General features: G+C 43.2%; 1 protein-coding gene across 1 annotated transcript; it reads right to left on the reverse strand.

Annotated features, from left to right (window-relative positions):
• Positions 1–22,459: 22,459 nt before the first annotated feature.
• WDR81 (WD repeat domain 81) lies at positions 22,460–75,778 on the reverse strand. Its single transcript, XM_075854172.1, has 11 exons — positions 75,388–75,778; positions 63,273–66,825; positions 62,155–62,262; positions 61,503–61,678; positions 56,797–56,978; positions 52,666–52,831; positions 48,612–48,777; positions 44,955–45,620; positions 40,030–40,175; positions 38,638–38,817; positions 22,460–23,987 (listed from the first exon to the last, which is right to left on the reverse strand). The coding sequence occupies exons 2-11, from the start codon at positions 66,763–66,765 to the stop codon at positions 23,661–23,663; spliced, it is 5,610 nt and encodes a 1,869-aa protein (XP_075710287.1). The 5' UTR covers positions 66,766–66,825; positions 75,388–75,778; the 3' UTR covers positions 22,460–23,660.
• Positions 75,779–144,179: the final 68,401 nt, after the last annotated feature.

Here is a 144,179-nt window from a genome sequence, read left to right on the forward strand (position 1 = left end):
GACTTGAAGGTCCAACGGTCAGATATTTTTTTTTCTAATACATTGCACTACCTATGTAGTGCAATGTATTAGATCTGTCAGTCATTCACTGACAGCAAGCCGATTAGGCTTCGCCTCCCAGCGGGGCCTAAATCGGCTTCCGTAATGGCAGAGCAGGAGACCATTGTGTCTCCTGTTGCCATAACAGCAGTCGCCAGTCCCGATTGCCTGTCAGGGCTGGCGATCTGCTAGTAACCGCTACGATGCAGCAATCGCTTTCGATTGCTGCATCGCAGGGGTTAATGGCAGGGATCGGAGCTAGCTCCGGTTCCTGCCGTTACAGGTGGATGTCAGCTATACAGTACAGCTGACTTCCACCGCTGATGACGCCGGATCAGCTCCTTGCTCCTGATGGCGCCATCTTGCCGGCAGCTACGGAAGCCGATCAGGCTCCGCCGCCGGGCGGATCTTGACCGGCTTCGGTGCTAGGCAGACCGGGAGGCCAGTATTAGGCCTCCGGTTGCCATTGCAGCCACCGGAACCCCGGCAATTTCATTGCTGGGGCTCCGATGAGCTGCAAACACCTTAAGTGCAGCGATCGCGTTTGAGCGCTGCACTTAAGGGGTTAATGGCGGGGATCGAAGCTAATTTCGGTCCCCGCCGTTACAGTCGGATGTCAGCTGTAAGATACAGCTGAGATCCGGTGATGATGGCACCGACTCAGCTTCTGAGCCGGTGCCAAACATTTGACGTACATGTACGGCAATTTGCGGGAAGTCAATGCTTTCCATGACGTACATGTACGGCAAATGTCGGGAAGGGGTTAAAAAAAAAAAAAAGTCGTCGTGTGGTGGGAATGGTCAAGATAAAAAATGAAGAAAAAAAATTAAACTTTTCTTGGTGCGGCTCTTGAATAAACGTAAATCCAATGAATTACTATAAAGTTAATTTCTTGTGTAAAGTAGCACTTCGTGTTTCAGAACCCTACCGGCTCCTTCCTTAGACACTGTGTAATGAGACAAGACCCTGGACAGAAGAGGCAGCAGCTCAACCAAATATTCCATGCACTACAGGACGTTGTGCTCCTTGCACAACGCTAAAAGATGAGCATCAACAAACATTTGTGAATGAAGCCTTACTCACCTCAAAGCTACAAAAACAGAATTTTATACAAATGTATGTAGTCCATGGAATACTCAAATATATAATAACATGCTAATGAAATCTATAATTTATTGCATTGATAGTTCGTGCATATTAAGGTCCCTGTTTGAACCTGATTACAAATTTCACTCTTGAAATAGTGATTGGTACAACGTGCTGCCCACAAAGGAAATAATTATAAAGTCCATTGTGTTCTGAAGTACAGAATGAAACCTCCGAAGAGTTCATCTACGGTCAACACATGCCTCCAGTGACCTTAATATCACAACTACGTTGTGATCAGATCACTGTATTGGAGGTTGGAATAGGACAAATTCTGAGTATTTTATTTTTTTTCCCCCTATTTTCTCTTTAAGTTCCTGTTCACACTGATTTTCTTTTAACAGGCAGGAATTTTGAGGCAGATTTTTAACTGCCTGCAAATTCTTTTTGCCTGCATCCATTGAGCACCGTGGGCAAAAAACGCTTTCTCTGCCTCCCATTGATTTCAATGGGAGGTCAGAGGTGGAACCGCGGCAAGAAAGAGGATGCTGATTTTTTTACCGCGAGCAGCTAAAAACCGTTGCAGAAAAAAAACATGCCTCCGCCTCCCATTGAAATCAATGGGAGTCGGTTTCAGCCATTTTTTGCCGCTGATTCCGGGGCGATATCCGCATCAAAATCAGTGTAAAAAAAACTCCATGTGAACTAGGCCTAAGGCTTAGTATCTGTCTTTCTAAATATACACTATTGAAAGACTAAGCTGAAAGAAACATTTACACTGGAACTAAAGTTACTTTTAATTTTGTGAAAGTCCTTTCCGTCAGCAGCCGGCAATAGTTACGAGATTATGTTAATTCTTTAAATATATACTTTTCTGTTTTATAATCTGGTATAATCTGAGTAAAGCCCCCTGCACACGGCCATAGCCGCAATCCCGGATCGTGATTATGGCTACGGCCGGCCGCGGACAGTCGTCCGCATTTGTGGGCCGTGCTCCCGTTATAAACTATGGGAGCACGGCCCGTAAAAATAAAATAAAAAATAGGACATGCCCAGACATCTTCCCGTAAATATAAGGGAAGGTGTCTGTCAGCCATAGAAATAAATGGGTCCGTAATTACGGTCCGTAATAATGGACCGTAATTACGATAAAATCTACTGTCATGTGCATGGGGCCTAAAAATGTGGTACATCCAAATGAAATACGAGTTTTCCGTTTTCAATAACAGTACACAATCCAAATAGTAACCCTCTACAGGGGCGCACTTAGGATGGAAGGGGCTTCCTAGTGCCTGGAAACCCCCCTCTGAGCAGTTCAGGAAAAAACAAACCCAGTTAAAGGATGTAATTCTATATGCCACCAAAAGGGGGCACTGCCTGTGACTTTATTACTGAGTTCTTATACATGTCTGGCAGTAAAGCAACTAGTGTAAAAACTAGTGAGTCTATTGAGGGATCCATGAAAACGGATGAAAATAGGACATGTCCTACTTTTTCACGGGCCCTTCACAGGGTCCGTTAAAACAACGGCCGTGTGAACAGCCCCAGTGATTTGCATTGGTCCGTGTGCTGTCCGTTTTTTTAACGGACAGCACATGGACGTATAATACACTCGTATGAATAAGCCTATAGATATTTATAATATATATAGCTCCAAATAATTGAAGATAGCAACAGTTGGATAGTGGATTATCTGAGAGTCACTACCTGCTGAAATTGGGGTTTAATCATGATTCTAGAGTAGACCTTAACCTTCAGAGAACGTCTCAGGGACGTAAGTCTGAAATGGAGAATGCCTAAAGAAGTCTGACAGCCAATAAGAGATGGACTCTTAATTCCTGGGCACAGCATTTGGGGAAAACAAGGACGAGATGGTCGGTATCAGATCTTGGGTGTCCACATGGTCAAGAAAACAGGTGTTGCATACCTGGTCCAAAGCAAAAAATAAAAAAAAAACCTCTTTGGCTGTCTGAATGGTGTTGTACTGTTCCTCCAAATGATCTACTCTATTAATAATTACGTTTGTTACTTTTTGTCATAGCTCGCCCATTCATGTGCATCACCATCGCCTAGACCCAAAGCAGAAGGATGCAAGTAAAGCATGGAGGTTGCCCAGTGTTGCAGGTAGCCTTATGCGTTTGGTGGATAGTTTCAGGGCAGCAGACAAGCAAGAGTATATTCACACTGCATTTGCAGTGTACGTTGGAGGTATACGTCCGGAGGATTTTTCAATGTAGATATATAATGGAAGTCTGCGGCTTATTTCACTGTATAGGCATTCTAAACCTATAGACACCTATGTAAAAAAAAAATGTATACCAAGTGGTATAAGTTTTTTTCACCGGATGCCTCTGTATGGAATAAAGTTATTCCATATATTTGAAAAGAACGTATCCTGACACATTCTGGCCTAATGGTTCCTAAAAGGCAATCTTTAGGTGAACAGGACCCCATCGATACATTTGGCATATGTGGCAGGAGTTTTTCCGGTGCATAAGCTGATCTTACACTTCAAACGCAGTGTGAACCCAGCCTAATTGGGCAACATGGCAATATATACAGTGAAGGAAATAAGTATTTGATCCCTTGCTGATTTTGTAAGTTTGCCCACTGTCAAAGACATGAACAGTCTAGAATTTTTAGGCTAGGTTAATTTTACCAGTGAGAGATAGATTATCAAAAAAAAAAAAAAAAGAAAATCACATAGTCAAAATTATATATATTTATTTGCATTGTGCACAGAGAAATAAGTATTTGATCCCTTTGGCAAACAAGACTTAATACTTAGTGGCAAAACCCTTGTTGGCAAGCACAGCAGTCAGACGTTTTTTTGTAGTTGATGATGAGGTTTGCACACACGTTAGATTTAATTTTGGCCCACTCCTCTTTGCAGATCATCTGTAAATCATTAAGATTTCGAGGCTGTCGCTTGGCAACTCGGATCTTCAGCTCCCTCCATAAATTTTCAATGGGATTAAGGTCTGGAGACTGGCTAGGCCACTCCATGACCTTAATGTGCTTCTTTTTGAGCTACTCCTTTGTTGCCTTGACTGTATGTTTCGGAGTCATTGTCGTGCTGGAAGACCCAGCCACGAGCCATTTTTAATGTCCTGGTGGAGGGAAGGAGGTTGTCACTCAGGATTTGACGGTACATGGCTCCATCCATTCTCCCATTGATGCGGTGAAGTAGTCCTGTGCCCTTAGCAGAGAAACACCCCCAAAACATAATGTTTCCACCTCCATGCTTGACAGTGGGGACGGTGTTCTTTGGGTCATAGGCAGCATTTCTCTTCCTCTAAACACGGCGAGTTGAGTTAATGCCAAAGAGCTCAATTTTAGTCTCATCTGACCACAGCACCTTCTCCCAATCACTCTCAGAATCATCCAGATGTACATTTGCAAACTTCAGATGGGCCTGTACATGTGCCTTCTTGAGCAGGGGGACCTTGCGGGCACTGCAGGATTTTAATCCATTACGGCGTAATGTGTTACCAATGGTTTTCTTGGTGACTGTGGTCCCAGCTGCCTTGAGATCATTAACAAGTTCCCCCCGTGTAGTTTTTGGCTGAGCTCTCACCTTCCTCAGGATCAAGGATACCCCACGAGGTGAGATTTTGCATGGAGCGCCAGATCGATGTCGATTGACAGTCATTTTGTATGTCTTCCATTTTCTTACTATTGCACCAACAGTTGTCTCCTTCTCACCCAGCGCCTTACTTATTGTTTTGTAGCCCATTCCAGCCTTGTGCAGGTCTATGATCTTGTCTCTGACATCCTTAGGGTATGTGCACACACACTAATTACGTCCGTAATTGACGGACGTATTTCGGCCGGAAGTCCCGGACCGAACTCAGTGCAGGGAGCCGGGCTCCTAGCATCATAGTTATGTACGATGCTAGGAGTCCCTGCCTCGCTGCAGGACAACTGTCCCGTACTGAAAACATGATTACAGTACGGGACAGTTGTCCTGCAGCGAGGCAGGGACTCCTAGCATCGTACATAAGTATGATGCTAGGAGCCCGGCTCCCTGCACTGTGTTCGGTCCGGTACTTGCGGCCGAAATACGTCCGTCAATTACGGACGTAATTAGTGTGTGTGCACATACCCTTAGAAAGCTCTTTGGTCTTGCCCATGTTGTAGAGGTTAGAGTCAGGGTATGTTCACACGGCCAAATTTCAGACGTATACGAGGCGTATTTTGCCTCGTTTTACGTCTGAAAATACGGCTCCAATACGTCGGCAAACATCTGCCCATTCATTTGAATGGGTTTGCCGACGTACTGTGCAGACGACCTGTTATTTACGTGTCGTCGTTTGACAGCTGTCAAACGACGACTCGTAAAAATACAGCCTCGTCAAAAGAAGTGCAGGACACTTCTTTCAGACGTTTTTGGAGCTGTTTTCTCATAGACTCCAATGAAAACAGCTCCAAAAACGGACATAAAAAACGCCGCGAAAACGGCGCAAAAAACGCCGCGAAAAATGCGAGTTGGTAAAAAAACGTCTGAAAAGCAGGGTCTGTTTTCCCTTGAAAACAGCTCTGGATTTTCAGACGTTTTGGTTGACTACGTGTGAACATACCCTCAGACTGATTAATTGAGTCTGTGGACAGGAGTCTTTTATACAGGTGACCATTTAAGAGCTGTCTTTAATGCAGGCACCAAGTTGATTTGGAGTGTGTAACTGGTCTGGAGGAGGCTGAACTCTTAGGGTATGTTCACACGGCCTATTTACGGACGTAATTCGGGCGTTTTTGCCCCGAATTACGTCTGAAAATAGCGCCTCAATAGCGCTGACAAACATCTGCCCATTGAAAGCAATGGGCAGACGTTTGTCTGTTCACACGAGGCGTATATTTACGCGCCGCTGTCAAATGACGGCGCGTAAATAGACGCCCGCGTCAAAGAAGTGACCTGTCACTTCTTTGGCCGTAATTGGAGCCGCTATTCATTGACTCCAATGAATAGCAGCGCTAATTACGGCCGTAATTGACGCGGCGTTCAAGCGCCTGCACATGCCGGTACGGCTGAATTTACGGGGATGTTTTCAGGCTGAAACATCCCCGTAATTTCGGACGTTACGGACCCCCGCCGTGTGAACATACCCTTAGGGTATGTTCACACGGCCTATTTACGGACGTAATTCGGGCGTTTTTGCCCCGAATTACGTCTGAAAATAGCGCCTCAATAGCGCTGACAAACATCTGCCCATTGAAAGCAATGGGCAGACGTTTGTCTGTTCACACGAGGCGTATATTTACGCGCCGCTGTCAAATGACGGCGCGTAAATAGACGCCCGCGTCAAAGAAGTGACCTGTCACTTCTTTGGCCGTAATTGGAGCCGCTATTCATTGACTCCAATGAATAGCAGCGCTAATTACGCCCGTAAATGACGCGGCGTTCAAGCGCCTGCACATGCCGGTACGGCTGAAATTACGGGGATGTTTTCAGGCTGAAACATCCCCGTAATTTCAGCCGTTACGGACCCCCGCCGTGTGAACATACCCTTAGGGTATGTTCACACGGCCTATTTACGGACGTAATTCGGGCGTTTTTGCCCCGAATTACGTCTGAAAATAGCGCCTCAATAGCGCTGACAAACATCTGCCCATTGAAAGCAATGGGCAGACGTTTGTCTGTTCACACGAGGCGTATATTTACGCGCCGCTGTCAAATGACGGCGCGTAAATAGACGCCCGCGTAGAAGAAGTGACCTGTCACTTCTTTGGCCGTAATTGGAGCCGCTATTCATTGACTCCAATGAATAGCAGCGCTAATTACGGCCGTAATTGACGCGGCGTTCAAGCGCCTGCACATGCCGGTACGGCTGAAATTACGGGGATGTTTTCAGGCTGAAACATCCCCGTAATTTCAGTCGTTACGGACCCCCGCCGTGTGAACATACCCTTAGGGTATGTGCACACACACTAATTACGTCCGTAAATGACGGACGAATTTCGGCCGCAAGTACCGGACCGAACACAGTGCAGGGAGCCGGGCTCCTAGCATCATACTTATGTACGATGCTAGGAGTCCCTGCCTCTCCGTGGAACTACTGTCCTGTACTGAAAACATGATTACAATACGGGACAGTTGTCCTGCAGAGAGGCAGGGACTCCTAGCATCGTATATAACTATGATGCTAGGAGCCCGGCTCCCTGCACTGTGTTCGGTCCGGTACTTGCGGCCGAAATACGTCCGTCAAGCACGGACGTAATTAGTGTGTGTGCACATACCCTTAATGGTTGGTAGGGGATCAAATACTTATTTCTCTGTGCACAATGCAAGTAAATATATATAATTTTGACTATGTGATTTTCTTTTTTTTTTGTTTTTATATATAATCTATCTCTCACTGGTAAAATTAACCTAGCCTAAAAATTCTAGACTGTTCATGACTTTGACAGTGGGCAAACTTACAAAATCAGCAAGGGATCAAATACTTATTTCCTTCACTGTACATGAAGATATTCTTCTGTTGGCTGCTAATAGTGTAATAAGCGTTCAACATTGTCTTGGCCGGAAGGGACGTACCTTCTTAATCCACTTCATGTGGGTATATGCCATATACTGTACTTCCATATACAAAAAAAAAACAACATAAAAATACACTCAGTTTTTGTTGTGTTTTCAATATAAATTAGAATATAAAATAATTACACTTGACTAATTTTGTTCCAAAAATATATTTTAGTGCTTGAAATCTCTGCGGAATACAATCAGGGCTGTCATCAGTGCCACGAGTGCTCGAGGGAATATTAATATTATTATTTTCTAGCATCTCTTGTCAAACTAAAAAGGTTCATTTAACCCCTTCCCCCTGCTTGCATTCTGGGCCCTAATTACCAAACCATTTTCTACATTTTTCCATTGTCACATTCGAAGAGCTATAACTTTTTTATTTTTGCGTCGACATAGCTGTACAAGGTCTTGTTTTTTGCGGGACGACTTGTAGTTTTTATTGGTACCATTTGAGAGTAGATGCGACTTTTTGATCACTTTTTATCACATTTTTTTAAAGTCAGGATTAACAGAAAACAGCAATTTTCCCATAGTTTTTTATTTTATTTTTTACGGAGTTCACAGTGCGGGTTAAATAATGTAATCGATTTATAGTCGGGGTCGTTACGGACGTGGCGATACCAAATATGTGCAACTTTTTTGCTTTATTGTGGTTTTTTTTTAATAGTAAATCAGTTTGAAAGGGGAAAAAGTGGGTTTTTCATTTTTTTTTTTTAATTAACTTTATTCAACTTTTTAACTAGTCCCACTAGGGGACTTCACTATGCGATCCTCCGATCGCTATTATAATACACTGCAATACTTTTGTATTGCAGTGTATTACTGCCTCTGGCAGCTGAGAGCAGGGAGATTTGACAGCTCCCTGCTCTGTTTACTTATTCCGATGCAGTGCCGTGGAATGGCGGCGCTGTAGAATAAAGCCCATTAATGACCGCCGTGAAAAGGCTAATCGGCGGTCATTAAGGGGTTAACACTGATCCAGGTCTGTCACATAGTACTTGGATTGAAAAGTATACTCACAATGTGAAGGGTATGTTCACACGGCTGAAAAATCGGAAGCAGAACACCTCCAAACATCTGCCAATTGATTTCAATGGGAAAAACGGCGTTCTGTTCCGACAGAGCGTTTTTTTACGCGGCCGTTTTTCAAAGTGCATGTCACTTCTTGAGCCGTTTTTTTGGAGCTGTTTTTCATTGACTTCATTGAAAAACAGCTTAAAAAACGGCCGTAAAATACGCCACGAAAAACGCGAGTTGCTAAAAAAAACGGCTGAAAATCAGGAGCTGTTTTCCGTATTTTCGGACGGTTTTTATTAAGTGTGTGAACATACCCTAATTATAACATGCGGTTTACAGGTTAGGACTCATTCAGACGAACGTATTTAAATACAGAAGTGAAACAGAGCAATTTACGGACAACAAATACGCCACTTATTGTCCATAGATACATGCGTTTTTATGTCAGTATTTGGTCAATGTTTACATTTTCATCTGTATCTGGTTTGTATTTACATCCGTATTTATTCAGTATTTTCCTCTACATCTCATTGCAAAGTTTCGTAATACACCATGCGATAGGGCATGTTGAGATTTAGTCATACAAAGCCGTTTGCGGGCGTGGTAGGTTCACCTCATGTTATCTTGTTGGCACATGCCTTGTATATGTTACTTGGGGAATACTGTTTAATATTGTATTTTCTTCTTTGCTGGTCAACCGGAAATGTATTTATAATATCTAACCCTATAGCCCTTGTATTTTTTCAGAACATGATGGCCACCCATGTTTCTAATGGCTAAATTGCACTGATAAATCATTTTTTTTAACGACTACAAATAAAACTTGATGTTTTGTATATATTAAGTCTTGCACTTTTTCTTCATATGGATACATTTTAAAAAGTGTTGAAAGCAAACGGGGCATGACCAAGGGCAGTTTTAAAATATGGCAAATATGTTAAAGATGATTTTGGGGCACAAATTATTGGTGCACATTTGCCAGCAATGGTGTAATGAAGAGGTGTATCCAACATGCCTAGAGAGTTGTGCCAAATTTATGGTTATGTGTGCCAATCTGCTTCTGAATTCATACACGTTACAACATTATTGATAAATCTAATCCTTTGTGTTTAATTGTTGTCACGCAACCAATCACAATGCAGCTTTCAGTTTTCCAGAGCAGTTTAAGAAATGTAAGCTGAGCTCTGATTGGTTGCTATTGGCATCAGGGCCGGCGTTCGGGGGGGGCAAACTAGGCAACTGCCCAGGGCTCCCATTCTCTTAGGGCCCCCTGCCCAATATAGCAGCCATAGCGACTGCTGCGGGGCTCCAGATAGCCCGGCTCATAACATTTATGGGCTGGGCGGCACGGGCCCCCTCATGCCAAATGGCATCGCTAGCATCGGGGGCCGCCTCCGGCGAAAGCCACATTCACTTGTATCTGCGTCCTCAGGACGCAGATACAATTGAATACTATAGACAGCAGGCCACGTTATCCCTGCAGCCTATAAGTCGCTGGGAAGAATCCCTGCGAGGCCGGCGTGATGACGTCACTGCATCACACTAGCCTGTGCAAGGGTTGCGCCCAGAGGCTGTGAAGCGCTCCGTCAGTCGCGGGAACTGGGCAAAGTAAGTGCAATGTTTTTTTGGTGGGGGCTTTGTGGCACTATATACAATCTGAGGGGGGACCTGTGTGTCACTATATACGAGGGGAGGAGGAGCTGTGTGGCACTATATCCAAGAGAGATGGGGGCTGTGTGGCACTATATTCAAGGGAGAGAGAGGGGGCTGTGTGGCACTATATGCAAGGGGGGCTGTGTGTCACTATATACAAGGTTAAGGGCTGTGTGTGGTGCTATCAACAGGGGGCAGTGTGTGGCGCTGTCTACAGGAGGCGGTGTGCGGCGCTTCCCACGGGGATGCTGTGGCGCTATATAAAGGGGCTATTATTACTGTGGGGGCATAGCGGGGCACTTTTACTGTGTCGAGCACTGAGGGATCCTTATTACTGTCTGGGGCACTGTGGATTACGAGTTTGTTTAGAGGATGGGGTAAAAGTAGGGAGGGTGCTGGAAAAGTGGGAAACCAACATGTCTGTGTGACAAATTCTGCAGAAATGAGTCGTGGCTGGAATAAGTCGTCACAGTGGTCTGGGCCGGATGGAGAACAAAAGGGAAAGTGAACAAATTTAATCAGAGAAAACATCACCTGTGAGTCACTGGATATAAATGTGCTATAATTACTTTTATAGTCTGCAGAGCTCCTGTGTATAACTGGCATCTACCACCATATGGTGGTAATATTGGTCTTTGTATAGCAGTATTATTCAGTCACTATGTGGTGGTAATATGTGACGGACGTTACAGAATTATTCAATAACAGTACAGGAGTATTATTCAGTCACTATGTGGTTATTGTGTGGCAGTATTATTCAGTCACTGTATGGTTATGGTGTGGAGGTATTATTCAGTAACAGTATGGGGGTATTATTTAGTCACTATGTGGTTATTTTGTGGCAGTATTATTCAGTAACAGTATGGGCTATTATTCAGTCACTATGTGGTTATGGTGTGGGGGTATTATTCAGTAAGTATGTGGGTATTATTCAGTCACTGTATGTTATGGTGTGGAGGTATTATTCAGTAACAGCATGGGGGTATTCAGTCACTATGTGGTTATAGTGTGGCAGTATTATTCAGTAACAGCATGGGGGTATTATTCAGTCAGTATGTGGTTATGGTGTGGGGGTATTATTCAGTAAGTATGTGGGTATTACTCAGTCACTATGTCTTTATGGTGCGGAGGTATATTTCAGTAACAATATGCTGGTATTATTCAGTCACTATGTGGTTATGGTGTGGAGGTATTATTCAGTAACAGTATGGGGGTATTATTCAGTCACTATGTGGTTATGGTGTGGAGGTATTATTCAGTAACAGTATGGGGGTATTATTCAGTCACTATGTGGTTATGGTTCGGCGATACTATTCAGTAACAGTATGGGGGTATTATTCAGTCACTATGTGGTTATGGTTCGGCGATACTATTCAGTAACAGTATGGGGGTATTATTCAGTCACTATGTGGTTATGGTGTGGTGGTATTAATCAGTAACAGTATGGGGGTATTATTCAGTCACTATGTGGTTATGGTGTGGAGGTATTATTTGCACCTTATGTTGTCTTATTATTGGTAAAATTGGTCTTATAATAGTGAGTTGTATTCAGTAACAGTATGCAGGTAATATTTCATCTGGTATAGTGGTATAATTTAATAACTGTATATGAATAGAGATAATTTGTGTGTGTGAGAGGGGTGGCATATGCTTTGGGTCTTGCAACACTCCTGTATGCTCTATAAATCATTATTGATACAGTAATTCATTATTTGGGGCCCCACTTCTAACTTTGCCCAGGGCCACACTGTCTAAAACCGGCCCCGATTGGCATCAATGCCAGTTTTTTCTGTTAGACTGTTTTAATAAATGAGCGAAATGGCAGAAAAAAGATGAAAAGTTAGTTTTACACATACTATTTGCCAAAAGCGTCACAAATTTTACCCAATTCATCAAAATGGCACATGTCATAATATATTTAATGCAACATGATAGGCATGTTAAACTTTTTAGGAATGTCTAGGGAGACGTAAAAAGCATCTTAATTTGGTGCATGCTATGTACTTTATTTATTATGTCAACTCAAGATTCTGGCACGTTTTGTTTAGTTATTCTCCCCATTGAAGTTACATATACATAGACTGTTTATATACATGTGTACAATACTGTGATAGATTTGTCCCCTATTACATATTTTACAAAAAAAAAAAAAAAAAAAACCTGTAATATCCAAAAAAGGGAATCTGAATAAACACATAGAGCTCTGTTCACATCTGTATCAGGAGCTCCGATTTCAGCAAACACCACTATGGAAAACGACGCACCATGTTAGAAGTTGTAGGCCAGGATCACACACACAGTTTTGATGCAGTTTTTGTGGCAGTTTTTTTGAGTAAAAGCCAGAAGTGGATGCAGACAGAAGTAAGGGTATGTTCACACACACTAATTACGGACGTAATTCGGGCGTTTTTGCCCCCGAATTACGTCCGAAAAATGCGGCTTGAAAGCGTTGACAAACATCTGCCCATTGAAAGCAATGGGCTGACGTTTGTCTGTTCACACGATGCGTATATTTACGCGCCGCTGTCAAATGACGGCGCGTAAATAGACGCCCGCGTCAAAGAAGTGACCTGTCACTTCTTGGGGTGTAATTGGAGCCGTTATTCATTGACTCCAATGAAAAGCAGCGCCAATTACGTCCGTAATGGACGCGGCGTTCAAGCGCCTGCACATGCCGTTACGGCTGAAATTACGGGGATGTTTTCTCCTGAAAACATCCCCGTAATTTCAGCCGTTACGGACGCTGCCGTGTGAACATACCCTAAAAGGTATAAAGAAAAGCCTGACGTACCTTCTTTTGTGTCCACTTCTGTGTTTGGCTCAAAAATCGGAGCCAAAAACTGCCATAAAAACTACATTAAAACGGTGTGTGTGATCCTGGCCTTAAGAGGAAACCATGAAACAGATGTGAACAGAGCATTGCGCATTTTGTGAAATGGTTATCCTACGCCCATATCACCCATGTGAAAAAACGCTTACATCACCTTTAGCAGCAACAACTGCAGTCAAACACATTATAATTTGCGTCTGAGAAATGTTTCATTCTTACAGAACTTCTTTAATTCAGACACGTTGGTATTTGAGCATGAAGCGCTCCTTACAACATCTGTATTGGGTTCAAGTCAGGACTTTGTATAGACCAGTCCAAAACAAATTTTGCTATTCAGACGCAGACTTGTTTTTGTGTTGTGGATCTTTATCTTGCTGCGTGACTCAATTAGGATAAATTCCTGTGCACATTTTTTGTGCCGAGTGTATAAAAATGACATGAACATGTAATGAAGTTTTCTATTATAAAAACCGTGCAGGAAAATGCATTCAAATCTGCTTGTGTGAATGTAACCTTAGGCCACATTCAGATGTGGTAGATTCGATGCAGATGCGGGTTCTGTACAATGTTAGTGAATGACGTCTGGCAAGACTTCATTCACATGTAGCAGAAAAAACAAAAACTATGCAGATCTTGTTAAAACAAATATGCAACATATAGGACTGTGGTCAGTCCGGGAAATATGAGTCGTATATAACGGACTGAACACTTCCCCACAAATAACTGAACATTCAACTTTTTTTTCTGGTATAACATAAAATACATGGTTCCTTGTATAATGGGAAGTTTCCCAGCACCAGAGGCAGTAAAGCATCCACACACTATCACCACCATATTCAACTGTTGGCATGCTACTGGGGAATACGGTATTTGCTGGACTCCTAACACGTATTGTCCAAGGAGCCCCACTCTTGAATAGGTCCATAAACGCCATTATTCTAGACAGTATGGGGATAATCTCTAGGGGGTGTAACAATAAACTGTATGTTCAACAACAAACGCAACATAAAACAATCAAAGGGGTTATCAGAGTTCCTAACATTTTTTGGTAATGGCACAAATGAAAAAAAAAAAAACAACAACCAGGACTACAGCGGTCCTCCTGGTGATTGCGTACATGCCGGTAACATGATGATGCCAATCAGAGGGCTGAATAAACGTTGTCCCGATACAGGTTCATATAAAATAAAAATAATAATAAACATAACAGGTACACTATGCTTATCCTTAATTCTATGCAGTTGAATGGCCTTTTTCACACAGTTTTTTGCAGGCGGAAAAATCTGCCTTTTTGAGGCAGATTTTGACCTGCCCGCAGAACACTTGTAGTGTTTTTCGGCCACGGCCATTGAGCGCTGTGGGCAAAAATCGCCTCAAAAAACACGATTTCTGTCTCTTAAAGAAAGGGCACGTCGCTTCTTTCTCCTGTGTGCGCTTTTTACCGCTCGCGGGAAAAAATTACTCCGCAATGGGAGATTTTGGGCGTTTTTGTGGCACGGTTTCCAACACGATTTCCATGTCAAAAACAGCGCCATAATACTCTGGGTGAACTAGCCCTAAGCCATTTTGTCCTTGGTAGAGATTAAATGAAGTTTTCTTCAACGTTATAAAGAACGACCAAATAAAATATCTGATGACAAATTAGGGTGCAGGCACAACGTGGCGTAAGTGGCCTTATAGCTCTGCAGCCTAAAAATAAACTTGCAGAATATTTTCCCATCGGACATTGTACAGATTTTCCACTGCAGAAATACAAGGTAAATACTCCATGTGTGACTGCACCCTTTATCTCTCATATGTCCAGTTCTTCGAGCCTTCAGAAACCTCTACAAAGGTACGCCTATTTGCTAATGATATTCGCGGCTAGTTTTAAGGGTATGTTCACACGCACTATTTACAGACGTAATTCAGGCGTTTTAGGAATTCAGGTGTATTTGGAATTACGGCCGAAAATACTGCTTGAAAGCGTCGGCAAACACCTGCCCATTCATTTGAATGGGTTTTACGATGTACTGTGCAGACGGTCATTTTTTTTACGCACCGCTGTCAAAAGACGGCGCGTAAAAAAGATGCCCACGTCAAAGAAGTGCATGTCACTTCTTGGGACGTAATTGGAGCAGTTTTCCATTGACTCCATAGAAAAACAACTCCAATTACGTACGTAATGGACGCTGCGAAAAATGCCTGCCTATGCCGTTACGTCTGAAATTCAGGAGCTGTTTTCGCCTGAAAACCGCTCCGTAATTTCAGCCGTAACGGATGTGCACGTGTGAACATACTCTAACAGTCCATGTGGCGATTGCGTCTTTCCTGCTAAAAAGGGAAGCGGATGCCGTAAGAGAACTATTGATATGAACACCGAAGGGTAGACTTAGACTTTGTTCTGCAGAGGTACTGTTCCTTTAAATTCTATGTTCATAAATTGTACACAACATATTTGGATATTATTTAATTTCAACTATTGCGCAATATTGACTTTTGAAAAATAAGTATGAATCTCATTTAGAATTAATGCATTCAACCTTTTTCTTTTAGATGTATTTTCTGTATGCAGAAAAAACCCAAAACATAATTTGTGCATTCAAAGTTCATTGCCTTCATATGATGAGCAGATTTTGGAGTGGAAACAAGATTTCCATAAATCATGATGTTCCATTTATATGCCCTATTATATAAATATTCAGATAAAACATGGTTATTACAGTGATACAAGATCTTTGAAAAGTCTTTGCAGCTGTGTAATACATATTCCATTTGTAGTAAAGAACCCTGGCTGGTCCTCATGTTTATTACATGATTTTAAGCAATAACGTAAGTGACTGAATACTTGAAAAAACACCTAAAAAGGTAGACAAATGTCTAACTACAAATAACACATGGTATGAAAGATTCTTTATAAACATGAGTTATGGAATAAGCAGGATGGTGGATATCAAATTAAAGGAATTTGCGCCTTAAAAAAAACCCCCCAAAAAACTGCAACATACAAGTTTTTCCCATCAGGGACATTTATGACATATCCACAGGATATGTCAAATGTCAGATAGATGTGGTTCCCACCTCTGGGACCTGCACCTATCTCTAGAAAGGGGCCCCCTAAACCCCGTTCTACCTGTCTGTGTTGCGGCTGAAGCGTGTGATTTCCGACCACGAGGAATAAAACAGAGTAGCTCACTGAGCTACGTGGTCTCCGTAAGTCCAATAGAACTAAATAGTTCCGGAAATAGCGTAGCTCGCATGCTACGCGGCTTCCGTAACGGCCATTCACTGCTATGGGACTTACGGAGACCGCGTAGTTCAGCGAGCTACACGGTTTTATTTTTCATGGTCGGAAATCACACGCTTCAGCCACAACAGGGTTTAGGGGGGCCCGTTCTAGAGATAGGTATGGGACCCACATCTATCTGACATTTATGACATATCCTGTGGATATGTCCCTAATGGGAAAACCCCTTTAAGTAGTCTATAAAAAGGTTGTCGCCCAGCTTTCCTAGACTCCTGAAAGATATACAGTGGCCACCAAGCTGAACACTGATGATTATTTATTTTAGGTAGTAATGCCCTTTGAAGCGTATCTACACCATTATAGTATATAAATAAAAATTAGCCTACATAAAGGAAAAGTAGAGTTGTTTCCCATATCAACCAGATTTCTGCTTTCATTTCCCAAATGCCCACTAACAAAATTTAGAGCTGGTTAGACCCGGTTTACATCTGCATTCGGAATTCCGTTGTTCTGCTCCATCAGAGGAGCAGAACAATGAAAATGCCGGAAGCGCAAGCTCCGTTAAACAACGGAGACAAACGGTACCCGACGGAACCCATTGACTTTAATGGGTTCCGTCAAGTTGTCCATGGATTTACTGGAAGCAATAGTGCAGTCGGAATCTGCGACGGAGGCCCCTAACTGAGCCTCCAACGCAGATTTGAACAGGGCCTAATGTGCAAATCTGTCACTTGCTCTAGTTTTGATAAATCCCCCCCTTCATTGCTGTACTCATCGTCTCTGATCCTGAATCACAGTCTATATCAGGGGTCTCAAGCACGCGGCCCGCGGGCCGCATGCGGCCCCTGGGGCTGTCATCTGCGGCTCGCGGGACACATAACCGCTAGTACCGGCTCTGCTCCGAGACTCTGGAATTCCCTGACATCGCTGTCCACATATGAACAGCGATGTCTGGGGCTTCCCCAGAGCGGAGTCCTGGGCAGAGCGCTAGTATCGGCTCTGCTCCGGGACTCTGTGGAATTCCCTGACATCGCTGCCCATATATGGACAGTGTGTCAGGGTCTTCCCCAGAGCGGAGTCCCGGGCAGAGCGCTACTATCGGCTCTGCTCCGGGATGCTGGGGAATTCCCTGACATCGCTGCCCATATATGGATAATGATGTCAGGGGATTCCCCAGAGCAGGAGTCCCAGTCTACAGGGGGCACTGCTGTGGCGGCATCTACGGGGGGGCACTGCTGTGGCGGCATCTACGGGGGGGCACTGCTGTGGCGGCATCTACGGGGGGCACTGCTGTGGCGGCATCTACGGGGGGCACTGCTGTCGGCATCTACGGGGGGCACTGCTGTGTCGGCATCTACGGGGGGCACTGCTGTGGCGGCATCTACGGGGGGGCACTGCTGTGGCGGCATCTACGGGGGGGCACTGCTGTGGCGGCATCTACAGGGGGCACTGCTGTGGCGGCATCTACACGGGGCACTGCTGTGGCAGCATCTACACAGGGCACTGCTGTGGCAGCATCTACACAGGGCACTGCTGTGGCAGCATCTACAGAGGGCACTGCTGTGGCAGCATCTACAGAGGGCACTGTGGCACTATCTAAAAAGGGGCTGCCCAATCTTGACATGTGTGCTAACTGAGCCGCCGGACTGCATTTAGCGACACTTAAACTGGAAAGCTGGATTGTTGAAATAAGCACGTGGAGAAATCTCTCAAATTTTAAATCTAGCGGTATTATTATAGTCACATAGTGTTATAGTAGTTCAAATAACTAATTGATTAAGAATAATTTTGTATTGTATCAAATTTGAAAGTAATGCGGCCCAACCACTTCACATTTTTTCTATATGCGGCCCACTTACCCGGAAGATTTTGAGACCCCTGGTCTATATTATAGCCTATAACTGCATTCACAATTCTGGCGGCTTCAGAGCTGAACTCTCCCAGTATTCCTTGCCAGATTAGTATCTGTATATACTTCACTCTGGTGATTTGCATTTTGAGAAGTGTAGTCTTTATACTAGGGCTGGGAGATCAAATTAATTCGCCATTTCAAGTTGGCACGATTCTGGATTTGCCCAGAATCGTGAAATCGTTACAGGCCCACCCCATAGCAGGAGATAAAGAAGAAAAAAAAGCTTTATTAACAAGCAGACATGCTGCGCAGCACGACGACAATGAACAGGAACAGCAGTGAGGGGAATTGTGGGGTTTGCTACCTGAGTCCAGAGATTATTTGTTTTATACGTCACAAAAGGGTACAAAAGTCATATTTTTCGACTTGCAATTTTTGCACCACCCACAACACTTTTGTAGAAAGGGAAAGAGCGTGACCACTGCGATCCAACAAATGTATTATAATTTACACCAGGCTAATTGTAACATAAGGGCACGTTATTACACCGACCAATTTTGGCTGATGCAACGAGCGCTGATCAACAAAACAGCTCTTTGAACGGCGCTCGTTTCTAGTCACAAGGAGCTATGGATGGGGACGAGCGCTCCTTACTCCAATCTCTCGTCCTCATACATTATCATGTCGGCAGCACATCTCCCTGTTTACACAGGGAGATGGGCTGCCTACAACAATAATACTAAAGTTTTTTAAAACGATGCGATCAGCTGATAAACGAGCGTTTGCTCGTTCATCTGCTGATCGCTGACCTGTTTACACAGGGCAATTATCGGCAACGAGCGTTCTATGAACGCTTGTCTGCCTGATAATTGCCTAGTGTAAAAGGGCCTTAAGCGTGTATGTCTGGATCTTTCCAGGCGTACCCGCTAACCGTAGGAAAAAATTTATGTGAATGAGACCATATATGTATTTTACCTCAGGTCTCACTGTTCTCCTGCTGCTCATATGCACCACGCCATATATACTGTACATTGTTTGCTAGCAATGTACCATAAATTACCTCTCTCTATATTTTATTTTTCAGTTTAACAAAAATCCGAAAATCGAGATTCAAATCGAAAATCGTCCATAGTGTTGAAAAACAAAATCTAGATTCTATTTTTTGGCAAAATCGCCCAGCCCTACTTTATACCCTGCTTCATTATAGGAGCTAATCTACGCTTTAGCGGATATAATGATCAACAAGCTTTTTGACAGTTTCCATCCATTTCTTTTGACCACGGACACCTTCTGGTATATTTGCGGGAAGGTGTTTGGGCCGTAGAAAGCCTCCGCCAAAGATAGGACATCTCCTATCTTTTGCTGCCTATGGACCGTGCTCCCATACTTTATACGGGAGCACAGGCCAAAAATGCAAATGGCGGTAAGCAGCCACCCGTGCCTGTAATCACGGACCGTGACTACGGGCACGGCCGTGTGCATGAGGCCTGGTGTAACATATCTTATGCAATATATTCAGGGCCGTAGCTATAAGAAGAAGTGCAGAGAATGTGGTTGCTCCCAGAGCTCTGCTGCCTGGGAGCCCCAAAATGTCTCTGCCCCATATGAAGAGACCAATAATACAAATAACGCTTGATAGTTGTGGGAAAATATTACACATTTTTGCATTGGAGCACATGAGCTTCATTGGTGCACCTATGAATGTATTTCCTAAGGCTCCATGCACACGACCGTGCCCGTAATTATGACCCGTTATTATGGTCGCAGACAGCCGGACGTTTTTACAGGCCGTGCTCCTATTATAAAGTATGGGAGCACGCTCCGTAAAATAAAAAAAATAGGACATGTCCTATTTTTTCGGCAAGTTTCTACGGCACGGACACCTTCCCTTAAATATACGGGAAGGTGTCCGTCGGACGATTTTACGGTCACGTGCACGGGGCCTAAGATCTCTCTTTCAGACTCAAAGACATCAATTATACATGCAATAAAACAGGCATACTAAAGTAAAACATTTTTACAAGCAGGGTTATTGCTAGAATCATGAACTTTAATATAAATCTAATATATTAGTTTTGACTCTTGCGTCTTTCCTACTGAAGACTAGTCTTACAGTTCTTCAGAATTGCCAATAGAAAGTCCTTTGCCATTTGTATCACAATGCAATGAGGTGTTCTCCTGTCGGATAAAGTCGGGCAGCTATAGTCATCCCCTCAAGCAATATACATTATGAGATCAGATTAGTTACTTTCTGGGAATTACTTCTGCAAGTTTCTTTGCGCCTGCAAATAAAAAACCGCTACATGTCCACAGGTTTGGACTTACAGTATATACAAACATGAACACATCTTTTTTCATGAATTGAAGAGGTATTGAGAAAAGGGACATCACAACTTGCTTCACAACCCATGCTTCCTCTGATGACATGTTGCAAACTGATGTAACTGGAGTGCATACATTCAAAAGTATAAAATCATACTGACGGAAGTTGTTAGCAGAGTACATGCAGCCTGAATATAGTATATATATATCTATACAATATATTTCCTGAGATGCTCAGGCTTGCATTTCCAAACAAAATATATACATAATTACAATTCATAACAGAAGTGCATATAAAGGCTTATTGCATGGTCTTAAAAAATAAAAATAGCGATGTCTATTTTTCTCTTAGGCCCCATGCACACGACCGTGCCAGCAATCAAGGCCACGGCCGGCCGTCGACTGACAGCCGCATTTTCTGGCCGTGCTCCCATACAAAGTATGGGAGCATGGCCCGCAAAGTGCAAAAGAACAGACATGTTCCATAATTTTCTGAACATTTCCACGGCACGGACACCCTTCCGTAGCGCTACGGAAAGGTGTCCGCGTTCAATGAAAGTGAGTGGGTCCGTTTTTGCAGACCGCAATTGCGGTCCGCAAAAACAGAGTTTTTTTTACGGTCGCGTGCATGGGGCCTTATGGCATGATTGAATAAACTGTGGGAATCCTAGGTAAGAACTACCTTTCGATTTAGTCGTATTTTACATAACATAATATGGAATTGCATAAACAGCAATTCCCTAATATACACCGTTCCTAGGAGAATCAGCTGTGTTCACAAAATTAAACATCCAAACAATGGACTAAAACCTTACGTGTTAGGCTCTATTCACACTAACGTCATGGCTTCCGTTATTACCTGGAACCATGGCAGTTAAGACGGATCCTTTGTGAAACAGACCTGATGGATCCTATTGACTTACTATGGGTCTGTCACGTATATTATTTTAAAGGGTTTAAAAGAAAAATAGCTCGGCAGACGATGCCATTCTGCTTGTCAAAAAGGAACAGAAACCTGACAAAACAGACCCTAATGACAGCGTTAACAGAGCCTAAAGAGGTTCTGTCACCACATTATAAGTGGCCTATCTTGTACATGATGTGATCGGGGCTGTAATGTAGATTACAGCAGTGTTTTTTTATTTAGAAAAATGATCATTTTTGACGGAGTTATGACCTATTTTAGCTTTATGCTAATGACTTTCTTAATGGACAACTGGGCGTGTTTTACTTTTTGGCCAAGTGGGCGTTGTGGAGAGAAGTGTATGACGCTGACCAATCAGTGACCAATCAGCGTCATACACTTCTCCCCATTCATTTACGCAGCACATAGCAATATAGCTATATCGTTATGTGCAGCCACATACAAAAAAAACCAGTGTCCTGACAGTGAATATACATTACCTCCAGCCAGGACGTGATATCTATTCAGAATCCTGACACTTCGCTAATGTTTCTGTGAAATTTACAGCAAGTCAAGCGTAATCTCGTTTTAAATGACAGTTTACAGCGTAATCTCGTGAGATTACGCTTGCCTTGCTATAAATCTCACAGAAACGTTAGCGAAGTGTCAGGATTCTGAATAAACATCACGTCCTGGCTGGAGGTAATGTATATTCATTGTCAGGATACTGCAGTAGCGTTATAGTGCGTTTATGTGGCAGCACATAGCGATATAGCTATATCGCTATGTGCTGTGTAAACGAATGGAGAGAAGTGTATGACGCTGATTGGTCAGCGTCATACACTTCTCTCCACAAAGCCCACTTGGCCAAAAAGTAAAACACGCCCAGTTGTCCATTAAGAAACTCATTAGCATAAAACTAATATAGGTCATAACTCAGTCAAAAATGATCGTTCTTCTAAATAAAAAAAAACACTGCTGTAATCCACATTAGAGCGCCGATCACATCATGTACAAGATAGGGCACTTATAATGTGGTGACAGAGTCTCTGTAAGTGCACATGCTATTTGAGTGGTAGGGATGTTTTTGTTTATTTAAAAAGCGTAAAACTTAAATTTCTTACATCATGATGAGGTCAAATTGTAGGTTTTCTTAATAGAAAAACACTGGCGATAAATAATACTGTAGTTTTACAAAAATATGTATCAGGGGCTCTACATACATACATACACACACTATGCGACATGAATAGGAATTTGTAATGCCCCATCTGTTCAACACGTGAAATTTGGCTGGTTGAGTAGTTTATTTGTAAAAATCACCAGCATGACCTGTGCGAAGGCGATTGGTAAATATAGAAGTGCGCTAGGGTAATGCCCTGCGCCCCCATCAGTGAGCCATTGACCGGCACTTATGGCAGTCTGAGATGGTATGCTGGGAGAGCAGCTCCAGAAAATCCGAAATTCCCCAGTTGTTGAGGTCCATTTGCTTTCACAACCATATATATTTTAAGTAAAGTGCCTCCAACACCAGACATACTGGGTCTCACTTATCAAAACTGCATAAAAGAACACCTGGCCTTGTTGTCCACAGCAACCAATCACAGTGCAACTTTCATTTTTCCAGAGCCATTTAAGAAATGAAAGCGGAGCTCTGATTGGTTTCTTTGGGCAACAAGGTCAGATATTATGTTAGACCATGGGATGCTTATAGTTGACCCATTATTTTAATATACAGGAATGATACTATTGAAACCCATCTAGTAAAAACAAACAAATACACCATTTACATACAATGCATATTTCATAATTGAGGGGAGATCGTTTAAAGTGCAAACTAAACATACTGTGGAGCGTCATCCTCTCAGATATTTTTTGAGACGCCACAACACTTTTTTCTGTAGCGTAGAAAACGATTAGCCCTGTGTCTATATTTGTGGAGGCAGCGCTATGATCTTAGTCGAACGTTGATGAGGTTGTAGAATGAGAAGTAAAGAGTTGACAACAAATGCATAAAATAAATGGAAAGAGTCGCGGTGTAAATATACAATCTCTTTACCGCCAGCAGCACCTCCTGTTTAATACTTCATGGGTATCGAGTGATTGCTGGTCTTGCTATGAATACGGTCTATGGCTTTTTGAAGAAAGTTTTGCAACATCATGGATACATTGTAGTTACGGAGGTTTCCTAAGCGGGTTTCGATGGTTTTTTTATGCCAGGAGACGGACCACTCCATTGTCAGAGCCCAGGAGAAGTAGTCTTTTGGTAGGTAAGACAGCCAGGTTGGTTAAGGTCCCCCTGAAGTTTTCAGAGCTGAGTTTGGTTGTGATGTTCGGCTGTGTCGAAGAGTCAAGGAGAGAGTAGATGCCAATCTTATTTGCTACGGTGCCAGTTATAACCTCACTGCCGTACAGATCAAGAGCGTGAATGGGGTCAGAATTAGACTTGAACTGATGTAAAGGTTTCTGCTCAAGCTCCTTCCAGACAGTGAGGGAATGGTCGGATGAGGAGCTCACTATGATGTTTCCATCTGCTGCCTGCAGGACATAGAAGTCATCAGTAAAGAGGGTTGTATCATGCAAAAATAAGGGACATTAACAGTTGGACCAATTTCTATTGCGATATAAACAGAAAAAGTTTGAGTGAAGATGTGAGGATGATTCATGACAAAGATTATACATTATATTCATGCACACATGGTAATGTTATAGGATTCAATAGATTGACTAATTATCCCATCATTCAGTAACCCAACAAGTTATTACAAGTCTAATAAATAAACGAACAATACAAACAAGGCAGCCCGGGCCTCTTATTTCCCGTTTTTATGGTATAAAATCATATCTTGGATAACACTTTGTCGTTTTCTTTTATTTTTTACATTTGGCAATTTACCTTTACTTTAATTTAAAATTCTCTCAGAAAGTCAATTTTTTTTTCACAAATATGTTTTAATGTTGTATTTTATTTTAATATTGCATTTATTTAAGATTATGGCAACAAAGGGCCACCTGCAATTTAATTTCTGCATTACTGCGCCTCTTCCATAGGAGAGAAAGTTGCAAGTGATCTTGCAAAAATCACAAAAAAAAAAATCCAACACAGTAACATTAAAGTAGAGAGGTAATGCAGCAATTGTACCCAAACTGCAGGTGCGTTGCTATAGACCCCAGCCTCAAGGTTTAGTAATTGTAAAGCTACAGTCACACGACAGTTAAAAGCGGACGTTTCTTTTTGAACGGCCGTTTTCAGAACAATGATTTTCTATGGGTGTATTCACACGGCCATTTTTTTAATGGCCCGTGAACATTGGCCATCAAAAAATAAGACATGTCGTTTTCACGGCCAGACATCCCCCATAGACGTCAATGGATCCGTTTTTAACGGCCGTCAATACATGTAACGACTGTTAAAAACGGATCTGTGACATGGGGATTCCAGATGCAAGGGAACTATTGGTTCCCTTGCTGGCTATCGGCGGTGCGATGACGCCGAATGCCCTACACACTCACCGATGCAGCGCCTTCTTCAGGTGTGGTCTCTAGTCTTCACGGGTTCCACGAAAGCGGCGCAATGACAGAACGGCGCCGACCTTCGCAGATGCCCTGAAGACAAGAGACCACACGTGAAGAAGACGGCGCTGCATCGGGGCTGTGTGCCATCGCCTACAGGGAAGGAGGCTGTGTGGCATCGCCTACGGGCGGGGGGGGAGCTGTGTGGCATCGCCTACGGGCGGGGGGGAGCTGTGTGGCATCGCCTACGGGCGGGGGGGAGCTGTGTGGCATCGCCTACGGGCGGGGGGGAGCTGTGTGGCATCGCCTACGGGCGGGGGGGAGCTGTGTGGCATCGCCTACAGGGGGGCTGGGTGTGGCATCGCCTACAGGGGGGCTGGGTGTGGCATCACCTACAGGGGGGCTGTGTGGCATCACCTACAGGGGGGCTGTGTGGCATCACCTACAGGGGGGCTGTGTGGCATCACCTACAGGGGGGCTGTGTGGCATCACCTACAGGGGGGCTGTGTGGCATCACCTACAGGGGGGCTGTGTGGCATCACCTACAGGGGGGCTGTGTGGCATCACCTACAGGGGGGCTGTGTGGCATCACCTACAGGGGGGCTGTAAATAGTGTCTAGGTTAAAATGTGACCTTCCTTTGGGCAATTTCAGGAGGTTGGGACAAAAAAAAAAAAAAGCCTAACAAATGAAATTAATCAGTTTTGTTTTTTTTAACGATCATGAAAAACGGATGTCAAATGGTCATTAAACCGAAACAGACGGACTGGAAATGGATGAAAATTTGGAGACGATCAGTTTTTAATGGCCATTTTTTTTTCACTGTCATGCGAATGTAGCCTAAGGGTATGTTCACACTGTTTATTTTCAGGGGGATGTTTACGCTCCAAAATACACTAGACAGAACCCTGCAAAAAAAAAATAAAAAAATATTTAAATGGAAAATACACTGTGCTGTTCACATGAGGCGTACTTTTATGCTGCTGTATTCAAAAACCACCACGTAAAAACACACTTAATAAAAAAGTAGCATGTCACTTCTTGAGCAGATTATCCATTGACACTACAAAAAAAAAAAAAACGGCTGAAAATCAGCTTAACATTATTTATTTCAAATAAGTTTCATTTTCAGCTTCAAAAACGCCTTGAGAACGGCGTTAATTTTCAGCCGCTTCTCTTTGTTCGTGTGAACATACCCTTACTAATATTTACTTGACAGACTTGAGTATTTGATTCTATAAAATAAAGAGCAATTGCAAATATTTACCTATTAACAACCTATCTTTACGTAGCTCCAACATATGCAATCGCCCCTTACAATCATGAAGAGCTAAAAACATACAAAAACTGCAAACATGGAAGAGCAAATAAAGATTACATTCTTATTCTGCAGGGAATGGGGCACGTAAGAGGCAAGCTTCAATTTCCCTGAACTCCCTCCCTGAAAGTCACCAGCAGAGAAGATGCAGTGGAAATATTGGGACTGCTCACATAGAACGAAATTTTGCAACATATTAGAAAATTGCTTAAACAATAATTCCGTAATAGTGTGTTATTTGAGGGAATGATCTGAACATCGAACATAGGGGCCTGGGGAAAGTCATATTTCCTGTTTTTTCTTCTGTAAACATGTGAATGATGCTCTACGGTCTGTAAATGACGAGGAAATTACGTGATTACGATTTTTTATTTGCTACATGAAGACCTGATGTGAAAGATCTCGGCCTAATGGAAACTCCTCGTATAGTTTGTATTACACATTTATTGTGCCATGGTTTGGACTCTGAAATATAAAATGTTTCAATTTCAACACCATTTTATTGAGAAAATAAACATTTATCAAAACGAGAAGTCCACAAAGAAAACATAAAATCACTGCTGTAATGAAAGGTCTTTCGTCATTTGATATTGAACGTCAAGTCCTAGGTTTGTGAGTCAGAATAAAAAAAAAATATTATACATAGACATGATCACTAAGCTTCTGAGTGTAGTAAATCCTCCTCTAACCAAATTTCAAGGGTTGATTAAAGGGACCATCTCCTTACAATAATAAAGTTCTGGTGGGATGAACATTATTTCACCTTGACTCAGAACAGGTTAAACAAACTATCACAGCGTGCACTGGGGCAGGTAAATATAAAGAAGAGTTACTCATTACTGGGGCTTGGGTAAGACACACACGGACACTTGTCTTTATTATTTAAACAAACTGCTCCATACAATCCACATAAGGACTGGTTAGCAGTCGTGCACTGTATAGATCTATTAGAGATGATCCATTCCAAAGTCTCACAAACCCCCTTATTAAAGAGAACCTTTCACCTGACCCTACATGTGAAGCCGAGTGCACCATATAATAGGCACTGCTGCACAAACCTGGTCTCACTTTAAAAAAAAAAAAATTCTATCCTCCTCCGTTATTCAGATATCGGTGCCATTATATTTGGTGCCCGATATGCAAATAACCCCCTGAACGGTCAATGGGGCGTTTCTTTTTTTGTAAATGGCAAAGGGGCGTAATACTTATCGCTCTGACACTGTCCAATCAGCTACAGACAGTATCAGAACGGTTTGTGCTGTGTGATCTCTCTCGCAAGATCACAGTCTTGTGCGCACGCACGCTCTCTGCAGAATGACATCTCCAGCGTCGCCGCTGCCACGGACCAGAAGAGGAAGATCTACTCATATGACTGGACCCGCAGTACTCCATGTAATCATGTAGCAGTAGTACAGCGAGTACATGTGGTACAGCGGGGCCGGTTGCATGATGAAGGGTCGTGTCATGATAAAGGAAAAAACTGTGCAACTAGACTTCCGGTCCCCCGCCAGCGCTATAAAAAGCTATTAAAATCTCATAAATCAGAGGGACGGGGGACCGGAATGTATATTAGCGAGTGTACTCACATACTGCAGTGAGCACACCGCTAATACTTGCGGCCGAAATACGTTCCGTCCATTACGGACGTAACATGCTCGTGTGAACCCAGCCTTATAGAGCAGAATCGACCGGCTTCACAAGGTTGGGGTGTGTCTCTTCACTGCCAGTCTGTGGAGTGGGGGAGCAGGGAGAGAAAAACACAGACACGCTGCCCATAGTAGGCTATAGAGAGGGGATGGAGGATCAGAGTGAGATAGATACACACAGACATGCTGCAGCTGCTGGTAAGCGTTTTATCTCAACGCAGTGCTGGAGCCTCCGCTATACCGCTCGTCACTGCTGTATAATCTCCTCCATGCTGCTGCGAATTCATTATTATACATAATATAGGAGAGTAGGTTTCTCCTCTTCTCTGAATGAAATGTATAGAAGACATGATAGCAGTTATGCTCCGCCCACTAGCTCAGAGGAAACTGAGAATTGGAGAGAGTCTGCAGAGCGGAACACTAATAAAAAAAAATTAAAAAGCCATATACAGGTCATAATGGCCAGAAATAGTGTTATTTGTCATGTACACACACACACACACACACACACACACACACGACAACTTATTCTGAAAAGTTAGGTACGCTTAACAGGTTCCCGACCGTTGGCTGTGTTTTTACGGCCAGCGGTCAGGGTCTCTGAAGTCCGCCATATAGATTAATTACGGCGGCACTTCAGGAGACTGTGCACGCGCGATCGCGTGCACACAGCTCTGTGCCCTGGATGTTGCTAACAGCCATGGGCACTGGGCAGAGTGTCAGGAGCCAATCTTTTGGTCCCTGAACATGTGATCGCTGTGACAACCAATCACAGCGATCACATTTGTTTTTATTTTGGAATTTCTGGCAGCAAATCTCCTGCCTTTTTTCTTCTCCTCACACATTGTTTCAGTGTGAGGAGAAGAAGATTCTTGAGAGAATTGCTGCCAGAAGAATACTGTGAAAAAAAATACAGTGTTACACTTCAATACACTCTTTGTATAGATAGATTTCTATCTATCTATACAATCTATCTTTTTTTCTATCTACCTTTCTATCTTTTATTATATTAGAATAGGCTGGTAGGGAATATTTAAATTTCTCCTGGAAATTTATATATATATATATATATATATATATATATATATATATATATATATATAAATTTCCAGGAGAAAATTAAATTACTACTATGCTGTGGAGTGCTGCCTATTTTTTGAATTCCTAAATTTGGACTATTGCTCGTGGTCTGGAGGCTTGCACACACGAAACCCCTGATAGAGGTGATTATTTCAACATTTGTGGTGCGGTTCTTCTTTGTATTTCATATATATATATATATATATATATATATATATATATATATATATATATATACACACATACATACACATATATATACACACACACATATACATACATATATACACACACACACACACACACACACACACACATATATACATTATTTGAAACAAAAAATTTTGCAGGAGAAAATTATTGAGGGCCTCATTTTTGATGTTCAGGACACCAGAGAATGCCCCCAGTCTGAGGATGTCACGCGACTGACTGAAAGACACACACTCGCATTCCCCCAACACAAACCAGAAGCAACCCCCAGAAAAGGTGCCGCATCTGCAGAAAAGACGGGCACCGCAAAGATTCCCGATATTTCTGTCCCTCATGTCCCTCGCAACCAGGCCTGTGCATTGACCCATGTTTTAAAAAATACCACACTGTTCTGCATTATTAGATTTTAGTTAATTAGTTGAAAATATATTTGCCCTACATTACATTTTTATTTTCCCCCCGATTTTACTCCAAAGGTGAGGGAGGGAATGGGTGGGTGGGTTGAGGTCATGTTTGCATGTTTTCTAAAGTTCATCTGCTGGAGAGCTCCATTTGCATAAACCTGCAATTTCTTATTTTCGAAAATCCAAAAAAATAAATTCCCATTATACCCCTAGATGAATATTTTGGGATTTCGGCTTCAAGAGCAGATATTTTGGAAGTGTTATAGAAACTCTGTTGAGTTTTGTAAAACCAGCTTTGAAAAAAGGCGATTTGTGAAATAAGCTTCTTCTATCGTCCGCCCTCCTACATCTCTATGTGATAATAAGGCCCACATATTTGGTATCCCCATGCACAGGAGAAGTGGCAGAATGTGAAAGGAGATGAATTTTGTCCATGGTCTATGCCGTGTGCGAAGAATGCTGGTATAAACTGACGCATTTGATAAAAAACAAAAGCTAATTTTATTTTGTTCCATCTTATTCAAGAAACTTTCAGAAGAAAACTGGACTGTCTAAAAATATGATAAACCCCTTGAAGGAAACCTTGTGGGGTCTACTTGTGTGAATGAAGTCATTTATGGGGGGATTCTAATGTTTCAGCAGCATTACGCCCCCAGAAAAAACAGTATGCGGCTATAAAATCAAATGCAGAATTCCTGGACCGAAAAGGCCAAAAAGCCTCCTTTTATGCCAAGCCCTGGCACATGCCCGCACAGTGAATAAGGCACACATATTTGGTATCCCCATGCACGGGAGAAGTGGAAGAATGTGAAAGGAGATTAATTTTGTCCGTGGTCCATACCGTGTGTGAAAAATGCTGGTATAAACTGACGCAATTGCTAAATTCTTGCATTTTTTCCAATTTTGCCCGCTTTAGAGAAAAAAAAAAGATATATACTGACAAATGCCACTAAAACAAAGCCCTATCTGTCCTTTAGAAAGAGTGTAAAATTCAAAAATGAACTTTATTCACCTGCAGAGTAAGGCTGGATTCACACGAGCACATTACATCCGTAATGGACGGACGTATTTCGGCCGCAAGTCCCGGACCGAACACACTGCAGGGAGCCGGGCTCCTAACATTATACTTATGTACGATGCTAGGAGTCCCTGCCTCGCTGCCGGACAACTGTCCCGTACTGTAATCATGTTTTCAGTACGGGACAGTAGTTCCACGGAGAGGCAGGGACTCCTAGCGTCGTACATCACTATGATGCTAGGAGCCCGGCTCCCTGCAGTGTGTTCGGTCCGGGACTTGCGGCCGAAATACGTCCGTCCATTACGGACATAATGTGCTCGTGTGAATCCAGCCTTATGGTCATCTAAAGAAGCACATAGCAAACTTGTGAAATTTGCTCTGGTCATTCAACTATAAAACAGCCTAGTCCTTAACCGGTTAAAGGTTAATCACTTGATTGCCAGTGTTTCAGATCAACCCCTCTCTTAGGCTACATTCTCACATGCGCAAATCTGGTCCGTGTGTGTTGCGTTATTGCATCAGTGTACTTTGCAAGTGGCATGTGTTGATCACGCACTCGCAAAGCATTTTTTTTTTCACACACCCATTGATCTCAATGAGCGCGTAGGTGCGTGAAAACACACCAATATAGGATATGCAGCGGGTTTCAAAAACTCACGCATGTGTGAACGGCCCCATTGAAATCAAGTGTTTTCCATGCACAGAACACGGATCAGATTCACGCTCGTGTGAATGGGCCCTTATTGTGCAGCTAAAGCTTGTGTCAACCTGACAACCGAGCTGCAATATCATGGGCTCTGCTCAGTTGTCATTTTGTCTAATTCCCTCAGTTGCCCTAAGGCTTCTTGACCACCTAGTAAAAGACAGCGTGAGAGCTCTGGGACAATTCTTATGTAAGTGAAACTTTGGCACCAGCAAACCTCTTTAACTCTCAATGAAAATCTGAATTTAACTTTTTTTCAGCGTAAGGGCTCATTCACACGAGCGTGAATCTCCTCCGTGTGCTGTGCATTGAAACTACGCACAGCACGTGGCCCCATTGATTTGTGGGGTTATTCACAGCGAATGTTCATTGCGTGAAACTCACTGCATGCCTATATTGGTGCGTTTTCACACTAAACGCCGCAGGCAAAAAACGCAGTGAAAAGCACTTTCTCTGCATCCCATTGATGTCAATGGGAGGTCAGCGACAGAAACGCCTGAAGAAAGGGCATGATGCTTCTTTTTCACAAAAGCGTTTCTTTCCGCACGCGGGGAAAAAAACCGCCTATAGTTCCCATTCAAATGGGATGACAATCAGGTGTGTGCGGGCGACTTCCTCCATTTAAAGAACAGGGATCTATCAAAGTCTGATCTTCACAACACATGTTTGCAGAAGTGTATCATGGCACGAACAAAGGAGATTTCTGAGGACATCAGAAGAAGGAGTTGTCGATGCTCATCAGGCTGGAAAAGGTTACAAAACCATCTCTAAAGAGCTTGGACTCCACCAATGTACAGTCTGACAGTTTGTGTACAAATTGAGGAAATTCAAGACCAGTAGTACCCTCCCTAGGTGTGGTCGACCCACAAAGACCACGCCAGGAGCAAGGCATAATAGTCCACGAGGTCACAAAAGAACCCAAGATAACCTCTAAGCAACTAAGGGCCTTCCTCACTTTAAATTGGCGAATATTCATGAGTCCACCATCAGGAGGACCCTGAACAAAATTGGTGTGCATGGAAGATTGCAGGGAGAAAGCCGCTGCTCTCCAAAAAAAACATTGCTGCCCGTCCACAGTATGCTAAAGATCACCTGGACAAGCCAGAAGGCTATTAGAACAATGTTTTGTGGATGGATGAGAACAAAATAGAGATTCTTGATTTAAATGAGAAGTGTTTTGTTTGTAGAAAGGAAAAAACACTGCATTCCAGCATAAAAACCTCATACCATCTGTAAAACACGGTGGTGGAAGTATCATGGTTTGGGCCTGTTTTGCTGCATCTTGGCCACAACAGTTTGCCATCATTGATGGAACAATGAATTCTGCCAGCAAATTCTGAAGAAAAACATCAGGGCATCTGCCCATGAGCTGAATATCAAGAGAACGTGGGTGATGCAGCAAGACAACGACCCAAAGAACACAAGTGGTTCTACCAAGGAATGGTTAACCCCCTCCAGACATCCGCCGTATATATTTACGGTGCACGTCGGGGGTTAGTATGGAGTGAGCTCACGGGCTGAGCCGGATCCATAGAATGAGCGTGTCAGCCGACATTTCAGTGTAACGAGCGGGATCCCGCTAGTTTAACCTCTTAAATGCCGCGGTCAATAGCGACCGCGGCAAATTAAATGGTTAGAAACAGGCCTGTAACATTGCAATGGCACCCCGCACGCGATCGCATGGTGCCGATGGTTGGCATGGCAGCCTCGCGGCCTGATGAAGGCCCCCAGTTCTGCCATCTTTGTACTCCTATGAAGCCCTGCCTCCAGGCATTAGTATCGCTGGTTCAAGTTCCCTAGGAGGACAAGTATAAAAAAGCTAAATACAGTAAAATAAAGGAAAATATATATAGAATTTATTTTAAAAGTTGAAAAAAAACTCCCCTTTCCCCCAAGAACAATGTAAAAAAGTCTGAACTATTACAATAGATCAATATTTAGTCCGCATGGTGAACACCGTAAAAAAAAAAATCTAAAACAAAACCCACCAGAATCTCTGTTTTATGGTCACTTGATCTCCCGCAAGCCATCATATGGCTAGAACGATGAAAACATAAAAAAAAGTGATGAGATGGGAAGTGAAAATACGAAAAATGGCTGTGATACACCTTTCCCGATTTTTCCTCTAAAGTCATGTAAGAAATAAAATAAAAAATTGGTATCGCCACTATATAACCCGCACGATGAATGCCTTAAAAAAAAAAAATTAAAAAATTCAATGCCAGAATTGCGTTTTTTTGGTCAATTCATATCCCACCAAAAAAATGAACAAAAAGTGATCAAAAAGTCTCAAGTACTCAAACATACCAGTAGAAACGTAAGCTGGCACTGCAACAGATAAGCCCTCATACAGCTCAATTTACAAAGAAAAAAAAAGTTAGGGCTCGCAGAATGTGGCGTCAAAACAAAAATTTTATTTTTAACAATTAGTTTCTTCTTCGTAAAATGAGTAAAACATAAAAATGTACCGTATATGGCGGCGTATAAGACGACTGGGCGTATAAGACGACCCCCAACTTTTACCCTTAAAATATAGAATTTAAGATATACTCGCCATATAAGACTACCCCTCTCCCAAATGAAAAAAAGTCAGATTTAATTTCAACATGATAATTTTAATTCAAATGCGTATGACATACATGTACTGTATTTAGCAGCAAAACTGTCACTTATAAACATAAGGCTGTTTCAAACATGTACGGTAAAGCTAAAACTTTGCAAAACAAATAAGAAAGTAAGTGCCGGACAAGTCCCTGGTGATCATAACTGTAAGCTGCGGTATTTTAACAGGTCTTGCTGGCGTGACAGTTTCCCTTTAAAAGCCTTCAAAATCCTCCTGTTCGTCATCTGATATCATAATTACATCAATGACATCTTGTGATACATTCGTAAGGCAGTCATCGTATGGATCGAATTCCGTGTCAGATGGTGCGCTCTCAGCTTCCTCTACTTCCTCTTCATCTTGCCACAAGTAGTCGTCCTCCATACCATCTTATGAATTCGATATGCCGCACTTCTTGAAAGACTTGATGACTGTTTCTTCATCAATATCATTCCAGGCTTTAATGACAAACTGGCACAAAACATCCAGCTGTGGAGCACGCATGTTTCCTCCTTTTGTGAATGACTTTTCGCCGCTAACCATCCATTCATTCCAAAGTTCTCGAATGCGATCCTTAAATGGCTTGTTTAAGCACACATCCAGCGGCTGTACCAGCGATGTTAATCCTGCAGGAATAACTGCAGCATGGGTGTTTAATCTTGCAAGCCTCTGCTTTGAGCTAGGAGTTAAATGAGCCCTGAACATATCCCACACTAGTAGACTAGATTTTTTAAGAAGTCCACCTGGTCGCCTGCTCCACACATTCTCAAGCCATAGCTTTACCCCTTCTTCATCCATCCAGCCTTTTTCATTCACATGCACAAAACAATTAGGAGGGAACTTGAGTTTTGGCATTGTTTTTCTTTTAAAAATGATCATTGGTCTCAGTTTGGCGCCATCAGCTGTGCATGCTAATACCACTGTAAAACTGGACTTCTCATGCCCTGTTGTTTTAATTAAAATTGTTTTTTCACCTTTTTGATGGGCAGTTTTATTTCCAACCATATCAAAATTCATTGGAGTTTCATCCATGTTTCCAATACTACTTAACGGATAGTTGTGTTTAGTGCGCTGTTTTATTATGTATCGATGGAAACTATTTATTTTGTTATCAAGGTCTGCAGGTAATTTTTGGGCAATTTTCGTCTTTTGCCTCAGTACCAGATTATGCCTTGCCATGAATCTAGTACACCAGGATGCAGTGGCCTTAAATCTGTTGCTCTGATCTGGGTTAGATTTGGCCCACTGAAGTGCAAACAGGCGTATTTGATTTCGTGTCACTACATAACCGTTTTGGCGATGCTTATTCACCATATCTGCTACATGTTTTTCGAGTTCTGGCCAGTGTGGGGTGCCTTTTCTTAATGCACACTTACCCCTTGGCATATTGTTTAATGCTTTTTCATTTACTTTCCAGTCCCGAACCATCTTTTCTGTTACTCCATACTGTCTTGCAGCAGCACAGTTATTATGCTCCCTGGCAAAATTTATAACTTTAAGTTTGAAACTGGCTTCATATTTCTTTCTTCTTGCTTGTTGAGCCATGATGGGGGTTTGACTGTTGGACATTTTTATACTGTACTGTACTGTATGTACCGTACTGTTGCTACTGTGTGAACAGGCACAGAAATACTGGTACTGTAATATTACTGTATGTGGTGTACCCAGTGCTATTACAGTAGTTACAGTATAAGAAAGAGGGCTGGGCAAGCAGGGAGAGCTGACCAATCTAAACAGGATTTGTACAACAACCAGCCAATCACTGCAAGCTATGGTACGGTATGTACAGTGCCATACCAGTGATTGGAGTCCTGTTTAGATTGGTCAGCTCTCCCTGCTTGCCCAGCCCTCTTTCTTATACTGTAACTACTGTAATAGCACTTTGGAGCATTAGTGCATCCATCTGGCCTGCCCTTATACCCCTCTTAACACTGCAAACCCCACCCCCCAAGCATGTGTGAGCGCTTCATAGCAGTAGCGCATCATTGCCCCTCCATATGCCCTGTATCAATACTAAAACCTTCCCGACTCCATTATTAGCCGTCTTCAAACCCCCAAACCCAAATGTCGTCGTCCCCCTTTCGTGCAGGAGCGCTTCACTATGGCCATTGTATACTGTAGTACCATACTCATCCACCGGCGGCAGGACCCAGGACTCTCTGTCTCTTTGAACTCGCGCATGTGCAGATAGGCTGCTTCATCGCGCGAGATCTGAGAGGCAGGGAATGAGAGGAAAGGGCGGGCCAGAGAGATCTACGGAGGCTTACAGGATCTTACAGAGATGTTCCCTGGCGGCTAATACCGGCTTCCCTCAGATCCGTGGCGGATTCCGTGCATCCCGGGAGCCTGTGTACCGGACTGCAGGCTCACAAGGTAACACACAACCTGTGTATAAGACAATATCCGGCATATAAGACGACCCCCCACTTTTGACATTTTTTTTAAGGGTTTAAAACGTCGTCTTGTACGCCGATATATACGGTATATAAATTTGGAATCGCCGTAATCGTATTGACTGGTAGAATAAAGTTAACATGCCATTTTTACCGTACGTTGAAAGCCATAAAAACTAAACCCCTCAAAAAGATTGAGGAATCGCTGTTTTTTCCTATTCCTCGCCCCCAAATTATTTTTCTCCAGATTCCCAATACATTATACGGTACAATAAATGGTGCGGTGAAAAACTACAACTCGTCCCGCAAAAATCAAGCCCTCATATGGCTATATCGACAGAAAAATAAAAGTTATGGCTTTTGGGATGAAAAATCGAAAATCCCAAAAATGACTGTGACGAGAAAGGGTCAAAGAAGAATAAAGTTAACGTTTTGGAATGACCAAGTCAAAGTCCTGACCTTAATCCAATAGAGACGATGTGAAAGGACCAGAAGCCAGCAGTTCATGGGAGGAAACCCACCAACAGAGTTGAAGCCGTTTTGTACGGAGGAATGGAATAAAATTCCTCCAAGCCGATGTGCAGGACTAATGAACAATTAGCGGAAACATGTCGATGCAGCTATTGCGGCACAAGGAGGTCACACTGGATACTGAAAAGCAAAGGTTCACATACTTTTGCCACTGATTTTCCTCAATGAATAAATGACCAAGTCTGATATTTTTGACTCATTTGTTTGACTTGATTCTCTTTATCTACTATTAGGACTTGTGTGGAAATCTGATGTAGTTTAAGGTCAAATTTATACAGAAAATTCTGAAGGGTTCACAAACTTTCAAGCATCACTGTATATTAGAAAAGTTTAATTATTGATTATTATACAATGAATACTCTATTTGCTAAACCTGGTAAACCCCTATAAAAGCCTCATACGAACAACGGTGATGAATCTGATCATTTAAAGTCTGACGGAGTCCACAGAAATGCTCCGTAATGTTTCTTTAGTGCCTTATAATGTATAGTAAATAAGCGTATTTGACAGGAATCAACATGAAGCATTAGCTTTGCTTCTTGCAAAAATGAGTATTACATGCAATGTTCAAAGCGGCAAAACATCATAGACTTCTTTTGGACACCATCAGGGTTTTTATTACAAGGTTTAAGCGTAAAAACGGGGCAAATTTTGTCTCAGATCAGTTTTGGGGAGAATATTTGCGAGTTTTTCACTGTCAAATTGATATCGCCATTTATTTATTTAATTTTTTTTAAGACCGGGCATATTAGATGCGACAAATTTATTAAGAGGAGTGGGACTGTGGGCTTAAAGGGGGTTTCCCACTTTCTAAAACCGGACAACCTATCCAACGGATAGGTCATCAGTATATGATCGGTGCGTGTCCGACACACAGACCCCACACCGATCCGCCGCTCAGGCTGCCTCCAGGCGCCGGGCGATGTTGACGGAAGCAGTTGGCTCCGGTCAAAGAGCAGCGGCCGAGCTGCAGTACTGCTCCCATTCAAGTGAATGGACGCGATGGACGTCCTATTCTGCTGAACGGCCGCTATGCAGTGGTCAGACACATCTGCTTCCGGCTCCAACTACTGCATTCCGTTCCAAACATCCGGTGCACGAAGGCACCAGTTTTCAGAAAGTGGACAACCCCTTTAAGTCTAAGACTAGCGCATGATATGCCAGTCTTTGTAAATTTGGGCACACACACACACATATATATATATATATAATATATTTGCTGTTCTGTCTCGAACGCTTCAACAGGGAACATCCTTTAATAAAATAAAAAGTCAGTCTTCTTACAATCTGCCAGTCAGTGTTAGAAGAAATGTCAAAACATGATAGAACCGTGTGAGAAATGCGGTTTAGTGCTTTATTAGACCCTAGAAAAGTGTGTGTATCAAGATTTTATTTTTAACATTTAACAATGTGCATGTAAAAATATATTGTAGTCGACTGTACTTTAAAAAGCAAACGGGATCCCACAAAAAACCACATACAACACAGTTTAACAATGGGAGACAAAGGAAGACATATGGAACAGTACACGCCAGATGTACACAAAAACAGAGTGTGAACAAAGCCATACTGCTCTGAACTAGAATACTCCAGTATCAAAGAAACCATCCGCATCAGCCATACACTCATCCCATGTGACCCAGGAATACATTGAATAAAGAGATTATTAGAAGAAATCCTAATATTCACAGGAGGAGCGAGAGGACTACACGGGTGACTGGAATCAAGGACAAATCGGGACAGGCAGCTTTTGAGCAAGCTGAACTATTACCTTCATCTGCAGGATGTCCCCCTCATGTGCAGGCCAGCCTCTTAGTACCAACCCGGTCCTGGTGTCCAGTAGGATAATGAATCCTGAAGAATAACCTGCAACAACGCTGCGTCCGTTTGGGCTGACGGCCAAGTAGCGAATAAGTCCTGCGTTCACATTACTGGCTAGCTTAAATTCATGCTATGAAGGGCAAACATAAAAAACAGGAATGCTTTGAACAGTTGATAGGATAAAGGTGAAAATAATTCATATACATTACAGTCACATCTATAATAAAACATCATATACTGTATATTGAATTGCTAAACCAGAATAATTTGTAGATTCTGTAAAGTTACGCCGATCGCTCGTCCCCATACACTTCTATCAGGTCGCCAGCGTGTCTCCGTTTACACAGGGAGTTGTGCTACCGACAACTACACATTTTCTTGCAGCATAAACAATACAATCGTTTGCTCGTTCATCGGCTGATCGTTGCCCTGTTTACAAAGGGCGATTATCGGGAGCGAGCGTTCACGTGATTGAACGTTTGCCCAATAATTGGCCAGTGTAATAGGGGCTTTACACTATACACACAGATAAGGATAAAGTTTGTGTGTCTCCAATATGGCCGAACCCTGAAAAGTTGTTTTTTTTCTTTAAAAAAAAATTAAAAAAATGCATCTAAAATAATAAAAATGAGAGAACTGCAAATATCCTGATTAAAAGTACCCTACTGTTTTAGGTTTACAGCTCCTATGCGGACCTATGTGTCTCCATAATTAGACTCTAAGCAAACCCTTTGTGATCTGATCCTGCAGTCATACTCCCATCTGTAGGAAATGAGGATATTTTTATTCAATGCTTTGCCTTGTTTTATTTTTAATCTAGCATGAAGAAATAAAAATATATTGGATGTAACAGTGGCAATAAACTTCCAATATAACTAGTGAAAAGAAAATGAGATGTATAAATTAAACAAAAAATACGATAAAAACAAAATGTAACCAAACAGAGTAGGTGAGATAAAACCATACCCTGCACAATAGTGGAAACATTTTTAGAGGTCCAGCACACTATAGGATATGAAAAAATACAAAAAGTGCTTATTGAAGTCAAAATGAAAACAAGAAATTAAAAAATCCCAGGAGTGAACGCCTACGCGTTTCGAACTTTAGCTATGAACGCATAGGCGTTCTCTCCTGGGATTTTTTAATTTCGACTTAAATAAACAGTTTTGTACTTTTTCATATCATATCGTGTGCTGGACCTCTAAATTTTTTTCCTTGGATTTCTACCTATTCCCGACGTAGCTCTCTTGCCCGTGCACCGAACAATCATGGAATGTGGCGTCTTTAATTCGAATGAGTGGTGAGCCGAGCAATTTTTATATTTTTTACTGCACATTAGTACCTGAAGTCCTGGTTTCCGGGGGTCAATGAAACGTAGAACAGAATCAGAGCTTCCAAACGTCACACTGCAGTAAGGAGGAGGCATTGTGGCCACGGCTGTTATGGGGACTTTAGTGTCTCCTGCCTCATAAGTGCGAATAGTTTTTCCTGTCAATAAAAATACTTGAAACAATGTTTTCTAGAAAAATTACCATTGTACACACTGTATCTGCAGGTTTGAAAGACTAACCACAACTGCTGCCGCTATCCTGGAGTCACACAATCTCCAAACCGGCTTAATTGACATCTACGTCACCACCAGCCTCCTCCAAATCTCACGGATGTGCAGTTGCCTCGTACTCCCTGGGCATGCACAGTGCAGCGAGGTATACTCCCTGAGCATGTGGGGTGTAGCGATAAAGCCAGGCAAAGCACACCTTGCTGCACGGAGCATGCCCGAGGAGTACATGCCCAAATTCTACATTGAATTCATTTATCCAGTGCGCGGACAACAGGGCTGTCTCCCAGGCAACAATATGTCACATACAACTTTCCAGCACATGCCATAAAATCCTTCAAACTTTATCTATCAAAGACACATAGTAATAAAGTTATGATGAAGGCCTAGTTCACACAGAGTTTATTTGCAGGCAATAAAAATCTGCCTCGGAGTTCCCTCAGGAATTTTGAGGCAGATTTTGAACTGGGGTTTCTTTTCTTTAGCGTTTCCTGCCGCGTTCTTTGGCCGCGGCCGTTGAATCTAATGCAAGGACTGTGGGGAAAAAATGCTCAGAAACAAGCGCCATGGTTTCAATGGGAGGTCAGAGGTGGAAACCACTCATAAAAAGAGAACGTTGCTATTCTTTTCCGTGAGTGGCCAAATTCAATGGGGGCAATTTCGGCCATTTTTTGGTGCCGATTTCGACACGGTTTCTGCGTCAAAATCAGAGATAGGAAACTCTGAGCTGACGAAGAGTAACTTACACTTTGAAACGTGTCAGCATAAACGTTGTTTTTACTATGTGTCTTTAAAATAAAGTTTAAAGGATTTTATGTCATGTGCTGGAAAAATTCATATGATGTAGGTGCCCCTAATTTATATAGAAGCATATTGAAGTATCCAATTTTATGCCTAAATTTATGTTTTAGGTTTGCTGGGCACTTCAATGACTTGTGACGGTTTAGAAACCCTCAGATTCTATAGAAGCTCCCTTTTTATGTTGCCTTTTTGTCTGTAGGTCTGTGTGCCACACATTCTGCGGGAGGCACGGAAATTACGTATGCCTCCCAATAAACAAATTGTAAAGGATCTGCCAGACACAGCTTCTGTGTCGACGCCAGTGGTTAGTCAGTCTGCATCTGCTCCTAAGTCTGATCGAGTGACCCCTCCTTATACCAATCAGGCTGGGAGGCTGAGGAGTGGGAGAGCCTATCACAGCCTGGCCAGACGGAGCTAGCTCCCGCCCTCTGTCTATTTATACCTTCACTTCCTGCTCCTCATTTGCCTGTGATTCTCCAGCTTCCTGGCTCTGCTGCTTTAACTATTTGTCCCGGCTTCATATTGACCCCGGCTTACTGACGACTCTCCTGCTCTGCGTTTGGTACCCCGTACACTCCTGGTTTGACTCTGCTCGTTCACTACTCTCCTGCTCTGCGTTTGGTACCTCGTACACTTCTGGTTTGACTCGGCTCGTTCACTACTCTTGTTGCTCACGGTGTTGCCGTGGGCAACTGCCCCATTTCCCTTAGCTTCTGTGTACCCTTGTCTGTTGTGCACTTATTGAGCGTAGGGACCGTCGCCCAGTTGTACGCCGTCGCAAGTAGGCAGGGACTGAGTGGCGGGTAGATTAGGGCTCACCTGTCTTTCTGTCTCCCTTCCCCGTCATTACACAAGCATACTCTAATAGGCCAATCATGAATGTTTATTTCAATAGGGAGAGGGGATATTACTGGCAGACAGTATGGCCCTGTACACATCACGTTTTCTGCCTATGCTCAACATATACGTGGTACCCTGCACCCATAGGCTAGAAATGGTATCCGTTTAACGTATCTGATAAAAATAATGCAATTATAGCCTATGGGTGACGGATGCCACTGTTAGGCATCCGTCACTGGCCTCCGTTTGATGTATATGTTGGGAAGCTCATGTGACTAGACTGTCCTGTTGCACCCCTTGAGCTTTCCGACATATATGTTTAACGGAGGCTTGTGAAGGATGCAATATAGTGGCATCCATCACACGTTAAAAAAAAACAAAAAACTACTTACTTCTTTTGTGTTATCCGGTAGGATGAAAAGAGTAGTTTGCTACGCTATTCCATCTTTTTTTTTTAAAATAGCGACATGTCAGAAGTTTGGATTGGTGGGGGTCCGAGCACTGAGACCCCCACCAATCGCTAGAACGACGCAACTGAAGGTCTCGTGTTAGCGCTCAGCCGCTTTAGGTCTGTTCGGCTTTTTCCGGAAAGCCGATGTATCGGAGCACGGGCTCATAGATTTTCTATTGAGTCCGTACATTGATACATTTATTTCCGGAAAAAGCAGAACAGACGCGAAGCGGCTGAGCGCTCACACGAGACCTTCAGCTGCTTCGTTCTAGCGATTGGTGGGGGTCTCTCTGCTCGGACCCCCACCAATCCAAACTTCTGACATGTCAGAAGTTTGTCAAACGTTTAGCTACACTTTAAGACCAAGTAAAACAAGACAAATCTGATTTCTAGAGTAGGCAACTCTCACTACAATATTGGAGCTTAGCATTAGAACAAGCTGTCCTAGGAGGAGTAGGAAGATTCATGTCATTCCTACTGACCTTACATACTGTAGCTGGCCATAAACATTAGATAGCTGAAGAAAACGCTCATTTTGGAGACACCTACAATGAATCTGAATCAGTATGGGTTAGATGCGGATTTTGCAGTGCATTTTACTTTTTGCCGTCACATTTCTGTTATAAAAAGGACATGCTGAAGATCTGAAAATTTACATCATGCCCTGAAATCCATGCAGATTATTATTATTTTTGCTATGTGTATATGGAGGGGGTTTTGAAAAGGCCCATTCCCATGTACTGTACAGTAAACGGTCACAGATTTTTGGAAACTCACACTGAAAATCCACAGCAAATCTGTGATGTCTGAACATACCCTAAAATAGTGTTCTAAAGTGAACATTCCAGAAATGTAATAAAATACAAAAATAAAACTTCCCTTAACGATTCTCCTCCAGTCTCTGTCCTGCATCCCCCACTAATGCTCATGTGATGACATGTAATCCACAGCAATAACAGATCATGTGATCGCACTAGTTCAATCGGTGACATCACAGTGGAATATATCGTTAGCATTTGTGATTTCATGTCCAACCTCCCCCCCCCCCTCCCAAGAAAAATCTCCTAGAAAGATATCCTAGTAGTATTAGAGGAGGAACCACCACCTGAACATGCCACTAGATGGCAGAAAAGCTATTCTGATTTTACATTATAACATGGCAGCACTGGGTTTGTCACCTTTGTAGTTACTGGGAATAAAGAATAACGGTCTGTACCTAGACAATCTATAACTGGGAACTGCTGATCTAAGGGCTTGTCCACACACAACGGAATTGCTGCAGAAAATTTAAATGTCAATGTTAGGAGATGGAGACATCTCTGAAAAACGCAGCAATTCTGGACACTTTCCGTAGCAGGTATTGACATGCTGCGGTCCAAAAAATACGCACCGCAGGTCAATTTCGGCTCGGAAATTTTACGCTGCATGTGGATGAGATTTGTTAAATCTCATCCATTATGCTGCTACTGTATACTGCAGTGTTTTTTCCGGCCGGAAAAACCACGACAATCCTGTTACGTGTGGACGAGCCCTAATAGTATAGACGTGACTAATAGGCTTGTAAGCCAGCATGGAGCACTACACGTAACCGCGTGTCTGGCAGCCTTATAGAAGTCTTAGCTGTGTGCAATGACAATACTATGCAGCCACCCCTTCATAAACAGTAGGTGTGAGAGTGGATGTTTAGTATTTTGTCCCTGTGCAATGGTGGCTTGTCTGCATCCTGCTGGGAGCTGGTGTTTAACCTGCCCTTGTGTCATGTGTCAGTAAGTATGGCCCTTTTATTGTGATTTTAAGTACATTTTAACACATTTTCTGTGATTCGTATCCCATCTAAGATATTGCCCAGCCCTAGGATATGCACCTATCTCCAGAACGGTGGTCGCCCGACCCTGTCCCACCTCACACAGCAAACTCTGCTGTTTACATGACTCCCGGCCACCTCTCTATTGATTCTCTGGGAAACCTCATTTTAGAGATAGGTCCCAGAGGTGCAACCCGCATCTATCGGACATTTACGGCAGATCCTGTGGATATGCCATAAATTTCTAAGATGGGAATATCCCATCAGAACAACCCATTTTCTAAATGCAGACCTGTATGTGATTAGCTGTTGTTATCAGGGGCAGCTACAGGTGGCTACGTATTTCTTGCTATGGTTTCCACTGCAGGGAAAATGTAGTATTAAATGTCCCCATTTCAGTGAATTGCTGACATATGCAATACATAGTCAAACTGAGTCCTTTGGCGCAGGAGACACTCTTTGCTGTGGTTCTCCACTCTAGGTAACCAGCATGCCCTTGAGTGTCGGACCCTTTAATCATTGTATAATGAAAAGTTACACAGTGTTTAAATTCACAGAAATGACCCCTTTAAATTTGTGCCAAATCTTTCACATGGCTGTAAAGCACGGGTTAGCAACCTTCGGTACTCCAGCTGTTGTGAAACTACGATTCCCAGCATGCCCTGACAGCTTTTGGATGGTATAATAAAGACTTTGGCTGTCAGCGCATGCTGGGAGTTGTAGTTTCACAACAGCTGGAGTGCTGAAGGTTGCTGACCCCTGCTGTAAAGTTTTGAACCTTGCTGTAACCACACTTTATAGTATTGTTTATACCTGTATATTGGTCCCATATGCAAACTCCTCCATCACAGCTGACTATCTGCTGCACAGACTCCAGCTGACCCACATAAAACACGGTCTTCTTGTGCTCTGTGTAGGTGAGACGTGGCTCAATGTCTCTGGTGCCATCCCCATAGTTATACAAAGGCCATAGGCGGACAGTTTTGTCCTTGCTGCCGCTCAGAAAGAAATCTTCTCCGCTTAATGGTTTGACACATTTAATTGCACCCGAGTGTCCCGCGAAGCTCTGAAGCTTGATCTGGTGGAAGTAAAAGTGAGGCTCTTGTTGGCTCACACCAATCTCATACTGCCAGTATGCCAGCCAGTTACCACAAAGCCCATGAGCACTTCTCTGAAGGTCCTGCTTAAAGGTGTTTTCATCAGACTGGAAATTCTCCACTACAGGGCTGCGGCAGAATGCCCTTGATGGTGGCTGCTGACTGTCTTTTGGTACTTGAATACGGTTGCCAACCATGACGCTTCCAAAAGTGCCCGACTGAGTGTCTTCCTCTGAGCGGTATGCGGGAGCATGGACTCTTCCAACATAGTCAAATGTTTGTGTCCTACTGTCGGCTTCCTTTGGAAATACTGCTTCTTGATAAATCATGGTCAGCCTCCATATTAAATCATAGTTTGGAACCAACTGGGCAATGACATCACCTATAAATGAATATAAATTTATAATAACTACTTTACACATAAAATATTATTTCCTATTAGTGAAGGCAATAGACTAGAATTGCTTTTATTATGGCCAGGGAAATCTAAAGTAAATCCTAACAAATTGTAAATTAGGACGATCTTAGAATAAGAGTTCTGTGACCATAGAAAAGAACAAGGCTGAGGGGGTGGAATATACAAAAGTGGAGTCCGGTTATTGTACATACGGGTTATATTTCATAACTGAACGTACTGTAGCGATGATTCAAGCGGGATCACAAAGAAATGACAGCTACAGGAAACGTTGGGCATTAAAGTTTAGGAAATACATAGAACATTGCTTGTGATCAGTGAACATGTATCCAATGCTAGGGCAGAGGGAGTATTCAAACTTTATTTTACAGTGCAGGTTTACTTTGAACATACACTTTAGAATAGATTATATTCCCCTGGATGTCCTCTATTTCCAGATTGCTCCTGTTGATAATGAACAGTGGGGGCTAAACTATACGAGTCAGAATTCTTGCTCTATTGGTGCAAGAAAACTGGTGCACATGTCTTGTGCCAGATTTATTGTGTTTTGCTGCTAAATAGTTTTGTAAAGGGTCTAGAAAAGGGGGCATGCTTTAAAAAGTGGCTTACTTGCAGACCAAAATTTGGGCAACCAAAAAGTGGCGTAAGGAAAGGTAAAATGTCTAAGATATCGAGCAAGATGTGATAAACGTATCATACAGCGTGCACCACCAACATAAATTTGGCACGTCCTTTAACCCCTTAATGACCGGGCCATTTTGCGCGTTAATGACCAAGGATCATTTTCTTTTTTTTCACGGTCACATTCCAAGAGTCGTAACTTTTTTTTTATTCCGTCGACATAGCCGTATAAGGGCTTGTTTTTTTTGCGGGAGGAGTTGTGTTTTGTAATTACACAATTTTTAGATGCTTATAATATATCGATTAACGTTTATTAACTTTATTTTAGTTGGCGCAATAAAAACCCTTTTAGAAAAAAATTACTTGTATTTGCATCGCCGCATTCCAAGAGCCGTAACTTTTTAATTTTTCCGTCAATGTGACCGTTTGCGGGCCAAGGTGTAGTTTTGATTAGTACTATTTTGGGGTACATAGGACTTATAGATTAACTTTTATTGGGAGGAGAGAATTTTGCAGGTTTTTTTTGCGTTTTTGTGGACGCCGTTCATCCGGCGGTTTAATTAACGTGTTAATTTTATTGTTCAAGTCGTTACGATCGCAGGGATATCATATATGTGTGTATACGTTTTGACACTTAATAAAATAAAACAACTTTTTTTGTCCAAAAAGTGGTTTTATTTAGTATGACTAATTTTTTTCTTTTCACAAACTTTATTTACCTGCTTTTTAATTTTATTTTTTTAGTCCCACCAGGGGACTTCACCATGCGATCTGCTGATCGCATATATAATGCTTTGGTATAGTTTGTAAACCAAAGCATTATTGCCTGTCTGTGTAAAACTGACAGGCAATCTATTAGGCCTGGCCTAACAGGCATTTGCTGAAGACAGACCTGGGAGCCTCTGTTAGGCCCCCGGCTTCCATGGAAACCCGACGGCGCCCTGCGATTTCTTTGCGAGGGCGCCGATGGGGTGACACAGGGAAATCTCTCCTTCTGTCAAACACATTAGATGTTGCTGTCACTATTGACAGCGGCATTTAATGGGTTAAACTGCCGGAATCTGAGCGCACTTCGATTCCGGCAGTTGCGGCAGGAGCCAGGCGGTGTATAACAGTCGTGCTCCTGCCGCTGATCGCGTGGGTACACTGGCAGTACCCACGCGATCAGAGGACGGATATATCAGTCCTTTTGCGGGAACTAACTCCTGCACAGGACGGATATATCCGTCCTCCGTCGTAAAGGGGTTAAGATAAGTTTAAAAAAAAACCAATAATAAATCTGCCCCAATGTCTAAACTTGTTTCAAAAAGTAAAAGGCATGGAAGGGAGACTCGATACACTGCTCCCCTCCAGTGCCATCACGCTTATTTGCCCTCTCCTGGGGAAACATCTTCTAACACTGCAGGAAATAATCTGCTCTTGGAAGCCCTTAAAACCTTCGGCTGTCTGTTTTAGCTGGTATCGATTGTCAGTCACCGTTCTCAGATTGTATTATTTATAGTGTTAAGAACATTATAGATAATAATATAGAAACACATTGATGCAAATTAAAGAAAATTCTAAAGACATAGCGGACATCTAAAAGGGAGTCTTCATTATATCAATAATACATATCAAAAAGGTCATTGGTTGGAGGCCCATCAGCTGGGAGCCTCACCGATCAGTATGATCTCACAGATGTCTCAAGTGCCGTGATTCTTTGGCGTTCAATATGTGCAATACAGCTCAATTAACCAGTCGATCTGAAGATCTCTGAGCTAAAGGCTCAAGGATCATAGTGCACAAGAGTGCCGCAGTACCCTTAACTCTATTCAACCAGCTCTTCTGATATGTCTCAGCGAAGATGTCTAAAACTAAACCTTCATCTTCGGAAAAATAATAGTGACAGCACATAACAGATTGTACTTTTACTAATTTCTCTTTAAATGATGCAAAATCCAGACAAGGAAAGATGTCCCAATAGCGTTAAACTAGTAGTCACAACTGCAACAACTCAAAGGGGTATTCCCACAATAAATATATATCACGTCAGGATAGGTATTGGTCCCAGTAGGTGGATTCCCACTAATGAGAGCCTGCTATGCCAGAAATGTTAATTTTGTGAAATCCCCTATAAAGGGCCACAGAGGCCAGAACACTTATGCTATCTGTATGTGGGGGGGGGGGGGAGCTCACACGGCTTTAACGGAGTCCTGTAATACGTCAAATGATAACCCTATAGCTGCTCAACTGAACCCTCACCCAGAAAAGTGAGGGCCAATTTAATGTTCTACATCTTACACATCCTTTAGATCAGTGGGCAGTGTGGTTAGAACTGACTATGTGGCTAGTACTTACCTATAAGACAAGAAAATGGGATGAATGTTGCATACGCCATTTCTGCATTAAATACTTTCTCCAGCTCCTCAATCAGAGTTAAGTCCAGAGGTAGCGTTCTTCCATCAGAACAAAGGACACTCTGCATATATGATTCCCCTGTATTCGGAGTCTCCGCTACCAGTCCCTAGAAATGGGATATGAACAGAAAAATAACAAAGACATATTCAATACGTTGGCCTTGACGCTTCATAACCCTGTGCGTAGTTTGCCTGATGGAAGATCCACTCACACTAGAGCACTCCGAGAATAATAATGTCTATGAAACTGTAATTATGTGTTTAACAAAAGAACACTCTTCAATCCCTGGACAAAGGAGACGGCTGATGAGAAAATACAAACTGGAATCATTGCAGCAGATGACTAATTGTCACTTTATTTGTGCAATAATAGACTTTTTTTTTTTTTACTGCGGTTCATATATAGTTGAATACTGCAAGATGTTTGTGTGGTTCTGACATCTGTTATTATCTTTTTTAAATTGAAGTTGCATGATTTTGAGCCATTTACAGTGTAACTAGCAGTCAAAACGGCTTCACAGACCAATATTATAGATTAGAGAGCCCGACACAACAGGTCTTGTTACTCTGCATCAGAAAATGCAAACTGACCACCAAGATAATGACCATATCTGCTTCGGCACCATGCAAAGGACAAAGTTAGTCAGCACCTCCCTCCTAACTTAGTAAAATAAATGGGCAAGTGCAAATCCGCTGTGTCTGCAATGCAAAATCAAACATAAAAAAAAATTCCATATATTCAATGTTTGTATAAAACGAAGTGTCCGCAGGGTGCTGCTGCATCTTTGTTTGTTCGCTATTGTATTGCAGTGACAGCTGATTGGCACCTGCCCATTTATTTCACTTTGTTAGGAGGTGCTGACTAAGGCTTCGTTCACATCTGTGTTCAGTGTTTCCGTTGCTCTGTGTTTCCATCATAGGAGCAGAACGAAAACAGCGAAAGGGCTGGATCCGATTGATGACAGACGCCATCGGCGCCCGACGGAATCCATTGACTTAAATGGATTCCGTCAGTTTTCCGCCATGATGTCGGTCATTTTACCAGAAAAAAATAGAGCTGCATTTTTGACCGGATCTGCAACAGAACCTCCTACGCACATGTGAACGAATCCTAACCATGTCTTTTGCATTGTACATTTAAAGGTTGTGGTGTCTGCTTCCAACTTAGGCTGGATTCACAAGAGCATGCTCGGTCCGTAAAGGACGGAACGCATTTCGGCCGCAAGTCCCGGACCGAAGACACTGCAAGGAGCCGGGCTCCTAGCATCATAGTTCTGTACGACGCTAGGAGTCCCTGCCTCGCTGCCGGACAACGGTCACGTACTGTAATCATGTTTCAGTGTATTCGGTCCGGGACTTGCGCCCAAAATACGTTCCGTCCTTTACGGACTGAACATGCTCGTGTGAATCCAGCCTTAGTCGTGCACTCCCTCTGTCCAAGGCTGTTTTTAATTAGAGTACAGTAAAGCGGGTTCCTACCTACCCGGAGTACATTTTGTAGGTCTAGCCCAAAGAGAGAGGAGAGTGTCTAGTGTAGGGACCCATCTGTATGAGATCCCCTTGTCATGGCTGGTCGACTCACAATTTGATAAAAACATGCGTTAAGAACCTGACATCTATAATTATAGTAAATATAGCAATAATGCCATTTAAAGGGAAGGTGTCTCGAAAAAAATCTTTTTTTTATATATATAAATCTGCTTTTAGCATGTTATTAAAATTGTGTATTTGTGTTTTACTTTCACTTCACTATGGGGGCTGCCATTTTGTTTTTCATCTCTGTATGTGTCGATTAACGACACATACAGAGATGGAATACGACACATATATCCCCATAGAGAATGCGAACGGGAGCCGTTCCATTCACTATAGTGTACGCCATCTGTGTGGGAACGGCACATCCCAGACAGTCCAAAAGGAAGGTCTTCGGCAGAGCGACATCCGGCGCCATTTTCATGTGGACCGGAAGCCGCGGCCGGACAGCAAGATGACGACTTTTCGGTCGCGGCTTCCGGACATATGTTCCAGGCAGCGAAGACGCGAGACGGAGGCAGCAGCGGCGGCAGGAGAGTTAGGTTTGTGTATGTGATGTGTGTATTATGTTTGTGTTATACTGTCCGATTACTACTGTATCTAATCCTCCTACACTGTGTGCCGCCATTTTCTGAGCGAATGCACAGTGTAGGAGGATTAGAAGATTCAACCACCTCCTTCTCCTGGCACTAACCAGGATAAGGGAGGGGGGCTTGTGTGAGTACACTAGAGCGTGTGTGTCTACACCAAATTTGCAGCATAAAGCAATGAGGTTGCTTTACCACATTGCAATGCTGCAATTTTGGGAATTGCTCCCTTTAGTGACCAGCAAATGGAAATGTTATAAATTAGAATCTAATTTATAATATTTCCCGATTTGTGAAAAACTTAAAACAATGTTTAAATCGCCTAAATACGGTTTAACTGAAAAAAATAAAAAAAAATTCTAGCGACACATTCCCTTTAAAATAATCTACACATTTAGTTTGTGTATATATATATATCTCTATCTATCTTAGGGCCCGCAGAGTGCTGCTGCATTTTTTTGGTTTGTTTGATGTGGTTCAGTACTAGTGACCTGCACTACACTTCCATTATGCTCACTGACCTCTTTCTCAATGGCATCAACAGAAATGGAGTCCTACTGTCCATCAGAATCCCAACGGTTTAGGTATTTATTTTTATAAACTACTAAATGAGCAAAAGTATACCTAACTTTTCAGAATAAGTGGTCATATGTGTGTACGTGAGGAATAACACTATTTCTGGCCATCGTATGACTTGTATGTGGCATTATTTAGCAGTTTTCCCCTCTGCCGGCTCCCTCTCGAATTCTCATTTGTCTCACAGCTAATGGGCGGGCCTAATAGCGATCATGTCTTCTATACACTGCACGCAGAGATAGAAAGAGGAGAATCCTGCTCTCCTATCTATTACATATAAATAAAGGCAGCATCATAGAGGAGATTATACAGCAGTAATAAGTAGTGTTGCTGAGAATCCAGCACTGGGGTGACCGTAATCTTACCAGCGTCTGTTTTTCTCTGCTCACACTACCTCCCCCTGCTCACCCCTCCAAAGACTTACATGCAGTATGTGTTGCTGAGTCACATACTCCCTCTGCTCCAGTCTCCTGCCCCCCCTCTCCCCTCTCCATAGACTGTTATAGCCAGGCAGTGACGTCACACAGAATTTACATGGATAAAACTGAATTTTAAGAGTAAGTAAATTACAAAAGTTGTTTTATATTAGGTATAGTTAGGGCTGGGCAATTAAATAAAAAAAATATCCAAAACTCAAACTCAGCGCCTTTAACCAACATCATCTTGTGCATTTCGGTTTCTTCAATTATATTTTCCTAGTTTCATCTCAGGAGGCAGATACAGTTGAATCCAATGGCAGAGAAGCCGTAAGATCCCTGCTCTACCGTTCACTCTATATCCAAACGCTCACAGCTCAGCGTAGACAGGCGCTAGGCAGTGATGTCATCGCGCTTGTTCGCGACGAGCCACACAAACCGGAGGAGCAGAGGGGTCTCCTCCAATCATCGCTGAAACGGGGTTAGGGGAGTATGTATTGACTCGGAATACTACAGTCACATGCCCCATTTTTCAGAGAAACTGTACATCGCACAGTGGATATTCCATAACTGTTTCAGGTGGAAATGAGCTGTAGTAGAAGATAAATCAACATGGTCACAGACGGCACTGTGTTGAGTACAGAACTAAAAGGGCCTTGGCACTCCAGCAAGCAACGGGCACCTTTTGTTCTGCTGATCAGTGGGGTTCCTGAGGTTGAACCTACACTGATTGCCTATCCTAAAGGCAATTAATTAAGTCATTAATGTTATTTCCCGGAAAAAAAACTTTTTATTTCTATGGGGGGGGGGGGGGCAGGCGATAGGTGCCTAGAATCCTCTTCCAAGCAAATTAGATATACATAGGTATATATTTGAGGTATACCTGCTTATGGATGTCCTGCAGTACAGAAAAGTTGTTGAAGAAGATTCTAAGAGCATCACCAAGATGCTGCTGGACCATTTCTCTTCCTATCCGAAGACAGATGAGGGAGATGAGGCTGCTACATTTTACACAAAGAGCTACGCGGGCTTGAGGACCACTGGGAAACCTGTAAGAGAAAATACTTAGCACAGATCAATCTCCCACAACATTTAAAACTTAAAAGGAATTGTCCGCTTTCACCAAATTGATGCTACTTTTTGTATAATTAAAAGTTAAACAATTTTCCAATATACTTTCTGTATTAATGCCTCAGGGTTTTTAAGATCTCTGCGTGTTGTTATTCAGTAGGAACATTCATAGTTTACTTCCAGTTGATAAAATTCTGTCCATGGTCATGTGATGGACACACAGGTGCACGGCTTGTTACAGTGTGTATCAGAGCTGCGTCGTCTAACGATCCCAGCACCTGTGTGTCCATCTAATGACCATGGACAGAATTTTATACACTGGGTGCAAACAATTAATGTTCCTACTGAATGACAAGAGATCCTGAAACCCGTGAGGAATACAAAAAGTATATTGGAAAATTAACTTTTAATTAAAACAAAAAAATTGGATTTTATTGCTGAAACCAAACAACCCCTGTAAAAAAAAAAAAAAAAAAAAAAAATCAAGTGTGATCCAGTTTTCCCAACATCACAGTATATAGTGATATGTCAATATAGCTTTCTCAGGGCGTGTCGCAAAATGAGAAATTTCATGATACAATTTCAAGTTATGCGGGAACAGCATATTACATACCTTTATAACGGTTGCACATAGAATACTGAAAATCCTACTAGTATTTTGGTTTAACAAAATTGCAAGGTGGCGCATGGTGTAGAATGTCGCCAGAGCGGGTCCTCACAAAAGTGTTGTCTATGTTGCTCCATATATTCATTTTCCTATATTACATCTCTATAAAGTTATATGTTCTACCTGAAATTAACCTTGACAACGGACAAAACCTGCTGCAGATAAAAATCAATGAAATTGTAGATGGAAGATAAGAGTAAATGCTCTACAAATAAGTGTCTCCTTCCCGCAAATTTATGCCATGTTACTGTGTACGTTCCACATAAAAAATATTACATTATTGACACTGCAAATACAGCACACGACGTTCCTGAACGAAGCCAGTTTGACCCTGAGGATGAAAGAAAGCTCTCTGTGTACACAGCATGGATGTGGAGGACCTGCCACTGATCAAAGCTTTCATTTCTACCAATATTTATTTAAGACTGTGAAAGTATTAGAGCATTGCTTATATAATAAAAGGCCGAAACGCGTAATGAACCAGCATAGTGTTTCTAAGCCTGATCGCCACATACGGTAAATATTTCTTGGCTTAGTTTATCCTTTAAATGATGCTCCCCCTTGGAGACCAGGTAAAAAATTAACACTCTTCTGTACCAATTCCCAGAACCAGTGCCACACTGGTTTCTTCGCTGACAGACGTATGCTACTCCGCCACTTAAAATTGCATCTCCGCTATGTTCAACCAGCAGGACTGAATGCCTGAGGAAACGCCAATCATCGGCTTCCATGTAAACACGTGTAATAATAGCAGCTGCTACTATTTAACTATTTACTGATTTTCAGTCCCCCACTAAGGAATTTGCTTTAGGCAGGGGAGTGCAAAAGCTGGAAAATAAAATTCCCTATGACTGCTCTGCACGTGCCATCAGCAGAATGCAGGTGCCATTCAAAGCAGCCTGTATTCAGAGGATGTAATAGACAGAAAAGAGAAAAAAAAAGAGACAGTTTTAAAATAAGCAAGAGACACAAAAGCCCCTTTATATGCTCTTGAGACGCAGCTGCAGCATTAAAAGAAGCGAGGCCAATCTTTTTCTCCACCATCTCATAGCAACTCTCTATTGACCACCATGGACCTGTTCACATCTGCGTCACCGATGCGGCTGAAAATACCAGAAACAATGGCGCAACATGCTAAGCTACTGTTTCCGGTAAAACCACAAACACCCTGACGGAAACCCGAAAGAACCCATTAAAGTCAATGGGTTCCGTCGGGTACCAAATGGCGTCCGTTGTACAAAGAACAGACGCTTCCGGTATTTTCATTTTTCTGTTCCTATGACGAAGAAGAACAACGGAAACACCAATGTAGGTGTGAACCTGCCCTTACTCCTCAGCCGACATGAAGTACTCTAAACGCTAGCTGCAAAAAAAAAAGCTTTGAGCTGGGTTCAAATTGTGCGTTTGTGAAATGCTGGAATCAAAACGCATGGGTAATTAAAAACGCATGCGTTTTACACATGCATTTTTCTTTCCAGCATTTCAAAAACGCAACATGTGAACCCAGCCGTAAGCCATGATCATTAACACTCCAGCTGTAGTCGCTTAGACAGCAAAGGGTTTCGAACAGTCCAACGCAGAACACACATCCAGAGTAGTATTAAAGCCGAATTCCTGGGGCTCATTTTAGGTGTGGCAATAACCCGCAAGTAGCATTTCCATTAATAAAAATGCATTTTCCATCTACTAAACAGCTTTCAACATATTAGACAGGGAAAATATATTACTGTAAATATACGTATATAAATTCACTTCCTCAATTGTGGGTATTGTGTGATAGAAGACTATGAACCGAAAAAAGGAAAAACAGGGTTTGGTCTGCACAAGGTTCCTGGTCACGGCAGCATTTTTTTTATTTCCGTTATTTTTTATTTCCCTTTTCTGTTGTATTGTATACCTATATTGAATCACTACGGCTATGTTCACATAGTGTTTTTGTTGTTTTACCTTCAACATATGCGCTGGGAATGCTCCCGATACATACACCGAACACATTCATAGGGTCCTATTTATTAAACGCATGTCAAGAGTGTCCTTTTTGCATACATTCAGGGTGTACGTGCTGGCACACCTTGTTTCAGCTGTATTGAAAAGCGTAGTCAACTACTCCTCTAAATACAAAAGGGGTCTCACCAAAAAAAAAACGGATTCCTGGAAGCATACGTTTCTCTTACATGGGAGCCAATAGGCGACATATAGAATTGTATGGTTAGGAGTTTCAAATTCAGCGCATTTGAAAGGAATGTACACTAAAAACAAAGTAACTAAATAGCCCACATTTATTAATAGCATTTTTTGCGGCAGTGCATTTAGTGGAGACGGCGAGAATTGCTTCTAATTTCTTAAACACACACACACACACACACACACACACACACACACACACACGCACGCACACCTCTTAATAAATGTGGTGCATTTGGAAAGGTCTACTTTTTTTTTTTTTGCTTTCTCCATTTGACAAATATGGTGTAAACTACGTCTCCAGCAAGATCACACCCACTTCCACAAACCTTATGGAACGGAGACAAACGGAAACTATTAGCAACAGAAGCATTACCAATCAATGAAATCAATGTTAATGCAAACGGAAAGCTATCGTTTCCGTTCATGGGTTCCCGTGACCGAAAAATCGGACTGTACCCCGACGCAGATGGGAACGAAGCCTTACACAGCTGGGACACTGGGCATACAAAACCTAGATATTCCATCAGATGCAAATGATGGAAGAGAAGTAAAAGCCCAAGTTAAGAACATCAATAGGAGATCTCGGCTACAGTTTACCAAAAGTCACATAAAAGGAGTCAGACACCGCACGCCACCATCCTTACCATAAAGTATAGTGGTGGCAGTATCATACTGTGCGGATGCTTCTCTACAGACAGGCCAGGGCAGTGTAAAATGAATGAAATTCAGTGAGATCCTTGATGAAAACCTGCTGCTGTCTACAATAGAACTGCAGCTAAGAAGATTTCTTTTTAAGGAGGTCAATAACCCCAAACAGTCAAATTTACTCAGAAACCACAATGATAATCTTGTCTTGGAGTCTAAACCTTAATTTTATCAAGAATTTTTGAAAAGTGTCCATGTTCTGTAGTGTGTGCGCCATTCATGCCACACTGCTTTTACAGATTTTTGCCGCTTCGTAAATCTCACCCATTGTGTTACATACATGTAAAATATAACTAAAACCTACATTTTGCTTAATTTTAACACAAATTATCTGACATTCCTGCTATAACAGATATTAATAATGGTGACAGAAGTATACATTACCCCACAGTGGTAGAGGTCAGAAAACTCAATACTGGTAGCAGAACATCTTGGTTAATTTTGGCTAAAATATCCATGAGGGTGGTGTCAGAAAGGTAGATGATGATCTTCTGAGTAAGGGTGACAGCAGCTAGGAGTCCAGCTTCTTTGCGGCTGTTCAGTCTGCACCCACTGCTGGGGGCCACCTGAATGTATACATCAACAATGCAGTAAAACAAACGTGATTGTGGATTTGTTTTTATGCTTCATGTCAGAGCGTTAAAACTTCATCAATTGAACTACATTAATAAATTGGCTGTGTAGTCTCAACTTCATCCTAGAAAAGCAGTTTGGCTGCTCTCCTAAAACAGCATTTTGGGCTGTTTGTTGTTATAGGGGGGCGGTCCAGACTACACAACCAGTCTGGCTGTGTGGTCCGGACCTTTCCCTAGAGCAGCAGCCGGCTGGCGGTGTAGTCCGGACCTTTCCCTAGAGCAGCAGCCGGCTGGCGGTGTAGTCCGGACCTTTCCCTAGAGCAGCAGCCGGCTGGCGGTGTAGTCCGGACCTTTCCCTAGAGCAGCAGCCGGCTGGCGGTGTAGTCCGGACCTTTCCCTAGAGCAGCAGCCGGCTGTGTAGTCCGGACCTTTCCCTAGAGCAGCCGCCGGTGTAGTCTGGACCTTTCCCTAGAGCAGCCGCCGTCTGGCTGTGTAGTCTGGACCTTTCCCTAGAGCAGCCGCCGTCTGGCTGTGTAGTCTGGACCTTTCCCTAGAGCAGCCGCCGTCTGGCTGTGTAGTCTGGACCTTTCCCTAGAGCAGCCGCCGTCTGGCTGTGTAGTCTGGACCTCCCCCTATAACAGCAGCAGTCTGGCAGTGTAGTCTGGAACTTTCCCTAGAACAGCAGCCGGCTGGCGGTATAGTCCGGACCTTTCCCTAGAGCAGCAGCCGGCTGGCGGTGTAGTCCGGACCTTTCCCTAGAGCAGCAGCCGGCTGGCGGTGTAGTCCGGACCTTTCCCTAGAGCAGCAGCCGGCTGGCGGTGTAGTCCGGACCTTTCCCTAGAGCAGCAGCCGGCTGGCGGTGTAGTCCGGACCTTTCCCTAGAGCAGCAGCCGGCTGGCGGTGTAGTCCGAACCTTTCCCTAGAGCAGCCGCCGTCTGGCTGTGTAGTCTGGACCTTTCCCTAGAGCAGCCGCCGTCTGGCTGTGTAGTCTGGACCTTTCCCTATAACAGCAGCAGTCTGGCGGTGTAGTCTGGAACTTTCCCTAGAACAGCAGTGTGGTTCTCCCCTTAACAGCCACTACAGATATTGCTATTACAACAATATTATATAATTGTAAAATTTTGGAAATAAGATTTTTCAATTTCCGGTTTCCCTGATTATTTTGCACTCCAGGATTTTCGAAGTGTCAGCATTGGAGGCTGAGGGAAACCAGAATAGTAAATCTGCTGTGTTTCAGCTCGAACTGTACAAAAGGCAATATAATGATAAATCATCGGTATAAATTCCTGGAAAAATAGGAAGTCCCAAAAACTGAAAATACAAATAAACAAATTTCTGATAATTTTGGATCATTTACATTTATTAAAAAGGAATTTCTGAGCTGCTGGAAGACAACCCAGTGGAACATTAAATCAGAAGTGCTGTATATGCCATCCAGACAATATCACGCTAAGTAATTAAATGGCCTTGTGGAATTTTATTAAGCACTATTGCCAATGTATTTTCTGCTATACATTAACCGGGCCCTTTTGCGCATTAATGACCAAGAATTATTTTTTGTTTTTTCACTGTCGCATTCTTAGGGTATGTTCACACGACAGCGTCCGTAACGACTGAAATTACGGGGATGTTTTCAGGAGAAAACATCCCCGTAATTTCAGCCGTAACTGCATGTGCAGGCGCTTGAACGCCGCGTCCATTACGGACGTAATTGGCGCTGCTTTTCATTGGAGTCAATGAATAACGGCTCCAATTATGCCCCAAGAAGTGACAGGTCACTTCTTTGACGCGGGCATCCATTTACGCGCCGTCATTTGACAGCGGCATGTAAATATACGCCTCGAGTGAACAGACAAACGTCAGCCCATTCCTTTCAATGGGCAGATGTTTGTCAACGCTTTCAAGCCGCATTTTTCGGACGTAATTCGGGGCAAAAAAGCCCGAATTACGTCCGTAATTAGTGTGTGTGAACATACCCTAAGAGTCATAACTTTTTTTTATTATGTCGACATAGCCGTATTAGGGCTTGTTTTTTGCAGGACAAGTTGTATTTTTCAATTGCACCTAATATATTTATTAACTTTATTTTAGGAAAGAATTGAAAATAAACAGCTATTCCAGCATTGATTCTCGCGTTATAAAATTTACACTGTTCACTTTGCCGCATAAATAACATGTTACCTTTAGTCTATGGGTCGGCACGATTACGGGGATTAGGGATGTACGATGCATCGAAACTTCGATACTGTTCATCCCCAAACGGTTCGATACCGTTGTTTCATGTATTTCGATACTGAGCTGTGCGGCCACACAGCTAAGTATAGTAATACATGAATGTATGAGAGCGGAGCTGCAGCTGTGTAATAGTCATTGCCCCACGCCGGAGTCCTGACAAGTGCGCGCCGTCAGGATGATGCGATGCGGCCAGCGCTGCACTAATGAGCGGTGGCACTGAAAACCAAACATGGCGGGTGCACTACAAAAACACCCCCATGTTCTGTCCTCCGTGCCTGAACCACCGCTCATTAGTGCAGCGCCAGCCGCATCTCCTCATGCTGAACGCGCGCGCACTTAATGTCAGGAGCGGGGCAATGGCTGTATTACACAGCCGCAGCCCCGCTCTATAACGGCGTAGATCAGAGAAACCTCATCTCCGCCGCTATTTCCCTGAACGCTGCAATCAAAGCTGACTGCAGCATTCAGGTGAAACTGAGAAGGGGGGGGGGGGATGCCCCTGGATCGCGTCACAGGGAATTCCTGTGATCGAGGGTCATACCATATATGGCCAGACAGCCCAGGGTCTATTGAAGGACCACAGGGCTGTCTTACCATATCTCCTGTTAGAACATACCTAAGTATGCCCTAACAACTGCCTGTGTGCTATCCGTACACAGGCTAATTTACTGGCATATATTGGATATATGCCAGTACATTCAAGTTTAAAAATAAAAGTAAAAACAAAGTAATATTAAATGTAAAAAAATACACACACACACCTTTTTTTTTTTTACAATAAATATTTCAAATTATTTTCAATACATAAAACATACACATATTCGGTATTGGCACCGGCGTGAAAACCTGCACAACAATTTTTTTGCGTCATTTATGTTGTGTACGCTGTAAAAAAAACTTCACTTATTAATGTGAGGCACAAGGGGTGATGAATTTAACCTCTGTGCCTCACATTAATAGTAATTAACCCCATCATGTACCTCACACTTTAACCCATTATGACTGAGAAACATAATGGGGTTAATGTGAGGCACGTGGAGGTTAAATTCATCATCACACCACGCGCCTCACATCAGAAAAATGGAAGAACTTTTTTTTTTATTACTGTTGGCAAAGTATCGTTTTGGTATCGAAATTGCAATACTACACAAAGTATCGTATCCAAGTCCAAATGATGGTATCGTGACATCCCTACTGGGGATACCAAATATATTAAGGTTTTATGTTTTCGACGTTTGCAAAATAAGAAACCTTTTTAAAAAAAAATACCAAAACACTTGTTTTTGCATCGCCGCATTCTAAGAGCCGTAACTTTTTTATTTTTCTGTCGACGTAGCCATATTTGGGCTTGTTTTTTGCGGGACAAGGTGTAGTTTTCATTGGTAGTATTTGAGTACATGGGACTTATTGATTAACTTCCATTTTATTTTTTATGGGGGAATGGATGAAAAAAAAAAAAAAAAAAGGAATTTTGCAGTTTTTTACAGGGTTTTTTTTTTTAGGCCGTTCACCCAGTGGTTTAATTAATGTGTTCATTTTATTGTTGGAGTTGTTACGATCGCAACGATACCCTATATGCGTATGGGTTTTTTTTTTTGTTTGTTTGTTTTTTTACACTTTTACTAAATAACACCACTTTTTGGGGAAGAAGGTGGTTTTATTTTATTTTTACTATAATCTATAACTTTAACAGTTTTACATTTTTTTTTTATTGTCCCACATCATGTGGACAAACTCCAGAGATACAAAACATTCTATCAAACACAATTAGTGTAATTTCTAAGCACCAAATATTGCATAAAATGACCACAAGACTGACACTTCATAACCGTCACATTTTATGCAATATTTCAATATTTAGTGCTTAGAAATTACACTAATTGTGTGTGATAGAAAGTTTTGGACCCCTGGAGTTTGTCCATAGGTGGCGTATGGTACCACGCCATCTAGATATAATTTTCTGGATACTCCAGGTGATTATTGTGGATTGCTTATTTGATTCAACCCGGGTTGTGTCAGGGGTATTTGTATTCAAAAGAATTTCCTAGAGTATTTTAATCTGAATAATGAATAAAAGGTTATGTTTTATGAAGAGTGCCGATTCTGTGATACTACACCTATACATACATGTGGCCATTCATCCATCTTTATTGTGACATTAGAATGCGATAAAAAAAAAAAAAAAACCTAAATGAAAATAAGTACACCAGTTATGTAAATTAGTCAATAAATCTACAAATGTAGCCTTGTACAGATAAAGATAAGCAAACCATGACTTACCAGGTAGCTGATGTAGGGGAGATACTGGTACGTCAGGAAAGGTTCTCCATAGAGATGCGCCATGTGCATCAGACAATCCAGCACTGGTTTGGACACCTGATCACCATACACTGGTCTCTTGACATTTAGCGGGCTATTCTCCTCCATGTTAGATAAAAACTGATGTCGCTGATGACCTAGGCAAAATAGAAACATTTTTCATGCAGCAGTTTGAAGTCAATACAAGATCTACAGACACTTTATGAATGCAAAGACATGCAGTGGAAAGATCATTAGAAGTGATTTTTGCAATAGCTGAAGAGGTTGAAAACCAATGCATGATATAATAACATCTAATTAGTAAATATGATAATGTAATAACAGTGGAACATAGCCATATTGGGCATATAATATATATATATATATATATATATATATATATGTATATATATGTGTGTGTATGTGCGCGCGCACGCATGTGTGTGAACAGTATATATCTACAGCTAGAAGGGAGCTGCCTTGTTGCACTTAAACTTAGACCAGATTAGGATTGGCTACCTCATGATCATTCTTTAGAAGAATATTCCTCTGTTAGAGCGAGGATAGGCATTTATTTATCTATCCATACAAAAAGTCACACAGTCGTCCGAGAAGACAAGAGGCAAACAATTACCAACATAACAGGACGTCAGCAACCTCAGCAAATTCCTTGCAATGCAGCGGGAGGTCACGGTAGGACCTAACTTGGCCGAGAGCCACCTCACCATTTTACAGGCTGTATCTGCAAAATAAGCACACAGTTTGATAAACATACAATAAGCAGGAAATAAGCCTGACATCCCTTGATAAAAGTACAAAAAAAAAAAATAAAGCTTTTGGCTAAACTTCACAGCATATAATGTGAACAATGCTGTGAATGGAGCACTAGTAATAAATTAATATATTTATACTCCATCATATTGATGCCAATGCCTTGTCAATACAGTAAGACAGCCCAAACAGACTCCGGGATTGTAAAACACAGCTGTAATATATGGTCGGTATCCCTTTACTATTTTCACGTGTTTCTCATTCGCTTTTACTTGGTCATTGCCATTATGTGTCTAGTACAGTCACTGCACAATGGCAGGTCTGAATGGTTCAATAAAGTGGTTTTCCCACGACAGCCGCTTTTTATACTTTTATAACCTGTCAGACAGGGTATAGCAATAAGTTAAAATGCAGCTCTGACCTCTAGGACCCTCACCAAAGGGCCCTTAGTCCCAGTTCTTAGCTAGGGAGCAGGACGAGAATGCGCTGTTCCTATCTATAGGCTTGAATGGGGTCATTGGAAAAAGCCAGGACGCGCTCATTCGGCTGTTATCAAAAGCCCCAATTCAAGTCTACATAAAAGGAGAGCGCATGCTTGTCCAGTACTCCAGTCGAGAACAGGGACTATCTACCAAATGTTTTTGGCAATGGTGATGCTCCCAGAGGTCGGACCACCACCTAACTAACGGCAATAACTTATCTGACTGACAAGTTATAAAAAGTAGGAGAAAAACTTTAAATGCCTTTATAACCCTAAAGTCCTGATTGTTGCCAAAAAAAAACAAAAAAACAGGACTAGCCAAACTGCAACTCAGAACTGCAAATTCTATCAAGCTGAACTTCAAGAACCTTCGGGTGTATTCTGAAACTCCTGTCTTGGGCACAAAGCGAGCTTATCTAGGCCCTTAACTGTCCTAATATATATTTTTTTCACTAATATTTGTCAGACTGTTTTGCAGAATTAAGTAATTATTGTCTTACCTAATAATATCTTTAGTTCTTTTTCCTCTGTTTGATTCGTTAAATCGGGTTCATCTTCTTCCAGTTCTCTACTATCACTGGCCAGCACTGTGTCAGCAGAAGTATCGGTATTGACCGATAGGGTTAGCTCTGAAAGACCTGGAGAACAATCCCGCTCTTCCTCTTCTTCCGATTCCTCACTCTGCTTTAGGTCTTGGCTGCTGTCTCCAGATTTCATACTGCCCTTTTCCCTAATGGAATCATTATCGGCCATTCTCTCATCTCCTAGAGAAACTTCACTTGCGCTGCTTTTGTCACTTAACCGACCGAGACTGAGTGATTCTGGTTCCGGTGGCTGAAGAGGATCACTGACATACAGGCCAGACTGAAAGTCCTCGTTTTCTGCCAGATAAACTTGGTCATGAAAGCTGACCCCAGAAGTGTAGTCTAAGAGTTCGTGGGAAGAGGAACTGCGATCTACACTGTTGTGCCTACCTTCAAAGTCACATGAGACCGGGCTTTCGCCACCACTTTCCTCATCCTCGGCAGCTCCCGATAGTAGCTTCCCTTCATCACCGGAACTTTCCACACCAACAAGTATTTGTAGAACATGATTAAGAAGATTAGAAAGAAACGCTTGCAAGCCCAAACGTACTATAAGCTGGGCCACAAAGCAATCAGTATAAAGGTAAAATCGTCCATGAAGATATGACGGGTTTTCATATGCGCCAATGAGTGGCTTCATTAAATACTTATTCGCATTTTTAGGTCCTAAAGCTTTGGCCACAGGCTCAAAAAGATACCAGGCTGCATATACAGCTGTGCTCTGCTCCGTCATTAATGACAAGACAAATGGAAGAATGATCTCTAATCCTTCAGGGGTGATATCACAAAGAATACCATCTATTTGCTGCCACAATTGGAACACAAGTTCACGACCCTGGCTGTCATCTTCTATTCTCCTGGACTGATAGGTTAAAATAAATGTATGCAGGTTTAGAAAATACTTCGGGAAAGGAATGGTGGAACAGAACGGACTAAGGAGCTGTGAGGGACAGGGTGGAGGAAGACCATTTGAAATGTAGGGGAATTCGAACAATTTGACTTGTTCCTCAATGTTCGTACCACTGAAGAGCATGTCGTCTGGCGTGTGTATTTGCAACAATGACTCCAGCATCTGTAAGAGAGGAGTTGGAATCTCTTTAACATGGTGTTTGCTCAGATTACGGACCAAAGAATATCGCTCTTTCATTGGCGCCTTTGGTGCAGTAGTGTGAATTTTTGATGCAAAAATAATCTCCGCCATTATCACACCCAGAGCCTGGATATCTCTCTCAAAAAGATCCAGCAGGCTCAATTGGAGCTTCTTTTCAGACTCTTTTACAGGAAGAATGGTGCTATGCAAACCCCGTACTAGAAAATTGTCTAGTTTTTCCAGTTCTTCTAGAGCCTGTATAGGGTTAAAACCTTCAGGAAGTAGAATTTTTCCACCATTTTCATCAGATACACCCTTATATTGTCTGTTTGATTTAACTGGTGGTGCTCGGCTTTCACTCGAAAAGTTACTAGAACTAGTGATTTGGAGAGAAGGTATAGCGGCAGGCTCACTATTCTTTCCCGCAGATCCTAAGGCATCTAGAGCCTCAGTCCCTTGTTCCAGATCATCGTCTAAAGAGCTTACTTTTTCACTTGTCCAATGGCTTTCACAAGAAGTGGTCTCCAGAACCAGACCACTAACAGTATCTTGATCATCACATGCAGTCATCTCAACTATATTATGTTTAGATGGGACGATATTAGGGGCTTCAAACAGGGAATATCCAGGGCCCATAAGACGCTTAGGATGTGGTTGATCAAACAACTGTACAACTCCATAGCATGTCAAGTTAGTATGATTATCCACCAAATGAAGACAAACATTTTTTTCTTTAACTGCATTCTTTCCGGTCAACTTGTACCCAAATGTAAGATCAATCCAATGGTGAAGATCCTGAGAAACATCCCTACTTTCTAGAAGTGCGCGGTGAACATGGATGAAGTCTTCATAAGAGCTACACCAGGATGGGATGTCAAGATCTGGCATGTCTGAATGAATAGATTTGAATATGGTAGGATCTGTATAAAACTCTGGAATACATTCATCTGGTGTCCACCCTTGCATACGTTCCATGCTTGCAGGGTATTCATTGGGTTCCCACTGAGACCGTACATGATGGCACAGGACGGCTTTTGGTGTCCTTCTGGCTTTATAAACATAGTAGGTGATGTCAGATAGTACATCAGAGATATGATGAGGAACATGCAACTGGTCTGAACTGCCACCTCCAGCAACAAAGGCTTGCTTTGTCATCTCATATGTAAACTCCAGTTGTTTATCTCCTTTGTTGATACGGAATTTAGATTTTTTTAGGTCTCGAAATTTGCCATTTTTGGTAGTAAAATCGACAACCCATGGTAAGACTGGATGGTAATTCGGATCACTTCCTCTTCTTCCAGCCAGTTTGTTCAGATACATAAGGTAGTCAAAGTTGCTAACTTTTCCATGAATCCAGCCTATAACTAGTTCTTTCAGCTCGCTGTTGCATGAAGTACAAAGTTGACTACATTCCATTTGCTCCGCAATGTCTGTCGAATGGGCTTTACTGCTCACAACACTTTGAAATGGCGTCTCATAATCAATAAAGTTAGGCCTTAACTGACTGCAAAGTTTCTCATCCACAGCTACATTTCCTAATGAAATAGCTCCACTTGATAGGCCTGCCTGGTGACAAGCTTTCATGGCCTGTAGGATATTATACAGAATAAAGAGAACTTTGGCATGACTGTTTGCAAGTTTAGCTGGGCTGAAAGTAACAGCATCATACAAGGAATACTGAACATAAGGTAGTAGAATATAGATCATGTCAGCAGATTCTATCAGAGCGTCAGCTGGGACAATATTCGGACAAGAAGGAGACCCTACAACAAAATTGGCACTTTCTTTAGAGGGTGAGACACTCGTGGTTGTCTTAGTTGTTTGTAAGAAGGAACAACCGTAAACTTTTTCGAGCGATAGTTTTAGAGCATCCAGGGCTGGCATGCTTGGCACTTTGGTCAAGTTTTCATAGGGTTCTACATAAGTCCGACAAGCCTTGTTCCACATATTCTTATAGTTCTGCTGAGCAACGTCGCGCATAAACCCAATCAAAGACTCAGAGTCACCACTATGTTCTTGTAGGAAACCTGTATTTAAAGCCACAGTATAGTCCAGCCTTGTTTTCCGCAGTCCGTGGATCTCTATCCTGGTCCAGCCAACTGGCAACTTCTGGACAGATCGTTGCAAAAAAGTCTGTATTTCTACACAGCTGAATCCCTCTGGCCTTGGGCATTGCACTGGAACAGCCCTGCGCTCCTTCAGGTTGTAAAGCCATTTCTGAGACACAAGGGCAACCACATGATTCTCTGACTCGCAGACAGCAAGCTGATTTTGGTCAATGTTAAGTTCTTTCTTGATAGACTTGATCAACCACTCCATTTTGGCAAAGATAACGGATAGTGTGAAGATGTAGACTCATCACATTTTAGTATTTGCAGCCTACAAAATAAAAAAAAGTTCATTTAAATACCAAGATCAATAAATAAATGTAATTTATATGGCTTAACATTATCATGTGAGTCACATTAGGGGGATTTCTGACAAAAAGTATGTCTCCTGTGCGTTGGAATGCATTCTATGTAGATACCAAACATCCTATTTATTTCTGAGCTTATCTAGTGCCAACATATAGCAAAGCACTGTACAAAGATAGTTGCCATTCACATCGGTACCTGTCCCCAATAGGGACCACAATTTAATTCCCCTATCTCTAACATACACAAGGGCCAATTTCATAGAAAGCCAATTATCCAATCTATATGTTTTTAGTGTGGGACAAAATCAGAGTACCTGGAGGAAACCCACGTAAACACAGGGAAAACATACAAACTCCATGCAGATGTTACACTTTATCAGATTTAAAGAGGCTCTGTCACCAGATTATAAGTGCTCTCTCTCCTACATAATCTGATTGGCGCTGTAATGTAGATAAGTGTTTTTTATTTTGAAAAACGATCATTTTTTAGCAAGTTATGAGCAATTTTAGATTTATGCTAATTAGTTTCTTAATAGACAACTGGGCGTTATTTTAACTTTTGACCATGTGGGCGTTGTGAAGAGGTGTGTATGACGCTGACCAATCAGTGACCAATCAGCATCATACACTTCTCTCCATTCATGTCCATTTGTACTCAGCACAGCGTGATCTCGCTGTGCTGTCACATACACCCACATTAACTTTACTGAAGTGTCTTGAGAGTGAATAGACATTGCCTCCAGCCAGGACGCGATGTCTATTCACACAAAGCCATAACTCCTTTATTTTTCCGTCGATATAGTCCTATGAGAGCTTGATTTTTGCAGGAAGAGTTGTAGTTTTTCGTAGCACCATTTATTGTGCCATATAAACTACTAGGAAACGGGGAAAAATTATTTGTGGTGTAGAAAATGAACCATAACTTTTTTATTTTTCCGTCGATTAAGTGGTAGGAGGGCTTATTTTTTGCGGGATAAGCTGTCGTTTTTAATAATACCATTTTGGGGTACATGCGACGTATTGATCACTTTTTATTTAATTTTTTGTAGGAGAGGAGGTGACCAAAAAAATAGCAATTAGACCTACCGGTAATTGTATTTCCAGGAATCCATCATGACAGCACTACAGGAGGTTGCCCTCTTGACCTCTGTAGGGACAGGAAGACAGAGAGGTTAAAAGGCCCCTCCCACCACCCACTTGCCAGTGTTTTTCAATTACTACACCAGGATGGATGCAACCCTATTTTATTTCTAGGGATAATAACTGACATGTTAAATGCACAAATCAGAATTCAATAAGGGAGGGAATATAATGGTGCTGTCATGATGGATTCCTGGAAATACAATTACCGGTAGGTCTAATTGCTATTTTCCAGTACATCCCTCATGACAGCACTACAGGAGCAATACCAGATTATAGTGCTCAGGGCGGGACTATGGATTGGAGGACTTTCCGTCCAAAAATTAAATCCGTATCGGACAGCACATCGAGTCTATAATGTTTGTAAAACGTATGATGGCTTGACCAAGTGGCAGCTTTGCAGATTTGGTCAATAGAGGCTTCTCTTCTTTCTGCCCAGGATGCCGAGACTGCCCTTGTTGAATGGGCTCTGATGCCTTGTGGGGCACATAGTCCTTGGGACTTGTAGGCTTCTTGTATGGTGGTTTTTACCCATCTCGCTAGAGAGCCTTTTGAGGCTTTCTTTCCTCTATTCTTTCCCCCGAATAGGACAAATAGATTTTTATCTCGTCTCCAGGAGGAGGTTCTATCCAGATACTGAAGAATTGTTCGCCTGACATCCAGGCAATGGAATTTTTCTTCTTGTTGGTCTTTTGGATCTGGATAAAAGGAAGGTAGAATTATTTCTTGTTCTCTATGGAAAGCGGTAGATACCTTTGGAATAAATGAGGGATCCAGCTTTAGGATGATCTTATCCTCTTGTACTTTTAGGTACGGTTCTATGATTGATAGAGATTGGATTTCTCCAATCCTTCTTGCTGAAGTAATAGCGACTAAGAATGCAGCTTTTAGAGTTAAAAAATGCATACTAATTTTGTCGAGCGGCTCAAAGGGGGGCTCACAAAGAGTCGTTAACACCACATTCAAATCCCAGGTAGGAACTGATTTCTTTAGGGAAGGTTTCAGTTTAGAGACCGCTTGGGTGAATCTTCTGATCCACCGATGTTCAGCCAGAGGAGTGTTAAAAAAATTACCTAAGGCTGAAATCTGTACCTTTAAGGTACTAGGGCTAAGTCCTTTTTTGAATCCCGATTGTAAAAAATCTAGGATTTTTGCAATGTTGGGAGAAAAGGGATCTGGTCCTGGGATTCCATGCCAGGAACAGAATTTCTTCCAAATCTTTTGATAGATTTTTGAGGTAACTTCTTTATGACTTGATAAGATAGTTGAAATTACCTCGTCTGACAGACCGTGGTTCCTCAAGATCTGCCTTTCAGGATCCAGGCTGACAATTTCAGAGTCTCTATTCCCTGGAAGAATAAGGGACCCTGGGAGAGAAGATTCTCCTTGACTGGGAGCATGATAGGATCTTCCAACGCTAGGTATTGTACGATTGGAAACCAACTTCTTTTCGGCCAATAGGGAAGAATAATGATGAGCTGTCAAATCTTCCTGGATTTTTCTTAATACCATTGGTATTAGAGGAAACGGAGGAAAGGCATAGGCCAGATCCATGTCCCAGTGTTGGGACAATGCATCTACTCCCAATGGGTTGTCTCTGAGATTTAGGGAGAAGAATGTCTCTACTTGAGTGTTTTTCCTCGTGGCAAACAGGTCTATTTGTGGATAACCCCAATTTCGGGTTAGGCAACGAAAGACTTCCTTGTTTAGGGACCATTCTCCTGGGTCTACTTTTTTCCGACTCAGGAAATCTGCTGATAGGTTCTCTGAGCCTTTTAGGTGGACTGCCGTGACTGATAGGACGTTTTCTTCTGCCCAACTGAAAATTTGTGCAGAGAGGCCCTGAAGAAGAGTGTGTCTTGTTCCCCCTTGATGGCGAAGAAAGGACACTGCTGTCGTGTTGTCCGATAAAATTCTTATATGCTTCCCTTTTATGGTGGGTGAAGCTCTTATAAGTGTCTCCCATACAGCTCTTAGTTCTTTGAAGTTTGAAGACATCATCTTCATTTGACCAGTCCATGTGCCCTGAAAGTGTTGGTCTTGGATTACTGACCCCCAGCCGTGTTTGCTGGCATCTGTGGTAATCACTACATAAGGAGAAGTTCTCCAGGGGACTCCCTTGTCTATGTTGTTTGTGCAGAGCCACCACAGGAGAGATGATTTCACAGTCTCGGAAATTTGCATTTTTAAATTCAGGGAGTTTTGTTTTCGATCCCACCGGGATAAGATCAGATTCTGTAAGGGTCTGGAGTGAAATTGGCTCCATGGAATAGATTGGATGCAAGATGTCATCATTCCCAACATCCGCATACATTCCCTTATGGAACAGGCGTCTTTCCCCCAAAATTTTCTTACTTCTGCCAGTAGGAGTATTTGTTTCTCTCTTGGGAGGAAGGAATGTTGAAGGGAGGAGTCTAGCAGTACTCCTAAGAAGACCTTCTGTTTCTGGGGAGGAAGACTCGACTTCTGAAAGTTGATTATCCATCCCAATTTTTGTAGTAGGGAAAGAACCTGTGACTGATGACTGACTAAGATAGCAGGAGTATCTGCTGTCAACAAGAAGTCGTCTAGATATGGGATAATTACTATACCTTGACTTCTTATGAATGCCATGATCTCTGCCATAATTTTTGTAAAAATTCTGGGGGCGGAGGAAAGGCCGAAGGGGAGGCAGACAAACTGGAAGTGGAGAATGGAAGGACCGTCCTGAATTGCGAATCTGAGGAATCTCTGGTACGCGGGGTGGATAGGAACGTGATAATACGCATCCTTTAAATCGATCGTACACATTGATGCCTCTTCCCTTATTAGAGGAGTAGTCGATCTGATAGACTCCATCTTGAATTTCCGATAATTCACCCATTTGTTTAGGAACTTCAGGTTGATTATTGTCCTGTAGGAACCATCTGGTTTTTTGACCAAGAAGATTTTCGAATAGTGGCCCTTGCATATCTCGTTGTGGGGAACTGGGGAAATGGCTCTCAATCTGAGTAATTTCTGGACGTCCTGGATAAGTACCTGATGAAGATCTTTTGCTTGGTACTGGGTTATTAGGAATTTCTCTGGAGGAATGGAGGAAAATTCTATTTTGTATCCTTCTTCTATTATCTTTAGAACCCAGGGGTTCTGGGTTATTCTCGACCATTCGGGATAAAATTGTAGGAGTCTTCCCCCCACACTCTTGGCGTCATTGCTTTGAGGGCTGGAATGAATTATTTGGGTTAAGGAGATATCCTCAACCCCTTTTCCCTTTGGGGTAACTCCAGCGACCGGACTTCCCTTTCCCGCTGTAGTTCTGTGAAGTAGGATCCCTCTGTTGGCGAAATCTTCCAAATTGAGGGGGTTTTTTTGGTTTCTCTTCAGGAAACCCCTTTTTTCTATCTGTTGCACTCTCCAGTATGTTATCAAGGAGAGGACCGAACATCAGAGACCCTGTAAATGGGATAGAACACAACTTGTTTTTGGACTTAGTATCTCCTGACCACATTTTGAGCCATAATGCTCTTCTAGCAGCATTTGAGAGAGCCCCATTCCTGGCAGCAAATCTAATAGATTCCGCTGAAGCGTCTACTAAGAATCCGGTTGCCATTTTTAGTAAAGGTAGAGATTCTAGTAGCTCTTGTCGTGATGTCTTCATCATCAGATGGGTCTCTAGCTGGTTTAGCCATATGAACATTGCTCTTGCTACTGATGTGGCCGCGATATTAGTTGAGATCAAGGCCGAGGAAGATTCCCACGCTCTTTTTAGTAGTCCGTCTGCCTTTCGGTCCATGGCGTCCCTCAACTGAGAGGAATCTTCAAAGGGGATTGCGGTTTTTTTAGCAACCCTGGCGACTGGGACATCTACTTTTGGGATTTCATCCCAAGGCTTAGTGTCCTCTGGATCAAAGAGAAGTCTGTTCTTAAAATCTCTTGAAATGAAGAGCCTTTTTTCTGAATCTTCCCATTCAGTTGTCACCATTCTTTTAAGATTTTCGTTTACCGGAAAAACCCTTGTTTTCTTTCCCGTTAGACCTCCAAACATCTCATCCTGGATGGTATGTGGTTGGTCCACTTCGGGAATATCCATAGTTTCCCGTATTGCTTGAATTAGGGTATCAGACATCTCGGAAGAGAAGAAAATTTTTTTCTCTTGAGTGGAAGAAGTTGAAGGTAAGAGTTCGTCTCTTTCTTCTAACTCATCTTCCGATAGGTAATAGCACTCCTGTTCAGAGTCCGACCCCTGAGAAGGAGGCCAATATTTTTGATCCACTTCAATCCGTGGTCTTTTTGCCCGGGAGTGTGAGGGAGTTTCTTGCGGAGGGGCGAGGGAGGCTACTGACTGACCCACTTCCTCACGAATCATAGTCCTAAGTTCAGACATGAACGTTGGTTGTTCCTCCTTTAGTATTTTGGCAATACAATCCTGACACAATTGTTTTTTATGGGACTCTGGCAATTTTTTTGCACAAGTCGCACATTTTTTAACCTTCTTTTTATCAGTTTGTCTCTGAGAGAAATCTTTTTCCTAGAGAAAACAGAAGGTAGGTAAAGTATGGTGTACATACATAAGGGGTCATACCCTTCCCCAAGGGTGAGACTCACGTGACCCTGGGACATATCTGGAGTTCCATCAGGACGAGGAAGTTCCATATCGCGACAGGTAACAGGCAATGCAATATGCAAACCACAAAAAATAAATCCAAGTTAGAGTTATCAGCTCTAACTACATACCTGTGCGTGTCCCTTTAAATGCGGGCGTTTTGAATTTCCCGCCTTCCAAGATGGCCGCGGACCGGAAGTAGCCCGACGTCATATCCGGTCGGCTATTCGTCCAGCGTGTACCTGGAGTGCAGCCGCCATAGCCGGCGCTAAGGCTTGCTATGCGGTGCAGCGAGGATCCCTGCCGGTGCGTCCATGCCTATGGAGCTGCCGGTCCCCGCCTGGTCCGCGGTCCGGCCGAAGCCTGCTTGGGAAACCCCAGCCCCCACACACTACCAGAACCCTGCCTAGGATTCCTCCGGTAGGTGTCTTAGGGAGGGAGCTAAGGGACCCGTCGTATGAGGGGTGTTAGCCTGGGCTTTAGGGGGAAGAGAAGGGGGAGTGCACGGACCCCCCGATCTTGCCCCCTGCCCGAGTTTTTTCCTGCACTAATACAGGAGCGACGCTCTCTGCTCCTGACCCTTGTGGGGACAGGAAGAACACTGGCAAGTGGGTGGTGGGAGGGGCCTTTTAACCTCTCTGTCTTCCTGTCCCTACAGAGGTCAAGAGGGCAACCTCCTGTAGTGCTGTCATGAGGGATGTACTGGAAAATAGAGATTCTGTCGTTTACAATTTATTTATTTATTTTTCGGTGTTCACCGTGCGGGTTAAATAATGGCATATTGTAATAGTTCAGAGTTTTACGGACGTGGCGATACCAATTATGTTTATTTTTTCACTATGCTCTAGGGCGGAAATGGGAAAAGGGTTTTTGTTTTTTTTTACATAAAAAAAAACAACCCTCTATTTTACAAATTTTTACTTTTTTTATTAGTCCCTCTAGGGGACTTCGACCAGCGATCGTTAGATCACTTGCACGATATACTGCAATTCTACTGTATTGCAGTATATCGTGATTCTGACAGGCTTCTATTAAGCCCTGCCAGATGCAGTACCAAGATGGCGGACATAGGGGCCTTCATTATGCCCCGAGGCAGCCATAGCAACCTTCTCTCTGCGGATCTCTAGACTGTCTGGATATTACAGATCCGGTTATATCGTCTTCATGTTACTTTTCCTATCTTGGGTATAACATTTGCTCATCACGGCGGCAACTGCAGGACAAACCAAAAGGCTGAGAACAATGAAAGTCAAGAGGGAGACCTTGTGGTTGATGACTTTTCAATTGACAGGTAGCAGAGTTACACGATGGGGATTTTTTGTAGACAGCTCCACGCACAGCCCCCCTCTGTAGACAGCTCCACGCACAGCCCCCCTCTGTAGACAGCTCCCCGCACAGCCCCCCTCTGTAGACAGCTCCCCGCACAGCCCCCCTCTGTAGACAGCTCCCCGCACAGCCCCCCTCTGTAGACAGCTCCCCGCACAGCCCCCCTCTGTAGACAGCTCCACGCACAGCCCCCCTCTGTAGACAGCTCCACGCACAGCCCCCCCCCCTGTAGACAGCTCCACGCACAGCCCCCCCCCCTGTAGACAGCTCCACGCACAGCCCCCCCCCCTGTAGACAGCTCCACGCACAGCCCCCCCCCCCTGTAGACAGCTCCACGCACAGCCCCCCCCCCTGTAGACAGCTCCACGCACAGCCCCCCCCCCCCCCTGTAGACAGCTCCACGCACAGCCCCCCCCCCCTGTAGACAGCTCCACGCACAGCCCCCCCCCCTGTAGACAGCTCCACGCACAGCCCCCCCCCCCCTGTAGACAGCTCCACGCACAGCCCCCCCCTGTAGACAGCTCCACGCACAGCCCCCCCCCTGTAGACAGCTCCACGCACAGCCCCCCCCCTGTAGACAGCTCCACGCACAGCCCCCCCCCTGTAGACAGCTCCACGCACAGCCCCCCCCCTGTAGACAGCTCCACGCACAGCCCCCCCCTGTAGACAGCTCCACGCACAGCCCCCCTGTAGACAGCTCCACGCACAGCCCCCCTGTAGACAGCTCCACGCACAGCCCCCCTGTAGACAGCTCCACGCACAGCCCCCCTGTAGACAGCTCCACGCACAGCCCCCCTGTAGACAGCTCCACGCACAGCCCCCCTGTAGACAGCTCCACGCACAGCCCCCCTGTAGACAGCTCCACGCACAGCCCCCCTGTAGATAGCTCCACGCACAGCCCCCCTGTAGATAGCTCCACGCACAGCCCCCCTGTAGATAGCTCCACGCACAGCCCCCCTGTAGATAGCTCCACGCACAGCCCCCCTGTAGATAGCTCCACGCACAGCCCCTTATATTTTGTGCGGAGAGCGGTAGTGGTAGCCGGCCCTACTGCTGCCACTCTCCGATCTGCTTTCACTCACCGTCAGAAGAAGGCAGTAGTCTTGCGGCGGCGTGCTCACTGGTGTCGATGCCAGCCCGGGAGTGGACCAGTCCAGTCACCTGACCGGGGAGGTCAGATGATTGGACTGGTCCACTCCCGGGCCGGCATCGATCCCAGTGAGAACACCGCCGCAAGACTACTGCCTTCTTCTGATCACTGCTGCAGTCAGCAGTAATCAGCTGTTTTGATATAGCGCCCAGCGGGAAATTTTGAAGACCTGTCGGGACGGCGGTGAGAAACCGGGACTGTCCCGCCGGAATCGGGACGGTTGGGAGGTATGATATATATATATATATATATATATACATACACACACATACACACACACTACATTATATAATGACCATATCATAAAATTGGTGGTGTGCTGCTTACCTGACACAGGGTTTCCAGTCACTATGAAGAACATAAGAAAGCCTCCATATAAGCTCTTATCTGCACACACACGTTATATGACAAGTGCACTCCTCCCAATATAAGTGCCATGTGCCAGTGACAAGTTATGCGGGCTTAGCCCGGGTGTACACTGCACAGATACAGAGCGACCAACCGATCCGTGTCACGTAGAGCACTGACCGCTCCAGCGCCGATACCTGGGGAAGGGACAGCTCCGGGCTCGGGATCCGTGCTCTGCACTGACTGCTATCCCTGCACTGACTGCTATCCTCGTACTGTCCTCTCCATACCGTCCGCAGCAGCGCTGCCAAACTGGGTCAGGTGAGATCAGGGAAGTCTGGGCTCAGCCATGTTGGATCAGCTGACACCAGTCATGTGACCTAGCGCGTCACTACAAGCCGGAACGCTGCACATGGTTCTAGTTCCCGAGGGTGTGAGTGACTGGCGGGCTGGATGGCCACTCACATGATGAACTGACTTTATTAATAACTGATGGTGCGCGGGTTTCAGTTGTGTGACACCCTCGTCCTGTTTTTGTTGTGATGCCACAGAATGGCGGCATCTGTGATTTTTTTTTAGTTCTCTTGGTATGATGTAGGCGCAGAATACGGCGCCAATAGGGTGAATGTATCAAAACTGACGGAAAGGAAACGTGGACCTCTTATTTTTCAGAGTCCCTTTGAAAACTTAAAGCAGCCTGATTGGTTGCCATGGTCAACTACGCCACTTCTTTTGCACCTGTTTTCACTTTTCGAGTATGTGCACACGACCTCTTTTCAGACGTACTGGAGGCGTTTTACGCCTCGAATTACGCCTGAAAAGATGGCTCCAATACGTCGGCAAACATCTGCCCATTGCTTGCAATTGGTCTTACGATGTTCTGTGCAGACGAGCTGTCATTTTACGCGTCGCTGTCAAAATACGGCGCGTAAAATTACAGCTCGTCAAAAGAAGTGAAGGACACTTCTTGGGCCGTGTTTGGAGCCGTTTTCTCATAGACTATTGAAAACAGCTCCAAAAACGGCCGTGAAAAACGCAGCGAAATGCGCGAGTTGCTAAAAAAACATCTGAAAATCGGGCTGTTTTCCCTTGAAAACCGCTCCGTATTTTGAGATGTTTTTGACTCTGCGTGTGAACATAGCCTTCCTCTCCCTCCATGGAGATGTTCACTACGTACCTCCGACTTTCAGCGTGCAGTGGGTGTTTTTCTGTTCCATGCTCCATATTCCCCTATAGAAGCTCTGTTTTTAATGTTTCTAAGTTTTGCACCCAAAAATAGCGGTCAGGTTCAGGGTGTATTTATCGTGCTGGTTTTGTGACACTTTTTTTACGTGATTTTGTGCAAAAAACTGTATATGTAAATACACCCCAATATGAGTAAAAAGTGGGTATGGTTCTGGGGCGTGACTTTACAGACAGACAATGACTCCCTGTAGTCTGGCAGTCTCCTCGTCTGACCTCCGCACTTGACTCTCGGGGCTGAGCAGTCAGTGTGTACATGTCTGGCTACTGAATGTAAGGGTATGTGCACACACAAAATCAAAACCGTCTGCAAATACGGCTCCTGATTTTCAGCTGTTTTTTTAGCCACTCGCTTTTTTCGCTGCGTTTTTTACAGCTGTCTTTGGAGCTGTTTTTCCATAGAGTCAATGAAAAACGGCTCCAAAAACGTCTCAAGAAGTGACATGCACTTCTTTTTTGAGGCCGTTTATTTTACAAAACGGCCACGTAAAAAAACGCCCCGTCGGAACAGAACGCCGTTTTTCCCATTAAAGGACGAGTGTCGCGAAAAAAAAAATGTTTAAGATCAATTTGCTTTTAGTGTTTTATTTAAAAAATTTTATTTATTTGTGTGTTTGTGTTTTACTTTTTTATATTTTTGAACTTTTTCTTGTCTATGGGGGCTGCCATTTTTTTTATCATCTCTGTATGTGTCGATTAACGACACATACAGACATGGAATACGGCACATATATCCCTATAGAGAATGCGAACGGGAGACGTTCCATTCACTATGCTGTACGCCGTCTGTGTGGGAACGGCGCATGCGCCGCTCCCACACAGTCCAAATGGAAGGTCTTCGTCCGAGCAACATCCGGCGCCATTTTCTTGTGGACCGGAAGCCGCGGCCGGACAGTAAGATTACTACTTCCGGTCGCGGCTTCCGGACATGTGTTCTGAAGCAAGCACTAGGGGTATGTTCACACGGCAGCGTCCGTAACAGCTGAAATTACGGGGATGTTTTCAGGAGAAAACATCCCCGTAATTTCAGCCGTAACGGCATGTGCAGGCGCTTGAACGCCGCGTCCATTACGGACGTAATTGGCGCTGCTTTTCATTGGAGTCAATGAATAACGGCTCCAATTACGCCCCAAGAAGTGACAGGTCACTTCTTTGACGCGGGCGTCTATTTACGCGCCGTCTTTTGACAGCGGCGCGTAAATATACGCCTCGTGTGAACAGACAAACGTCAGCCCATTGCTTTCAATGGGCAGATGTTTGTCAACGCTTTCAAGCCGCATTTTTCGGTTGTAATTCGGGGCAAAAACACCCGAATTACGTCCGTAATTAGTATGTGTGAACATACCCTAGGAGCGGACGGACCGAAGGGAGCGGCGGCAGGAGCAGGTAAGTTATGCCAGTGTTTGTTCGTGTTTTACTGTGTGTTTACTACTGTAGGTAAGCCTACTACACTGTGTGTTAGCTCAAAAAATGGCGACACAGTGTAGGAGGCTTGACCGTTCAAACCCCTCGTTTCTCCCGGCACTAGCCAGGATAAGGGAGGGGGGATTCTGTGAGCTCACTAGAGCGTGTGTGTTTACACCAAATTTGCAGCATAAAGCAATGTGGTTGCTTTACCACATGCCAATGCTGCAATTTTGGGAATTGCTCCCTCTAGTGACCAGCACAGGGAAATGTTATAAATTAGAATCTAATTTATAATATTGCCTGACTTGTGAAAAAAATTATAACAATGTCTAATCATGTATACACTAACTGTTTAACTAAAAAAAAAAAAAATATTTTCTAGCGACACATTCCCTTTAAAATAAATGGGCAGATGTTTGTAGGCATTCTGCTACCGGTTTTTCGGCCGTTTACGGCCCGAAAATGAGCCGTGTGAACATTCCCTAAGTCTCTGCTGTCTTGCCCACTGCAATTTCCCGCTGGCAACAAAACTCGTACTTGACCTAGTCCTGATGATCCTAGGGCCGGGCGGCCTTGTAAATGAGTATCCAATCCAAATAAGAAGTAACCTGACTGTGCACTCACGGTTTTATTATGCAAAAATACTGGCATTTGCTATTTCTGGTAAAATATTTTACCTTTACCGTACTCCCAGTATAAATAACGGTTGGGCTGGTAAATTACCGACCTAGTGGCAAACCTTAGTGCTTCTTGTAGGAAATACGTTACGTTGCACGGACTGCAATGACAGTGATCACATGACCAGAGACCATACTGACTGAGTGGTCTCTGGGTGAAAGCTTCGTGATAAAGCGGTCTCTAGACCGCTGTATCACAGAGCTTCTCACAGTCGGCGCGTAAGCACTGCTGTTAGGGTCAGTTCACAGGTTGCGCAAATACGGATTTCGGTGTGGAAAATCCGCAGCAAACAGAGTAGCAGCAAAGTGGATAAGATAAAACAAATCTCATCCACACGCTGTGTAAATACTGAGCGGGATGTAAATACTGAGCGGGAAAAACGCTCAGAAATTGACCTGCGGTGCAGAATTTAATTCTACAGCATGTCAATTGTATTTGCGTAAACGCTGCTTATTTGTTGCAGGTTTTCCCCTTTGAATTCAATGGGGAGGTAAAACCCGCAACAAATAGCAGTTGTTGCAGGTTTTTTTTGCGGCGGGTTCACATAGCTTCCGCCGCAAAACACGCAACTCAGGAAAAAAAAAATCTTGTACTTACCCAGGAGTCTGTGTTTCTTCCTCCAGGCTGTCCTCCTGGGATGACATTTCATCCCGTGTGACCGCTGCAGCCAATAACCGGCTGTAGCGGTGGTCACATGGGATGAAACGTCATATCAAGACGCCGGCCTGGTTGACGTCAGAGGTCCAATTACAGCTGCAGCGGTCTCCTGGGATGAAACGTCATCCCAGGAGGCCAGCCTGCTAAGTGCTGCACCTAAACTGTTTGTAATTGCGTAAACCTTTTTTTTTTTTTTTTATAAATCTTAAAAGCCCCCTTTAGTCTCATGTCTTTGTTGTTTTTTGAGAACCCTTTACGCCCAGTTCACACAGAGTTTTTTTGTTTCAACGCTTGTTTCCCCGCATTTTTTTTCACGCGGCCACTGATTCTAGTGCGGTCAAAAAACGCAGCAGGCTATCCTGCCTCCCATTGATTTCTATGGGAGGCCAGTGGCGGAGACCGCTCGAAGAAAGAGCATGTCGAAAGCCGCCTGGGAAAAAAAAAAAACCTCTACCTCCTGAAATCCTTGAAATCAATGGAGGCCGATTTAGGCCATTTCTTGGAGCTAATTCCAACACGCGGTTTCTACGTCAAAATCAGCACCAAAAAAAATCAGTGTGAACTGACGTTTAAAAGAAGTTGTGTTGTTCTTTTTTATTTTAGTAATATAGCAACAGCCCTTCCTTTCCAGTACATTAGTATAAAAGTAAGATGTGATGCAGTTAGAGATATGTGTGATTTATATGAATAGTCTGCATTAAATGTGTCCTAATGATCATGACCAAAATATATTACTGACTAGATGAGTAATGTAATCTACTCCTAGCCCATCAGGAGATCATCTGACTGATAACAAACCTTTCTTTCTGCAAAGCACCATCTGCTGTTGTGGTCAACACCTCGGTTAGCCCATTCTCAGCAGGGCGTGTTTCCGGTGTGTATGGCCTTATTACATGTAATTAAGAGAAGACATACTCAGGAGCGTGCAAGAGCGTGTTTACCCCTTATTTACTATATACCGTGGAGATAAAACCTCCTGAACTGTTAATATTCCATGGTTGTCATGGTTTTCAAGGTGTTTCTTCTTATGTAAGAAACATGTTTTTGTGTTGATCAGTTTCCTTTTTGTTCAACGTCGTAGAAACATTGTGATCATGTTCCTCAAAAATACAGACTTATAAAAAACCATAGACAATTCCAAAAAGAAATCAAATCTTATCGACTTTTTTTATTATTTAGTATATAAACAATGGATAAATCATTTTTGCATAAAACATAGATTTATCATTACTATTATGTACTAAAATATTCATATTGTATCCATATATTTTTCTATCTAGAAATTGTTTCGATTTATGTAAAGTAAAAGCCAGCAGAGATTTAATTAATCCCCTTAGTAAATTAAAGGGAAAGGGGAAGAATGGAAAAGTGTGTGGGAGAATTAATGTAACTTATGGAATAAATTCTTTATTGATTATAAATAATATTGATGTAAAAAATCAACAGTAGGCATAAATTGGACCATTGCAGAGACCCCTATTTTTCTGCATTTAAAGGTAGACAATTAACCCTGGTTACTAATATGTGCCCAACCTTGCTATACTAAAGTCATCTATTGATTGATGTTGAGAGATCATCGGAAGATAACCACCATAGCCTAATGTGTATGGTAAGGAGGTCCTGACGAAGGGTGCGAAATGCGCGTCGAGGTGTTCCTCTCTGAGATCACTGACAGCCGTCATACCAGCCACAGGTAATGGATATGGATTTATGCTGATCATTTATGTGTTAGTTATCAACTACCTTATAGACTATATTGAAGGTGGATGTGCTAGTGGATATCTGTCTAGAGGCATTCTACATGCTCTCCCAGACCGCAAGTTGAATTAGAGATGTACTGCCAAAGGCGCTCAGGCAGTGTGCCCGAGTACTGACTGCTATTAACCAGCGCTAAGCATCCTCCGCCCGGGGGGGGGGGGGACAGAGGAAGCATACCAGCAATGGGAAAAGCAGATTGGGTGGAGGGTGTGAGAAGCACTGTGTACTGCTACTCTGCCCTCCAGTAACTCCGCTCTCGATCAGAGCGGAAGCGGTCAGGTGGCTTGTGTGATAGCCGGATCGCAAGTTGAATTAAAATATACTGTTAGTTATATTAAAGCTAGGTTATAGGACTAGGTGCCTCTGTTGATTATTAAAAACTATAACGCCCGTTGCGCGTTTCGCTGGTATTTCCGGCTTCTTCTAAGGGCGGGGATCACTATAGGGGTCCCTGCAATCATCCAGTTAATGCCTACTGTTAATTTTTTACATCAATATTATTTATGATTAATAAAGAATTTATTCCATAAGTCACATTAATTCTCCCACCCAATTTTCCATTCTTCACCTTTCCCTTCAATTTACTGTCTATCTATCTATTGGTGGTGCACACCTTGTGTGGTTCCTCGTTACAATAATTTTTTTAATGAAAATTTTATTTGAGGGCATTTGCCATTCTATACGAATTAATCCCCTTACACACAAATGGAATATGTGGGAGAAAGCGTCAGCAATACTAAAATCCTGAACCTCAGAAATCTGGAAGTCTAGTCCTAGTCTTGCCGTCAAAGCCGATTCCGTCAGGTCAGCTAGATCTACGGTTTACCTGGAGCTAGTACTGCGTGTCTCTGACACGAAGGATCCAGCTAATAAGGATCACATCTAAGTTCATCAACTTCGATGTGATCGTTATTAGCTGGATCCTGCATGTCAGAAACACAAAGAATCAGCTTTCAGCTGAGCCGTCAGTCCAGCTGAACTGATGGAATCGGCTCTGATGGAGAGATACAGCTTCTTTTTCTGTTTCCCAACCTTTTCAGGCTCGAGGTACCCCTGGGAAAAATAATTTCAGGGCACCCCTACCAAAAATTGTTTACAAAATAACGGCCAAAGACAAGCACTACACTCTTAGGCCTTATTCACATGAACGTGTTAAACGTCTGTGTGACGGCCGTTGAAATAACGGCCATCACACGAACCTATATAATTCAATGTGGCCGTTCACACGTCCTATTTTTTCACGCTTCACGCATTCCTCCATAGACTCTAATCTATGGGGGATGCGTGATATCGCGTCCCGCAGCGCAGAGCATGGATGCACCTCGGACGTGAAAAACGCAGTTTCTCACGTCCGAGATGCGCAACGCCAAGTGTGTGCCGCCATTTTCTGAGCAACTGCACAGTGTAGGAGGATTAGATACAGGGCTCAGCAGACAGTAATACACGAACATAATACACACAAACATAATACACACGAACATAACACACACGAACATAATACACATGAACATAAATTACCTGCTCCTGCCTCCGCTGGTCTACGCTCCTCTTCCTTGCGCCTTCGCTTCGTTGAACATATGGCCGGAAGCCGCGGCCGGAAGTTGTCATCTTACTGTCCGTCAGCGGCTTCCGGTCCACATGAAAATGGCGCCGGATTTTGCTCTACGAATGAGCTTCGTTTTGGTCTGTGTGGGAGCGGCGCATGCGCCATTCCCACACAGACGGTGCAGGGAACTGCGAATGGAACGGCTCCCGTTCGCATTCTCTATTGGGTTGTATGTGTCGTATTCCATCTCTGTATGTGTCGTTAATCGACACATACAGAGATGAAAAAAAAAATGGCAGCCCCGATAGAGAAGTAAAAGTCGGAAAACATAAAAAAGGAAAACATGAGAACACAATTTAATAACATTTTTGAAAATATTACATTAAAAGCAATATTACAGAAAAAATAAATAAATCATGACACCTTCTTTTCAGGCCTGGTCATTAAGGGGTTAAGGAAGATTAGTGCAATTAAAGTAGAGGAGTTGCATCCGTTACATAGTATTTTAATCGATAAACAAACCTGTTTTAGTGATCGATTGCTACAATTTCGATGTAGGAAGGAACGATTTAAAAGATCTTTTATGCCAAAAGCTATTGCACTTTATAATATGTCTTTATAGTGTGTCATGATGCTTTTTTTATTACATATTTTATTATATGTTGTATTGTTTTGTATAATATGTACTGTAAATGGGAGTTACAACTGTAAACCAATTTCCCCTTGGGGATAAATAAAGTATCTATCTATCATGGCCATCAGCCCCCCCGCAGTGAAATAACCATATAAGTTCGCCGGCTCACCCTCTGCGCTTCACCCGGAGCTTCACCCAGTTCATGGACAGAAGTTAATTCCCTCCCCAGCAGTAACCACAGTATGATGCCGCTGCAATCATATCATATAGATATGATTGTAATGGGACAAAAGTGTGCTTACTGCAGGGTAAGGAATCACATACAGGAATGCAGTGTTAGTCATGCCTGCACTCCTCGCCGTCTGACTGTTCTGGCGGAAAGCCTTGGGGGGCGTTACTTGTAGCAGATGTGCTTGCGTCACGTCTGCTACAAGGATAGGAAGAAAAAGGAGGAATTTTTATTTATTACTTAATTGGGGGCAGTGGATTAAAGAAGTGTCACGGCACCTCTGGAGCATTCTCGGGTGTCGGGCACCCCGTTTGATAATCACTATTCTATGTATACAGAATACATAGAAGCAAAAAAATAAAAGAAAAATCTATTTAAAAGTTGCTTAGAATAAAATAAAACATTGATTTATTGCAGTAGTAATCGTGTGGTTAAACATTTTTTTTTATAGTAATTAAGCGGTTTGCATAACTGTGTTTCTGCTGAGATTGTGCACAAAATACAGCAAAAACACAAAACACGAAAATGGTGCATGTAAATACACCCATAAGAGCTAACTTCTATAGAGAAGCCCATGGTAAAAACGCCACATCTAGAGCTTGCTGGATATGTAAAGCATTATATATTTACCTATTGACTTTAATGTTACGTTAATGTTAATGTGTGTGTGTGTGTGTGTGTGTGTGTGTGTGTGTGTGTGTGTGTGTCCAGCCTAAAAGGGTTTTCGCACTATTAGAAGTGGTGGCATTATTTTCAAGGGGTACAAGTACATAGATGGACTGGCATCCTGCAGCAACCACAAACAGAATATGCAAGTGAATAGAATACACATACTTACCTGGCAGGGGAGATACCATGATCACGAAGGTGAGATTGGTACTTTCTGGCCAGGTTCTTGATCCTCGGACTCTTTGGCTGAGATCGTGTGTAGTAGGGCTCTTATCTGAGGTTAGTAATCATCTCTGCCGGTGGAGTGAAGGCCATTGTAGAGGGTAGATCGAACGCGAGGAGAGGGGCAAAGAACCACATGATCAAAGCCAGGGTTCGGGTAGCTGGAAAGTCAGAGTTGCTAAGTGCCCCAGGAGTGGTGACCCTGGGGAGCCCAAACTCACTAGGGGTGGAATTACACTGAGTGATTTCACATTTGCACGCACTGGTCTTTCACGGTTTTTGAGCACACACCTTTATTTTCCTGGCCTTCTGGCTGGGAAATGAGGAATTTTTATATGTGGCGAATGTCCAGGCTGTATCGCAGCGCACATTCACTTATTTAATCATTGTTTTTTTCACTGTGTGTATGTCACATTTGTCACAAGGATTTCTGGGATGGGACCCTCCTGAGGTCTAGGTGGAAAATGTGTGGCCATATGGTTCCATTTTCCCCCGTAACCCGGCCTCCCTTCTTCTGAGGAGGAGGGGAGATGCAAGCCAGATACAGGCTCCTAGGTGGATACTGGGGTGGCAGCCCAGGTAGAAGCCTAGTAGCGTTGTTGGGTCTTCCTGAGCTTCGGCGAAGGAGGACCATCGATCCTTTAGGCCTATGGTTCATTGGGTCGGGGAATGGCTATGCGGGGCCTCTCTCCTTTCGGAGAAGGGCTGCGATAGGCCGCATCCTTTGTACACTTTTTTGTGTGGCACCTCTGCACTTTTTTTTTTGCATTTTGCGTGACAGAAAGCATGACTCAGACTTAAAAAAAAACAAAAAACAGCAAAACTAAGAGGGGAAATCCCCACAAATCAGTAACAATAAATGATGTGTTGCTGCAAGAAGTTCATCCCACCCTGCACCCACCTCCCATTTTAGATTCAAGTATAAGTGAAGGCTGAAGATAGCCTCCAGCAAAAGTTAAGCAATGAAACAGGACAAGCAGAAGGTCAGAATCCAAGATCTAGGAGATTAAAACTAAACCAGCCACTCCCGAGGCCTTTCCCATCAAGGCCGACCGGGAAGAGTAGAGGTAGTAGGAAAAGCAGAAAAAAAATGCCATAATTTCCTGATGGCAGAATGAAGGAGTTACCGCTCTAGTTAAGCATGACTCCTTTACAGATTTTCCCCGCACTGCAGCGCTCCTGTCCACCCGTTGTGCAGGGAACTATAACACAGCTCTATTCACATGAATACCTTGGGCACTTTGTTCTTGTGATCATTGGGGCTTCCAGTGGTCAGACCGCCACGATTATTATATTATGACATATTATAGTGACACACCATAACAGTCTAAGTTGGTAACACCCACTTGTCATGCACCATATTAAAATGATCCTTTCAAACCTTACACGTTTTTGGACATTGACTAATGCATGTTTGAGTCCAGCATCATTAAACATCCTAGAGGAGGTAGAAAAATAACGGAATCTGAAAAATGTATCATTTTCATGCAACTATTATTTAATACGGAAGCAAAGTTAGATATGGAAAAAGACACTTGATAACTTCCAAGAAACATCAAAGCAGATTTCTTCTGACAGCCAGGGAGTACCCATAGAAAATAGAAATTAAAAAATCTTTTCAACAGACATTGCCGCTGGCTTTTGATGGTGATGAAATATGTAAAAACTGCTGGTCAACCTTCAAAGCATCAAAAACAAATTCTTTAACAAGATTGGCAAGATCAAAGGACAATGTCAGACAAGTAATGAAAATTCAAACATGCACGGCAGTAATCTTGCTCTACAGTTGAATAAAGCTATAAATGTGCTGTACCTAGTGTTGTTCGCCAACATTTTCTACATGGAAAAGTGGCAGAAAACGTTATAAATCAGTGCACAGTGTACGGTGGGACTTGAAAGCCATGTGTTCCTTTTCCATGGATTAGGCTTATTGATATTCATATAGTCCCTGCAGGACCAACCTTCTGATTACATCTCTGTGCATAAACAGGGAGATGTGCTGCCGGTATGATGCAAATGCATGGGGACAAGCGATTGTAGTAACGATCGTTCGTCCCCATACGAAGAGATCATTGCTCAGTTTAAAAGGAGCAACAACCGTTGGTCGACAACCTGTATTGTCGATCGCAGCTCATATTAAAAGTGGTAAACGGGCGATATCTGCCTGTGTAGAAGGGGTTTTACCATCAGGAAAATTTATGACATAGGATATGTCATAAATGTCAGAGACTCTTTGACTCACACCTATCTCTAGAACGAGTCCCCCTAAACCCCGTTCTACCGCTCTGTGTTCCCGTTGAAGCATGTGATTTTCAACCATGTTAGATGAAAACAGCATAGCTCGCTGAGCTATGCTGTTTCCGTTTTCCTATAGTAGTGAATGGCAGTTACGGAAATAGCGTAACATGCGAGCTACTCTGCTTTCATCTAACATGGTTGGAAATCACATGCTTCAACTGGAACGCAGAGCAGTAGAACGGGGTTTAAGGGACCCCGTTCTAGAGATAGGTGCAGGTCCCAGATCCTGTGGGTATGTCATAATTGTCCCTGATAGCAAAACCCCTTTAAGGCCCTGTTCACACTGAGTTTTTTTACGCGGAAACCGCGCCGCAAAACTCGTCAAAAACCGCCCGAAAATGCCTCCCATTGATTTCAATGGGAGTTGGACGAGTTTTTTTTACCGCAAAAAACTCTGTGTGAACATAGCCTAAGTGTGAATTGGCAAGCTGAATAATGTTCCGCATCCATGATCGCAAGAGGAATGCAGCACATAAATTTCAGTTATCCACTGAAGAGCCCATCTTTTAGTAACGTTAATATGGAACCCCAGATATCCCACCATGAAACTTCGTTCCGGACCCACTGGTCCCAAGTTCAATGGCAACATATGTCTACTTATCAGACAAAGTTTTAGCAATGTTTTAAAGTACATGATAACATGGTCATGATTTTAAGTACCGTAGCTTACTGTGAGCTTATGGTGACATATTGAAGTAAGAAATACTATATAAAAGATTGTATATGAGTACTTTAATAAACAAGGAGTCAGAACCTATAAATATTGTTACCTTACTTTGTCCTAACTGTCATCCGTCAGAATACCTCTAAAGTGCTTTTACTTGAATACCCCTTTAAAAGACAGTTACCATTAGAGATAGCAGGGAGGGGTGCAGGCGCCTAGCCGGAGGACCAATGCACAGCTGAAATACTAGAAAGGTTACTATGTAACAAAGTCTGAAGTAAACTTATAAACTGGCACAGTAACATCTGATCCACATCCAAGATTATTAAGATCATGACGTCAGTGTATGTAGAAATAGCAAACTCAAATGCCTCCCTAGCTTATATAAACACAAGGGACTCATTTTTGTATTACTTGGCTTGGAAGTATTAGCACAAAGAAAAAAACAACAGACTACATCATAGGACAATTTGGGGGTGGGGGGGGGGTGGCAGTGGGGTTAAAGTGATCAACAAAGGTATATGGGAAAGCACAATCTTTCTTTAGCAGTTAATTCAGAAAGCATACACAAAAATCATCTGTCTGGCTTTAGTAGAAGAACTTTTTATCTAAGGGTCTTGACCCTCACTGAATTCATGTAACCATTATGATGCCGTCTGGGCAACTGTTTCCCCCGTCTTTACCTATGATCTATTCCTAACTGTTAAAAACTTAAAGAGGCTCTGTCACCAGATTTTGCAACCCCTATCTCCTATTGCAGCAGATAGGCGCTGCAATGTAGATTACAGTAACGTTTTTATTTTTAAAAAACGAGCATTTTTGGCCAAGTTATGACCATTTTCGTATTTATGCAAATGAGGCTTGCAAAAGTACAACTGGGCGTGTTGAAAAGTAAAAGTACAACTGGGCGTGTATTATGTGCGTACATCGGGGCGTTTTCACTTCTTTTACTAGCTCGGCGTTGTGATGAGAAGTATCATCCACTTCTCTTCACAACGCCCAGCTTCTGGCAGTGCAGACACAGCGTGTTCTCGAGAGATCACGCTGTGACGTCACTCACAGGTCCTGCATCGTGTCAGACGAGCGAGGACACATCGGCACCAGAGGCTACAGATGATTCTGCAGCAGCATCGGCGTTTGCAGGTAAGTCGATGTAGCTACTTACCTGCAAATGCTGATGCTGCTGCAGAATCAACTGTAGCCTCTGGTGCCGACACGATGCAGGACCTGTGAGTGACGTCACAGATCTGCACTGCCAGAAGCTGGGCGTTGTGAAGAGAAGTGGATGATACTTCTCATCAGAACGCCCAGCTAGTAAAAGTAGTAAACACGCCCCGATGTACGCACATAATACACGCCCAGTTGTACTTTTACTTTTCAACATGCCCAGTTGTACTTTTGCAAGCCTCATTTGCATAAATACGAAAATGGTCATAACTTGGCCAAAAATGCTCATTTTTTAAAAATAAAAACGTTACTGTAATCTACATTGCAGCGCCGATCTGCTGCAATAGCAGATAGGGGTTGCAAAATCTGGTGACAGAGCCTCTTTAATCATGCAGGCTACACACGGGACCTTCTAACCGTTTTGCTGCGCTGGGCAAATCCGAGATAAAAAAATGTGCAATAATGGACTGAATACCTGTTAGGCAGATTCTATACACGGCAGATAATATCAGCCTCAGGTTTTGCCACAAATCTGTGGAATCCACACAGCAAATCTGTTGCATCTGGACCTGGTCTTACAATGCTGCCCCACTGCATTCAGGAAAGGGTGCCTCCTAAGGGGAAATTCTAACCTTGCCTCATGGATGGTGCATCCCTGGCGGCACAAAACCAAATATTGGGAATAATTGTTTTAACTAATTTTGCATTAAGCTGGTACTCTGGCTTAGTTTTTCAGTAAGTTCGTTTTTCAGTAAAATCACTCAATTGCATGTACCCCACTGGCAGATGCTATTGGTGTTTAATATATCGCGTCCCTTTTCTTGTTTTGTTTTCTTTTTTGAGTGAGAAGACAGATGTAGCAAATTTTGGCAAGATTTTGCAACAAATTTGCCACAATTTTAGATGTAACTTTTTAAACTACAATAAATATGAGCTATTGTTGCAGCCCTTAATTATCCAATCAAAGAATGAGCCCTGTTCATTAGTTGTTTGACAATCTTGCTTTATGAGAAATACAATTTTTTACTAAAACAAACAAGTCAGAAGTGCTGGCAGGTCCTCTTTAAGGCACTGTAAGCACATTACCTACCTTGTATTATTTCTCCTTGTCATTGATGATGCTCTATAAAGCGCTTTTCCATGCTTTCTCCCTATTTTAATTAGCTCAGCATAATTATCACATTTACTGATATAGTAATACTCGCCATTGCTGACTCCTTCCCTGGATTTATCCCCCACCCTTTTCCTTTTCAAAATCAAAGGAAGCTGGAGAGTGAATGTTGTATGAAGGAGTAGTAGAAAGAAGTTGGCACTACTAGTCAACCTTCTAGGTAGGGAGCAGGTACGTTGAGCAAAATATGGGATAGGAGGTTTTTATCCAAAACTTTGGGCGGTGCTCCGTAATGTATGAAAAAAAGTGAGAAAGACGAAATTACGGCACTCACGCATATGATTGTATTATTTTCTTTTATTGCGGCATCCAGCCAAAATAAAAGCATATAAGGGAGGATAAAGCAGATTGCAGGCTACAGCCTGTTTCGCACTAAGTGTAGCACTTCTTCTGACCGGAGTACATGTAAAGAACTTAGGGACCTGTACTTTACCCTCATTTTATTTCATTTGGGGGAAAAATGGTGACCGGTGCTCTTTAACATTGCGAACGAAAGTACAGCATGCTTCTTGGATCATGTTTAAAGGGGTTTACTGGGATATTACATTGATGGCCAATCGGCTAAGTGGTCCCTCCACTGCACTAACTGTCACAGAAATGTCCATGTAGGTGTGGCTGTGCCGGGTACTGCTGTGAAGGGGCCGCTGCCCCTTTATTCTCCTAATTGGTGGGGGTCCCAGAGGCGACAGTCCTAAGGATAGACCAAACATTACTTTTGGAGTGAAGCATTGATTAAGGCCCCATAGGTTTTTTTGGCAAGAAAAGCATAGTCTTCAGCGCTTTTCTTGCCATCAAAAACACCAGAACTCCAATGGAAATCCGACAGAACCTATTTTAAGTTAATCCATCAGCATTTATTATGATCTGTTTATAACTGATCCTTTATACCTGTTGTGGCTCCAATAATAACAGAGTCCGATGGTGTGATCACAGCCTTGAATGGTAGGTATATGAATGACACTTTAAAAGCAAGTCTCTAACTTTTGGAGGAGAGCTTTTAGCATGTGTCCAAACAAGTATTGCCTGAAGTCCCCCTACACTTTCTGCGGAATTTTGACCATAAGTGTTAGCAATCTAGACAGCGAATCTAATAATAGGAACAGTGGAATCAAACTGACTCCACTGACACTAATTTATAATATGACGCAATTACTCAAATGTTTTGCTATGAAATATTAGCCATACAGTTCCATTATTCTTCATTTATAAAAGGCATTGCCAACTGAATAAACCCTCGTCAATTAAACAGCTGTACAGAATATTAGCATAATAATATTAATCCAAATGCTGATAAATAAATATATCTAATCCACAGCACAGCATGTTATTTCATGGCATATTAAAAGAGAGATCTTACATATGCACAATAATGTCATTATACTTTCATGCAAAGGTCTCTGTAACTCGGTGATGACAGCTGCGAAAGTATTATGGATCATTGCTTAATACAGCATGAAATGTTCCGTTCTCCCTATTACCTGGTATTGTTTGTGTAAGCCAGCGAGCCGTGAAGTCACTGACATATCACAATCATCCCATCAGGATGTTATAGCATTAAGCTGCTCTAATCATTGCTGCAAAAGGTAAAATCAGGTAAAACGGTGAATGATGAGCAATATTTCTTGTAAAAAAGATTTATGTTATGAAGCCATCAAAACATCCAGACATAATTGTATGTGGTACATTACCAGTAGTTATTTGTTTGTTTATATAAAGTACAACTTTTTGGAAAAGACAATGGAAGACAGATTGTGAAAGCCAGTTAAATTTACCAAAGGATCCTCAAAAAATAATTCACACCCAAAAGTCATGAAAAATAATTAACGGGAATTTTATGTAAAAATAGCATTTTACATTGTAATTATTTCTTAGGTAAACAGAAATATTCCCTGAATAAATCAATATTCTCACAACTTAGGAATAATAGACATCCATATGAAGACGTAAAATAGTAAAAAAAAAAGTTTATTAGTCCATAGACATGGACACTCCCCCACACAAATATGTACAAAATTTGTTAAAACATAATAAAATACAAACTCCAATGAGATCATAAACTAACCAGCTATACAATAGTAGAGTAATCTGTTTACATAATAAGGTTCACATATGTCCAAGGGAAAGTGTCTAGATAACAGTCCCAACAAAAGTGCAAAACCAAAAGTATGCAAAATTGCATCAGTAGTATCAAATACCTGTAGCTGGCATGCTGGAAAGCTCAAGGGAGAGACACCTCGACACGCGATTCGCACCCTTTGTCAAGACTTGAGACTGAAACATTCACTGATGAGCAATTTCTGAGCCAAACTTCTTGCTAAGCAGTGGCCCGAATATGTTCTTAAAGGGATTGTGTGTTGTCACTAACATCATACCAATACATCAAAAGAAGCAGCCATGTGTTTAGGTGACATGGACGCTGTATGGAAAGCGCTTTTCCATATTTTGTACAGGTAGGAGGAGAGGGGGGAATGCATGGGCTGAGCCGCTACCGCAATCTTAACATGCAGCATCGGGCTTGGGAGGCCAAAGAGTGAAGACCGCAAGATGTTCAAATGCATTGGAGATATTAAGTGTTAAATCCTAGTTATTTCTAATAATCAAAAAAGAATATTGTATTCCCAAGCAAACCATTCCAGTAACTACTTTGCTGTTAGGGAGTATCTGTATACTCCACCAGCACTTCCAGTACCCGCTGCCAGGAAGAGAAAGTTTTTAGGGGAATTTTTTGTTTTCCTGAAGGGTTTCTGTTTGAATAGTAAAAATATTACTTGATTTGCTTCCATTAGTCGCCCATGCACACAGATTCCATGTGCGCTGTTACATGTCAGTGATGCTAGGGTATTTACTAGGTGGCCACCTAAAGGTGGCGCTTGAGAGACCGTTTTTTTCCCTTCTGGAGGAGAGCTATTCTCCATGTGATTGATGATAGTTGTAACATTAGTAGTTGATTTGTGAGAACATATGAGTTATTCTAACAAATAAGAAATATAATATACAGTAAATTACTACTCACTCTGGAGTTCCTGCTTCCACAAAAGTAAATGACTTAAACTTATACAATATCATGTAAGGTGTTGTTATTTCCATATAATTCAGACCAGGGCTGGAATCCATGGGGGTAGCTGGAGTCACAACAGGAAATACTTTATTAATAAATTAAGTTTTTCCTTTATGACTGATCCTTACTAATTAAAATTATTAATTTATTTTATTTTACAACCTTTTTGTGGCTGTTTGAAGTTCATACTAAAGATCTAGTACACAGACAGCAAGTGAGTGACAGAGCTGACTATACTGCGTATTAGAAGACAGACACCATATACCACCTGATGTCTAAAGAAGATTTAGTCTCCTATAAATAACTCCGAATTTAAATGCAACAAATATTACAGTACCCAAGGATGTTATGGGAACAGTGAGGTAGGCCACAGAGAGAATCTTGCCAATAACACTGTTTAAAGGGGTTGTTCCATGAAAACCATGTATTACCTATCACGAGAACGAGGGTCCCTTGTCCCTCATTTGCGTGGGGCGGTGGTCACACGTACACACTACTGCTTCTCTATTGGACTGATCGATATAGCCGAACGCTGTACTCGGCTATTTCCCTCAGTCTCATAGAGAGCATTAGTGCTCACGCATGACCTCCACTCCATTTAAACAGGATCCTCGTGATTGCTGGGGGTCCCATCTGTCAGACCCACAGCGATCATACATTCATCACCTATTCTATGGATCATAGGTGATCAATGTTTTCCGTGGGACAACCCATTTAAGCCATTACATTGAAAGGTCATGTCGAGAGTCGACATGCTGTTCCTTCAGTGAACATCCGCTAGAAGTTTTAGCTTGTGAACCACTGCCAAGTATAAAAGGTAGTTCTATGCTATACATCAAAATGTTTATTAAAACTATGACTGAATGATATAGCATTTACTATACTGTTAACTGTCAGTGATTTGGACTTCACCCTAGTGGAAAGTCCTATTTTTCTATGACATCAGTGGTGCCACTAGTATTAGTATCTGCAGCTGCCAACAGCTGGGTAGTCACATGCAGGACGGCAGGATAATCATAGGTTGGGGAATACTGCGCTAGAGGGTAAGGTTGTGTCTCCCGCCAGGCTGTGACTTCTAAAAAAAAAGGTGTCCCAGCCTCGTTGGTCCCTTTGCTATTGAGTGGCCGGAGCCTATACAGGATTCCTCTCCCCAGTGGAACTTCATTATTACCATCTAACAGGAGGTGGGCAATTGGCCCCAGGATCATGGAAGGGGAGTGGAAACAGGCTCTTTTGTCCTGGTGGTAAAACCTGGCACTATAATGAGGAGCCCATTTTGCTTTTAGGCGAACTTTCTTCTATGTATGCCACCTTTACAGAAAAGTGGTTTCTGCAAATTGGATTAGGCGCTAACAATTGCTGCTCTTGGCTCCTTCCCGCCGCAGATATATTTGGGATTTTCACTTTCGTTTTTTCCTCCCCACCTTCCAAAAGCCATAACTTTTTTTAACTTTACTGTCGATATAGCCATATGACAGCTTGATTTTTGCGGGACGAGTTGTAGATTTTCATGGCACCATTTATTGCACCATATAATGTAGTAGTGGGAAGGTGGGAAAAATGTATTTGTGGGGTGGAATGGGAGAAAAACAATGATCCCTTCATTGTTGGGGGAGGGTTTTCACTTTTACGCCGTTCCCCGTGCGGTACAAACTGCATGTTCATTTTATATTGCGGGTCAATAGGATTATGACGATACCAAATTTATATCGTTTTTTTTTATGTTTTATTAAGAGGCTCTGTCACCAGATTTTGCAACCCCTATCACCTATTGCAGCAGATCGGCGCTGCAATGTAGATAAGAGTAACGTTTTTTTTTTTTTAAAAACGAGCATTTTTGGCCAAGTTATGACCATTTTTATATTTATGCAAATGAGGCTTTCTAAAGTACAACTGGGCGTGTTTAAAGTTAAAGTACAACTGGGCGTGTATTGTGTGTGTTACATCTGGGCGTTTTTACTTCTTTTACTAGCTGGGCGTTGTGAATAGAAGTGTATGATGCTGACGAATCAGCATCATCCACTTCTCTTCGTTACCACCCAGCTTCTGGCAGTGCACAGACACACAGCGTGTTCTCGAGAGATCACGCTGTGACGTCACTTCCTGCCCCAGGTCCTGCATCGTGTCGGACGAGCGAAGACACATCGGCACCAGAGGCTACAGTTGATTCTGCAGCAGCATCAGCGTTTGCAGGTAAGTAGCTACATCGACTTACCTGCAAACGCCGATGCTGCTGCAGAATCAAATGTAGCCTCTGGTGCCGATGTGTCCTCGCTCGTCCGACACGATGCAGGACCTGGGGCAGGAAGTGACGTCACAGCGTGATCTCTCGATAACACGCTGTGTGTCTGTGCACTGCCAGAAGCTGGGTGGTAACGAAGAGAAGTGGATGATGCTGATTCGTCAGCATCATACACTTCTATTCACAACGCCCAGCTAGTAAAAGAAGTAAAAACGCCCAGATGTACATACACAATACACGCCCAGTTGTACTTTAGAAAGCCTCATTTGCATAAATATAAAAATGGTCATAACTTGGCCAAAAATGCTCGTTTAAAAAAAACAAAAAACGTTACTCTTATCTACATTGCAGCGCCGATCTGCTGCAATAGGAGATAGGGGTTGCAAAATCTGGTGACAGAGCCTCTTTACTTTTACAAAGAAAAAAATATTATTGTTGAAAATAAAATTTGTTTATTGTTGCCATATTCTAAGGCCCCATGCACACGAACGTGCTTTTGCGGCCGCAATTCCCCCAAAAATCCACGGGAGAATTGCGGCCCCATTCATTCCTATGGGCCATGCACACGACCGTGGTCCAGGCTCATTGAAAATAATGGCCGCGGCCATGTGCATGGCCCCCAATTTGCGGACGGCTCGTGGGTGACAGTCCGCTGCCGGTCGACCCGAATATCACGGCCGTGCACATGGCTACGGTCGTGTGCATGAGGCCTTAAAGTAGAAAAACATATGAAAACAATATAAATTTGGTATCACCGCAATCATAACAACCTGCTGAATAAAGTTATGTTATTTATACCACACGGTAAATGGTGCAAATTTAGGATGCAAAAAAGGTGAAATTGCTGGGTCTTTTTCTATTCCCCCACCAAAAAAAGTTAATAAAAGTTAATCAATAAATGCGCCCCTAAATGGTGCTATTAAAAAATACAACTTGTCCTGCAAAAAACAAGACCTTATACAGCTATGTCGATGCAAAAATAAAAAAGTTATAGCTGTTTGAATGAGACAATGGAAAAACGTAAAAAAATAGCTTGGTCGGCTGGTCACTAAGGGGTTAACAGTGGCATGTTTATGTTTTGTGTTATTGTAGACATCCTGTTGTTGGTTCCCCTCATCTCTTTTGAGTATAAGTAGTTCATGTTGTTTATAAAATGTTGTCCTTGTTAAACCAATGCAAGATCCATCAAAAGCTTTTCTTTTATTGATAGGATGCTAAATTTGTATTAGTGATGTGTATGAGGGACAGATCAGCAATATATCAGAGGAATATACCAATGCGATCTTGTTCTGCTTAGGATTGGAGAAGACTAGATTGGCATTGATTGTATGACACTTACGGCACAGCATTCGCCCACAGTGTTCTCTGTAGAACGCACTTCAGTTAAAAGGAACAATACTACTTCAATAATCAAGATGAGCAGTTATAGCAAAACAGACAGCAAGGGGAATTCATTTTACATACGAGCTCCTAAGTTTTCATATCTCCGCAGAAGCCTAATAATGTTTTTCTACGGATTGCTAATTGTGGAAGACATATCTAATCATCAACCTTTGCCTAATTAAGTTCCCTGTGCAATTGCCGTTCCTAATTGTATTACAGTCCCGAGCAATATAACCAGAGATTAGGTGTGTTACCGGAATTAATGAAGACAAATCTATTTTGTAAGTGCATTAAATTCCGTATATTTATACAGGGTCGTAGCTAGGGGGGGGGGGGCAGGCGGCGCCACCCCCTCCTGCACTATAATTGTACCTGCGTCTATAGGACACAGGTACAATTAGAAGCAATGAATGGCCGGGTACGTTCCGTGCCCGGCCATTCAGCGCTTTTCTAAGAGTGAAGTGGTATCGCGCTTCCGTCGTTGAAAGGGAAAGTGACTAACAGGGAAAGTCATTCTGCCCAGCCAATCAGCTCCTTTCATAGACGCTTCGTTCAACCCCAGGAGACCTGCGCAGAAGAGAGCAGGTCTCCATTGCTGCCGGCCGACATGGGAACGGGATTAAGGTGAGTTTGAATAGTTTGTTATTTTATTGTAATACAAAAGTGTGTGGCTTTATCTACGGAAGGGCTTTATCTACAAGGGGGGCTTTATCTACGGGGTGGCTTTATCTACAGGGGGCTTTATCTACAGGGGGCACGTGATCAGTCATGGCTCGCGCAACTAGACATGATTTTTAAGGAGGACTCTAACTTGTTTTTAGATGCTGGTAGTGTTAACATCAGAGAACGTAGTGTTAAACTGAAAACACTCCTCAATAAAAGAACGAGGTTGTGGTGGAATAAGTCTTTCTTGGAAAAGTATATATCCAGAGGGTTGATACCGAGGGGCCTAAGGGTCCAGGTGTTTCCCTCCTTCGAAATAGAGAACGATATGTTCAAAAAGAAATGGGAGGAGCTGGCAGATACTTGCTCTAGAGCAGGGGTCAGGAACCTTTTTGGCTAAGAGAGCCGTAAACGCCACATATTTTGAAATATAATTCCGCGAGAGCCGTACAATATGTTTAAAGGGCCATTGACAGATCAATCGCTCCAATGTTCACTTAGTACAGCAAGGAATGCTCCTCCCTGCTGTATAAAGCCACAACTGGACTGAAACAATGGTAATTAGCAGTAAAAAAATTAAATAAATAACTTACATTGTGAGCTTGCGATGCATGACATCAGTCCAGCAGTCTGGCTTCTTCTTTTTCCTGCGCATGACTGGAAGCTGGCATTCTTCCCACCTGATGTTGAGAGAATGCCAGCTTTGAGGCATTCGCAGAAGAAAGAAGCTGGAATGTTGGACATGTCACACAACGCATTGTCAGTTATGTCAATTATCTATTTTATTATTTTACAGCGAATTATTGTTTAGGTCCAGCGGTGGCTTAGTGCAGCAGAGAGGAACACTCCTTTGTGTACTAAGTGACCGCTGGAGCAATTGTATCTGTCAGTGGCCCTTTTAAAAGTGTTGGTCTTACAGAAAATGAACAAAAAAGAGAGGCTCAGACCCATAGGGAACTAAAGCATTTACTACTTAAAGTGGTACATACAAGCAGGCACACCCAGCGTAATAAATAATTGAACTTTATTAAATAGTCTCACTGTACATAAAGTGCACACATTGACTTGTATTTAATTTTAAAGAACAACAAATCTCCGAACTCTTTTTTTTATAACATAATAACGTTTTAATGCTGTTGCTAACCAACGACGAATAGAATACTTCCTACCGTTAACGTCCAAGGGAGACACAAGGGAGGAGGCAGATGCCGCTTCACTAGGGGACGCAGGTGCGTGCTTGCAGACGGCGCGGCTATGCAGGGAGTTATGGGAAATGTAGTCCATGCTCCCTGCCGCTCACCACTGCCGCCAATGCTTATCAGGCCATCAAAGAACTACCAATATCAGCGTGCACCGCGGCCTGATGGAGCGCGGTGCACGGGCTGATGGAGCGCGGTGCATGCATCCTTCCCATAGACAGGTAGGAGCAGTGGCGGATTAAGAAGACCATGGGCCCTGGGCTGTTACCCAAACTTGGGCCCCCCTTCTCCACCACCACCCTGCCGCGCCGTAACTATTGCTAACACTACCTAAACACTAGTACACAAAGTAGGCACATTATGCACAAAGTACACACAGTACGCACATTATGCACAAAGTACGCACATTATGCACAAAGTACGCACATTATGCACAAAGTACACACAGTACACAAAGTAGGCACATTATGCACAAAGTACGCACATTATGCACATTATGCACAAAGTACGCACAGTACACAAAGTACCACATTATGCACAAAGTACACAAAGTAGGCACATTATGCACAAAGTACGCACAGTACACAAAGTACCACATTATGCACAAAGTACGCAAATTATGCACAAAGTACGCACATTATGCACAAAGTACGCACATTATGCACATTATGCACAAAGTACGCACATTATGCACAAAGTACACAAAGTACGCACATTATGCACAAAGTACGCACATTATGCACAAAGTACACAAAGTACCACATTATGCACAAAGTACACAAAGTAGGCACATTATGCACAAAGTACGCACATTATGCACAAAGTACACAAAGTACGCACATTATGCACAAAGTAGGCACATTATGCACAAAGTACACAAAGTACGCACATTATGCACAAAGTAGGCACATTATGCACAAAGTACGCACATTATGCACAAAGTACGCACATTATGCACAAAGTATGCACATTATGCACAAAGTATGCACAGTACACAAAGTACCACATTATGCACAAAGTACGCACATTATGCACAAAGTAGGCACATTATGCACAAAGTACGCACATTATGCACAAAGTACGCACATTATGCACAAAGTAGGCACATTATGCACAAAGTATGCACAGTACACAAAGTACCACATTATGCACAAAGTACGCACATTATGCACAAAGTACGCACATTATGCACAAAGTACGCACAAAGTACGCACATTATGCACAAAGTACGCACAAACTACGCACATTATGCACAAAGTACGCACAGTACAAAGTACGCACATTATGCACAAAGTACGCACAGTACACAAAGTACACACATGCACAAAGTACACAAAGTAGGCACATTATACACAAAGTATGCATAGTACACAAAGTACACACGAGTATGCACATTATACACTAAGTAGGCACATTATACACGAGTATGCACATTATACACAAAGTACACCTTGTAAACACATGAATATGGACATTAAACATACATGAATATGGACATTAAACATACATGAATATGGACATTAAACATACATGAATATGGACATTAAACATACATGAATATGGACATTAAACACACATGAATATGGATATTAAACACACATGCACTTACCTTTTATGTCTTCACTGCAGCTCTTCTCCTGCTCACAGCACAGAGCCCGCCGACAGTCTCCCCTCCCCCATGTCCCGACAGCTAGCAGCAGAGATGTTTAGAGCAGGGAAGGGGGGCTGGAGGGGGAGCTTCTAAAGCAGCACAGACCACGGCTGCTAAGTAGAAGCAAAGCTCCCCTCGCCTGACAGGTGCGGTCCTGGCACCGGGGCTCCCTCCGGTGCTAGCGACGCCACTGGGCCTGAGGGGGTTCGGGCGGTCATAGGCTCCTTGGGCCCCCTGGCAGTCTTGGGCCCCGGGCGACCGCCCGAAACGCCCTAATGATAATCCGCCACTGGGTAGGAGCCCTGTCTGCGAGCCAGATACGGCCATCAAAAGAGCCATATCTGGCTCGCGAGCCATAGGTTCCCGACCCCTGCTCTAGAGGGTTTATGAATCTTCTGATTCAATCAAACTGTAATACTCTACTAGAAATGGAAAAAGCTATAGATGGGATGCAACTGGATCTTAAAAAAGAGTTCTCTACTGAGACTCTAGCCAAATGGCAGGAAGATTTGGATAAAGATTACGCCAAATGGGAAAAAGAGATATGCACAGTAAAAGCAGGTAAATTTCAAAGAGATGTGCAAGACTACAAATCTAACAGAGTTTACAAATGGCGATCTAATTATGAGAGATCAAGACCTATATCACGCTCAAGATCTTCCTCAATGTCTTCACGCACCTCTGGTGATGAGCCGGTTAGAACAAGGGATGCGATGACTGCTGGTGGCATCGGCAGTAATCCGGGTACTTATATGCCAAGAAGACAATATGATAGGAACGCCAAGCGCAAAAAAACAACGATTCCACAACAGGAGAAGAGATCCGGTAACAACCTAGAGGTAATTAACCTATCTTCACATTCCCTCTCTGATGCCCAACGGGAGGTTCTGAGTAAAGGGTTAACGTTTTCCCCTACTGCCCCTTTTGATTTCTTCACAGTTTTAAAAGATTTGCATCTGTTCGCTAGAAAACTTGTTCTTCAAAAACTGCACAATAGGGGTTATGGTGCATTCACAATTGACAGTGAGATGGAAAGGGAGGCTCTATCAGCACTGGAAGAATTACTATGCGAACAAAACACTGTGAGAAGTAAGTTTCCCATGTCGGCCCTACCTAAATCGACCAAGTTTCCCCCCTTGTCATTGTGCCCTCAGGTAGAAATATTTACCAAATTGGTAGTAGATGATCTTAAACAGATACCCAAGTTTGGTTATAGGGACAACCTTACAGTCGCTCAGAGACAAGCAATTAGAGAACTGCAATCCTATGAGGACGTAGTTATCAAAGCCGCTGACAAGGGGGGTAACATTGTGGTATGGCCGACAGACAAATATGAAAAAGAGGCATTTAGGCAATTAAGAGATAAGCAGACTTATGCTAAACTCATGTTTAACCCTATGTCTAGATTCTCTTTGGAACTAAAGGTAATCCTGCATAGGGCCCTGGACAAGGGAATTATCACCAAGAAGATCTGTGAGGGATTACTGACTGAGGACCCCAAAATACCTACAATCTATTTTTTGCCCAAAATTCACAAAAACCTGATGGAACCCCCAGGACGTCCTATTGTGTCAGGTATGGGAGGCTTATGTGAAGTCACATGTAAATTTATCGATCACTATTTAAAGCCATTGGTGACAGAACTGCCATCTCATGTAAAGGACACAACAGACGTCCTGGGAAGAATTGATGGGATTCAGATTGAACCTGACATGTACCTTGTAACGGCAGATGTCGAGAGTCTATATACATGCATTAGACATAGGGATGGTCTGGAGGCGGTCCGCTTCTTCCTGGGGACTAGCAACTGGGATGATGAACTATGTGAACTCATTGTGGAGCTACTCCAGTATGTTTTGAGCCATAACATCTTTGTATTCAAGGACAACTTTTATTTACAGATTCAAGGCACTGCCATGGGCGCGGCATGTGCACCATCCTATGCAAACCTGTTTCTCGGTTTTTGGGAGAGGCAGGTTTTTCATGGGGATGGCGCTCGTGCCGCGGACCATGTGCAGTGCTGGCTCCGTTACATTGACGACATACTGTTTGTGTGGCAGGGTTCGGAGTGTGAGTTGAGGAACTTCATGCAGCAACTTAATATTAACCAGATGAATGTGAAATTGACTTACTCATTTGATTCATCCAAGATTGAGTTCTTGGACCTTTCAATATTCACGGATGCAAGTGGCTTCCTACAGACGGATGTCTACCGCAAGTCAACATCCGTTAATTCATTGCTGCATGCATCCTCCTCTCACACTCCTTCCACTATTAAAGCCATCCCAGTTGGTCAATTCCTCAGGATGAGGCGGATCTGCTCTACTGACCATCTGTTCGAACATCAGTCTCAGGATCTGAGATATAGATTTGAAGACAGGGGGTACAGTAACAGGTCCATCAAAGCAGGGTATCGGAGAGCTAAAAAGACCCCTCGTGCCAATTTGTTGAGGAATAAGATACCTATAGTGGGAAAAACAGCCGTTAGGTTCATCTCCACTTATAACAGCAGATGGGATGAAGTAAGGACCATTTTAGGACGACATTGGCCAATTCTAAGGTCTGAACCCACTCTGGCCCTATGTCTGAGTGACAAACCGACAATGACGGCTAGGCGAAGTAGGAATCTTCGAGACATCCTGGTCCAAAGTCACTATATCCCCAAAAAAATTAACTTCTTCGGAACCCAGGGACAAAGAAAGGGCTGCTATCCATGTGACAACTGCGTTGCATGTCCCAACATCAGCAGAACCAATAAGTTTGAATCAGTGGACGGTACTAAGTCTTTTGAGATCAGAGACTATATATCGTGCAGTACCACACACATAGTGTATTACGCTGTGTGCGGGTGCCCCAAGGTTTATATAGGCCTAACATCTAGGGAATTACGCATACGCACAAGAGAACATGTGCGAGATATTATCGCAGAGGGAGTAATCGATGATCCAATTGAACTTAAAACCCTGCCTAGACATTTTAAAATGTATCATGGGTGTAACCCAAGGTCCCTGAAAATCCGGGGAATCGAACGTATCCGTTGTGGCATCAGGGGGGGCAATGTGAAGAAGGTCCTGGCACAGAAAGAATGTAGGTGGATTGTGCAACTAGGATCTATGGCACCGGCTGGACTCAACGAACAGTTGAGTTTTGCTCCTTTCTTATGAGGAAGTCGTAACCGCCACACTACCAGCAGATCATTGTTTTATGACTTTTAAACTGTGAATTGTTTGTGTGTTTAGTTTTTAATGCATTTACTCTCTTAGTAGGTATGAGATGTATTGGCCAGTATCCAGTAAAGGCATCCTTGTACCTTGACTAAAGCCCTGCATAATTGGACGACCCATCATTTTGCGAATCTCGAAGATGATAATGTATATCCAGGACTCGATGCGTGTGACCTGCTTATGATCTGGTTCTCATTTTTGTATAAATATATTGTTTTGCTGTCTGTTTGTTTACAGACAACCCTACATGACTGTTTACTATGGAACAGTCTTTTATGCGAAAAGAATCTACATGTGACTTGCGTACGATTTTTTATTAATTTTTATTATTCTTTATTCTTATTATTTTTTGTTTGTATGTTTGCATCAGCACTTTAGTTGCCTGTCTTATTCACAGACAACCTTACATGACTGTTGCTTTTGGTAACAGTCTCTAACATATTTATTTCATGCACCATTTAGATTTTAATATTTATTTGTTTTTGTTCATGGTGTTTACTTGGTATATGTTTTTTGAAGACTAATGTATTTCTGATGTTGAGGGTTTTCATATTATTGAATGTGAGGCACAGATGTGTCTATAATTGATTCACTATATCCAACTATATTTATTTATACATATATATTCTTTCTATAGTAGTCGAATATACATAATTGATTATTTATTTATTTAATTCAATGGGGTTCTTCAGGTACCACTGTTCTAAGAAATAGATGTCTCTCTCTTTCTTTCCGTTTTTTCTCAATACTATGCAATATGAGCAGCGTTCCTGTAAAAATTGGCCCCTAATGAGGTATACAACACAAAAAAACATCTACTGGGTAAAAACGAATCAGATGTAAATCATCTGTATTTCCTGGTCAACTTCACTAAATTGTGAAGATAGAGAGATCATGCAGCATTAAAAAGGGTTATGATATGTTCCAATTATACTTACCTGTACGTAATATTCTGTTCTGTCCAATCGGGTGCGCGCCTCTGACGTGTGCGACCGGGACTGGGTGAGGCCACGCCCGTCTCTCCTAGAGTGCGGTGCGCATGTCCGGATCATCTGGTACGCGACCAGAGACCGGATGTGCGCCGCAGCACTGGAGGACGGAAGTGGGGCATGCCACACTTCCGGTTTCGCCGTCGGATGCGCGCCAAGTGCGCATGAACGGGACAGAACACAGATAGAATACACCTGGGTAGATAGGGTATATAGGGTGCCCTCTGGTCAGACACACTACACCCCCTTGAGGAAGCGGACATTCGCGAAACGCGCGTCGGGGCGCACACAGTGACAATCAGGACTCAGCCTAAGGACTTTTTATGGGTAAGACCATCCTAGGAAACCTACACACAGGGTCTGTTTCAGACCCATTATCTTTATTCTTTGATGTCTGTTTTGGGGACCATTTATGCCCTTTAAACAGCATCAATAATTATAAATAGATCTAACTAGTTTTATGCTACACAAGTGTTAGTCTTACTCCAAACCTACACTTCAAAGGTTTATTATACATACCTTGGCTCTCCTGACGTGTCTCTATGTCATTTTGTGATTGAGTTCTCCTACTGTTATACTTCTTTTAAATGTTTGTCCATTATGTATGTTTAAATAAAGTTTTGTATTGATACTTTTTGAATATATATTGGCTATAGACTCTGTTTTTCTCATGTTTATCTATAATTGTACCTGCGTCTATAGGACACAGGTACAATTAGAAGCAATGAATGGCCGGGTACGTTCCGTGCCCGGCCATTCAGCGCTTTTCTAAGAGTGAAGTGGTATCGCGCTTCCGTCGTTGAAAGGGAAAGTGACTAACAGGGAAAGTCATTCTGCCCAGCCAATCAGCTCCTTTCATAGACGCTTCGTTCAACCCCAGGAGACCTGCGCAGAAGAGAGCAGGTCTCCATTGCTGCCGGCCGGCGTGGGAACGGGATTAAGGTGAGTTTGAATAGTTTGTTATTTTATTGTAATACAAAAGTGTGTGGCTTTATCTACGGAAGGGCTTTATCTACAAGGGGGGCTTTATCTACGGGGTGGCTTTATCTACAGGGGGCTTTATCTACAGGGGGCTTTATCTACAGGGGGCTTTATCTACAGGGGGGCTATATACTGGGGTGGGCTATCTATGGAGCACCATATACATGGATGGGCTATATCTACAGGGGGGCTATATACAGGGGTGGGCTATCTATGGAGCACTATATACAGGGGTGGGCTATATCTACAGGGGGGCTATATACAGGGGTGTGCAAACCTCATCATCAACTACAAAAAACGTCTGACTGCTGTGCTTGCCAACAAGGGTTTTGCCACCAAGTATTAAAGAGGCTCTGTCATCAGATTTTGCAACCCCTATCTGCTATTGCAGCAGATCGGCGCTGCAATGTAGATTACAGTAACGTTTTTATTTTTGAGAAACGAGCATTTTTGGCCAAGTTATGACCATTTTTGTATTTATGCAAATGAGGCTTGCAAAAGTCCAAGTGGGTGTGTATTATGTGCGTACATCGGGGCGTTTTTACTACTTTTACTAGCTGGGCGTTCTGACGAGAAGTATCATCCACTTCTCTTCAGAACGCCCAGCTTCTGGCAGTGCACAGACACAGCCGTGTTCTCGAGAGATCACGCTGTGTCGTCACTCACAGGTCCTGCATCGTGTCGGACGAGCGAGGACACATCGGCACCAGAGGCTACAGTTGATTCTGCAGCAGCATCGGCGTTTGCAGGTAAGTCGATGTAGCTACTTACCTGCAAACGCTGATGCTGCTGCAGAATCAACTGTAGCCTCTGGTGCCAATGTGGCCGACACGATGCAGGACCTGGGGCAGGAAGTGAGTGACGTCACAGCGTGATCTCTCGAGAACACGGCTGTGTCTGCACTGCCAGAAGCTGGGCGTTCTGAAGAGAAGTGGATGATACTTCTCGTCAGGACGCCCAGCTAGTAAAAGTAGTAAAAACGCCCCGATGTACGCACATAATAGATAGGGGTTGCAAAATCTGGTGACAGAGCCTCTTTAAGTCTTGTTTGCCAAAGGGATCAAATACTTATTTCTCTGTGCACAATGCAAATAAATATATATAATTTTCACTATGTGATTTTCTGTTTTTTTTTTATATAATCTATCTCTCACTGGTAAAATTAACCTAGCCTAAAAATTCTAGACTGTTCATGTCTTTGACAGTGGGCAAACTTACAAAATCAGCAAGGGATCAAATACTTATTTCCTTCACTGTAGTCTCACTAGCCTCAGTTATACAATCTGTTTTAGTCAGGCACTGACCTCTTTAATTTATTTTCTTTTAAATAATTGTTATGTTAACTACTTTATATAACTATATTGCTTGTAAAATGTACAAATGGTTTTATGCTCGAGTTACATTAAACCAAATGTGAAAAAAAACTTGCACTTGATTGATTGGTAGAGAAAGCAAACATGGTGTGGGGGAAGGAGATGTTGGAAAAGAGGTTGGGCAATCTTTGCCCCGGGTGCAGGAGAACCTAGCTATGCCCCTGCCTGGCATTCCACATGTTCCAGGCTACCAAAAATTTCCTCTCATGAAATAGTAAAAGCTAGGACCTTCAACATTTGAGAAGGGGTTCTCTACCTCCCCAGATGCCTTGACATTCTGTACCAGTACCGAGTGGGACTGGATTTTGTTTCAGAACTCTTATACCTACCGCTCACTCTTTCATTAATACAGTTAACTCATTGAAGAGTCCTCATAAATTTAAGCCTTGGGGTTAGTCAGTCTGCGCTCCTCCACGAGTAAGTACTTTTATATCTGATCATGGACTTTCTTTTCCCTTTTTTCCTCACTTTTTCCTTTATTTTTCTCAAACCTTTTTTTATTTTTTACCTCTATGCCCCTAACCCTCTCACCCCAATGTTGGCCTGGATGACCAACATTTTTGAACAATAGTCACTGTAAGACTCCAAACTGTGCTTTATATAAAATATTTTGGGAATTTACTGCAGTGCTAGAAACACAGTGTAGAGAATATATAGATACTATAGGGAGATGGAGTTTTTTTTAAATGCCATGACTGAGACAAAGTAAAAATGTGACCCTAATCCCAAGGTGTAAGACCTAGAAGAAGGCCAGAAAAATAGTTGGTATATTTTCACCTTGTACACATATATATTGATCTTCTACACAGTAATATTATTATTTTCACATTGTCATTTCTTTAAGTACAATGACAAAGTCAGGACTGGGACCAGAGATTTCAGAACTCCATAACCTTAAGGCCATTCAATGCTCGCATTGTACTCAGATACAGTAATAATTCACTAGAGGAGGTCAACCATTGACATCAGTGGTTGGAACAGACTAGACATGCTAACTTTTGCAAGGCTTTCAGATAACATATTGTACTTTTAAATGTGCATACTTGATAGGAATTTTGAAAATGAAAACATGCCTTCGCAAGTCTTGTTGATAAAGATCAGATGTGTTTGATTATATTGGCTCATATTTAATTCTTAACTAAAAAAAATAAATTTCTCTCCAAAGTACTATATAAAATATAGCAAAGAATTAAAAGAACACTTTGGGCAAAAAAAAATACACAGTTGTGCCTAGTGCAGGGCCTTAGGGGGTGACAAAAGGGTTCAAATGGCACAAAAAGAGAACCCCTGTGTGAAACAACAAATTAAAAAAAAACTTAAAGTAACACTCCGAGCAAAACTGTGTTATGCCTAGTGCACCGGCCTGTGATACAGATATCCTGATGGACCACTGTTATATCCTATCCTAAACTTGTAAGTCTTTATTCATACTACGGTCAAGCTTTCCTTTTCACAAACATTGCAATGGTTATTTCCAAAAAACTAACTCTCTCTTTGTATTATAGAAGCTCACTTAAGAATGTGTCTGACAACAAGGTTCCCAACTGTTTCCAATAATGATCAGCAGAACTGTGAATGCAGCTCTGAGCTCTAATACAAATTGTAAGATAGGGTCAGTGCAAAATAAGTCATAAAATGTATTTGCAAAGTTACTCAACTTTTTATATAGAATAAATCTACACCGATCAGCCCCAACATTAAAACCACTGAAAGGTGAAATGAATAACATTGATTATCTCGTTACAATGGTGCCTGACAAGTCAGCAAGTAAACAGTCAGTTCTTTGCGATGATGTGTTGGGAGCTACTTTGACAGGAGCCAAATTGAGACGGCTAGACGTCTGGGTCAGAGCATCTCCAAAACTGCAGGTCTTGTCGGGTGTCCTGGATATGCAGTGGTTAACACTACCAAAATTGGCCCAAGAAAAGGACAATTGGTGAATCGGTGACAGCGTCATGAATACCTAAGGCTTATTGATGCGCGTGGGAAGCGAAGGCTAGCCCGTCTGATCTAATCCCTCGGAGGAACTGCCGTAGCACAAATTGCTGAAAAAGATAATGCTGTATATGATAAAACGGTGTCAGAATACACAGTGCATCGCAACTTGTGGTATGGGCTGTGTAGCTGCAGCTGCCCCCTGCCCACCGCTGAAAGTGACTGCAATTGGCTTGTGAGCATCAGAAATGGACAATGGAGCAATGAAGGAAGGTGGCCTGGTCTGATACGTTATATGAACGGCCAGGTGCCTGTGAGTCGCTTACCTGGGAAAAGGATAGCACCAGAATGCACTATGGGAAAAAGGCAATCTGGCATATGCTCTGGGCAATGTTCTGCTAGGAAACTTTGGGTCCTGGCCTTCATGTGGATGTTACTTTTACATGTACCATTTACCTAAACCTTCATGGCAACGGTATTCTCTAATGGCAGTGGCCTCTTTCAGCCAGATAATGTTCCCAACCACACTAAAAAATGTTCAGGAAGTGTTGAAACATATGACAAAGAGTTTAAGGTTTTGACTTAGCCCCCAAATTCCTCAGATCTACCAAATTGAGCATCTGTGGGATGTGCTAGAAAAAAAAGGTTGATCCACGAAGGCCTCACCTTGCCACTTACAGGACTTAAATAGGACTTATCACCTGTGATGGAGACCAGTTTTATTTGAAAACCCATTAGCCCCTTAAGAAATTGATAATACAAATTGATAACTGCTGTATCAATTCTTCGGTAACTGCTATATTAATACAGTAAATAACGCTCGTTGAGACAGAATGCAAGATCTCGTAATAACCAGCGAGATGACGCGTCCTGAGCTTGGATGCAGCTGTGGGGGGTTGTGGGAGAATCCAGGTGATACCAAGATCCTCCTACCTGAAAGTTTGTCATCTGACTCTTGCGGGGATTCTGGTTATTTGCTAGGTTGACTGAAGCCATAAACTGAGGTATCTTTACATTTTTTTAATTTTGTAAGGAGCTAAAGTGTTTTCAAATATAACAGGTCCACTTTACTGGTGATAGGTACACTTTAAAGTATCTGCTGCTAACGTCTTGGTGCCAGATATTACAGGACACCTTCAGAGGTCTTGTGGAGGCCATGCCTTGACGGGCAAGAGCCGTTGTAGCGACACGAGGGGATCCTACACAATATTAGACTGAGTTTTAATATGATGGCTGAACACTGCTTGATTTAATGTTTATATATATTGAAATAAATGTACAATTATATTTTCAGAAAGTAAATCTGATACGGTATAAAGTTGTTACTTGTTGTCTGTCCAGTATTACAGTCCATGACCTTTCTCCTCATCAATATCCACTGACAATCTGTTCTTTTCTTTGGATGTCCATGTGTATTGGTAACCTGATGCTGCCATGAGCCAAACCTGTACAGATATATTATAACGTGAATATTTATCAAGAACAGTCAGTAGCAATTAAAGGCTATGCGTAAATAGTGAGGCGTGAACCCATCTCAGATGTGCAATATGTCCTGCAAACATCTGGTTATTAACTCCACAAGGGTTATTGTTTCATTATTCACGATTATTCATCAAGACATGCAAACAAATGGGTGACTGTCTGCAATCGGAATGGACTTAGAAAGCTAATAGGTTAATACAACATACAAGCAAATGGGCACAATGAATTTATACAGGGTCTAAATAATAATAATAATAATAATAATAATAATAATAATAATAAGGGACTAATTAACATTACTTTATGGCTTAAATATATGGGATATAGTTTTTATCTTGTTGATGACATTTACTAATAGGTTCATGTTTAACACATTCAGGGGCTGGGCCAGTAGACGAGTCTAACAATGTCAATGTCTGTACCAGCCTCAATCAGGAGGGGGGTGTCTGGTTTAGAAAACACATTTTCAAATACCCTATTACATAAATATGAGTTGATTTAGGGAAGTCCCACATTCAGAACTCCCATCTACCAAATTGAGCATCTGTGGGATATGCTAGAAAAAAAAGGTTGTCTAAGGCCTCATGCACACGACCGTAAAAACACCCGTTATTGCGGGTCGTAATTATGACCCGCAATAACGGGCTCATAGACTTCTATTAACCACGGGTACCTTCCCGTTTTCTCACGGGAAGGTGCCCGTGCCGTTAAAAAAGTAGAACATGTTCTATTTTTCTATTTTACGGGCCGTGCTGCTATACTTTATAATGACAGCACGGCTCGCAAAAGCGGCCGGCTGCCCGCGGCCGGCCGTGCCCGCCCGTGCTCGTAATTACGAGTCGTAATTACGAGCACGGTCGTGTGCATGAAGCCTAAGGGTGAGTGGATCTTAGCAGAAGGAGTTGGGCAATTCACTTTCTATCAAAGAAAGTCAATGGAGCAGTGGCCAGACATGCGCAGTACCGCTCCATTCACATAAGGCACTCGGGGGCCTCTGTTCTCGGGATCGGTGGGGTCCCAGATGTCGGACTGTAGATAGGTGATAAATGATGCTCATCGGAAAACCTTTTAAAAGCTAAGACTGGTGTATGAAAAGCCAGTCTAAGTAAATCTGCCTCAATGTAATTTTTGTAATCTCTTCCATGAGAAAGGTTCTCCCCTTCAAGGGCTAATATCTGTTTTATTACATGATCCGGGCTGCATACAGGAAGAGTTTCCTGTTCCTCAGCCTGGGAGTGGAGCAAGATGACGCCTTCTTCCCTATATACTTATGTATAGCGCATTATGTCCCACATTTGGCCGTTTTCAAACCTCCAGCCTGCAGCACCTATCCTCAGCGCAGAAGCGCTTGTTTAATGTCCGGGAAGATCAGCATTTTTTCACGCAGTTCAGCAAAGGCAATCTGATCCTTTAGCGCATGCACAGGCGTTCGATGAGCTGGTCGGATGTTACGAGGATATATCTTCCGGTTCGGTTATACCATTGACGCTCCCAGCCAGACTGCTTTACCCTTTGTTTTTTTTAAGATAGGTAAGGCTAATAGGCCGGATGGATATGTTTGCCATTCAACACCACCAGGTTTCTTATACCTATGTATATATGCACATGATCTACTATCTCTGCATATTGGGGATTTCTATTGTGGATAATGCATTCTCTATTGTGGATAATGTGTTATAAGACCTCTTATAAAGCTGTTTTTCTGCTTTTATATGTCTGCCTCACACAAGGAGAGGAGGAAAAGTAAAAGAAAGTCCATACATAGAATGTATGGAAAATGCCAAGAACCTGATGAAGTATTCTCCGAATTTTGCAATGATTGTATATCACCTATGGATACTTCTGCTGCACAATCTGAATCAACAATTTTTTTGTCATGGTTTAATTTATGAATGGCATAGCATTTGAGGAAGTAAAGGCCTCACGAAGATCTAAAAACCATGGAAATCATGCTATAAATGTTCCCCTATTCAGTCTCCTATATCTTCATATTCAATTTCTGAGGGAGAAATATTTACCGATGACTCAGATTCAGATGACCCAAAGGAATATTTCCTTATGTGCAAACACAAGCTTCATGATTTATAAAAAGCAGTTAAAGAAACCGTAAAACCTGATAAGTTGATCTAGCAGTTGCAAGGCATCCTAAAAAGGCAGTTCTTCCTTCCAAAGAAGCATTTTTTTTAAAAGATCCCCTGGATAGAAAGTCTCAATCTCTACTAAAGAAAACCTAAGGTTCTATGCTCCTCTGTTACAGCTCTATTATCAGTACCGGTGACCAAAGCGTTGCACATTTGGCTTGGTCAGCTGACTCATAATGTAGAAATTGGGGTCTCCAGAGAACATATCCTTTAAAACATACCATTAAAGGGGTTATCCGACTTGTGAATTTTTTCAAGAAACACCTGCAAATATGATAAAATAAAAAAAGAATTAGTACTCACCTCTTTCCCTCACTGATCCAGCGCTAACTCTCTGACGGTCCTCTTGGTCTTTGTTTACGTGCGGTCAACATGTGACTGCTGCAGTCAATCAGAGGGCTCAGTGGCCAAGTGTACTACTCCTGGCAGCATCGCTCAGCTATGGGAACCATGGTGCCAGAAATACTGCACGTGACCTCAGAGCACTCTAATTGGCTGCATCGTTCACATGTTGACCGCTTGTAAATAATGAAAAGATGAGTATCGATTCTTTTTTGTTTCATCACATTTCCGGGTTTGTTTTTTTAAAAAGTAAACTTTAACTAAGCCAGCATCACAGTTTCTCTGCAACTCCGCTTTGTATGTCATTAAATTCTCCTCTAGAACTTTAGCCCTGACTGACACAGCCCTAAGGGCTTTATGGATATAGCAGTGTAATCTACCATTTCAACCTGGTCCTTTTTTTTGGTCCACAATTGGAAACATTTTGGAATCCTTTAGCGCGAGTAGAAGATCGGCCAGATTGATCAATAACAGTTTTTTGACAAACAAAAAAGACAGATCGGACCTTTTCAAGAGAAAATACAATCAAAAGCCCTCAGAACAATAAACCAGATCCCTGATGGTGCAGGAAGGAGCCAGATTAAAATATTTTTCATTACAGTGCTCCAGGACTTCGCTCCGATGCCTGGATTTCCTCAACAATACAAAGGGTCTATGCACCAGAATTTAGAACATTTCCTTCAGATGGTTTTTATATCTAAAACTAGGTAGAAAATACTGTAATTCTTAATTAAGCTTCTACAAGATTTTGTGGAACAGCAGTTTTGGACAAAGTCGCTCCATCTCAAATAGGTATTGGGGACTACTCCAAAGTATTTTCCGTTCCAAAACTGGGGAACAAATAGAGATTGATTAGCGACCTCACTTACCTCAACAAGTTCCTAGTAAGGAAAATATTCAAAGTTGAATCCATTAGATTCATTATTACACTATTACAATCTGACCACTAAAGATCTCTATAGTTCTCTCAGATGCATAGCTGCATATACTTATACTTCCCAAACACAGAAATTTCCTGAGAATTGCGGTTCTGACATTTTTAGGGATACATCATCTTCACTTTACTTGACTATCTTTTGCCATAACATCTGCCCCTAGAGTGTTTACAAAGCTTATAGTAGTTCTAGATACATGTTGAAGTGGGAGGCCTTACTGAATAAATCCATCCCTCTCTCATTATGGCAGATTATTTGGTCGCAGGCAGCTAAAACCTCCATCTGCACTGCATATAAAGAAAACCAATATAAAATCCTTATGTTTTGGTACCATACCCCTGCCTTTCTGCATAGCTTCAATCCGGGTATTCCGTCGGATTGCTGGCGCTGTAGAAGTCAGAGAGGAGATCTGTTCCATATTTTCTGGAGCTGTTCACTGGTACAACAGTATTGGTTGGAAGTTAAGAACTTGGCATTGGCGCTGTTGCAGCAGGATATTCCCTTAGATCCTCTTCATTACCTCCTGAATGTTCCCCCTAGGTCTTTGGGGAAATCACCAGCTCGACTTTTTCGACACTTTCTCACTGCCGCTAAGACGTTGATAGCGTGGAAATGGAGACAGACAACCCCTCCCTCTCACATCGACTTAGTAACTAGAATTAGGGAAATACGTACAATGGAACATATGACGGCCTCTATTGACAATGAACTGGACAGGTTCAAAGTGGTGTGGGACCCGTGGGACAAGTATTGGATACAGGGATCTCTAGATTAGGTTGTAGGTGGAGCTCCGACTACCCCCCCCCTCACCCCCTTAACCCCCTATGTCTTTTCCCAGATGTCTTGTCTGTCAATTGAAAGTTACTGTCTTACCATGTGAATTGCATGGCCCTCCATGCTGCTCTAAGCTATATGTATATTTTTGAAACATTTTCAATAAAAACACAGTTGAAACCAAAGCTTATAGTAGTTCTTACGGCAGTCCTCAGGTTGAGAGGTGTATATGTCATTCTGTTCCTGCACAATTGGTTAATAAGGGCCTTCTCTGACTACCAACTCTTAAAGGATGTCCATACAACTATTCAAATTCTACACAGTCACAGTTTTCTGATCAATCAAGAAAAATAGCAATTAGTGCCATCCCAAGAATTTAAGCATCTGTGCTTCATCATAAGGTAAGTAAGTCATCTTATTGCTCATTCCAGGGTCTCTGTTTACTATGCAATGGGAGTTCTAGGGCTATTGATCTCCTTTTTTTTTTTTTTTATAATATAATTTATTATTGTTGATTTAACTAACAAAATATTCCATACTACATAACAAAAAAAAACTAAGAAAAAGTTCAGAGTTAACATTATATTAAACAAAAATATTATGTAGTACAGACACTATCCCAAAAGTAAATGCTGGAAAATCAACAGTCATCCCCTAAAACCCTGGAAACTATCGCATGGGGAGGGGAGAGAGAGAAAAAATTTAAATAAAAAGATTTAAAATAAAATGATATTAAAAAATTATAATAAAATAAACATTCCCCTTCCGCTTCACTTAGCGTCAAGTAATATGACCTTTCTAAAAACATCACTCTATTCACCTTATGGTGCCATTCTACTTCCCGTGGGGAATCTTTTGGGATCCATTTATAAATTATAACTAATCTTGCCAGAAACAAAATCTTTCTAATTAATTTGCTAAAACCACAGTCTTTCAAAAGACCTGAGATGGCAAAAAAAAATAGCATCGGTTCGATTGGAACCTCTTTCCGAATTAATTTAGAAATAGATTCTGCTACGTCACTCCAGTATCTATATAGAATGGGACAACGCCACAACAAGTGTATTAAATCCGCTCGATGTACACCTTATGCCATCGTGCCGCTTTCGTGGTTGAAAGGTGCTGATTGACAGGGCAAGTCATTCTGCCCTGCCAATCAGTGCCTTTCACCAACGCGCCGCTTGCGTCGTTCAGCTCCAGCAGACCTGCTCAGAAGAGAGCAGATCTGCATTGCCACAGGACGGTGCGGGAACGGGATCATGTGAGTATGTAAAGTTGTTTTTTTTCTACTAAAACTGTGAGTGGCATTATCTACAGTGGGGCTCTATCAATAGGTGGGGTCTATATGTGGGGATATGGAGCACTATATACAGGCGAGCTATATGTAGGGCACTATCTACTGGGGTGGGCTATATGTGGGACACTATATACAGGGGTGGGTTACCTGTGGGGCACTATCTACAGGGGGGCTATATGTAGGGCACTGTCTACAGGGGTGGGCTATATGTGGAGCACTATCTTTAGGGGTAGCTATATGTGGGACTCTATATACAGGGGTGGGTTACCTGTGGGGCACTATCTACAGGGGGGCTATATGTAGGGCACTGTCTACAGGGGTGGGCTATATGTGGAGCACTATCTATAGGGAAAGCTATATGTAAGGCAGCACTGTGGCTCAGTGGTTAGTACTATTGCCTTGCAGCTCTGGAGCCCATATGTGAGCACGATGTACAGAGGGCTGCATGTGGGGCACTATATACAGGGGCTTCTATGTAGGGCACTATCTACAGAGGCTCTATGGGGGTTACTATCTACAGGGAACTATGGGGGCACTATCTACAGGGGGCACGGTGTTTGTGGGATACAGTGTATGGTACTATTATAATCAGGCACACACTGTATGGCGCTATTATAGTTAGAGGTGCAGTGTATGGCGCTATTATATTCAGAGGTGTTGAGAATTTTATCTTCGTTTATAGGTGCAGAAATGTTTTAAATGTGAAAAGCTGAAGACATCTGAGCGGAAAACTGCAGAAATGGGTTGTGGCCGGGAGAAATCCATCATAGAGGTCTGGACCGGAGGGAGAAGACAAGAGAAAAAGAACTAGAATCTGGAACGTCACCGGTGAGTCACTTAATGTAAATGTTTATTTTGCCTCTAATCAGTACTGTAGTCACTGTATGATCTGCAGCGAGATGATGGGTGGTATGATTTTTTTTCCTGAAACAGCATCTCCCAGCATATCCTTACCACTTCTGGGAGCTGTAGTTTTAAACTGTACAAACCTATACGGCAGGGGTTGCACTAAATTGAGCTGTATTTGTTCTGGTATATATGTACTGAGCTTGGTTCTGGGGCTGTATATATGTACTGTGCATGGTTCTGGGGCTGTATTTATGTACTGAGCTTTGTTCTGGTGCTGTATATATGTATTGAGCTTGGTTCTGGTACTGTATATATGTACTGAGCTTGGTTCTGGGGCTGTATATATGTACTGAGCTTGGTTCATGGGCTGTATTTATGTACCGAGCTTTGTTCTGGTGCTGTATTTATGTACTGAGCTTGGTTCTGGGGATGTATATATGTACTGAGCTTGGACTGGGCTGTATTTATGAACTGATCTTGGTTCTGGTATTGTATATATGTACTGGCCTTGGTTCTGGTATTGTATATATGTCAGAGCTTGGTTCTAGTGTTGTATTTATGTACTGAGGTTTGCTCTGGTGCTGTATATATGAATTGAGCTTGGCTCTCGTGCCGTATATATGTATGATCTTGGTTCTAGTGCTGTATCTATGTACTGAGCTTGGTTGTGGTACTGTATATATGTATGACCTTGGTTCTGGAGCTTTAATTATATAGGATATATTTATAATAACAAAATTGCAGGGCAGATGGAATTGTTTTTAATTCATTGTATATTCAATGGGAACCTTTCTGGTAGTTTTAACCCCTTGAACCACCACCATGCGGTAATACATGACCTGACAATATTTCCAAATATATGTTTTTTTTCAGATGCAGCAAAATCTATAAAAATCAACTTTTAAAACGGCATACACTATATGCTAATTACTCATTAAAAGGTCATGGGGCGGTGCCGCTATCCTGAAGAGTCACATAGTCCTGCCTCCAAACCCACCTTTCCATGTTTGATGACATCCCCTGGCTGATATAACTTTCTCGGATGTGCCATTGCCTTGTACTACTTGGGGGCTGTGTGGCACTATATACAAGGGGGGGCTGTATGGATTCTGTGTGGCACTATACACATGGGGGAGCTGTGTGGCACTATATACAAGGGGCTGTGTGGCACTACTAAGGGGGGCTGTGTGGCACTATCTACTAGGGGGGCTGCATGGCACTATTTACAAGAGGGAGGGCTGTGGCTCTATCTACACAGGGGCTTTGTGGGGCACAGTCTACAGGGGTCTGTGTGTGGCACTATCTGCTAAGGGGGGCTGTGTGGAACTATCTACTAAGGGGGGCTGTGTGGCACTATATACAAGGGAGGGCGGCTGTGTGGCACTATATACAGGGGGAGCTGTATGGTGCTATATACAGGGGGGTTTTATGATGATATCTACAGGGGGCTGTATGGCACTATCTACAAGGGGGAGGTTGGGGGCGCTATCTACAAGTGGGGTGTGACACGGTCTACAGGCGGTGCTGTATAGCACTGTCCACAGGGGGGCTGTATGGCACAATCTACAGGGGCACTATCTATAAGGGTGGCTGTGTGTTGCACCTGGGGGCGCCCAGTCAAGAGTCTGCTTTGGGGCCTAGCCTTTACCAGTTATGCCCCTGAGCTTGACGTCAGTATTCAACAGTGAAATAGGCCGCTACCATTCCTGCAAGAGAGGGTCCTTATCTTTCTTAGCGATCACAATAATTTCTGTGGCCTCCATAGATTCGGGAAGCCTATCTTTAACCCCTTCCCGCTCCTTGACGTACTATTACGTCATGGCAGCTGTATAGTTCGCGCTCCATGCCGTAATAGTACGTCTCGGGAGTAACGGCCGTTTCGGCCGTCCTCCCGACACATACAGGAGCTGTGACGCTGCTGTCTCGTTCAGCAGCTGTCACAGCTCCTACAGCGGGGACCGATCGCTGTGTCCCCGCTGATTAACCCCTTAAAAGCCGCGTTCTATAGAGATCGCGGCTTTTTAGGGGTTAAGCTGCCATCGCCGGCCTGCTACGCGATAGCGGCCGGCGATGGTGACTATGGCAACCGGACACCAAACAATGGCGTCCGGCTATGCCATAGACGGAAGCCTAGTGGGTCCTGACAACGTCAGGACCCACTATGCTTGCTGTCAGTGAGTAGCTGACAGTTCTAATACACTGCACTACGCATGTAGTGCAGTGTATTAGAATAGCGATCAGAGCCTCCTGCCCTCATGTCCCCTAGTGGGACAAAGTAATAAAGTGAAAAAAAAGTTAAAAAAAGATGTGTAAAAATTAGAAAATAAAAGATTTAAAAGTAATAAAAGTAAAAATCCCCCCTTTTCCCTTATCAGTCCTTTATTATTAATAAAAATATATAAACAAACAAATAAACTATACATAATTGGTATTGCCGCGTCCGTAACGGCCTGAACTACAAAATTATTTCATTATTTATCCCGCACGGTGAACGCCGTAAAATAAAATAATAATAAACCGAACCACAATCACAATTCTTTGGTCACTTCACCTCCCAAAAAATGGAATAAAAAGAGATCAAAAAGTCGCATGTACCTAAAAATGGTACTGATCAAAACTCCAGTTCGTTACGCAAAAAATAAGTCCTCGCACGGCTTTATTGATTGAAAAATAAAAACGTTCTGGCTCTTAGAATAAGGTAACACAAAAAGTGAATGATTGTTTACAAAACGTATTTTATTGTGCAAACGCCATAAGACATAAAAAAAAACTATAAACATCTGGTATCGCCGTAATCGTATCGCCCCGCAGAATAAAGTGAATATGTCATTTATAGCGCACGGTGAACGCTGTAAAAAAAAACGAAAAAAAAACAATAGTAGAATTGCTGTTTTTTAGTCACCACGCCACCTAAAAATAGAATAAAAACTGATCAAAAAGCCGCATGCACCCCAAGAAAACTACAATGGATTCCTCAAGGGGTCTAGTTTCCAAATTGGGGTCACTTTTGGGGGGTTCCCAATGTTTTGGCACCACAAGACCTCTTCAAACCGGACATGGTGCCTAATAAAAAAGAGGCCTCAAAATCCACTAGGTGCTCCTTTGCTTCGGAGGCCGGTGCTTCCGTCCATTACCGCCCAAGGGCCACATGTGGGATATTTCTCTAAACTGCAGAATCTGGGCAATACGTATTAAGTTGTGTTTCTCTGATAAATCCTTTTGTGTTATAAAAAAAATGGTATAAAGAGGATTTTCTGACAAAAAAAAAATGTAAATTTCACCTCTACTTTGCTCTAAATTTTTGTGAAACACCTAAAGGGTTCATAAACTTTCTACATGCTGTTGTGAATACTTTGAGGGGTCTAGTTTCTAAAATGGGGTATTTGATAGGGGTTTCTAATATATGGGCCCCTCAAAGCAACTTCAGAACTGAACTGGAACCTAAAAAAATAAATAAATGAGGCAATACTTCGCTTCTTACATTATACTGATAATGAGCCGTGCCCACCCCGAGATTACCCCAGTTTTGACCGTTTGTCTAAACGGAGACCCTTATTAGACCGTTCCAGTGCCCGGTTTTCCCAAGCATACACCCCCGAGAAGTGTATTTCTATTGATGAGTCCCTGGTACATTTTAAAGGGAGGGTTCAATTCCGCGAGTACCTGCCGGGTAAGAGGGCAAGGTATGGCGTGAAGATGTATAAGCTGTGAGAGTGCATCAGGGTATACCTACAGGTTTAGGATATATGAAGGAAAGGCCACCCCCAAACCAGACTGCATCCTGGACTACAATAGGTACATGGGAGGGGTGGACTTGTAAGATCAAGCCCTGAAGCCCTACAGCGCTATGCGGTGTGGTATAAGAAGCTGGCCGGGAACATCATACAGATGGCTTTGTACAATGCGTACGTGCTACGTCGATGTGCAGGCCAGACGGGAACTTTCCTGGAATTTCAAGAGGTGATTATCAAGAACCTAATCTTTAGGGACCAAGAAGGGGGGGCACCCAGTACTTCTGGAAGCGAGCCCACACGCATCGTACCAGGGCAACACTTTCCAGGGGAAGTTCCCCAAACTGGCAAGAAGGGAAAAAGTCAAAAGAGGTGCAAAGTCTGCTATAAGAGGGCGATAAGGGATGACACAATATATCAATGTGACACGTGTCCCGAATAACCAGAGCTCTGTATGAGTGTTTTAAAATTTATCATACATCCCTTGGTTTATAATCTACCCCAGTTTTACTTACCCTGATGCACTCCGCACAGCTTATCCCCCCTAGTCTTTCCCCTCTGGGCCCTGCTGTGTGTCCAGGCAGCTGATAACAGCCACATGTAGGGTATTGCCATACCCGGGAGAACCCACATTACAGTTTATGGGGTGTAGGTCTCCGGTCAAAATGGCCACTACACCTCTAGATGAATGCCTTAAGGGTGTAGTTTTTAAAACGGGGTCACTTCTTGCGGGTTTCAACTGTACTGGTACCTCAGGGGCTTCTGCATACATGACTTCGCACTAGAAAATCCAGAGTAGGCCAAATGGTGGTCCTTTCCTTCTGAGCCCTCCCATGGGCCCAAACGGCAGTTTATCACAACAAATGGGGTATTGCGGCACTCAGAACAAATTGCGCAACAGAATGGGGTATTTTGTTTCTTGTGAAAATAAGAAATTTTCAGCCAAAACTACATATTATTTGACAAAAATAATTTTGTTTTCATTCCCAGACCAATTCAAATAAGTTCTGTGAAGAAACTATGGGGTCTAAATGGTCACATTACCCATAAATGAATTCCTTGAGGGGTGTCGTTTCCAAAATGGGGTCACTTCTGGTGGGTTTCCATTGCTTTGATACCTCTGGGGCTCTGCAAATGTGACATGGCACACGAAAACCAATCCAACAAAATCTGTACTCCAAAGAACACACAGCGCTCCTTTCCTTCTGAGCCCTCCCATGGGCCCAAACGGCAGATTATCACCACAAATGGGGTATTGCCGCACTCAGGACAAATTGGGCAACAAAATTGAGTATTTTATTTCTTGTGAAAATAAGAATTTTTGAGCTAAAATGACATATTATTGGAAAAAATATATTTTTTTTAAATTCCCAGCCCAATTCAAATAAGTTCTGTGAAGAAACTATGGGGTCTAAATGGTCACATTACCCATAAATGAATTCCTTGAGGGGTGTAGTTTCCAAAATGGGGTCACTTCTGGTGGGTTTCCATTGCTTTGATACCTCTGGGGCTCTGCAAATGCGACATGGCACACGAAAACCAAACCAGCAAAATCTGTACTCCAAAGAACACACAGCGCTCCTTCCCTTCTGAGGCCTCCCATGGGCCCAAACGGCAGTTTATTGCCACAAATGGGGTATTGATGCACTCAGGAGAAATTGGGCAACAAAATTGAGTATTTTGTTCCCTGTGAAAATAAGAAATTTTGGTAAAAAATTACATCTTATTGGAAAAAATGACATTTTTTTAATGTCACAGCCCAATTGAAATAGGTGCTGTGAAAAAACTGTGCGGTCAAAATGCTAACAACAACCATAAATGAATTCCTTGAGGGGTGTAGTTTCCAAAATGGGGTCACTTTTGGTGGGTTTCCATTGCTTTGATACCTCTGAGGCTCTGCAAATGCGACATGGCACCCGAAAACCAATCCAACAAAATCTGGACTCCAACAAACATATAGCGCTCCTTTCCTTCTGAGCCCTCCCATGGGCCCAAACGGCAGTTTATCACCACAAATGGGGTACTGCCACACTAAGGACAAATTGGGCAACAAAATGGGGTATTTTGTTCCCTGTGAAAATAAGAAATTTTGATCACAAATGACATTTTATTGGAAAAAATGACATTTTTTTCATTTCAGAGCCCAATTCAAATACGTGCTGTGAAAAAAATGTGCGGTCAAAATGGTAACAACAACCCTAAATGAATTCCTTGAGGGGTGTAGTTTACAAAATGGGGTCACTATTGGGGGATTCCTACTGTTTTGACACCTCAACACCTCTTCAAACCTGGCATGCTGCCTAAAATATATTCTAATAAAAAAGAGGACTCAAAATGCACTAGGTGCTTCTTTGCTTCTAGGGCTTGTCTTTTAGTCCACGAGCGCAGTAGGGCCACATGTGGGACATTTCTAAAAACGGCAGAATCTGGACAATACATATATAGTAGTGTTTCTCTGGTAAAACCTTCTTTGTTACAGAAAAAAAAATGAATAAAATTGAAATTCAGCAAGAAAAATGAAATTTGCAAATTTCACCTCCACTTTGCTTTAATTCCTGTGAAATGCCTGAAGGGTTAAAAAACTTTCTAACTGCTGTTTTGAATACTTTGAGGGGTCTAGTTTTTAAAATGGGGTGTTTTATCAGGGTTTCTAATACATAGGCCCCACAAAGCGACTTCAGAACTCAAGAGGTACCTTAAAAAAAAGGCTTTTGAAATTTTCTTAAAAATATGAGAAATTGCTGTTTATGTTCTAAGCCTTGTAACGTCCAAGAAAAATAAAAGAATGTTCAAAAAACGATGCCAATCTAAAGTAGACATATGGGAAATGTGAACTAGTAACTATTTGGGGTGGTATAACCGTCTGTTTTACAAGCAGATGCATTTAAATTCTGAAAAATGCAATTTTTTCAAAATTTTCTCTAAATTTTGCAATTTTTCACCAATAAACACTGAATATATCGACCAAATTTTACCACGAACATGAAGCCCAATGTGTCACGAGAAAACAATCTCAGAATCGCTTGGGTAGGTTTAAGCATTCCGACGTTATTACCACATAAAGTGAAATATGTCAGATTTGAAAAATGGGCTCTGAGCCTTAAGGCCAAAACTAGGCTGCGTCCTTAAGGGGTTAACATAGGAAAAATTTGCTGTTTCCACTAGAACAGGGATTAATTTATCCTGATATAACTTATATAGTTCAAATGGAATTCCGCCTACCCCCACAGCTTTGTTACTTGGCGTTTCCAGCAAGGATGCTCTCAATTCTTTTGATGTTATCGGGTGATTTAACATTCGTCATAAATATTAGGGAATTCCATTCCATCCAGATAACTATCTATGCTATCCTCAGAGTCTTTTAACCTAAATTAGTACAGGTCTTGATAGAATCATCTGAATTCTTCTACTACTTCCCTAGCGTCGTGAACAAATTGCCCCTTTGTATTCTTAATGGAGGAAACAGAATTAGAAGGCCGTTGGTTACTGATTGGGCTATTGATCTCCTTAATAGATGTAGTACCATAGGTCAAATCCCATCTACAAGCTCTTCAAAACAACACTCTAGGCGCATGAAACAGATGTTACAGGTCCCTTAAAAAACTCTGTTCATGCATTCCTCCACTCGCCAAGATCTCAATTGGTGGATGATTACAAAACATCCTTTATCTGGGAGATCCCTGATTCTATCAACCTCACAAAGTTCTAACCACGGATTCATCGACCTTGGGTTTGGGTGCCCATGTAGACAATCTGTGGGTCCAGAGAAACTGGAACATGCAAGAAATCACCTTGTCATCCAACATGAGAGAACACAGGGCAGTGAGACTATGGTTTACTTCCAATTTTATCTACGCATTTGCCAGATATTAATTTAATCGAACCATCTCCCCACTGTTTTCTATACCAAGATGCAGGGGGCACCAGTAGCCTTCAATTAGCCAAAGAATGCAAATTGCTGATGTGCTGGGCAAAAATACAACTCCGCAGGAAACTCTGCTATACATAACAAGGGTACCCTGAATCAGATGGCAGATTATATTAGCCTGAAGGCTCTTCAGCCAGGGGAGTTGATCCTCAACTGCTTTGTTTTCTCTGAAGTAGTGGATAAAATGGGGAAACCAGTACTTGACGCCATGGCAACCGAGGAGAATAAGCAGGTCAACAAGTTATGCTCCAGTTACCAGTCCAATAGGGCTCCTGCGGTGGACGGCCTCTAAATTAACTGGCAAATAAGGTTGGTGGATGTATTCTCCTCATATTAAGTCTTTTGAGAAATATCTTGAAGGACCAGACAGAAGTAATTGTCATCCTCCCATTTTGGCCCCGCAGGGCTTGATTCTCGCTTGTGTGGTCGCTTTCGAGAAGTAGATACTGAAAACGTCCGCTGAGTCCAGGTCTTCTGTCACATCCTCATCCCCACACTACATTTCAAGGCTTGGTGGCTGAGTGAGATACTTTAACGCCTTCCCTCCGCAGCCAATTTTCGTTTTTTCATTTTAGTTTTTTCCATACCACATTCCAAAAGCCATATCTTTTTTATTTTTTCCTTGACACAGCCGTATGAGGGCTTGTTTTTTACGGGACGAGTTGTAGTTTTTCATGGCACCATTTAATGTACCATATAATGTACTGGGAAACTGAAAAAAATTATTTGTGGGGTGAAATGGGAAAAAAACAGCGATTCTGCCATTGTTTTTTTGTTAATTTTTTTTACAGCGTTCATCATGCGATAAAAATTACCTGTTAACTTCATTCTATGGGTTGATACTATGGCAATACCAAATTTATGTTGATAATAGTGTATGTTTTACTACTTTTACAAAGAAAAAACTATTTGTTAAAAAAAATTGTGTGTTGTCGCCACATTCTGAGAGACATTTCTTTTTTATTACGTAGTCGATTGAGTGGTATGAAGGCTTATTTTTGGCGGGGTGAGCTGTAGTTTTTATCATTTTGCTGTTGATGCGTCTTTTTGATCACTTTTTATTCAATTTTTTTGTGGAGCTAAGGTAACCAAAAAACAGCAATTCTGGTGTTTTACTTTTTTTTGTTTTTTAAAACATTCACCATGCAGGTTAAATAAGGTTATATTGCAATCCTTTGGACTTTTATGGATGCAGCGATGCCAGTTATGTTAATATAGAGAAACCAATCAACAATACTTCAATACTTCAGGGAAATGGGATTGGGAAAAGGGTTTTGTTTTTTTAAAACTATTAATATTTTTTTGTGCAAGCCTTTCTTTTTTTTATTAGGGGAATTTAACTTTTATATAGGTCACTTTAACCAGTGATCACTTGCACTGTATTCTGCAATACCCATGAGTCTGCTCCATACAACCCCGTAACACCTGTCACATACAGTTACGTGATAATGCATTAAGGGGTTAACTAACTTAGGCTCCTTCATTTTAACTGCCAGAAAACCAACAACGTTGAATATTTATAAATTTATAAATGTATACAGGATCTGGAATATATTTAAGGCATGGTGTTTTCAGTATAATGTTTCACCAGACTCTCTAAATTCCATCCTACAATTCTTGCAAGACGGCTTCACTTTAAAGACTCAAAGTGAATACTCTGAAAATGCATTTTACTGCCATAAATGCGCAGTTACAAGGCAAGTTCTCCAATCATCATCTTATAAGAGCATTTTTAGGGCATTGGAAAATCTCAGTCTGTCCTTTCATTCACCTTTAGCTTCCTGGGAATTATCCATAGTTCTGACAGCCGTAGTTCAACAACCATTTGAGCTCATTTACTATTCCTCAATAAAATTCCATATGTTGAAAACTATTTTCTTGGTGGCCATTATGTCAGCCAGATGTATAAGTGAGTTACAGGCTTTATCTTACTAAGAGCCTAAGGCCCTATTCACACGGCAGGGATAGTCAGCCCAAATGGGGCTATTTACACGGCCGATTTTTTTACGGCCCGGTAAACCGGACCGTCAAAAGGTGAAGTACACCCTAATTGGACCGTTCTCACGGCCGCACGGCGCCCATAGAGGTTTATGGTGCCGTGTAAAACACAGCTGTCATTTGGATGTGATCCGAGGGATGGCCATGCTTTCTGCCGCTAACTCTCTCCTCCTCCTCACAGTGCGTAGTGCATGTGAGGAGTAGGAGATTTTTTTGCTGTACGTAGTGCCACAGCCCCCTTGTAGATAGCACCCCCCATAGATGGCACCCACTCCTGTAGATAGCGCAACTGTAGCTCCCTGTAGGAGCCGGGATGTTAGGATCCTCTGGCCGGGGATTCTGCTCATAGATGGAGCACCTGACGTCACTATCCATATATGGACAGTGACATCCGGGGCAACTCCTGAAGTGGAGTCCTCGGCCAGAGGGATTCCGGTCCTACAGGAAGCTACAGTGGCGATATCTACATGGGGTGCCATCAACGGGGAGCGCTACCTGCAAGGGGGCTATGTGGCACTACCTACAAAGGGGCTGTGTGGCACTACCTACAAGGGGGCTGTGTGGCACTATCTACAGGGGGCACTGTAGCACTATCTACAGAGGGCTGTGTGGCCCTACCTACAGGGGGCACTGTGGCACTACCTACAGGGGGCTGTGTGGCACTATCTAAAGGGGGCTGTGTGGCAGTGTCTACAGAGGGCAGTGTGTGGCATTATCTACAGAGGGCAGTGTGAGGCATTAAATTCATCCATTTTTAAAACGGACAGGGAAAAAACTAATGCAAAACTTGTCAATCAGCCGTTAAAAACGAAAACACGGAACCGAAATGGGACAGATGCAAAACGAATGCAAAACAGCCGATAAAAACTGACGAAAACAGCCGTTTTTATTTGATGACACTCGCATCCTGTCGTGTGAATAGAGCCTTAGACTTGGGGGGACTGTCTAATTATATGAACAATGCCAGGTTTTCTACCAAAAAAAGCTTCTTTCTCAAACATAAATCTAGAAATTTCTTTACATGTTTTGTTTCCAAGTAAGCAAAATAAGGATCAGGAAGTCTGGCAGTTCTGTTTTATATTCAGGGAACGAGCCAAGGCCTTTAGCAAGTCGGAAAACCTCTTTCTCCATCATCACAGCCCGAATAAGGGTCATAATGCTAGCAATGCCACCCTAGCAAGATGGCTCAAGGGGACAATTAAGAAATGTTACTCTCTCAGGTCTTAAATCTCCTCTGCATGTTAAACTCATTCCACAAGTGGAACTTGGAACAAAAATACAAGATAGCTGCATGGTCCTCAGCATACACTTTATGAAATATTATAGGCTAGAAATTCTTGCCACAGAGGGTTCCTTTTTTGGCGGAAGTGTGCTAGAGATGGCGTCCTATATTTATCCCCCCTCACTTTAATCTTATTGTATGTGCTGCCGTAAAATGACCTGGGAAATTAAAATGTACTTACCCAAAACTTTCATTTCCTGGAGTCCGAAGGCAGCACAAATTCCCCCACTTTTACATTTTTTAGTGCTGCATCAAAAGTACACTGTGTCCTGTCTTCTGTCGAGCTTTATAGAGTTGTGGATTAACTCATCAATTAGTGTCTCTCACTGCTAATGAACCTGTATCTCTCTGATTGTATCTAGGGGGCAATTAGCCCATTTATATGTGCCGTCTACAGACTCCAGAAAGATTTTGGGGAAGTTAATTTTTTTATTTTATATGCCTAAGTGGAGCAATTGAAGTAACTTTGAAAATTCAAATTTTCTCATTTATTCATAAACGTAACACACTTGCAATATAGTTATAAATGTTCAGATAAACTATGCGAAGCCAAAATAATTTTAAGTTTGGACTCGTAGAACATCATATGAACAGTTGGGCAATTTCGCAAACACACATTACAGGGCCAGTGATGGACTCCCAGTTGAAAATGTTAGTCGAATCATATATTCATTTTGGCTCTACTGACAGCTTTAAATTCTTTTTTTTTTTTTTATAAATTCTTTTATTTTCATTTTGTATCACAAAGTATTCAAAGTATACACAACACAGTTAGAAGATGGCAGTGCAAAACAGTCAACAGGCCACAGGTCAGCTATCAGCATCACATAAGTGTATGGGGTCACCTGAAAGTACCATGTCGCTGGAATCAAATATTTAAAGAATCTCCGATATGCACCCAGAACCCGCAGCCGTGCATGATACTCCAGAAGCGAGCATGAGAACAGTAAGAGGAGGAAAGAAAAGCAGAGACAGTAAGAGGGAGAGGAAAAACTGGGAGGGGGTGGGGGAGCTGACCTGACACACCGGATCTAGGTGTGAATTCACGAGGCCATAATGTTCTTATATTCAGCAGTTGTTTGAAATCAGATCCATTCACGCCATGTTTTGAGGAAGGAGGCATGGGTCCCCTTCATTGATGCCGTGAGGTCCTCCATTCTCATGACCTCCTGAATCTTGCCGAACCACATGCCCGCTGACGGGGGACAGGACTGTCTCCACAGTGCAGGAACACACACCCTAGCCGCGTTCACCAAATGGAGAACTACCGAGCGTCTATACGTAGACAGGGGGACCTCACACAAATGGAGCAGGAAAAGGCCCGGGGATCGCAGGAGGGGGAAATCCGTAAACTTTGAGGAAATGTGCCACACCTCGGACCAGAACCCAGTCAGGAGTGGGCAGTCCCAAAAAATATACATGATTGTACCCACATGGTCACCACATCTCCAGCATAATGGCGAGGCCGCCGGGATCATTGCATGCAATCTGGAAGGCACCCTATACCAACGGGACAGGATCTTGAGCCCTGCCTCCTGAAATCTACTGGCCATAGAGGACTTATGCGTCATGGTGAACAGGCGGTCCTTTTGTTCAGGGGTGAATGCCTCGCCCAAGTCCCTCTCCCAGCAAAGCAGGTAAGGGGGTGGAGGCAAATTGGAGAGTGAGATCAAGAGAGTATAGAGTCTGGACAACGAGTGACGGGTCGTGCCCGTACCTGTACATAGGAGTTCAAACGGGGAGCAGTCTCGCGGTTGCGCCCCAGAATGCTCTAATGACGCCAGGAAATGTCACAACTGGGTAACCTGCCACACCGAGAAAGGGACCGGATCCGACAAAGACCGTAGTTGAGCGCTCGACATCCACCTCCCATCCTGCAGAAAATGTACTGCCTGTCCCTTACCCGCCCTCAACCATAATTGAAATGGGCCGCTACCCAGTCCCGGTGGAAAAGCAGGATTGCCCAAAATCGGGAATAACGGGGAGGGGGACGGCGAGAACTCCGCCCGAGGAAACACCCGTGCCACGACTGCAAGGGTGGGACCTATTGTCGGGTGTGTCCGTGCGACCAGGGGAACATGTCTACCCAACCAGGGTAGTGCCTGTAAAGGGACTGTCATAAAGACCTGTTCCATAGATACCCATTCTTTTATCCCGCCGTGTCGGAACCAGTCTAAAATTTGTGCCAAGTGGGAGGCGTGATGGTAGGAGACAAAGTCCGGTAGACCAATGTCCCCCTCCCCTTTTACACGAAAAAGCAAGGATCGGGCGATATGCGCTGGTTTCCCTGCCCATACGAATTTGTGCACAAGGGACAGTAAGGATTGAAAGAACGGGCGCAGGATATGTATCAGTAGTGCCTGTAGGAGATACAGAATCCGTGGTAAAATGTTCATTTTAAAAATCGCACACCTACCAAACCAGGTAAAAGTGCCCGACGTCCAAGAATCCAGGTCCGCCTTTATACGTTGAAGAAGCAAGGGAAAGTTCACCACATAAAGGCGAGATAGATCACTGGGAAGTCGGGTTCCCAGATATGTAAGCGAGTCTCTTGCCCACTTGAAAGAGAAGGACTCCGACAGGTCAGTAACCAGAGTCTGTGGTAACGAGATGTTCAGAGCCTCTGACTTCTGGTAGTTTATTTTGAAGTTGGATAATCTCGAGTATCTACTCAACTCCGCCATCAGGTTGGGCAAGGAAATTCTAGGGGCCGTGAGGAAGAAGAGTAGATCGTCCGCGTAAGCGGCAACCTTATGGGATCTGCCTCCCAGATCCAAGCCCGTAATATCCGGGTTGGAGCGGATATGACACAACAAGGGTTCCAGGCATAAAATGAAGATCAGTGGAGATAAGGGGCAGCCTTACCGTGTACCGTTAGTGATCCTAAATGAGGATGAGAGGTGCCCATTGACCTTAACCTGGGCTGACGAGGAGGAGTAGAGACCGGAGATCCAGGACATCATACGAGTCCCTATTCCTATATGTCGTAAAGTGGCCAACATAAAGTCCCAGCTGACCCTGTCGAAGGCCTTTTCCGCGTCCGTTGACAAAAAACAAGTGGGGAGTGACGAAACTGCCGCCTGGTACATTAAGTTAATCGCTTCCCGTAAGGGCATAAAACCCACTTGGTCGGTATGTATCACATTGTGTAGGAGCGGAGACAATCGATATGCCAGAATCTTCACAAAGAGTTTCAAATCTACATCCAGTAGGGAAATAGGACGATAACTCTGGCATAGGGATGGGTCCTTCCCCTCTTTGGGTATGACCGTGATGTGCGCCCTCAACATGTCCCCAGGGATGGAACCCCCCTTGGTGAGCGAATTAAAGGCCCGGATGAAGTGGGGTGTGAGCATGTCTGAGTAGGTCTTGTAGTATGGTAGGAACAGGCCGTCCGGTCCCGGGGCCTTCCCCGTGGGTGAGTCCTTCAGTGCCCATGACAACTCCTCTGGGGAGATGGGGGCCTCTAAGGCCGCAATATCGTCTGTTCGATCCTCTCCAGCTGGCTACCGCCGTCCCGTGAGGAGGGTGCCTTTGGGAGGTTATAGAGAGAGTGATAATAAGCATGGAAGGTCTCTGAAATGTCGTGTGGGAGCTGCAGTCGTTCATTATGTGGGCCTAGGATGTGTGGGACGTATGTACGCGAGCGGGTTTTCCGGAGGGCACGGGCCAAGGTCCTACTGGGTTTATTACTGGATTCGTAAAAGTGCCGTCTACATTTAACTAGGGTGGCCTTCGCCTTGGCGAGACAGAGTGAACGTACCTGCTCCCTCAACTGTCCAAGTTCTGCCCCTAATACCCGGTCCTGTGATACCTTATGAGACTGTTCCAGTCGATGTATTCGGGACAGTAGGTCTCGAAGGTGAGCCGTCCGCTCCTACTTAAGTTTGGCTCCAATTCGTATAAGGGACCTGCGCACCACACATTTGTGCGCCTCCCAAATACAAAAAGGGTCCATCCCCGGTGTGTTGTTTTTGTCGAAGTACTCCACCATGTCCCTCCGTACATTGGAGACCACTGTCGAGTCCTGTAGGAGTGACTCATTCAGTCGCCACTGCCAAGAACGAGAGTGGGCGAGCTAAGGTGAGAGTAATAAGGGCATGATCAGATATCGTTATGTCATCTATTGAAGACGATGTAAGGCTAGGGAGATGTGCACGACGCAGGAAAAAGTAATCTAACCTAGAGTAGGAATTGTGTGGTGCCGAGTAGTACGTGTAATCCTTGACTAAGGGATGCAAAACCCGCCACGCGTCAACAAGTTGGTGCTCATGTAGCAATCGTCGTATATGACGATGCGCTGCCCTGGATAGAGAGGAGTGCCCTCGCGAGGTGTCTAAGACGGGGTCTAGGGTGACATTTACGTCCCCCCCCAGTATTAGGGTGCCTTCCAGAAAGTCATCAAGCGCCCTCAACACTCTGTCCAAGTAGGCCACCTGACCAGAGTTAGGGAGATAGTATGAGGCCAGTGTGTACAGTGTATTATCCAACTTACCCTTCACGAAAAGGTACCGTCCCGCTTCATCTTTGCAGGTGTCCACGTGTTCCCAATGAAGGGAACGGGAGACCAGGATGGAGACTCCCTTGGTCTTGGATTCAGGGGATGCACTATGATACCCATCAGGGTAGTTAGCGTCTGTGAGCTTTGGGATGCAGTCTGCCCGGAAGTGGGTTTCCTGCAGAAAGGCTACGTGTGCTTTCCTTTTCCACAGAAGACGGAGAATGGAGGACCTCTTTTCCGGAACATTCATACCCTGCGCATTTAGGGAGACAACGGTAATGTCAGACATGGTAGCGGAGTTTTTAGGGATGGACAGAAAGGGAAGGAGAGGGAGAAAAGAATAGGAAGAAGAAAAAGAAAGAGCTCCTACATAGGAGCGACAGAACCGAAAGTACCAAAAGCAAGCTCTCTAAAGTCGGAGTACAATACCTCTCCACTATTCAACGTGAGCTATGTCGCCCGCAGAAAGCTTGCGAACACAACACAGCTACACGGAACCCTAATAGGGAACGAGGAAAGACAGTAGTGCAGTAACAGCGTGTCAGCAATTCAAGTGTCAACTAGGTATTTCAATTAAACTGTAGTGCATTGAAGCCCCGGACTCACCCAATCAACAGTTAACAATTCCAGAACCCACCTTCACCTACTTGATGACACAGGTGAGGCAGTGAAAACAGTTAAAACATCCCCCAACAGGTGAGAACCTTCCCTCCCCCCAGACCCGCAGCAGTTCAACTGGCTATATGGCAATACCGGCAATACGTTCTTGACTGTCCTCCAAGAACCCTATGGGAGAAAAAGGTGGGAAGAAGTTCAAGTAAAAGTCCACATAGAAATGCCGAAGAACATTCAGTCCCTCCGCGGTGAACGTCGTCCTGGAGGATGAGGGTCAACGGGCCCTGACCCACGGTCTCGGCGTGGAAGTCGACGCTCCGAGAGTCGGAGTTCGGGCGGCTCCGCTACTGGTCGGGTCGGAAGATGGGACACATAATCCGGATACGGGCCTTCTCTGGGAGCGAATGGTGCCGGCGGGTCAGTCCAGTCTGGTAACCGCCTGTCTACCCGCGCGGCCAGGGCACGTACATCTTGTGTGACCTCACCAATGGCCCTATCGTGTTTCTCCTCTAGCCGGGCGAGGCGGAGGTCCAAGTCAGTTTTTGTGGGCAATACTCTGACCATCTCCCAAAGTTCTGCCAGGGTCCATTCCATTGAGAGCGGAGGGCCCGCGGACAGGCCTGTGTGGTGCTCCCCTGTATGCACTGGTGGGGTGGGGGAGGGGGTCTCCTGGAAAATGACTGGCAGTCCCTGACTCTGCTGACTGTCTGACACGGTTGCTGGCCTCTGTACGGGTGGTGGTACTGGCGCCTCATGCACCCTGCCCATCGGTGCCAAGTTAGGGGCCCCGCGTCCGGGAACTGGCTGGGGCTGGATATGGAGGAGGGGGATTGCCTCTGTCGGGGCCGGTGGAGTTGGCCCTGGGATTTCTGCCCCACACTGACCTCCGTCTGCCGTCAGCATCTCTGCTCCAGGGCCTCTGGTGCAGCTGGCCGGAGGGGGAGGAAGGCGGGGAGTGCCCACGCGACGACGGAGGCTGGATGCGGCCTACAGGAGGAGACGAGGAGGACCGCTGTGGAGTGCCGTTCTGCGTGGACCGGAGAAACCGTCCGATAGACGGGGTGCCCGAGGTGTCCTGGGGGTGCCCGCGATGTTTCCCCCTGGTCATGCTGAGTCAGGCGGCTGGTAAGTATGCCCTGTCGGGCGATTTTCGGCGGGGTGAGTCTGGAGCTGCAGACACACGCGTCCTCACACCGCCATGCCTAAGCCACGCCCCCCAGCTTTAAATTCTTATTTCATCCACTTTGAGTTGAGTGTCTCGCACCAGCAGCGCTCCATTCATTTTCTATAGGACTGACAAAGATATCCAAGTGGTGTACACGGTAATCTCCGTCAGTCCCATAGAGAATAAATGAAGTGGGAGCAGGCATGCGTGACTGCCGCTCTGTTCAAACAGTGACTTGGGACCACCATTCTCATGATCATAGGGGGTTCCAGCAGTAAGACCCCCAGCGATCACACAAACTTGTGATAGGTGATAAGTTGTTATGGTGGGACAACCCCTTTAAGTGACCTCAACCCACTAAGTCACTATCCCAAGCTTGGAGGTCAAGGTTGGCTTCCATCCTGATAGAGTAAATGAGAAAACTTTGTAGACATCCAGTACTAAGCTTTACAGCAATCAATCAAGCAAATCTCTGCAATCTAATGATCCACAGGTAATCTTCCATAAACCAGATGATTCATTGATAATTAAGGATAATATCTCATCCAGTAAATGACTAGGACTATTTTCTATAACATTTAATTAGATGCAAGCAATGAATTCATGATCATTATGCCCATTGCATAAAACATTTCCCACGAAGCGCAAACACAGCTAAAGTGACCTTTGTTTCCTTTCTTTCTCTGATTTGTAGAGAATACAGGAATGACAGGACAGTTGTACCAAGTTTATAAGAATATAGAAGATTATAGAGGCTTTGAACATTCTCGCACGTCGGCAGGAGGCACAAGCTGCCGTTCCTACTACACCTCCTGGCAGTGTTGATCCTCAGACTACACCTCCTGGCAGTGTTGACCCGCGTTTTTCTTTGCCACTTCCTGACCACTATGATGGAGACGCAGGTACCTGTCATGGATTTTTGAACCAGTGCCAGATCCACTTCAGCCTGTATACTAGGACATTTTCGTCTGATGGCGCACGGGTCGCTTTCATCATCTCTCTTCACTGGCAAGGCCCTTGCATGGGCGAACCCTATCTGGGAGAGACAAGGACCAGAGACCCGTGACTTCCAGGGCTTCCTCCGGACTTTTCGCATGGTGTTTGCGGAGCCTGGACGGGTCTCATCTGCAGCGGCTTCCTTGATTAACCTACGCCAAGGAGACACCTCCATGAGAGAGTACGCCATCCACTTCTGCACCTTGGCGGGAGAACTGTTATGGAACAATGAGGCCCTAGTGGCTGCATTCTGGCATGGACTGTCTCCTAAAATTAAGGACGAACTTGCCACTCGGGATCTGCCGTCTACCCTGGATGACCTCAAGAAGTTCGTCGGGAGGGAGGCCTTCCTAGTCTGGTCCCTACTTTGCAGCAACCCCTGCTGTCCTCAGATGTCGACCCTAAGGAGTCTGTGATGATGGACCAGTGTAAGCTATCCACCCAGGAGAGACAACGCAGACGCACTTCGGGACACTGTCTATATTGCGGCCTCGGTGGCCATCATGTGCGTCTGTGTCCCCAAAAATCCCAAAGCCTAGGGTTGCTAGGAGAGACAACCTTGAGTAAGAAAGGACTTCCATCTAAATTGTCCTTACCAGTGACCATAGTGGCCGGCGAGGGAACGCATCAGGTCTCTGCATATCTGGACTCTGGATCCGCTGCTAATTTCATCCGTAGAGACCTGGTGGATCTTCTTCAATTATTCACCACCCCCTGGAGAGGCCGTTGACGGTTGCATCTGTAAGTGGACTACCTCTGCCAGACCCAGTTATAGCTGTGACCAAGCCGCTAAGGCTTCAAGTGGGAGCTTTTCACTCCGAACTTCTGTCGTTCTATGTCCTATCCAAAGCTGTTAACCCTGTGTTGCTGGGCCTGCCTTGGCTCCGACTACATGCCCCAGTCCTGGACTGGAATTCTGGAGAGGTTCTCCAGTGGGGTCCTGAGTGTCAAAGCCGATGCCTGGTGCAGATTCGTTCGGCTCAGCCTTCACTGCCTCGGTCATTGGCAGGATTGCCGGTTCATAATGCTGCATTTTCAGACGTCTTCAGCAAGAGGGAGGCGGAGACACTGCCCCCACACCGGGCGTATGATTGTCCTATCGAGCTGATCCCTGGTACATTCCTTCCCCGTGGTAGGGTATATCCTCTCTCCCTGCCAGAGACTCTGTCCATGTCCGCCTATGTGAAAGAGAACTTGGAGAGGGGCTTCATATGGAAGTCTTCCTCCCCGGGTTCTTCTTCGTCAAAAATAAGGATGGTTCTCTTCGTCCTTGTATTGACTACCGAGGTCTCAACCAGATCACGGTAAAAAATAAATATCCATTGCCACTGATCTCAGAACTGTTTGATCGTATACGTGGTGCCAAGATTTTTTCCAAACTAGACCTGCGTGGGGCTTACAACCTAGTCCGGATTCGCCAGGGTGACGAATGGAAGACTGCATTTAACACCCGTGATGGACACTGTGAATATCTAGTAATACCCTTCGACCTGTGCAATGCTCCCGCGGTCTTCCAGGAGTTCGTTAATGACATTTTCCGTGACCTCCTCTATGTTTGTATTGTAGTCTGTCTTGATGATATCTTGATTTTTTTCTCCAGATCCTATGACGCATTGGAGACATGTCCGTCAAGTTTTGCTGCGGTTAAGGGAGAATTGTCTGTACGCTAAGTTGGAGAAGTGCGTGTTTGAAAAAGATGCTCTACCCTTCCTGGGCTACATAGTCTCAAATCGAGGTCTCGAGATGGATCCTGAAAAGGTAAAGTCTGTCCTGGAATGGCCACGACCTCAAGGCTTGATTGGCCAATTTCTACAGACAGTTTATGTCAAACTTCTCCTATCTCTAACCTCACTAAGAAGGGCATGAACGCCAAGATGTGGACTCCTGAGGCAGAGTCTGCTTTCAATAGCCTGAAGAGTGCTTTCACCTCAGCCTCTATCCTCCATCATCCAGATATTTCTCTACAGTTCTCGTTGGAGGTGGACGCATCCTCTGTCGGTGTTGGTGCACTCCTTTTCCAGAGAGGCCCCAAGGGCACGTCAATGGTATGTGGATATTTTTCTAAGCTCTTCTCTTCCGCAGAACGCAACTACTCGATTGGGGATCGGGAGTTACTGGCCATGAAAATTGGCTCTGGAGGAGTGGAGACATCTACTAGAGGGCGCAGCTCATCCCATCCTGATTTTTACGGAACATAAGAACCTCACCTATTTTCAGATGGCCCAACGGCTAAACCCTCGTCAGGCCAGGTGGTCACTGTTCTTTACCAGGTTCCAGTTTGAGCTCCATTATCGTCCGGCCGACAAGAATGTGAGGGCCGATGCCTTGTCCAGATCTTTCGGGACTGGCAGGTTACTCGGGGACCCATAAGACCTGGGATCTGATTGCTCGTCATTTCTGGTGGCCCACGTTGCCCAAGGACATTATGGACTTTGTTTCTTCCTGTTCAGTATGTGCAGCAAGCAAGGTTACCCACTCCAGACATGCTGGTCTGATCCAGCCATTGCCTGTGCCCAATGCTCCCTGGCAGCAGGTAGCTATGTACTTTATTACTGACCTGCCCCTCTCTGCCGGGTGCAGTACTGTCTGGGTGGTGGTGGATCGATTTTCAAAGATGGCCCACTTCGTTCCTCTGACCGGTCTTCCTTCTGCTCCTCTGCTGGCCAAGCTGTTCATCCAACACATCTTCCGCCTGCATGGCGTGCCGCAGCATATTGTGTCTGATCGGGGTGTTTCAGTTCACCACGAAGTTCTGGAGAGCCCTCTGCGGACTCCTAGGTATAAAGTTGGACTTTCCCTAGGCCTACCATCCTCAGTCCAATGGTCAGGTCAAGAGGATCAATCAGATCTTGGAGGACTACCTACACCACTTCATCTCCAAGCAGCATGATGACTGGGTGCAGTTGCTTCCGTGTGCGGAGTTCTCTTACAATAATCACACCAGCGAGTCCACACAGAAGACACCGTTCTTTATTGTCTATGGCCAACACCAACGAATTCCTCTCCCGATCCCTGTTACATCCGAGGTGCCAGCTGCTGACATGGCTTTTGGGGACTTTCTGCAGATCTGGCAGCAGACTCAATCCTCCATCCTGCTGGTGGTCGACCGCATGAAGTGGATGGCGGTCACAAGGAGAAGAGAACCTCCTCAGTCTCTTCCTGGCACGAAGGTCTGGCTGTCCTCCAGGAATATTCGACTGAGGGTGCCATCGTACAAATTTGCTCCCAGGTTCCTCGGTTCCTTCGAGATCCTGCAGCAGATCAACCATGTCGCCTACAAGCTTCGGCTGCCTCCTACCCTCAAGATCCCCAACTCCTGCCATGTTTCTCTCCTGAAACCAGTGGTTCTGAACCGCTTTACCAAGACTCCTAGCCCTGCGGTTGCCTCCAGCGGCCCTTCAGACACCTTTCAGGTTAAGGAGATCTTGGACACCAAGAGAGTGAGAGGAAAGACTTTTTATTTGGTGGATTGAAGGGGGTTTGGTCCTGAAGAGAGGTCCTGGGAGCCAGAGGAAAACCTCAATGTTCCTACTCTTCTGAAGAAGTTTCTCTCTCGCTCTGGTCCCAAGAAGAGGGGGCGTAAGAGGGGGATACTGTCATATCTGTGGCTGCGGGCCATCAGGTTCACTCTGCCCCTGATGGCCACAGCCATGGGTCAGCGAGCGCTGGCCCCAGTGTCCTCCTCAGGAGATGCCAGTGCTCCTTTCCACTCACCTCGGCCGAATCCTGTAGTGTGCGCGCGCGCGCTCATGCCCGCTCTTAAAGGGACTTTAATGTAGTATCTGCCCATGAGTGCCCTGGACTATAAAAGCGGTTCAGCCCCTTGCTTCTATGCCTGAGCGTTTTTGTCGTACCCTAAGTTTGTCGATGCAATGGTCTCCTAGTGTGTTCCTATTCCTGTAGCCTGTGCTATCCTGGTCGTGTGCCGTGCTGATCCAGAGTCGTATACCACGCCTGTCCTGCTTCCCCACGCCTGACGTTTGCCTGCTGCCTAGTACCAGCCGTGTCTGCCATGCTACTGTCCGAGCTGCCACAGGTACCCTATATGAACTATAGACTTTAACCTGTGCCCTGTTGGCCAGCTGCCATACCGCCAAGGCGGTACGGCCCAGTGTGTCTACGAACCCTACGTGACAGTGTATCAGTGTGATTTGTGTAACTTTGTAAATACTTTTTGTTAAAATATAGTTTTACTTTTTTAGATACAGGTGCTCTTTTTTAAATACAGCAGCTGTATCTATAAAAGTAAAACAAATAGAGAATACAAAGTAGCAGTACTTAATTTTTAATTAAAAGTATTTCCAAAGTTACACAAAACACACTGATACACCTTTTTATTAAAAATAATTTGCCTTTAAGATCTTGCCTCTTGAGAGTTAGTTGACTGTGTCTATGTGGCTGCATCTCTCACTACATACTTAGTTACAAGCAACACATATCCAATGTGGATACATATTAATAACACTAAAGCAGAGGTGAAAATCCCAAGAGATTTAATTTGCTGTATATGGGATTACCTCCCTACTAAAGCAAGGAAACTTTTTTTATGTAAAATTTTAATTTGTAGCTGAGTTATAGAATGGTCACTGCATGGCTGTAGATCCGCTACTCCTAATTTCTGGGTTTTGCTGCAATCAAATGTTTGCTATTATGAGCTGTAACTTTCACATGCTGAAGCAGCAATTTGACATCAAAATTCTGTATTGACCAAATTTAATCCCTGATTTCAACCCAATAAAAATTTGAGTTCATGCATGAAGACCTACCAGTTCTACAATGACTTAAAATGCTGGTAGTAAATTATAGGAGGCATTTGGCTGAATTTATTACTGCGAGAGACCCTTCCTCTATGTGGCGCCTTGCACATGTGCTGTCCCCAGCATCGAGCGGAAGGTCCTTACTAAGTAGTAAGATCCACAATCTGGTCATTCGCCATTAAAACAGGAATGCTCTCCTCCCACTTTTGAATACAGCATAGCATGTGATCATTATCAGTACTTCCTATTGATTGTTAGTTCGTACATATAGTTTGTGTTTTCACCCCCCCCCCCCCCCCCCCATTGACATAGCTTAATTCGCAGTTACTGGCAGTCACTGATGGCAGACCTGGGGGCCTTTGTGAGGCCCCCGGCTGCCATATTAACTTATCGACGCCGATTGGCTGACAGAGGGAGCACCCTCACTCTGTCAAACATCTTAGATGCCCCAGTCGCTATTGGCCGCGGCATTTAAAGGCTATGCACACCTTTATAATAGTTTAAATATAAAGACTCAGCAGGTCAAATCAAAGGTTAGGTGCACCTGACAAGTGTTTGTGCACCTCCAGTAACTAGTTAAATCATAGCAAGCTTCATAATATTATGAAATAATTTGAAAAAAAGAAGCCAAAAACGCCGCAGTTAATTTAGAAAATAATTACAAAATTTTATTGAAACATACAATATAAAATGACATAATCTAAAATTTTAAAGGGATCTAAAAAAATCTGTGTGGTTGTATCAACTAGTTTAAATCCAGAAAAGCTTGAATGTATTCGTTTTTAATAATTGTATCTACCTTACAAAGACCAAAATTAAGTATCAGAATGATACCTTATAAGCATACATGAATCCTAGTTTATAAAGTGACAAGTCCGATAGGGGGAGATAGAGGATTTATGCAAAATCATGTTCACCTAGGTGCCCACAGAAAAAGGATTACATGGCTAATGCCATTTAGGGAAAAGTCCAGAAGAAAAAGTCACAGTCAAGGTAAGTACAAATGGAAAGAGGGATCTAGCATCTGTGGTAAACTTGTAACAGAAAAGTCCGCCACATGTTACCCAGTGTTTATCCAAGCTTACCCATAGGGATGAATGATGTTGTAGCCCCACACTGCGGCCTGATAGTAGCGCCCCGACGCACGTTTCGCTAAGATAGCTTCCTCAGGGGGTGAGCAAAGGGGCACCCCCTGAGGAAGCTATCTTAGCGAAACGCGCGTCGGGGCGCTACTATCAGGCCGCATTGTGGGGCTACAACATCATTCATCCCTATGGGTAAGCTTGGATAAACACTGGGTAACATGTGGCGGACTTTTCTGTTACAAGTTTACCACAGATGCTAGATCCCTCTTTCCATTTGTACTTACCTTGACTGTGACTTTTTCTTCTGGACTTTTCCCTAAATGGCATTAGCCATGTAATCCTTTTTCTGTGGGCACCTAGGTGAACATGATTTTGCATAAATCCTCTGTCTCCCCCTATCGGACTTGTCACTTTCTAAACTAGGATACATGTATGCTTATAAGGTATCATTCTGATACTTAATTTTGGTCTTTGTGAGGTAGATACAATTATTAAAAACGAATACATTCAAGCTTTTCTGGATTTAAACTAGTTGATACAACCACGCTGATTTTTTTAGATCCCTTTAAAATTTTATATTATGTCATTTTATATTGTATGTTTCAATAAAATGTTGTAATTATTTTCTAAATTAACTGTGGCGTTTTTGGCTTCTTTTTCTCAAATTATTTCACACCTTTATAATAGTTGTTTTGGGGGTTTTTTTGTTAATAAAAATGTCTATAAGTGTGTTATCTCCGATTCCGACTGTTGTGGCAGGAGCTAGGCTGTGTAAAACAGCCATGCTCCTGCCACAGATCCCGTGGGTACAGTAGCAGTATCCATGACATACGAGTGATGGATATATCCGTCACAATGCGAGAACTAGCAGTGTCACTCATCGTTAAGGGGTTAATATCCAAATAATAAACATTGATAGTTTCTAAAAATGACACTATGCTCAGTGAGTTTTTTTTTCTAGATTTAGAATCCATGATGATGAGCGGTCATTAAGACTATTTCACACGTCGTGGATTTGTATCACAGATTTACCCTTTGCAATGCAAAAGGGTGAGCTCTACGTCAAGTCCAGTACAAAATCTGCGACAAATTCGCGACATGTGAACAGCCAATGTACTGCTGTTCTTGAACTTTAATTGGTTCATTAGAGATGGTGCAACCAGTTATGAAGTATGAGAGCATATGGGTGTTGAATAACTTTGTTTCTTAAAATGTACCTCCAAATTTATATTAAAATAAAAATGTGACAGAACAAACCCTAATGTTTAGTGTTAATAATGCCTTTCAGAGAGTAGCACGGACTGCCCACTGTCTGAGCAGCTCATTTAGCATAAAGTTCAGGAAGTCTGAAAGGGCATGGACTCTGTCTCCTCTATACATTATACAATATGGGATCTTGCTCTATGGCTCCTGTGGTAATAAAGCTTTGGAGCAGAAGTCCCTGCTTTGGGAGCCCGACAATACTGTTCCAAACCTTAAACATCACCCACTGATCAATACCCTGCCTATTCTGCTCTCGTTATTACCAGAGTTTGGGCACACCTTTCTAAGGCATTAAACCTTGCCCATCTGACAGCGCTATGTTGCCTGCGACCTCGACCTGGACTGTTTCCTGACAATGTTTTTGTCTGCCACCCCAAACTTCTCTTGGTTCCCAGCTTTGGCTTGTCGGACTATGTTGATGCCACTTGTAGCAAGCAACCTGTGCCAGTTACTAAAACTTCCTTCCACTGGTCACTGGTTCAAATCGGAAAGACTTTAAGGCTAGGTTCAAATCTGCATTGGAGGCTGACCCGATGAAAAATGCTGGACAAAATTTTGTCTGTCAAAACGACAGACACCTTGATGGAATATTGACAGAACCCACTAAAGTCCATGGGTTCCGTCAGGCATCGTTTGTGCCTGTTTTTTTTTTTTCGTTGTTCTGCTAATATGACAGAGCAGAACAACGAAAAAACAAATGTATATGTGAACCTAGCCTTAGACTTTGTACCTCTGTTCAGGCCACTGCCAATCCTAGGTAATACAAGGAAATCTACTTGTCTTCTGCCAAGTAAGTGCCAACACAAATGTTTAACAGCTAACTACGTTGCGGTGTAAAAAAAAACCACTTGTTATGACTGCCAGAAAGAAATCCATAGTAATATACAGTATTGCTGCACAATATTTACAGGTAATTAGGGGGTGATATATAATTTTTGGTAATTACACTTTTGCAAAAACAGCTAGAGGAAGTGACTAATAACAGATCAAGACAATGACAAAGACTAGACAGAATAACATGCAACAATTAACCTCTGGGATTCCAGAATGTCCTGCAATGCCTATTTGCTTTCCTAATGCATATACCCTGGTGCTATTATATATGCATATACTGTGTATATGTAGCGTCCATGGCCACGGACCGTCGGGATCACTCCCTGGCGGCTGCAGCCATGCATCTGTGAGCGCTGGCTCACATCTCCTTCCCAGGAGACGCCAGCGCTCACTTCCGCTCCGGACCACTGTGTCCCGTAGTGCGCACGCGCACATGGAAATCATCATCATCAATTAGCCCATGATTCCACTGGACTATAAGAAGGGCCCTGCCCCTTTGCTCATTCCCTGAGCATTGTTAGTATTCCCATGTCAGTCTTGCAAATGGTCCTTTAGTGTTATCCTATTCCCGTTTTTTCCCGTGCCCTGCTACCTGTATCCCATGCTGTGTCCTTTTTCCTGAGCCTGTTAGTGTTGGAGTCGTGTCCTACTGCACCTGCTGTCATCTGTCACGTCCTGTGTCATCTGCCTCATCCAGTGTCATCTGCCACATCCAGTATCATCTACCACATCCAGTGTTATCCACCACGTCTGGTGCAACCTGCTGCACTCACCTCCATCCGTGCTAAAGCCTCGGCTACTGTCTGGACTATTCAGGTACCCTAGAGCGGGACTTTGTATTGATTGGTGCTCTGTTGCTTGGCCAGCTGCCTCCCCGCTACGGCGGTGCGGCCTAGTGGGTCCACATACCCACAGACCGTGACAGTATAGTATATGTTTTCCAACATTAGAATTGATTGAATATTGATTAGATACCTAGAAGGAAGACGCCACGGTGCATTAGTCTTTTTGTACGACACACCAGATATGAAACAAATACCTCTTCTCCTCCCTAGGCCACCAGGGATGTTTCCATTAATCTTTACCACACTAGAATACCAGGAATAAAATGTTATATCCTAAATCATTAAAGAATACTAGAAATATCATCATTATCCATTAAAACACTTACAACCACCATGGATATTGAATTCAACCCCTTAAACCCTAGGCTATTATAATATGTATTAACCTCTAAACAACCTTAGGCCACCAGAAAAAAAATTGTATTTGCCCTAAACTCACCGTTGACTGCTAGAAATATTAGGCTAGGATCGTTCATCAATTTATGCAGATAGCATGGAGATCTAAAAAAAAATGCTGTGGAGTGTCCCTCTCCTTGGCTTTCCCTATGGCTCCTGGACCTTCTGGTGGTTAAATTTCAAGTTGCTCACATGATTGTCTTTTCAGGGGGCACAGAAATTCAAATGGCGGTCCTGGTTATATATTCCTTATGGCTGTATCTATTATGTGTGCACCATGGGGGTTATTATATGTACACTACATATACAGCTTACATGACCATACTGTATATGCACCACAGTTAGTACTATTACACAATGTGTCTTGTACTTATACTATGGCTAATATTTATGTATATTGGAAATATGACTGCTGCTATTATATTGGAAGAAAACCTGGCACTCCAAAAATGCTTTGTTTTTGAAAAACAGGAGCTATGCTGTGCTGCGACGTCCTTGCTAGCGTCTTGTTATTT

The sequence above is a fragment of the Rhinoderma darwinii genome, chromosome 2 (assembly GCF_050947455.1).
Source record: "Rhinoderma darwinii isolate aRhiDar2 chromosome 2, aRhiDar2.hap1, whole genome shotgun sequence".
Taxonomy (NCBI): Eukaryota; Metazoa; Chordata; class Amphibia; order Anura; family Rhinodermatidae; genus Rhinoderma; species Rhinoderma darwinii.

Excerpts from the sequence above, each read along its gene's own strand:
- WDR81 (XM_075854172.1), bottom strand. The coding sequence starts at position 66,765 with ATGGAGTGGTTGATCAAGTCTATCAAGAAAGAACTTAACATTGACCAA. Across the intron at positions 61,679-62,154 it reads GCTGACGTCCTGTTATGTTG|GTCATCAGCGACATCAGTTT; the intron begins GTAATTGTTTGC and ends TATTTTGCCTAG. Across the intron at positions 45,621-48,611 it reads CCCATTTTCTTGTCTTATAG|GTGATGTCATTGCCCAGTTG; the intron begins GTAAGTACTAGC and ends ATTCATTTATAG.